This window comes from Podarcis liolepis, assembly GCF_965112155.1.
Source record: "Podarcis liolepis genome assembly, chromosome: 13".
NCBI classification, from domain to species: Eukaryota; Metazoa; Chordata; class Lepidosauria; order Squamata; family Lacertidae; genus Podarcis; species Podarcis liolepis.
The window spans coordinates 30328039-30470885 of record NC_139573.1 but is presented as its reverse complement, the minus strand read 5'-3'; the positions used below and the strand labels follow the sequence as shown (position 1 = coordinate 30470885).

General features: G+C 45.3%; 3 protein-coding genes across 6 annotated transcripts; 2 read left to right on the top strand and 1 right to left on the bottom strand.

The window, feature by feature from the left end:
- Positions 1-26356: 26356 nt before the first annotated feature.
- Positions 26357-66058, bottom strand: IGFBP4 (insulin like growth factor binding protein 4). The gene is made up of 4 exons (XM_083470274.1): positions 65556-66058; positions 31901-32067; positions 29692-29826; positions 26357-28554 (listed from the first exon to the last, which is right to left on the bottom strand). The coding sequence occupies exons 1-4, from the start codon at positions 65902-65904 to the stop codon at positions 28420-28422; spliced, it is 786 nt and encodes a 261-aa protein (XP_083326400.1). The 5' UTR covers positions 65905-66058; the 3' UTR covers positions 26357-28419.
- An 83-nt stretch (positions 66059-66141) lies between these two features.
- LOC310690521 (uncharacterized protein) lies at positions 66142-116138 on the top strand. 4 transcript variants are annotated; one of them, XM_083469600.1, is made up of 29 exons: positions 66142-66281; positions 67123-67202; positions 70151-70323; positions 72560-73117; positions 84565-84692; positions 91503-91649; positions 92148-92216; positions 92743-92814; positions 93313-93381; positions 94054-94122; positions 95005-95070; positions 95279-95335; positions 96802-96966; positions 98129-98479; positions 99276-99386; positions 101200-101241; positions 103229-103255; positions 103394-103462; positions 104597-104641; positions 105657-105737; positions 105992-106033; positions 106676-106703; positions 107299-107351; positions 109107-109241; positions 109669-109731; positions 110285-110353; positions 111293-111487; positions 111772-111887; positions 112689-116138. In XM_083469600.1, exons 5-29 carry the CDS (start codon positions 84600-84602, stop codon positions 112882-112884), a joined length of 2430 nt encoding a protein of 809 aa, XP_083325726.1. In that variant the 5' UTR covers positions 66142-66281; positions 67123-67202; positions 70151-70323; positions 72560-73117; positions 84565-84599; the 3' UTR covers positions 112885-116138. The 4 variants fall into 4 exon arrangements, with proteins under 4 accessions (XP_083325726.1, XP_083325727.1, XP_083325724.1 ...); XM_083469601.1 differs by lacking the exon at positions 67123-67202 and having other exon boundaries at positions 66145-66281; XM_083469598.1 differs by lacking the exons at positions 66142-66281; positions 67123-67202; positions 70151-70323; positions 72560-73117 and adding an exon at positions 81357-83269.
- A 980-nt stretch (positions 116139-117118) lies between these two features.
- TOP2A (DNA topoisomerase II alpha) lies at positions 117119-142023 on the top strand. The gene is made up of 35 exons (XM_083469430.1): positions 117119-118302; positions 120008-120160; positions 120474-120564; positions 120853-120916; positions 121266-121411; positions 122034-122131; positions 122693-122905; positions 123093-123266; positions 123957-124058; positions 124620-124757; positions 124917-125055; positions 125463-125620; positions 126412-126537; positions 127288-127398; positions 127532-127637; positions 128731-128840; positions 130112-130204; positions 131163-131277; positions 131917-132038; positions 132382-132530; positions 132786-133017; positions 133659-133793; positions 133897-134097; positions 134216-134411; positions 134911-135002; positions 135583-135738; positions 135851-135934; positions 136290-136487; positions 136643-136751; positions 136963-137115; positions 137401-137503; positions 138137-138201; positions 139849-139980; positions 140926-141146; positions 141755-142023. Exons 1-35 carry the CDS (start codon positions 118270-118272, stop codon positions 141896-141898), a joined length of 4662 nt encoding a protein of 1553 aa, XP_083325556.1. The 5' UTR covers positions 117119-118269; the 3' UTR covers positions 141899-142023.
- Positions 142024-142847: the final 824 nt, after the last annotated feature.

Genomic DNA, 142847 nt, shown 5'->3' with positions numbered 1-142847 from the left:
AACCTGCAACATTTCTCCAATGAAAATAGGGACATTCTAAGGAAAAGTGGGACATTCCAGGATCAAATCAGAAACTGGGATGGCTTCTCTAAATCAGGGAGATCCCTGTAAAATTGGGACACTGGGGGGGTCTGGGCTAGCATTAGCGATATGTATAAAACCATATACGATCCTCTGAAAGGCTCCAAAAGAATGATGCCAACAGCTTTTAGGAAGCAATGGCACAAAAAAACTCTCCCAACAAAAGGGCTGAAGTGCATTTCTTCAACTGATTCTGCTTCTCTTGCCCCTTGTGACTGACCCAATTTGACCTTCTCAGTGTTCGTCAGTATTGCCAGCGGCAATGATTTGTGTATAATGAAGCGGGGGGGGTGGGGGGGCTGCTCTTGTGTTCTTGGCCCCTCTGCTGGAGATGTTTATGGAGCGCCTGGGTAGTGAGATTTCTCTGAGGTTTTTGCTCTTTTTCCTCATTCAGATAACAAAAGTACTCAAGCCAGGCCGCAGCCTCCCACTGGCAAGGGGGCCTGATTCATCCTAAGCTGCAGGGGGTGCCAAAGAGTCAGATTTTAGCTGCATTCTCTCCCCCCCTTTCCCCCCTTTCTTTTTATTTGCTCACCCTCAGTCCAAAGCATAGGAAGGGTCTACATTGCTGGTTAGCGCAGGCCTATTTTGATTAAAGCAAAAACATAATCACTCTCGTTAATGTTCAGTTTGCTTTCCTTTTCCCCCCTTTTTCCTGGCACGTTGCAAGCTGAGTCTCCGAGGGAACCTGGAAAGCTTCTTATGCAATCTGTGAACAAGGCTCTGCTTTTTAATTTTGCAGATATTTATGACAATTCTGTCCCGTGAAAACACATTTATCATCACAAAGGGGGTTATGAAGAGGCAAATGAACACTCTGGCTCCCCAGCTATCAGCGGAATGGGCCACTTTCTGACTGGCTGTTTGCCTTCTCGTTTTTGTTTTGGTCGGTTTTTCGTTTCCTTTGACTTGGATTTTGGTTTCTGTTCCTATAATGGCCTCTGAGGCACTATCCCAAATTTGCAGCGGATGGGAGATTTGGCACTTGTGGTCAGGTTTCTGCTGCCGGGGGGATGGGGGCATATGGATCTGGCCTGCTCTTAGTTCTGCTTAGTAGCAATGCTGCATAAATTCAGAAACCGTAAAACAAGACATAAAAAAGAAAAGGCCTCTTTTTCAAACTACACCCCACATTTCCTTAATAGCATTTAGATCCCTGCTGGGGAACCTGTAGCTATCACGGGGGGGGGGGGTAACCTGGAGAGGTCACCCCTTCCATACCCTCCAACATTTCTCTGCTCTCCAATGTTTCACCGATAAAAATAGGGACGTCCTAAGGAAAAGCGGGGCGTTCCGGGATCAAATCAGAAACTGAGGCAGCTTCTGTAAATCCAGGACTGTCCCTGGAAAATAGGGATACTTGGAGGGTGTGACCTTCCCACCCTGTTAAAAAGGTTGCCAGCAGGGCAACCAGGGGTGAAATGCTCCTCTTGCTCTGAGCCAGCCATCACAACTGTTCGTATATTCCTCTTTAGGTTAAGTCTGCTTGCCATCTAAAAAATAATTTATTTTTGCAATTCTTCTAAATTTTGCATTGGTCTTTTGCTCTTTGCTAGGCTATAAATAGAAAGTCTATGGTTAAAGATATACCAGGTTCAGTTTCAAGATTCGTTCTCTCCATTGCAATGGCTCCCCAAAGTTCATTTTGTTTGGAGGATCAGCCTTTCCAACTAATGCTTTTGAAAGTCACATTTGGTGTTAGCCTGGCAGCTCCCACAATGTTCTTTAACACCCATTAAGCATAATAGCGCTGTACACAATTACATACATGTGGTTTATCAGGAAAACCCACTTGTTCCTTGATATATAATATTTACAGGGGGGTTTTCCCTTTCCTTTTTCTTTTTTGAATTATGGGTTTCTAGTACCACAGAAAAACCAGGACTTGTGTTAAGTTGTGGACGAACATATCAGACGACACAGCGATTCTTCCAAGCAGCTCTTTATTTGTAAGCTGGAACAGAACTGAACTGAGGAGCTCAGTCAGCCTGCTTATATAGAGCTCCACTAGAATGCAACAGTAACCATTTTCTGTAACTAGCCAATCACTGAACGTCACTTTCGATCCTTCATTTGCATACAAACTATCCAATCACTGAAGTCACTTTCAATCCTTTATTTGCATAACTATCTACAGTATCCCCCTGCTGGCCCAGGGTGAGAACTTCCATACATAACAACTTGGGCATGTGATGAAGCAATGAGATGCAGCCCGAAGATGTGCCTAGATTCCCTTAAGCCACATTTTTCTAACTGTTTGTGGAGGGCCAAATTAGCTTTGAGGAAAAGGCGTATTTGGGGTGGGTTGGCAGGACCACAATGTTCTTTAAGAATCATTAAACACAACTGCATTGTGCACCGTTATGAATCTTGCGGAAATGGAAAGCATCTCTTGCCATACCCCCCCCCGCATTTTGCACATGTGGCACATCGAATTGCATTGATAATGGGGTTGTAGGTAAGGGTGGGCGAGAAATGTGAGTCAGTTCACACTTACCTAATCCACACTTTCTGAAACAATGCGCAAACTGAAACACACATCCTACAATCTTTTAAAATTCGCACTCCTCCGAATTTTGCAGCACTCCAGCAATCCCATCAAGCAATGTGTGGCCAAATGCTACACACGCATTTGAGACAAATTGTGCATATAAAATAAACTAAAAACTAAAAATAATATAACTGCAGGTGTTAATGAAAACAACATACAGTGGTACCTCGGGCTACATACGCTTTAGGTTACAGACTCTGCTAACTCAGAAATAGTGCTTCAGGTTAAGAACAGTTTCAGGTTAAGAATGGACCTCCGGCACAAATTAAGTACTTAACCTGAGGTGCCACTGTACCCCCAAAGTGGGGGTCATTGCTTTGCAAAAAATATTAGGCAAAACTGCATACATTTGCTTTATGTTGTGAACTGCGCTGTGCTCTCTGTATGAGGGGCAGTCTACAAATAATAATAATAAGAAGAAGAAGAACAATAATAATAATACAGAAATTTAAACGCTGATGAAGTTTCCTGATTGCAAACTGAGGTTGGAATGTGCAGGACTAAGTTTAAGTTTAAGGGAGGAGGGTTGGATGAGAAACAGAGTAACCGAATTAGACAGCGGGGCTGCGCCTCTGAGTCCCTGTCCACAAAACCTTGCAGCACTATGACACCTATGTGTCAGAAATGGACACCTGCAAGCCAAAGCCTACACGTGTTGACTTTCTCTGTGTTCTAGGACCCTGCATGATTTGTAGAGTGCCTACACTCACAGAAGTCTTTCCCTTGCAAATGCCATGCCTGGCATGTGGGCATCAGAGACTTAGCCACCCCCGCCACCATGCAATCTGGGGAGGGCCGTATTCTTTATAAACATACACAGGATCAGGCCCTACGTCTTATTATGATAAGCCCACCTATGTATATGTATATGCACATAATAATAATAATAATAATAATAATAATAATAATAATAATAATTTTTATTTATATCCCGCCCTCCCCAGCCAAAGCCGGGCTCAGGGCGGCTAACAACAATCAAATAAACAATCAAATAATAACACATTCTAAAAATATTTCATTATAAAAATTAGTTAAAATCAAATTGATGGCAACCGATTAAACAAAATTCTGTGCAGGTTGCCAGAGGAGGGAGTCAGGCTGCGCCCTGACCAAAAGCCTGGCGGAACAACTCTGTCTTGCAGGCCCTGCGGAAAGATGTCAGGTCCCGCAGGGCCCTAGTCTCTTGTGACAGAGCATTCCACCAGTTTGGAGCCGCAGCCGAGAAGGCCCTGGCTCTAGTTGAGGCCAGCCTAACCTCTCTGAGGCCTGGGACCTTGAGGATGTTATTATTTGCAGACCGTAGGTTTCTCTGTGGGGCATACCAGGAGAGGCGGTCCCGTAGGTACGAGGGTCCTAGGCCGTATAGGGCTTTAAAGGTTAAAACCAGCACCTTAAACCTGATCCTGTACTCCACCGGGAGCCAGTGCAGCTGGTATAATACCGGATGAATGTGCTCTCGCAGCGAAGACCCCATAAGGAGTCTCGCCGCGGCATTCTGCACCCGCTGGAGTTTCTGGGTCAGTCTCAAGGGCAGCCCCACGTAGAGCGAGTTACAATAATCCAGTCTGGAGGTGACCGTCGCATGGATCACAGTGGCTAGGTCAGGACGAGAGAGATAAGGGGCCAACTGCTTAGCTTGGCGGAGATGAAAAAATGCCGCCTTTGTTATAGCTGTAATCTGCGACTCCATAGAGAGGGAGGTATCGAAGATTACACCCAAACTCTTAACGGACGGTGCTGGCACTAATTGCACCCCCGCAAGAGATGGGAGTTGCCCCCTCGATCCCATATCGTCCCGCCCCAGCCAGAGGACCTCTGTCTTCGAAGGATTTAACTTCAACCGGCTCCCACGTAACCATCCAGCCACCGCTTCCAGACATCTGGTCAGCGTGTCTGGGGCCGAGTCAGGATGGCCATCCATCAACAGATAGAGTTGGGTGTCATCAGCATACTGATGGCAACCCAGCCCAAAACTCCGGACAAGCTGGGCGAGGGGGCGCATAAAGATGTTAAAAAGCATCAGGGAGAGAATTGCACCCTGAGGCACTCCACACACCAAGGAGTGGCGTGATGACAATTCCCCCCCAAGCGCCACCCTCTGTCCCCGACCAGAGAGAAACGAGCGCAGCCATTGAAGGACTGTGCCCTGGATCCCCACGTCGGCAAGGCGGTGGTCCAGGAGTTCGTGATCGACCATGTCAAAGGCTGCTGACAGATCTAGAAGAATCAGCAGCCCTGACCCGCCTCGATCCAGCTGCCTGCGGAGATCATCTGTTAGGGCGACCAGAACCGTCTCGGTCCCATGACCAGCGCGGAAGCCGGACTGGAATGGGTCTAGAGCAGATGTTTCATCCAGAAACCTACCAAGCTGTTCAGCAACTGCTCTCTCAATCACCTTACCCAGGAATGGAAGATTCGAGACCGGGCGGTAATTGGATAGATCTGAGGGATCTAATGATGTTTTCTTTAAGAGCGGACACACCACCGCCTCCTTTAGTTCCCCTGGGAATATCCCGGTGCCAAGGGACAAGTTGATGATATCCCCCAGGGGGCCCCGCACCTCGTCTGGACACGCTCTAATCAGCCATGACGGGCACGGGTCAAGAGGACAGGTGGTGGGCTTTCCAGCTTGGAGGAATCTGTCCACATCGGCTGGAGATATCCGGTCAAAGTGGTCCAATACTGGACCCGAGGACAGTCGAGGGGCCTCCAGTTCCTTTATTGTATCCAAATTGGCAGGGAGGTCATGGCGGAGCATCAGGACCTTCTCCGCAAAAAAGCTCGCAAATGCCTCACAGCTGTGTGTCAGATTGTTATTTAAATTTGGCTGTCCTTCAAGGGACGTTAAAGACCGAATTATACTAAATAATTGTGCCGGGCGAGAGCTAGCGGATGCAATGTAGGCCGAGAAGTAAGACTTCTTAGCAGCCTTCACTGCCATCTCATAGGTTTTCATAAAAACCCTATAAGATGTTCTTGAGGCTCCGTCACGGGCACCCCGCCATACTCGCTCTAGCCGTCTGAGGTCCCGCTTCATTTTCCGAAGCTCCTCGGTAAACCAGGGAGCCCGGTTTCTGCGGGGTCGCAGAGGGCGCTTAGGTGCGATCTCATCGATGGCTGCCAGGAGCTGGGTATTCCAGCCCTCAACAAGCTCAGTCAATGAGTCGCCAGGGGGAGTAAGGTCCCGCAAGGCTTGACGGAATCTATCCGGGTCCATCAGCCTCTGCGGGCGAGCCCAAATCGGCTCGCCACCTAAGCAGGGTGGGGGTGGAAAGTCAATCCTGGCTTTCAGAGCGTAGTGATCAGACCATGGCACCTTCATCGAAGGAGACATGATCACATCTATACCGGCGCCAAAGATGAAATCCAGCGTGTGGCCTGCTTGATGTGTGGGGCCCGAAACAAACTGGGAGAGCCCTAGTGTCGCCATGGAAGACACCAGGTCCAGAGCCTGTGAGGAGGGAGTGGCATCAGCGTGGAAGTTGAAGTCTCCCAATACCAATAGGTTAGGGAACTCCAAGGCCCAGCCGGCCACCGCCTCCAGCAGGCCTGACAGGGTGGCTGCTGGTGCGCTAGGTGGCCGGTACACCAGCCAGACAGCCAAGCTCTCCTCGGAGCCCCACACTAGGCCAACACATTCAATGCCGGGGATCGATGGCGATGGTAGAGCCCTGAAAGAACAATCTTCCCGGATTAATACTGCCACCCCTCCCCCCCGGCCCACAGTCCGTGACTGGTGGAGGACGGAGAAACCCGGGGGCGCCATCTCTCGTAAGGTAACAGTTACCCCTTCGCGCACCCAGGTCTCCGTCACACAAGCCAGGTCAACTCCCTGCGAGATAAAGAAATCTCGCAGGGTAGCGGTTTTGTTGCCTATAGACCTGGCATTGCACAACACCAGTGAAGGAGGTGAGTAATCCTTGCTCACCCTACCCTCGTCTCTCGGGATGGGGCGCAGATTGGAAGGGGTACGAGCATATCCATATCTCGATCCCCTTCGCCTATAACATCTGCCCCCACCGCCATACCTCCCTCGCCCCACCACGGTGGCAATCCCAAGCCTCATATTAACCTCCATTTACAAATAGAAAACAAAACAACCAAAACAATTATGCCCAAACAAAACCAATCCCCGCCCCACTCAGTGCCCAACCCCAAAAACAAAACAAAATGGAACAAACAAAAATACATAAATAAAAACCACCATTCACAGTGGTACAACAAAATAAACAATAAAAGCACATTTAAAACACCTTAAAATATATATAAACATCTTTAACATTTGCAGCAGATAATGAAATAATATAATATTATAAAAAACAACATGCACCCCAGGATGTCCTGGCACCTAACACGCCTTTTGCAGCGCTGATAAAAGGAGCAGAATCCTCTCGCCGGGACAGATTTATTCAGTGGAAAAATGGTTGTCAGGTGCCAACTGGGGGAAGGGGGAGGGATCCGGGGAGAGGAGTCTCAGTGCCACGTCCTGGCACGTGTGTGGCAGTGGCGGGAAGGCCTCCTTTGCCCTGGGGGCTTAATTGAAAAATGATGACAAAGGCTGTCAGGTTTGGATCGCGAAGCGGAGTCCAAGGGTTTTCCAAGCTGGAATGTTTGCTCTCGGCTGCCCTCACACTCCCCTTAATTGCTTTTTGAAAAGGAAAAGAAAACAGTTTAAAGATGGACTTTGGGAGGGGAGGCCGAGCCAAGGCCCCCCACTCCATTATCGCCCTGCCACAAAGGCTCAGCTCAGGGAAAACATTTGCGAGGGGAGGAAAGGCGGGTGGAGAGGCTTTTAAGCAGATCCAATTTCCAGGGGGCTCTTTGCAAAAATAGACGGGCCTCTCACTCTGCAGCTTGTATTGCTTTTTCTTTTGTCACTGTAGTTTGCTAACACTTCTTAGGCTGAGGTTTGAAAATATAATCTCCGCCCCGCCCCCTCCTGTGGACTTCAGTTCCTTTGCTGTTTCGGGCAAAGGGGTGGGGGAAAGGGAAAGATTTAGGAACAATGTTTCCCCACTGCCTGGTCAGCACCAGGGAACTCAGCCTTGGAAACATCTGAAGTCACATTAAAGAAGGAAGCGCCTCTGAGCATCTGCAGAGTGGCTTTTTTCCCACTCCTGAGTAGCCTAGCCACAACCAGGAGGGTTTGGGGGAGGGGGGAGGGCTTCTCAGGAAGAAAATGTGATGACCAGGAAAACGTTCCTTTCCATTTTTACGCCGAATGTTAGTCATTTTCCCTCCTCTATTCGGCCATCTTGTTACTAGACAGGATGAGGAAAGTCATTACAGTTGGTTACCTAGCAATCATAATGTGGCGAAACGAGGCCTGTTGGGTGAAATGGCTTTTGACATCCCCAGATCCCCTTTTGTTGAGAGGATGGGCTTTTGCATACCTTAAGAGATGGCCAAGTACAGGTGCTGTTATGGAAACTAAATAGGCAACAACCCTTCTGGATTATTTATTATTATTATTATTATTATTATTATTATTATTATTATTATTATTATTATTATTATTTTATTTATATCCTGCCCTCCCCAGCCGAATCCGGGCTCAGAGCGGCTAACAGCAGTACCCCACGTCTCTCCCTCCCTCCCTCCCTCCCTCCCTTCCTCCCCCTCTACCTCTTACCCTGGATGGAGGTGATGTCATTCAGGTGCCTATACAGGTGAAAGAGAAGAATAGACCAGCAGTGTTGGAACTGAGTCTGAAGCAGACAGAGCGAGAGAGATGTTCTGTGATGAGTGAATGCTATAGCACTGGGGAATCACTTTGGGGAGCAGAATATGTTGGAGCACATATTCACAAGAACACAATCTGTACAGACTTGACAAGAGTGTCAGGACTAATGAACAGCTGATCCCCAGTCGGCCTTGCCCCATGGATCAGTTGCTGAGAGTGAAAGTCCCCATCTCCCCACAGCTAAGTCCTAAGGTTTTTCCTGAGCAATTGGAGACCACGCCTGCGTGAAGACAACCTCTGCTCTGCCCTTTTCATGCCTCTTCTGGTTCTGGGAGACAAGCAGGAAGGGGAGCTTGTCTCAGCAGGAGGGGGATACACCAGTGACTCCTTACCAGCCTGACTTATCTCTGCCTCTTGGCCTCCCTCCTCCCCTTGCGTCTGCTTCTGCCCCTGATTCTGGACTTCTACCACAGACTCTCCCTGCTCACTAAGCCCTGTTAGCTCTTCAGCTTCCAACACCTCCTCTTCCCAGTCTTCTCCCTTTGTCATCCAACCACCACTCCCCGGGCTCTGAGCCTTCTTCCCTTGGTGGTTTCCTAGCTAGTTCCTCCCACCATTTTTCTGCGTCCAACCAGACCCTGGCAATCTGTCATCACAGAACTACAGTATGTCTTAAAGAACCTTGTTCCAGAGAAGCCTACAGCTTATAGATTGGGGTACGCAAAACAACAGCATCCCTTTCTCAGGTTGCCTTAGGACAGCTTTAGGATTTTATTGGACCAGATACTCTCAGTGGGATGATCTCCTCACCATTGTCAGCCAAGTGCCTTTCTCATTCATATAATCATGGAATTGGAGAGTTGGAAGGGACTTCAAGGCTCATCCCGTTACTAGCCTCTCCCTCTGAGTCCAATGCCATCACCTCTGAAAGGGGAGGGAAAATTCGTTCCAGTACACATTAAAAAGCCAAATCTCTCCAATTCACATTTTCCAAAACAACATGTGAACCAAAACTCAGCTATCCTTCAAAATTTGCCTTTATCCCAATTTTACAAGACAGTTCTCCAGCCAACAACAAGGCATCTATTAAGGGAAAGTACGCATAGAAATGAAGATATTAGCGAAAACAACATGCAGAAATGCACTCGATTCAGAGGAAATGGCTTGTAAGGATGTGTATGTTAGTCCAAACTGCAAATAAAAATGTGTTTATTAGGAGAAATCGGCATTAAATGGTGATGAATTTTCATGACGAGCTTTTTTAAAAAATAAACAAATGGGTCGCAAATATAATTTAAGATTGGAGAAATGAGAAACTGAGGAAATCGAAGTGGTCAAGTTCCTTCCATCCTCAGGTGTGCATAAACATAAGATAGGAAGTTGAGAAGCTTCCCTGCAATGTGAAAGCTCAGTGCTAGAAAACCAGCATTGGATGCAGAAGGTTGCAGGTTCAATCCCTAGCCTCTCCAGGTAGGGCTGGGAGAGAGACACCTGCCTGCTATCCTGGAGAGCTGCTGCCAGTCAGTGCAGACAATATATAGCTAGATGGCCTAATGGTCTCCCTATGTTCCTACGTACCCCAAAGCCCAATACATCCTTTCCACCTACTACAATTTCTGTCAGAAAATGTGCCAAAAGCTGTTGCAAGGGGAAATGCTTGATTTTGCAGCAAAGAATAATGTATGTAAATTCTTGTCATATATTTTGCTCACGTCGACCTTGATTCCTCCTCCACCATCTTGGCCCCCAAGTCCTCAATACAGAACTTTGGCATTCTTAGGACTCTGGAAGCTTTTCTTCGAACTTTCTGCTTCCTTTAATATTCTACCAGCGCGCAGCAGTTGAAAACTTTACTCCTGGCCAAAATGCCTTGCAAAAGGATTCGGGGGTGGGGGAGAGGCCGAGGAAGAAGAGTTATAATTTGATTCACTCTCGCTTTGCTCCGATTGTTTACAGGATCGAGGGTCACGGCGTGTTCCCCTCCTGTCTCCAAAAATGTATCTGGGGAAAGAACAGGCTGTTAACTACGAACAACAAACGCTGATGCCTCACGCATTGTGTTGGGCGCCGGGTGAGCAGGAGTTTGTTTTGGAACAACTCGAGGCCCAGTGGGGACCAGAAGCCATAATATAATGCCTGGGGTAGCATTTCTCATATTGTCCCTGACTCAGCTAGGAAGCCATGGCGTGCGCATTCAAGAAAGGCTTCACCTTTGTTCCGTCCAATTAACCGATGAGATTAAATTCCATGCATATAAACAGGAACTGAAAAAGTGAAGGCAGAGGGGGAGGGTCTCTCCTTTAGCAAGAGTTGACTAAAGCTTGCATGCACTCTCACATGCACAAAATGTTGAAAAGCAATTGCATTTTATCCCTGGATTAATATTGGTGCTAAAGTACTACTCTCTGTGACTGTATACACACCGACTTATATGTAGCACAAAAAATATAGTTTTTCTCCATCCAGCATGCTGCTTTCAGTCAAGATTGATTCTAGATTCTGCTGCCCACAGGGGTGGGTGTGTGCTTTTGAGAAAACCCTTTTCCTCCCTGCAAATGCCCCAGAAGAAGGATGTGGAGGTTGTGATATTGATATATACCCACATCATTGAGCAGTTGTGGATACAGTCACCTGTTTTTAAATGGACAGGCTGAATCAATCTGCAATCAGCTTTTATTTCCAGAATGCAACGAGCTTCTCAAGACACACTTTTCAGGGGCAAAAATATATATGCAATAGATCTAGACAGCGTGTGGACTATGTGGGGGGGGGGAGTGCTCAGTTTCCATTGGTTCTAGAAAAATAATAATAATAAAATGTGTGTACAAAGCCTTATAATATGAGAAATCAGGTCAGTCAATTGGCAGTAGCTGTGAGTTAGTGGTTTGGAACCAGTTCAGCTGGGCTACAACTCCCATTATCCCTGGCTGTTGGCCATGCTGGCTGGGGCTGATGGGAGTTGGAGTCCAACAACATCTGGCAGACCTCAGGGCTGACAAAAGGGAGCACTTCTTTGCTCAATGCTTGATTAAGTCACAGGATTCTTGATGTGGCACCTCTGTGACATAACATTGTTATGACTCTTCATAAGAAGAAAGTGAGGTGGAGCTCTCCAAAGCAGGATACATCTCTGCGTATGCCGGAAGAGGATATTCAGTTTCTGTTTCAACATGGCTGCTGGTCTTTCTTCCAGAGATGCTACGACAAACAAAGAAGTTGTGGACCTCCAGAGATTGGTCAATGAACTCCTATCAGCTCCCACCAGCAAGGAAGGATGATAGGAGTTGGGAGTCCAACTAACCTATGGGAAGGGAAGCACACAAGTTCCCCTTCTCCACATTAGAGCATCTAGTAGTATCTATTCAGGAGATCTAAACAGGACCTCCACACTGAGAAGCAAAATACCTCTGAGTACCAGACGCCAGGTGTAAATAACAGAGGGTGGTCATCCCTTCATCCGAAAGCAGAACGCTTGGCAAGCTGTGCCTTGATCTGATCCAGCAAAGCATTTTCTGGTCCTTTTTACTCATTTCCATGCTTTGATTTGCACGCATCACAGGGCCGTCCGGTCTGTGTGCATGTAGACGAGAGCTTTCTGGGAAATCTGTGAGTGGATCTTGATTTCCTACTCTTGTTCCCTTGCCTTTCAGGCTGCTTCCCTTGCCACAAACCACCCATTCAGCCCACCCTCAGATGAGCTACTAACCGGTGACAGTTGATGGACGGAGGTGGGTTGGCTGCTGTAGCCTGATGGAATATTTTATATTTCTCTGTCGAATCTTTCTGTTTGCTGAAGCAGAAGGACTGGTGAGATATAACCAGTAGCCATCAGTTTGAGTCCAGTGTGAGTGTGTGCATTCCCAAGAAAAGCCTCATCCAGGAATTCTGGGACGTCTGATCCCTGCTGTTCCCGCTTGCTGCCAATCTGATGCTCAGGGCTGGAAGGTGGAGATGCCAAGGATGTGATGCTTTCGTCTCACTGCTCATGTACATCCTCCTCCCTCTCCCCCCCCCCCGGAAGTCACCCACCTGGAGATCATTCCAGCAAAACAGACATCCATGTGAACCATTTCAGATTCCTAACATCTGCAGGAAATATCCAGTTACTAATGCTTTGCTTATTGCTAATGGCTGCGGTTATAATTTTCCTTTCGGATGGTCAAAGAATTTTTTGTCAGAAGGAAATCTATTAGCAGTGGTGGTAGCATTAATAATAATATAATCATAACCTCTCTCCCCTTTTTCATATTTCTTTTCTGGACTTGTTTCATTCAAAATAAAAATGCCAGAGGCTTGGGTTGGCATGAATTTCTAAGGCTGGATTTTTGCATTCCTGGCACCCATTTCTCCCTCTTGGCTTTAACTGTTTCCTCTCTCCTTCAACAACAATTTTCTTCCGACCAGGCTAAATTGGTTCATCAGAAAGCCCTGCTGCCTTCTGGTCTGTTTAAGGATGTTCATAGAATTTATAGAACTGTTTTGAAATGTTTTTAATGTGTGTGTTCTAGGGAAGTTTTTTAAATGTTTGATGTTTTATGATGTTTCTATATATGCTTTAAGTTGCCCAGAGTGACAGGGGCAATTGTTGTGGTTGCTGCTGTTTGATGCCTCGTTTCTCAAAGCAGCTTCACACAGTCCTGAAGCTCTTTGAAATCTAATTCGCCTCTTGCCAGAGTGTGAACTGTCAGAGCCATGCAAAAAGGGTAAAGGCACCACACACACAAAAGTGAATTAAGTCAAACAAAAATTATTACAATTTGGAAGACAATTGGACTTTTTATTTTAGTTTTTTAGTTTTATTGGATTTGATTTGATTTGATATGTTACTTAGATGTTTTTGCTGGAAAATTAATAAACACTTTTTTAAAAAAAGTGAATTAAGTCATGCTGGTGTAAACAGTTGGGAGGAAAGAGCTGTCAAATGCATGGTGGACAACTTCACTGCACTTTAAGGTCCTAATGTGAACACAGCTTTTATTTAATAGCAATTAGCACTCCAAAGGGGAAGGAAGAAGTTCATTCTTAACCTCCTTTCCAAACCCAGAGGCTCAGGCCTGTGCTCCCAGTTGATAGTGGTGAACAGGGCAGAGGCTGGAGGAAAAACGGGGGTGGGCTGTCGTTTTTCTGTCCTTAGGATCCCCTGAGAAACTCAGCAAACCTACTGGGCCTGGAAGTGGATGGGACAGTGCAGCTGACTGCTTAATGGGACACAGCTGTGAGCAAGCTGAGGAAAAGCTAGTCACCTCAGACCTGCCCATCCAAAGCAAGCCTGGAGGGAGACATGAGGGAGATGTTAGAAGCAACTCTTCTCTTTTGGGAGGCTTTTATCAGGTGAGCTGAGAACTTGTTTGGAACCTGAGGGAGAGCCAGGAGGCATAGGCGCCAACTCCATAAGGCTGAGGTGTTTTCAGCCTCCCTCCCAAAATCTGTTGGGAAGAGGCTAAGCCCCCCACCCCACCCCACTGGGCCTCACAGTAGCAACAGGCCTTGCAAGGCCTTGTGGTGGCGGCCTCCTTGCGCACGATGCCCGTGACGTCACATGTGCATGACAGACCCTCCCCCCTCAATGTTGGGTGCAGCTTGTTGCCTCTGCCAGGGTGGAAGGTGTGTCCAAAGGCCAAAGAATTGATACTGGTTTATATTTATTATTACTTTTGTATTAATGTAACATTTTGAGATGTTAACTCTGCATTTTTTATAATAGCTGTTGATTTGTCTGCTGCTGCTGTAGTTTCCTCTATACTGCTAAGATATTTTTAATATATCTATTAAGCGGTATGGAATTTGTGTAAATAAATAAATATTTGGAGCTCCACCCAAGATTGCAAATCTAAAGCTTTACAATAGTCTTTTCAGTTTCACACATGGATGGAGTAAGTTTTACAGAGGGATGGGTTGCTTTTCCTCCTGCTTGTTAATTTCACTATTCTGCTGCAGCACAATTACAATTTAAAATCAGAAAAATAAAATAAAGAGTAGCATCTGCAGCACAGAGCTTGAGAACGATAGCCTGCCAGGATTAGAGCCAGAACCTACACAGCTGTACCTGCTGCTGTTTTCTATGTAACCAACAAATTAAATAGCGAACTGAAGTGTGTGGGTTGTGTAAGCATCATATTCCAGGAAGCAATTAATTAAGGTTGGGAGCCTGTAGATCGGGGAAGGTTTGCCTCGACATCCATGAAACTGCCTGAAGGAGGCATGATGCTTGCACATTAAAAGCCTCGTCTGGAGACATCTATGCAGTTTTTGTACAATAAGTACAGCCAGAATGACTGGACAATGAAACCTCCTGTTGAGCACCTTAACGTGTGTGTTTTATATATATATAGAGAGAGAGTTCAGTAATGCAAATGGCTTCAGAAGCCAGTGGAGGACATTCTGTTATCATAGAATTTTAGAGCTGGAAGGGACCCTGAGAGTCATCTAGTCCAACCCCCTGCTATGAAGGAATCCCAACAGTTTCAGCCTTCAACTCAAGCACGCCCTCCACCCTCTTCTGGGTTCTGGTTCCCTCCCTGGCTGCCAGTTTGTAGGCAAACCCTGGTTTGCATGTGCTCTCCAAACCAAAACTGGAAACTAGTTTGAATAGGAGTTATACTAAGCTAGGGTTGCCATACGTCTGGGATTTCCCAGGCATGTCCTCTTTTGGCAGGTCAGCATGCCCGTTTGGGTGGATTTTTCATGGATTATCTGGATTTCGGGGTTTGCTTATTTTGGGGTGGGGCACACGCATGCTCAGAAGGCGTTGTGTCCCGAAACGGGAAGCACCACATCGGATGGCCTTGTGCGGCCTTCCTGGGGCGGTGTTATGCCCTGTGTTGCTCCCAGTGGCTGGCAGGCCTTGCCAGCGGCCTTCCTGGGGCATGCAAGGCCTCCCGCTGCTTTGAGTGGTCTCCAGGCCTTGCGCCACTTTCCCAGTGCCGGGCAGCATCTTCTGAGCAGGAGGCCGAAGACAGCAAAGGTAAGAAGAGCGAAGCGAAGGAGGGGGCGAGCAGACGGGCAAGGAAGGGGTCAGCGGCAGGGACGGGGCGAACAATGGAGATGGAAGATAGGGAAGGGAAGGTGTTCTGAGTTTTTTGCTCTTCAGAATACAGTGGTGGCTCGCAAGACGAAAAGAATTCGTTCTGCGAGTCTTTTCGTCTTGCAATGTTTTTCGTCTTGCGAAGCACGGTCCGTCGCAACTGCACCTCTTCAAGCGGCTTTTTAAAAAAAGCGCAAGACGTTTTCGTCTTGCGAAGCAAGCCCATAGGGAAATTCGTCTAGCGAAGCAACGCAAAAACAGAAAACCCTTTCGTCTAGCGAGTTTTTCGTCTTGCGAGGCATTCGTCTTGCAGGGCACCACTGTATGGCAACCCTATACTAAGCCAACCAGACAATCCCATAAACAAAGACTGTTGGCTCTCTGTCTTACTGATGTATTTCCCCCCATCTGTTTGAGAGGTTGCGTAGTTGATCGATAGGCCTTCAGTTTTGTTTGTTCAAAAGCATTTTTAGGCAAAGAAGAAGAAGAAGAGGTTTTCCAGAGCACCAGACAAATCTAAATGTAAGGCTGCGGGTGGCAGGGATTGTCCAGTTAATCTAAAAATGGCATGGCACAAAAGGCACAGCGATTGGTTAGAGCAGGGGTTGTCAACCTGGTCCCTACCGCCCAGTAGTGGGCTTTTCAGGATTCTAGGTGGGTAGTAGGGGGTTCTATGGCACAAGCTGAATCCTCCTTCCATCGAGCACTGGCGGGCGGTAAGGAAATTTTACCATCAAGAAAGATTAGTGGGCAGTGGGTATAAAAAGGTTGACTACCCCTGGGTTAGAGGGAAGGAAGAAAGCAAGCTCAGGCTTGCTAGCCCTTAGTTGTTATGCGTTTGTAATGAGATAAGGTGCCCAAAGTTGCTGGTTATTCAGGAGAGTCAATGGAGAGGCCCTCTGGATGTTGTGGACTCCAACTTCCATCAGCCCCATGCCAGTAGAGCCAACATCAGCAATGCTGGGAGTCAGAGGCCAACAACATCCGTTAAATGTCCATCACTATAAGCTCTTTCTGAAGGGAGGGTTGCCATCGAGCAGCTACTTGGTGCTGTGGGATCAATGCTGACCCATGGCATGTTCCCCCTGCCATGGAAATGTCCGCTGGCTGGGGTGGAGTCTGGGTGGGTTCTGTGACGTTCATGCATCTGCTTATTGGTGATTTTAAACTCAGCATTGAGAAATCCCAGTAATAAACTGTTGGGGTTTGGTACAAATGTGCCCATAAAGCACTTGAGGAGAAGAAAGGAGGCCTAGGGCTTAGACAGTCTCCCGAGCCCCTTTAACTATGTAGGCGAAAGGGGACCCTTCTCGTTTGTTTTGGCTCTGCTCCTCAGTCCTGTTCTCATCCTGCTATAGTCCTCCTCCTTTGCTACTGTTGGCGCTCACATGATTTCCAGACCCAGGCCTTGCATCGTTTCCTGCATTTCCCCCTTCTGTTTTCTTTGTAATATCTGATCAAGGGGGGGGGGAGCGTGAATTTTCTGAGCGGTGCTTGCAGCGGCCATTATGAAAACACAGGCCCGTGCCCCCTGCTGAATCTCTTGTTTTCACAGCCTCGTATTTATAGTCAAACAAAGTGCCCCCCCAAATGAAGATCAATGGGAGCTTGGTGAAGACGAGGGGTCCTGCTGTGGCCGGTCTGCTGGCTTCGTTGCAAAGGGGGCGGGAGTCATCTTGGGCTCAAGCCAGCGATGTCATGGCGGGGCAGTGACTGTATTCGCTTTGGATAGGAATGTAGGGCCCCTTCAGACGCCCTTCGAAGATTCACGACAAATAAAAGAAAGTATTCCTTCACATAGCGCCGAGTTAAACTGCGGAACTCCCTCTCACAAGGAGGCAGTGGTGGCCGCCATCTTGGATGGCTTTAAAAGAGGATTTTTAAAGGGGATTCCAAGTATCATTTGGTGGAAACCATTGGGGAGAGGGGAGAGCATGCTTTTGTGTTCAGTTCCCCCTTGCAGGCTTCCTAAAGGCATATGGTTGGCCACTGTGAGAACAGGATCTTGGACTTAGAAGGGCCACTGGCCTGATCCATCGAGCTCTTCTTATATTTTTATAGTCTTATGACAACCAAAATCTGTCACCAGAGCACCCAGTCCAGACTATGGTGTGGGAGGGAGGAGTTGAACCTTTCTTCCTTCACAGTGTTTCCTGGATGAAAACAGATGACAACCTCCCCCCACCCCTACACCCTACCCCCAAGCTGTTGTTTGCTCCAGGAAGGATACGTTTTTGGAAACAAATAGTGGCTACGCTTCCAGGGCAAATAAACAGCTTTATGAAGAAAACTGAGAAAATGGTCGTACATATTTAACATATCTAGTTTGCCCTATAAGAGTTCTGATTAAGGAACCATATTCTCACATAGAACTTTTTGTATCTTGGATCAGAGAAAGAGATGCAGTTCTTTAGCATCTCTCTTTCCTGCCTATTTTTTGTATTGCTTACACAGGTGAGTGCATTGCCTGTCTTCAGTTTTTTGCTTGCTAATAGCAGGGGATGGCTGGTATTGAATGGGTGAAAATGATTGGAGTTATTTTCCTGAATGACAAATTTACCTTTGTGTGTCAGAGAGGGAGGGAAGAAGGAAGAGGGTGGCATAGATTCGAAGATGGAGATAGAGGTTAGATTGGTGTTTTGGCTTGTGTTGACGACAACTAAAGCATCCTTGAGACGGCAAGTGTTCTCTTTTGAAACCTGATGAAGTTTCTTGCCAGCTATAGGACTGTCTATTTGCTCCCAACAATGCTCATGTCAGATATTACAGACGACATCAGCAGTTGTGGTTTCTTATTATCTAGGTTTTAGGAAATAGTATTGAAAGTTTTTATATGTTTTTATATCAATTTTCTTGATTTTGTTCTTCAATTCCTTTAAGCAAACATCAATTGCATAATACAAAGCACCTTGTTCTTTCTTAGAAAGAAAAACAAAACATGAAACCGCTGTAATCAGTAAGTATTAGTATGAAACATACAATTTGTCTCCACAACTTAGTTGGGCTCACAACAGCATTTGGCTTAAACCTATATTGGATACTCCCTATCTCTCTTTTGATATATGTTACTTCAGGTACCAAATTGCTCGCTATTTCTATAGTTAATTCACCAGGTTGCATCTATGCAGTTAGAATTATAATTTCCATCCCCCCCCCCCCAATTTTCCTAAGTCTAATTTATTTGGTTCTTAGTGGACAGAATGCAGAGTTCTCCATAGGCTATCTGGGCTCACCCTGATTTTAAAGCATTGCAGGTCTTGGGAAGCAGTAGAGCAGAAATGTACATAAAAGATATAGCCTCAGAGCAATTTTGGATTCTTTGTGGATTCAGTCCATGTTATAGATACCTGGCAAACTACAGGCAGCCTGTAGTTACACATAGCAGGCAGCTGTTTCACATTTTGGATGGATGTCTGTAGAATCACTTGAGTAAAACAATTACGGTATATATTTGTGGGATGGAGAAAACCCATTTTATGTCAATTAAGTACTCTTGGCTCTAAAGTTCCCCTTCTCTCGCTAATGAGAAACAATATTTTTCATATGCTCACCACTTTCCTAAAGCAAGAGAAGTCAAGCGGTGGTGCAATGGGGTTTAGTTTCCTGTGGATGAAAAATAGTAATAGATCATTTATTTATTTTTTAAAAAATGCTGCTCAATATAATCAAAATCTCCAATCAGTTTACATAAAAACAATAATAATTCTCTATGGGGAGAAATTTGGGTTTACATTTTAACATGTAAGTGAGTCTTGGGCAAATTATCAACTGCCTCAACACCTTCTGCATGCACTGTGTCAGGAAGATTTTGGGTATCATATGGCAGGACAGAATTTCATGCACAATGAGCTCTCTCAAGCTCACATTGCCAGCGTGTTCACACTCCTGTCTCAGTGATGTCTACTCTGGCTTGGTCACGTTCACCAAATGGAAGATGGCAGGATCCCCAAGAACGTGCTCTACGGGGAGCTGGCGTCAGGCATCTGGCCTGTTGGCAGACCAACTCTGTGCTACAAAGATGTCTGCAAACATGACATGAAGATGGGCAATATCAACCCCACCAGTGAGAATCCCTGGCAGACGACTGCAGTGCCTGGAGACAGACAATAAGGTCATGTATACATAGCAGTGACCAGAGGAGGATTGACCACTGAGAGGAGCGTAGAGAGAAGAAAGGCCATAATGCATCTGCAGCAGCACAACTGGGCACATTCATCTGCCCCAACCACAACAGACATGTCTCTCCTGCATCTGTCTCTATAACCACAGCAGTCGCTGCAACCTTCCAATAGTTTGACTTCACCCCCAAAGGCACACTCCTCTATTATCTTCTGAGACAAGTGGGTGCCATCTACTTAATTGATACTTCCCAAAACAATGCAGGGACTGAACTGCAGTGGTCTGTGAAACAATCCAGCCAAATAATCTGAACAACAACAACAAAAAGTATATTAGGGGAAAGTGTGCATAGACACATATATAATTTGTAGGAAACAACGCATGCAAAATTGGAGAAAATCCATTGCAAAAATGTGTATTGGGCAAAATGGGATGCCCAGGAGAAAAGCACACTAAAACACTGACAAAAGTTCGTGAGTAAACTGTTGCAGAAAGGTGGAGAAGATGACTTGAATGGAAAAATGAGAAAGGGAAAGAAACCTAGGCTTGGTTTACCCTATGACCTATGTGATGTAGAGTTAACTGTTACACAGCTATTCCAGCTATAGGTGGCACTGTATCCAGCTGAGGCATTCAGTCATGCTGTAGCTGCTCTAGAGCAGGCATAGGCAAGCTCGGCCCTCCAGATGTTTTGGAATTACAACTCCCATCATCCCTAGCTAACAGGAACAGTGGACAGGGATGATGGGAGTTGTAGTCCCAAAACATCTGGAGGACCAAGTTTGCCTATGCCTGCTCTAGACCGACCATTCTTGTTTGCAATAAAGCTGTTCCTTTGCGAAGCATCCAACTTCGCCTGGCCTGCTCTTTGAAATAACACAGCACCATACCACAAGGCAGGTGTGTGTTTATGTGCCTGGCATAAAAATAAAAATAATAAAAATAAAAAGGAGGAATCCACAAGTGGATGGCCTCCGAAGGCTAGTGCTGATGGCAACATGTATTTGCCTGCAGAATCTATTTGTGCACACAGAAGGCTCTTCTTGTAGCAGGTCACTGTCTCCAGTGTTTCTGTATTTCATGCAGCAACTGTTTGTACAAGAATGATGCATCATTGTCTTATTTCTGCATGAGTGGAGTTCCAAGTTGTCTTTGCTGGTTTGAGAACAGCTTCTTCCGTATTGATTCCATTGTTTCAGAAAGCCACCTTGATTTAAAAGGTAGAGAATCTAAAAGTTATTGCCAACCTACTGGGTGGGTCCCCCTGCCCCCCCCCGGAAGTTGAGTAGCTGCTTCAGCAGCAGCAACCCTCCATCACAGAGATGATATCTGGACAGCTGGTACAAGGCCGAGGGTGTGATTTTAATAGACCAAGAAAAGTTGACTCTCCTGCATTCAAAATGCAGAAGCCTGTGGGATTCAAAACACACAAGCTTATTCCTGCTGAGTGAAAACAGCAATGTTGTTTTTGTAGACACCTTCTGGAAATCTAAAATTTCCAAAAGGTAAAATCTAAGATTTCCATGTTGGCTATCTCCGAACCTGTGTGAATGACATTTATGTAATGCCACATGATGAGTTGGATTTTGGAGCTGTGCAAGTGTACTAGATGACTTATGGTGGATCAGGTGATTGATCCAACTAACTGTCAGGGAGCCAGCCACCAATAAATCACACAGAGTAAGTGAAGTTAACTCTTTATTGGAAGAAACAAGGCCTGCTCAGGAGCGCCAGGCCTAATGAGCACAGAAACTATTCTTGGTAGGCCTCTCCCCATGAGGCAGTTGTGGAGGGAGACTGAAGGTCCCCACCTTCCCACAGCTGCCTAATCTCCTCACCACCACCCCAAGTCATTCCCAAGCAATCTGAGACTAGGCCAACAAGCCTGTCTCTGCTCTTCACTCTTCATATCTCTTCTGGTTCTGGGAGCCCAGGTGGGAAGGGAGCTTCTTGCAGCAGAAGGAGGAAATGCCCTTCTTCACCAGCATGACTCTTCTCTGCCTCTTGGCCCTCCACCTCTCTTGCTTGAGCTTCTGATTATGGACTTCTCTCTGCCATAGACTCTCCTTGCTCACTAACTCCTGTTCATTTTCAGACACATCCTCCTCCCAATCTTCTCCCTCTGACCGCTCATCCCACCACAACTCCCTGGGCTCTGAACCACCTTCCCTTGAGGGTTCTCCAGCTGGTGCCTCCTAGCATTTCTCTGTGTCCAGCCAGTCCACAAAACTAGCCCAGTTTTGCTTTCGAAACTGCTCTGGGAAACCTTGGTTCCTCCAGTAGACCAGGAACGATGGACAAGTTTCCTTGAAAGGCAGCCCTCCCACCAAGACCAACCTTATTTTCAATGTGTTGATGAAGAAGAGTGTTGGGTATATTTCCAAGCAAAGTTTCACGTGGGTCAGCCCTAGTTGAAGCTAGTGTTACTGATGGCGAGATGCCTGCATTGGAGAGCGATGAGGAGACTGATGAGGCTCATTGAGACCCAACACAGGAATCTCGTCATCGGTCCCCTCCCCTCTGGTTGTGCTCCTTCTTGGAATCGGCTCTAGGCTTCTCTTCCTGGATGCAAGCAAATCCCCTTCAGTGTTCGCCCTAGAAAATTCCCCGCAATCCTTGACACAGCCACAGGGATTCCTTAGCAGACAAATCCATTTGGGAAAGCATTTCACGAAGGTAGGCATTTCGAAAAGAGATAGAGTCTCAAGTAGGAAGGGTCTTTTCCTGTCCCAGATACATGAGATGGTTTAATTGGAGATGCCTGGGATTTAACGTGAGACTTCCTAAATGCCAAACATGTGCTCTGTCACTCCAAATGCTTGGCCCTTCTCCAAACACCGGCTGGGAATGAATACATATTTTGACTGGATCCCCCGCCCGCCCCCCCAAAAAAGAAAATTGAAAGAGGAAGGTTGGCAACAGAACAAGCCCATTCCTGAGAAGCAGGGCTGAATCTCAGGGTGGAAGTGACTCATGCAAGTCCGTTGTGGCACAGCTGGCATGATGTCAGAGAGTCCTAGGGCGTCACCACCACCCTCTCCCATTGTTCTTTGGGCTTCTCAGTTTCCTGTAGCGAGGTGATAGAGAAAAGATTGGTTGGATTGCTTGCATCTAGGTCAGCCTTTCTCAACTCCCATCACCTCTAGCTAGCAAGGCCAGAGCTCAGGGATGACGGGAGTTGTAGTCCAACAACATCTGGGGACCCACCAAAATTGGCAGCGACATCTATCGACCACCGCCTTCTCTTGCTGATTATTAATTTGCATACAAATACCCTCTTGAGGATTAGGATAGATAGTAAGGGGCTAGTCTCCAACCCGGTTGCCACCACTAGGGGGGTAAGACAGGGCTGTTTGCTTGCCCCTGCTCTGTTTAATTTCTATATTAATTCGCTAGTGGTGCATATGGCAAATGCTGATTTCCATCCACCAAAACTGGCAGGACGAGCCTTAAATGTCCTACTGTATGCGGACGATGCCGCCCTATTAGCTACCTCCCCCATCGGATTAAGGAGGATGCTTCGAGCTCTTCATGAATATGAGACCCAACACGAGCTCCAATTAAATTATGCCAAGACCAAAATAATGGTCTTTGCTGCTCGACTGAAACCTAATTTATGGTCAATTAATGGTATTCCTTTAGAGCAGGTCAGTTGCTTCAAATACCTGGGTCAGGTTGTAAGATCAAATAGGTCCTTCCTGGCGCACAGAGAATAATACATAGCCTCGAACGCATCCAAAGCAGCCCTGGTGATTAGAACCCTGTACTCCAAGAAACAGGCACAAACTGTCAATGTTGCCTTACGACTCTTTAAAATGAAAGTCCTCCCTCTTCTGCTGGTGGGCATTGCCTTGGGCTCACGTAGGGATTTTGAAAAATTGGAATCTATCCAAACCCAATTCCTCAGGGCCATACTCAGGATCCCCCCCCTCCGTGGCAGACGCGATCATGAGATTGGAAACCGGTTGTCAAGCCTTTAGGTATGTGGCCCTGAAAGCGAAGTTATGGCTATGGCTCAAGCTCTGTTTCAGACCGGTGGGTTTGGCCCCCTTGATTCTGAGGGATAACTTTAAATCTCCATGGGGAGGGGAGATAGTGGAGGAAGTGCAGAAGTGCGGGTTGTCCTCCCTTTATATAGATTCCATGACGTATAGCCACGCAAAGGCGGTGATCGCGCAAAGATTAAGGGATATTGCCAGACAGGAGGACATAGCCCGTGTGAAACCTGGGTTGTTTCTGGGGGAGCAGTTGTATCGGGCTGCTCCAGCTCGCTACCTGGCGGATATCCACTACGTGGAATACCGCAGACTATTTACTGCGGCTAGGCTGAATGTTCTTGACTCGGCGGTCCTGAAGGGAAGATATGGAGGAGTCCCATATGACCAGAGATTATGCCACTGTGCATTGGGTGAGGTAGAATCCACAGAGCACATTTTATTGAGCTGTCCCTTCTACAACGATTTAAGACAGTATCTTATAACTCCATACTTACCCCAGCTCAGTTCCCGACAAAGAGGAAAGCAGACAGCATATCTGCTAAATAAGTCTTCTGGGAAAACAACCTTGTCAGTGGCTAAATTTCTTTTCCTGGCACTCAAGTGTCGGAAACGTATAACTGAATGCTTTGACGTGGGTTATCTGTGAGAGGTCTAGTACTGTGGCCCTACCTTATTTATGTACCCCCTATGATGTTATAGTTTATAATTATTGTGTAATGTTTTAATTCTGACTATCGGTCGAATAAAGGAAATTGATTGATTGATCTGGGGACCCACAGGTTGAGAACTGCTGATCTAGGTAGAGCAGGGGTAGGCAACCTAAGGCCCGGGGGCTGGATGCGGCCCAATTGCCTTCTCAATCCAGCCCACAGACTGTCCGAGAATCAGCATGTTTTTACATGAGTAGAATGTGTCCTTTTATTTAAAATGCATCTCTGTATTATTTGTGGGACCTGCCTGGTGTTTTTACATGAGGAGAATGTGTGCTTTTATCTCTGGGTTATTTGTGGCACATAGGAATTCGTTCATTTATCCCAAAAAAATATTGTCCGGCTCACCACATGGTCTGAGGGATGGTGGACTGGCCCACAGCTGAAAAAGGTTGCTGACCCCTGAGGTAGAGCATGTTCCGGGTTCAATGCCTGGCATCTCCAGGTGCGGCCTGGAGAGCCACTGCCAATCAGTGCAGGCGATATTGAGCTAGGTGGGCCAGTGGTCTGACTCAGTACTTGGTAGCTTCCTGTGTAGAGTTCAGGAGACACAAATGCCCCTTGCTTGTCAAGAGTTGAGGACAATTGTTTTGTGGTCTGAATGTTGCCTAATAAAAATGTTTTCTTCCTATTTGGCACGTGCAGAATTCTTGAAATCGAGGGAGGCAGCTGCGTGTTTTCCAGGCCTTTCTACCCCTGCCTCTGTAACTCTATGATGATCTCACTGTCTCCTCTCCTCTCCATCCCTCGCTCTTCAGAAAACCGATATGCCCAAAGAGGCAGGACAGCCTGCCAGAGGTGAAACAAGAAGACTTAGCAAGCGGCTGGCTTTTGTTCAGGATTCATGCTGATGGGGCCCTTGGCCAGCTGCCTCCATCTTGCGCAGCTTTCCCTCTCTCTGTGTGTTTATCGGCCGAGTCCTACAAGAAAGGTGGGGCAGGCCGGGAGGGGGAAACAAACAGGCCGAGTGCTCTTGGCCAGCCTGCCAAGAAAACGAAGGAGCAGCTGGAAACGGCATTTATCTTATCAGCACGTCATTCCCAAATGGAAGGGTCATTAAAATGAATGATTCCAGTGTGAAGGCCCACAGAATCTTCCTTATGAGTTGGCACCGAAGGCAGGGCGGAGAGTCGTAAATCTAACTATTTGCCGCAGCAGCCTCACTACAAGCTGAAGCAACAGGCATCCATTTGCTCAATCATAACAACCACAACCGTCACCACCACCACAGCGAACACAAAGCTCAACAACCAGGTCAGGATTTGGGGAGCAGGGTGATGGGGGAGAAAGGGAGACTAGCTTGTTGTGCAGTAGGCATAGCCAGTAAAGATTATGGGATTATAATTTTTGATCAACTGAGTCCTGGCACAAAAAGGGCACTCTAAGCAGATGAAGTGTTGGGCCCAATAGACTAGTGATCTGAAAGCATTGATTAGAGCAAGGATGGGGAACCTTTTTGGCCCAGCCGGCCAGAATCAATCCCCACCCCAACAGGCCAACTTTGTCCGATGAATGGGACAACCCACTCGTCCTTCACCTAGCACCATTAGGACATCAAATAATTGCCAGGAGCTTGTGCTCCCCCAATACACACACAAAGTCGTTGTGTGGCATTTTCCAAGTGCCTAACAGCCACCTTGTGCTTGGTATCCCTCAGGCCTCCCTCGTAGTCCCTTCAGGGATGCAAACCATCAGTGTAGCTCCTCTGTATGCAGAAGTTGAGAGAAGTGCAGTGAGGAACTCCAACCAGCAGGTGGCAGCAGAGAGGTGGCCGCAGGGTTGCAGGAGGGAACCCCTAACAGGTGGCAGGAGATGATGGTTTCTGGGGAAGATAGTAGGAATTGCAAGGCCAGGTATAGGGTAGCTCTAAGCTTCCCCTCCTAGGTGGCTTTCAGCAATAGTGATTTCAGCCAGTAGTGTTTCAACCTGTGAAGCTAACTAACTGAATCATTCTACAGGAGACCCATTGTTCTTCTGTCCCTCACAGAGAGAGAGAGAGAGAAAGAAAGACTCCTTTTCCCTGACCAGATAAGTGATCCCTCCTCTTCAGCTTTATATTTGGGGCTTCCTGAATGTAGGCTCCCCACCTCAGGGCAATGATAGGAGCTTTCCATTTCTCTGGAAGTGGCCACTCATAGTACTGAGTTTAGTTTTTGTTTTTGGATGAGAGGGAGAACAGGAGACTTGCAATATCTTTGTGACATTTCCTTTATTTACAAATATACAAGCATACAAGTGGAAGCAAATGGGCACTCCAACTGCAGGTAGAATATCTTTCGGAGAGCAACTGGAGCAGTTCTCCAAAATGGCTTTCCTAGATTTCAGCTCACTCCACATAAAAATCCTCAGAGCTCCCCGGAGCCATTCAGATGTAACACAAAATCATGGCTTGCTGTTACACGATGACCATGCCCTGAGTAATTTTAAATTTGCAGTCTCTTCTCCTTCTCTCGCTTACCTATGTACAGCTATGCTTTTGATCTTTGCTGTGGCAAACCCCCTCCTCTGAAAGTGTAGTTTACATTGGGAGGAAATCCCCCATTGGTGCTAACATGGGGAGGTTTTCTCCAAATATTAGTTTTAGAGGACAGCAGCAGGGAATGAAAAAATTAAACTCCCCCTCTGTGTCTGCTGGAATCCCAATAATTTCTCCCTGCCCACCAACCAAGACTTGAAATCCTGCATTTTAAATGCAAAGGCACATTTAACATCACACCTAGTTTGGATCTAATTGCTTCTCTTACACACCCACCACCACATACCTGCTTTTCAGGGTACTGGTCTAAGACCACCACCACCACCTCTCTAGGTGAATTGTCTAGGAAATACCCACAGCCATCAAAACAGGAATGGTTGAGCCTGCTGCCCTCCAGATGTTGTTGAACTACAAATCCCATCAGCCCCAGCCATCATGGCCGAATGGTCAAGGATGTTGGGAGTTGTAGTCTAGCAACAGCTAGAGGGCTGCCAGTTGTCTCCGCCTCTTCATTTAACAAGCATTAGGATCCTTTTGTTTAAAATACCTGACTGTCATTGGGTGTCTTTATGCAAAACCATAGTAGTAGACCAATTCACAGCCATTGAGACCAGGTAAACCAGGTTACCTTATCATTGCTAAAGGAGGCTTTTCTTTATGTCAGTTCTCCTCCCATCCCCCACCCCCACTGCAAAGCCCAATTTAGCTTGCTAAGAAGTGTACCAAGTATACGGACAGTTCCTCGTTGTGCTGGATGTTCCTGGTGTGGAAACGATCCACACCCGTCACGATTGATTTTGATTTGTGTGTTGCTTATTTTACCGTTTATAAATAGCTTTTCCAAGAAATGCTCAGTCTAGGCGATGTACAACAATCATAACATTTTTTTAAAAAAAGAAGTTTCAATAAACAATGAAGAACAGTAATATTCACAGCAATTTTAAAAACATTGCCACCAATATATTAGCAGATAATCACAGCACTAATTGCACGCAGAAGCCTGGTAGAGAGGCAGGGCAAGAAGAGTCGCCATGCAGAAGTATAAAGTCACATGTAGACTTTAGCTCTTAGTTGAAACCCATAAGAGAGGGATCATAATGAATGTACAGGGTTGACACCAACTAGATGTCAGAAAGAGGAATATGGCTGCCTCTCTCCCAAGCCACATCTCCCTGTTTGCTGGGGTAGGAGGGTGAAGAGGACTCTGATGGTGGGGATCTAGATCTTTCTCTCCAAAGCAAGGGCACTCAACATGGTGCCCTCTGAGTGTTAGGCCCCAACTCCCACCATCCCCAGCCATTGGCCATGTTGGCTGAGGAGATGGGAGCTGATGTCTAACAACTTCTGGAAGGCCATGTGTTGGCTACCGCTGCTCCAGAGGCCAAAAGCAGAAGTGGGCCTACCTGGGGGGCAAAAACTCTCAAAAGACCCATCCAAGTACTTAAGGTTAAAGCTTATACTGCTCCCCCACCCCATGTTGACAAGTCAAATGGAATGTATTTTCCAGAGAATCTGTGAAGAAGGAACAATGATGGCTAATTCTTACCCAATTAAACACCAGAGAGATGTGGATGGGCTAGATCATGTCAGGCTTAGATTAATGTAGTTGTGAGGGGATAGGGGCAGGTGTAACTGCCATTATCAGTCCCCCTAAGGAACAAAAACAAAAAAAAGAGAGCATTGTGGTAACATCCCCATTTGTGATCCATCTGTTCATCAAACAGCGCTATGGCAGTTCATCAAGGAAAGCCTCAGCGTCCTGTTCTCTTCAGTCAAGTCACTCTTGCACCCCATCTGCAGGTTGGTGGCAATCCAAGTCTCCCTTCAGCTCCAGGCTTCCTGGCAACTTCACCCCGGTTTTCCGATCTACACACCAACATTTCCCTCGTTGCCCATCCAACGCTGGATGACACTGAAAGGGCAGAGGAATAAAATTAGAATTGACAGTTCTTTATTAGGATTTAAAAGTACCTGATCCACCTGTGTCCACCTAGAGCCACAGGGAGGAATATATTCTCAAGCAACATTTCTCTGATGAAAATAGTGACATCCTATTCAACAACAACAACAACAACAACAACAATAATAATTCTATTGTTTACCATCTACCCATCTGACTGGGTTGCCCCAGCCACTTTGGGTGGCTTCCAACATAATAAAACATTAAACATTAAACATGCCTGCAGATGTCTTCTAAAGGTTGTATAGTTACTTATCTCCTTGGCTCAGAGGTTGCATACCTCCATACCCTCCAACATTTCTCCGATGAAAATAGGAACATCCTAAGGAAAAGCAAGGGACGTGGGTGGCACTGTGGGTTAAACCACAAAGCCCAGGACTTGCCGATCAGAAGGTCAGCAGTTTGAATCCCCGTGACAGGGTGAGCTCCCATTGCTCGGTCCCTGCTCCTGCCAACCTAGCAGTTTGAAAGCACGTCAAAGTGCAAGTAGATAATTAGGTACCACTCTGGCGGGAAGGTAAACGGCGTTTCCATGCGCTGCTCTGGTTCGCCAGAAGCGGCTTAGTCATGCTGGCCACATGACCCAAAAGCTATATGCCAACTCCCTCGGCCAATAAAGTGAGATGAGCGCTACAACCCCTGAATTGGTCACGACTGGACCTAATGGTCAGGGGTCCCTTTACCTTTAAGGAAAAGCGGGGCATTCCAAGATCAAATCAGAAACTGGGATGGCTTCTGTAAATCCAGGACTGTCCGTGGAAAATAGGGACCCTTATAGGGTCTGGCATTCTCCGTGGCAGTCCTTAAGTTGTGGAATTCTCTCCCCACAGAGGTGCATCTGATGCCTTCACTAAACAGCTTTCAGCAATTGCTGAAGATGCACTTCTATACTTTTGGCTTTGCAAGACTTGTTATGTTTTTAAGCAGAAGTTGTATACTTGGGCTCACTTAACACAGCCTGGTTATGTCTTAACTAGTAAATGCATAGCATATGCTCATGATTTATACACTAAATGATGCTGGTGAATCAAAGGGCAGACAACACAAAACTGAGGTCCACCCATCTTTCAGCCAATGCTCCAGTATTACCTGTTTGGGGTGGAAGTTCCCATTGTGGTCACAGTTGGGAATGGGGATTATGTACAGGTCCTCATGGGTTCTGGTTTGGGAAGCTGCTAATCTCTCCAGCGCTCTGTGAAGTTCACTCTGACATGAGCCTTGGACCTGTTGGCAAAACAGTAGGAGGCAACGGAGTCAGAATGTGGATGGCAAGAAGTGGGGAAGGCGTGGAAGCCCCAAGCAGAAGCACCACTGTGCTTGCAGCCTCCTTGTTGGAAAGGATGGAAATATCTCCAGGGCTGAACTGTATTCCCCTTTTTTCCAGTATAGGACAATATATAGCTGCTATGCAGCAAAAATGCCCTGCTCTATCTTTGCAGCTCTATCTTAAACATAAACTGGGGTTGTGAATTAAATGAATCAAATGAAGGCGATTGCTTTGTGAGAGTGGCCTTGATTTGGAGAAAGGCTGATGGGGATCCACAAAGCTGAACACAGCCTACCAGGCGTGTATGGTCACATATCAGTGGCTTGATAAACCCGTTTTGCTGCCTTACCTGGAATTGTAACCATGTACTGTAAACATGGTTGGTGGGCTGTGTTCTGCTTAGTAGGTCACATAAGCTGTGCTGCACATATGTAAACCAAATCACGGCGCTGTGTTGCAAAAGGCTGGAAAGCTAAGGCCGCCCAATGACATTTTTTTAATCAGCCACGTTCTCTCTTGCACAGCCTTTCTTGGATCTCTGCTACTGAATTGTTCAATGGGATATGGTGATGAAAACTTGAGATTCATAGACCTGCTTGTAGAACTACTTCCTGTCTGTGGTACAAATATGCACAAGTGACATACTCATTCTGATTTAACTTACAATTTTCTGGGTTGACCTCTTGGCCTGCACATCCTATTTTAGCAACAGCTGTAAGAAAAACACTGGTGCCTAATTTGAATAGTAGAGTGCTTGGTATCTGGTGGGAGGGGCTTGTGTGTTCTGCTCCAGAATTGGCCCCTCCCTTCAGTGTGTGTTCCGTTAAGAATGTCAGTTAAGAGGGACTAACTGCCTTCTTGTTTCTTGCCTCACACTTTCCTCATGATGTTGTATTTAGTTTCTCTCAGACATTATGTTATTTTGTTACAGTTTTCTCTCAGTTTATTATTAAAGCTTGTTTACATTTACGTGAGCCACTTATTTTGTTCAAAGAAAAAGAAACTGCTGAAGAATGGTGGAATATCCTAAACTTGGGTGAATGAGGGGATATTCCTAGTTTGCCAGGATTGATTTTGTAAATCATCCCACCTCCACAACAACTTGTACATTTCTACAGAACCATGCTCCTCGCTTTTAAGATTAACATGTGATTTAGAAAATTCCATGGCTTTATTCAAAGCGCACTGGAGTTTTCTTGGATTATTATTACTTAGAAATAAACACACACACACACACACACACACACACACACACACACCCTACTTGCCATACGTTCGGGTTTCCCTCAGACATTTTGCCAATTCAGCAAAAATCCACCTGGATGCCATTTTGCTGCCCGATTCCCGGATGTGTCCAAGAATACCCGAACGTTTGGCAGCCCTAGTTGAAGCAAGTTGGATGATGCCTTTATTAAAGCCACTTAGAGGCAGAAATGTTGCTTTACTTAGCTCTGCTGTGAAATAAGGAACATGTGGCCCTTCAGATGCATTTGGACTACAATTCCCAACCTCCTTGACCACTGGCTATGCTGTCAGGAGCCAATGGTAGTTGGGGTGCTTCCATTTCTGTGTGGAATTCAATTATATACTGGCAAATTCAGGTTGCGCAGTTGAAGTTGATTCAGAGCTCTTCCACAACAAACCCTGCACCCACCCCCAAATAGGAACTTTTTGCAATAAGTAAAGAGATGGGGAAATGCACTGGGTAGTGTAGGACAACGCTTGTGGCAACACTATATAACCTCCCCTCAAGCAAATCAGAAAAATGCTCAGTAAAGAGCCATTGCCATTTCACCTCCCCACCAAACTCTGGCCATAATCCTGATCTGAAAGCACACCAAAGTGCTCACAAAATCAGGACAAAATGTTCATAAAATGGCTCATTTGGAAGCAACCTTGGAGTCCAACATCTGGAGGGCCAAAGGTTTAAAGGAACAGCAAAGTCGGGCGACAGAAGTGTGGAGGTACCTAATCTGCTCAGATGGTGGCTTTTCGTTCCCCCACCCCTGAAGAGAAACCAGGACACCTCACCACTGGCCGGGTGTCCTCCCGGATGGGCAGGTTCCCACTGGTCCTCATTTTGACAACAGTGTTTATCCGCTCGCGGTTCCTCGCTTGCTGCTTCTGACGGCATTTTCTGTCTTGGATGCTGCAGGGGCTGAAGTTGATGGTGGGCGGGAGGTCAACCTCCTCGGGATCTAAATAGGAATGAAGTCACAGCGGCATGAAAATAATTGCCAGAGGGGATTTGTTTTAGGGGCTGGAGCTTGCAAAGAGCAGTCTCAACACATTTTTGAGGACACGCACACCCCAACAGTTAGCCGCCGCGTTGGTTGCTTTACAGGGAATGTCAGTGTGGGGGCTTCCTGAGTTTCCAAAAGATTCTGCTCTTTCCCTGCAGTTCTCACTGTGAGGAAGCCAGGCACATTGACTACGCAGCTCATGCTGACCATTGTCAGATGTGTGGACCAGCTGGTCCTGCATGTTTGAAACAAGGCGATATGCTCAAGCAGATTGGTGCAGCTTCTAAGAAGAAATATATCTCAGGTTCAAGGCCTGTGACCGAGAAACCTTGTCCTGTTCACCTACCATTGCAAATCTGTCTGGGGCGCAAAGGAAATTATCCCTGCATGTTCCTAGCACTGAAAGCAGGTTCCATAGCTAATCTCCGGCTGAGGTTTTGCTCAAAAGCAAGCACTCCTGGAGTGGTGAGGCAGAGGCATTCTGCACATGCTCAGAGGCTAATACTTCACATATTCCAGCGATGGCAATCAAAAGAGGAGCTGGGCCTGTGTCTTGGCAGAAATCAAGTCTTAGAGAGGATGTGTGGCTAGCAAACTGGGCCACGAAAAGTATTTTTTTGCCAACCCTGCTCTAAGTTGGCCCACATACAAGCCTTTCATGGATTGCCTCAGCCTCCCTCCCCTCCATCCTTTCTCTCTTCTAAAGCCTGCCCAGTTGGCTTCCTCTGAGTTTCCAAAGTATGGCTGTTCTCCCTTTAATCCCTCTTTTCCAAGTGGGCCGCATCCAAGTTTCCATTCATTTATGTGCAACTTTGGATAAATTTCTCGTCAGCTAACAAACACTGGAGATGCGGCTTTGCTTGCCTGTAGAGCAAGGGGACAGGGTTTTTCCTGTAGGTAAGATCTCTGCTGTTCCCTTCCAAAAAAAAAACCCTTAGGAGGCAAACTTCACGAGAGGCTGAAGAAATAGAAGTCTATTTTACAAAAACTCTCCTGTTTTCAGTTATTACACCTAACCGGTTTTGAGTGCCAACTTCATCAGATTCAGTAGTCTCCTTATGAGGGGTTCCTCTATAGAGAACTCACATTGACCATGTTAATACATCATGGTAAACTATGGTTTAGTCATGCTAAACTATGGTTTGGCACAGGACAGGGGACCTTTCGCCTTTCAAGTGTTGCTAAACTACATCTCCTATCTTCCCCAGCCAGCATGACAGTGGGGGTTATAGTGCAACAGCAACTGGAGGGCCAAATGTTTCCAACCCCTGGTATATCATGGCATGCAGAAGCAAGACCTTTAGCTCTTCATCTAAACCCTCTTTTGGGTGCCCCTTCTGAGGGAGGCCTGAAGGATGGTGGCAAGGGGGGGGAGGGCTTTTGCAGTTGTAGGTCTTTGTCCGTTGAATTCTCTCCCCAGTTAGGTCCACCTGGTGCCATCATTAACTTATTTTTGGTGCCAAGTTAAACAAAAAACTCCCTCCTCCCAGGCATTTGATAGATAATGGTGATTTTGCTATATGAATACAGTATATGTTTTTGCTGCTGTTTTATTGGCTCCCTTCTCTGGATTATTGCATGTCTTTTATGGTAATAGATGGTTCTTTTTTTCTAATGTTATTATTATTATTTATTACCAACCCAAAGTCTCAAGTCAGGTCATAACCATTTACAATACATTAAAAACATTTTAAAACAAATCACCATCACAATAATAGAGTAGATCTTACAACTATACCTCTCAAGTGCCAAACGCCAGAGTAAATAAGGCTGGGCAATATCTGGTTTTCAACGTTGTGATATATCACCAGCTAAACATCACTATAGAATGATTCCAAATGGGATCCGTTCTGGAGCTCTGGTCGGATCCCAAGGAATTCACAACTGGAGGTGCAGCTTCTGCACATGCGCACCGAAACCCAGAAAAATATTTCCAGGTTTGCCGCATACGTATCCTGAAGGATACGTAACCGGAGGTGGACATAAGTAGAGGTACCACTGTATACCAATATATCACAATGTTTGAAATAAGGATGGACCTACATAGAGGCATTGGCTGGCTTCACGGTTTTCCCCACATTGTGCTTTTTGCATAGCGCACGCACACACACACACACACACACACACACATCCACACACATCATGAATCATAACATATTGCCAGGTCAAAAATTATGAAACCAATATCACAATATGGACTTCAAACCAGTTTTGTTCGATATATTGTGCAGCCCTACTCTTCCACATTCACCAAAAACTGTATAGTGAAGCTGCCAGTTGCACCTCTGTGGAGAGGGAGTTCCACAGTTTAGGGGCTGCCACAGAAATGACCTCCCCCAAGCAACATTTCCCCCCAGCATCTGAGGGCGTCAGACCCCCCCCCCCAAGTGGGCCCCCTCTCCTTTCTTAACACACAAGAGGCTCTGTAGGGAAGGAGGTGGTCTTTCAGATATCTGGAGCTTACCTTCAAATTTTGTAAGTCACTTAATGCCTCTTATGCAGCAAGCAACTAATAAATGTAATACTAATGTGTTCTGTTCCTGCTGTACAGCCGAGGGAAAGATCTTATGATCTTTCTCTTCCACTTTTTTTATGTCATTGGGACCCAGAATTGCAGTTACCATCAACGGTGGTTAAATTCAACCAGTCAGCCTCAGAAACCACAGTTTGAAGTTGGCTTGTTTGAAACTAACCATAGTTAATAGAAACTGGAGATGTCATTCCAAGTGACATAACTTATCCAAATCAAAAGCTCCTGAGCTCCTTCCTTTTGTTGCACAGGCAGAGGAGAGAGGATGAGGATGAGCCCAAGGCTTGATGTGGCTCGTTCCTGCTTGTACACCTCCACAAAGATGCAGCTGCTATGCCCTTCCTTGTTCCCCCTCAACCTTATAACCTCCAAAGCCACTTAGTTGGGATGCATTGTATGATCCCAGCCTCCCACTGAAGACAGCCAGAGAAGGCCTGTTCAGAATCGCTATCCATCATCTACGGGGGCAAATTTGATGAGACATTCATCCTTTTTTCTAATATATGCTGAGCTTTCAAATTCTTAAAATTCTGCTGTTCAGGAGCCAGACTGCGTACGCATAACTAGCAGAAAATGCAGTGATGTTGTTTCCTCCTGCCGTGTTTCAAATTGCATTTGCACGTGACTGCACACATCAGTGTAGCTGAATGTGTTTCCAAGCCACCTGCTGTCTGTCCAGACCAGCGGGTGGTGATGGGGCTTGAATGTCTTTGCATGGCTTTTTGTTTTCAAATCAGATTAAAGCTGGTTTGAGAGGAAATGCATCAATACACAGTATTTCTCAAGAAACTACAGGATGGATGTGGATTGTGGCCAACTTTGCAAACCAGCAATGGGAGTGCACTGAATGCAGGGTAAACGAGAGTGCGTACACAGCCTTTATGTTGCACTAGGGAGGATAGTCATTTGTATTTGCTAAATTAACAGATACATACTTTTTAGGCACTAGGCAAAGGTGTAAGTTGAAGTGTGTGTTTTCATGAGGAAATGGGTCACATGTGTGAGTGTTTAATGAGACACGCCAACTCAGCCACCAAAGCCTCATGACAGTTAGTTTTCTCTGCTCTCTTCTGTTGTTAGGGGCTATTATTTTGCCTCATGTTAAACAGGTATATCTAATATAACCTGAGTGAGGCAGACCAGGATTAAGGGTATGAGGAGCCTAAGGCAAATAGGAATGAAGAAGCTAAGTTACACTACTTCATACATTCCCTCTTCTACAAAACTATTGAAGGTAAATTATCGTTGCAAATTTGGTTACCCTTGCTCCGGGCCCTGGAGGTGCTACTTGGATAACATTACACCAACACCAATTGAAGCACATAGCCTTTGGGGGGGGGCACAGATCCTCACGTTCTGATTGAAATGGTTGAGGAAGTGCCATTAACTAGACAAAATCAGCACCTGAGGAGCCAGTGAGGAGGAGGAGAAGAAGAAGGAGGAGGAGAAGAAGAGTAGTTTGGATTTGATATCCCACTTTATCACTACCCTAAGGTGTCTCAAAGCAACTAACATTCTCCTTTCCCTTCCTCCCCCACAACAAACACTCTGTGAGGTGAGTGAGGCTGAGAGACTTCAAAGAAGTGTGACTGGCCCAAGGTCACCCAGCAGATGCATGTGGAGGAGTGGGGAATTGAACCCTGTTCCCCAGATTACGAGTCCACTGCTCTTAACCACTACACCACACTGGAAAGGAGATTGTTGCCTTTCATTTTCCACAAGTGCTGGGTGCTTGCAAGTGCTTGCAAGCCCAAGCTGGCCTGGAGAGGGGATGAAAGGGGCCAGAGTAATGTGGGCATTGTAAGTTTCTTATGGGCTGTAAGTCGGCCATCTCAAATATATGCCACCAGGCTCCAATAAGCAGCAGTGGCTGCAGGTTTACTTTGGCTCCTCCCATTGCTGTTACCTGTGCTGCCATTATCTGCCCTCCTGCCCCTCTTCAACGGCACATCCAGCTCAGTCTTCCTGACTGTAGATCTACCCACTCCCACCCCAGGCCCAAAGAGAGAAGCCGTGTTGGCTGGGATCAGACTGACAATGGAGAAAGAAAGAGTGCTGGCAGCCTGGCAGGATAGTGCACGTTTGAAATGTCTGCATGCTCAGTATCTGCTTTCTCTTACTCTCCTTGGGGCAGCCCAGCTCATTTCGCCACCTGAGGCAAAACAGGAATTGCTGCCTCCTGGCACACTCTGCCCCAGCTCTCGCCAAATCCAGCAGGAACTGGGGCACTTCTCAAAGTGTTGCTGCTGGCTTGGCTTCTCAGCTCTGCCTCTCCTCCAGCCCCTAGTGAGACCAGCATTGATTGTTATCAACCCTAAGCAAAACATGGAGGTAGGTGAGTCAGCTCTATATTAGGAATCTGTGTTACCTACCACCTGCAGGGAGGGTTAAAAAATAAATAAAGGATTTCCTTGCAACAGCAATGTACCTAGGATTATCAGCAGATAGTCCTGGCAATCCCAGGCAATTTGGGACAGAGAGCAGGACTCTGCAAAGCACTATTCACGTCGATGGCGCTGGAAATAATGGTGGTGGCGACAGCAGCACCTTGAACATCTTAGCTTTTGTTGAAAAATAAGCTAGCCCATATGACTAAGGGAGAAAAACAGTTGCTGATAGGAAGTGGGTATGGGGGAGCAGGACTTTCAGTGGACATAGAATAGATTGTCACTCAACTACATAGCTTCTGGATGCTGGCTTCTCTACTAGCAGCACACCTACTGACAACCTTCAGACCACCCCCCTTCCTCCGTTTCGCCCCAGTCTCCAAAATCTTTGAAAGCCTGGCTCTGGGAGCCAAAATAAATGGTACAAAGTAAGAAAACATAAACCACATGCAGAGTTTATTCTGCAGGATCTAAGCCTCTTTGGTGTAGCGCTTGACTTCCATTAGTGCCAAATGTTAGGGATCCTAAAACTGTCTCTTAGGTGATAAAGCCCAAGCTGTGTCTCTCTGGAAAGACTCAGGGTTTCCTAAGGTGCTCTGACTTTACAGCAAGGAAGCGTGTATTGATAATGCCTCTGGCTAAGATTACATGTAAACACTGTCTGTTTACGCAGAGCCCATCTTTGGTTTTCTGTTGGTGCTAGTTGCATTTAAATGCTTGTGACTGGGTGCAAGACAAGCAGGAAGGAAAGTAGGGAAGCAGCAAACCTATTTTAAAGTGGGGGGGGGAGTGTATGGAGGTGGGCCATAATACCCCACATCAAAAACCTGATATCAGCAGTACAGTTTAACAAACAATACACTCGTTCTCAGACTGAAATAATAACTAAAATACGGTAAGTCATCCGGAAGAAAAAGAAATGTATTTTGAGCCAGTGACTGATGAAGGGCATTAATAATAAGGTTTCCGTTAAGTGAGGAGAAATAAATCTGAATCTGTCAGGAGTGCATGTATATTGCCTTCTTGGGCTGCCAGAAAAGTGGGAAATACAACCCACAGCTCATAAAAAGGAATCAGATTCCTCCCTGTCCCCTCATTCTTCAAACCTGGCAAGTTAACCAGCATAATTATTATATCCCGTAATCCATCTACCGGTTCGGGGTAGAGGAAGTAACCACTTCCCTTACAAGCTAAATCCACTTTGACTGCCAACAAAATACTGAAAAATAGAGCTTTATGTGGAAGCAGTGGGCTCTCAGATGGCAACAAATGAAACAGAACGATGTTGGGATATTTCTCTGTTGGCCTATGTAGAATAAAGCCGTGTGTTTGTAAAATCTGTTCCCAATAAGTCTGTTTCAGTGGGTGCTCTCACCAAAAACAGTGAAAAATCTCCAACAACCCACACATTTTCCAACTACCGGTGATATAATGAAGTTGAATTAGATGCAGCTTGAAAAGTCTTGCATACCAGCAACTAATAATATTACATTCTAGGCTCCTGTTGCTATTTTATTAGTGGGATTCAAGCGGATACAGGCAAATTCAAGTTATGAAATTAAAGTGGATTTTGCACTTTTGCACAACAAACCCATTTCTTATTTAAAACAAAAACAAACAAAAAACCCACAGACTTTCTGCAATAAGGAAAGTGATGAAAAAATGCACAGGAAATTATAGGATGGCAATTGCTTGACATGACAAAACAAAACAAAACAAAACACAGAGAATACAGAGAGAAGTTTGGAGGGAAGGCGAGCTGGATCTGGAACTTGCCTTAATATTGACAGATGTCTTCTGATGAAATTTAAGTACGCCAAAGTCAGGAAAAAGAACGGGAAGTAGTCCAGGAAATCGTTATTGTTTATGTGCAAAATATGGTAGATATTGGTACATTAGCAGGCTTTGATTAAACGCTTGCAATTAGTAGTGATGGGGATAAAATTAGAAGGGGGGAAAATAGATAAGCATAGATGTGGAATGCATGCACGTGCAGTGAAATGCATGAATCCCGGTAAAATACTTCCGGGTATGCCGCGCGCACATCCCGAAGTTGACATAAACAGAGGGTTATGTAAATGGACAAAAGTACAAAGATTCACAAAATGTTTAGGGGTATGCGTACCCCTGCGTACCCCTCCCAGAAAAAAGCACTGAACTTTGATCATGTCACCTCTTCCTCGCCTTTTCCCTAAACTAAAAAGTCTCAAACATGACAGCTTTTCCTCATACGGGGAATTGCTCCACCCCCTTGATCATTTGGGTTGCCTTTTTCTGAATCTCCAGTAATCTTTTTGAGGTGAGCTGACCCAAACTGTACATAGTATTCAAAATGCAGTTGCACCATCGATTTGTATAACAGCATGATATTGGCAGTTTTATTTTCAACTCCTTTCCTAATGATCCCTAGTATGGAATTTGACTTCTCTGCAGCTGCTGCATACCAGATCCATGTCTTCACTGAGCTATCTACTATGACCTCCAGGTCTTGAACATAGATGTGAAATTAAATATATATTTTGCTATTACATGCCTAACTTCACACTTATTACATTGAATTGCATTTGTCATTTTACCGCCCATTCTCTGGGTTTGGAAAGGTCTTTTTGGAGTGCTTCACAATTTCTCTTTGTTTCGGTAACCCTGAACAATTTATTATCAGCAGCAAACTTGGCCACCATGCTGCTCATTCCTAACTCTAGATGGTTTATGAACAAGTTAAAAAGCACAGGTTCCAATACTGATCCTCGGGGGACTCCACTTTCTACATCGCTTCATTTGGAGAACTGTCCATTTATTCCTATACTTTACTTCCTGCAACTTAACCAATTCCTGATCCACAAGAGGACCTCTCATCTTATTCCTTGACTACTAAACATCCGATATCAACCTGTCAGGGAACTCCCATCAGTGGCGGAGGGAGAGAGCAAGCTCCAGAGGGATCCCAGAGAGCGTCCCAGGATTGGGAGAGGCAGCCCATCTTCTGGGGAAGGGAATCAGCGTAGCACCAGTAGAGAAGGGGGGCAGATGGGGGAATCGGCGAGACGGTCCCATGACCCCTTGCCGGGGACCAGCGGGGAGAGTAAGGGTCCTCCGCTGCCTACACCCTCCTTGTTTCCGCGCAGGGAGAGTAGGAGGAGACTGGGCGTCAAAGAGCTTCTTTGCTGGAAGAAGTTTAAGAAACGCCCACTGACGGATTCTGCCAGCGATTGAGACAGCCACGGGTGAGTGGCTGTCCGGACAGGAAAGGTTCACTCAGGCAACCCAGCCAGGTGTTGGCACAGGCTTACGCACAAGCAACCCCTAGAACCACTACACAACCCATTCGCCTTATGTGCTTCAAATTCTCAAAGAACTTTAATAAGTTTGTGAAACAGGACTTGCCCTTTCAGAAACCATGCTGGCTGTGCTTCAACAAGGCTTGTTCTTCTGTATGCTTGTGTATTTTATATTTCCACCAGTTTTCCTGGGACAAACGTTAAACTAACTCTCCTGTAATTTCCAGGATTCCCCCCTGGATCCCTTTTTTAAAAAAATTGGGTTATATTGGCTACTTTTCAATGCTCAGGGATGGAGGCTGATCTGAGGGACAAGTTACATATTTTGTTAGAAGACTATCAATTTCACATTGCAGTTCTTTCAGAAATCTCAGGTGGATGCCATCCAGCTCTGGTGATTTGCCAGTTTTAAATTTTAGGCCTAGAACTTCATCTCTCGTCATCACTGTCTGCCTTAATTCCTCTGACTTGCCTCATACAAAGATGAGGAGTCTTCAGGGTTCTGCTAACAACTTTCAGCAGCCTTATATAACTACAGTTCCCAGGATTCTTTGGAGGACACCATGACTGTACAAAGTGGTATGACACTGCTTTAAATGTATAGTGCAGATGAAACCTATGGAGAGGTGGTGGAGTGACATTTTGGGAGGCCAGGCTCTGGCACCATGCCTCTTCACCTCCACACCTGGATGAACCTTCATTTCCCTCCACACCAAAGGTGGGAAACCTTTTTCAAAACAAAGACTGCATTCCTTTCTTAGGCAGCCTTTCTGGGGCAACATGCCAATGGCAGCCAGATGCAAAAGAAGGCAAAGCAATGAAGGTGAATTTTACTGTTGTATAGTAGGCTGCTTTCTGCAGGCACTCGAACCTCTCTCTTTGTCATCCAACCGGGCAAGCAAGAAGCATTATCTGAATTCAAGGACAAATTTCAGGCCAGCAAAAACACTCCAGGAGGGTGGGAAGCAGGACTGGTGAGGGGTGATAGCCTAGGGAAAGGCACAGTGGCTGGTGAGGGTCCCAAGGGCCAGATTGAGAAGCCTGGCCACCTTGAACCCTCTGAGCTCTATCCTTGGCCATTTTAGCACAATAGTCTGTGTCTCTGTTTGCACAAAACCATCTATCTTAAATTAAAGCATCATCATCTGCACTATTTCAACTAAGGATGAAAAAGCAGCCAAAGAGTTAAGATTCCTAGCAGAAGCTGAAGAGTTAACAACACAGGCGACAGGCTTTCATAAACATTATTGTTGGCTTGGTGCCCCCCCTACATCCCGCTGTTGGCGGGTGAGTCCATATGTGCTCGCGGTGGTGTCCATATGTGTTTGCGGTGGTGTCCTTCCCTCCCTGCCTGATTTCTTCCTGCCCGCTGACCCAGGGCTATGGCTACCCCCACTGTCTCTCCAGACACCCTGCAATGTTTTTAAAAGGCAGCTTTTAGGGAGCTGGGGTCGTGGTGGGGGGAATGAGGCGAGGCACCCGCTGAGTGGGTCTCGGCACCGTTTGAAGAGCACAGTGGGCTGGTGCTGTCAGCATCGCCCTTGAGCCAGTGCCACTAATTGGACTCATAGACTTCAGCCCCGACTGGGCTAGGCGAGCTAGGTAGCACTTTCAGAGACCACCTTCTGCACAGGAACAGGTTAAAGTGCTGTGGACTCACAGCTTAGAGTTGTGAGCACCGGATTCACTCCAACAAGAAGACAGTCATCGTACAGCAGAGTATAGCAGAGCATAAACAACTCGGAGAGCAGCTCTGTAGAATATCTTCTTTTATTCTATCTACAACTATAATACACAACTATGTACAGAGCTAAATGAGGTCTAAGCAAAAATGCTGAACTGCACTGAGTGTCTGCAGCTGCTTATCTATACACACGATCTCTCTAACACTCAGTCTTGCTCTCTCTCTTTGAGGTGAGGCTGGAGCGGAATAAGTAGAGAGCAGAAACCGCCCCCTCCTCTCTGGAGAATCAGCAGGGAACATCAGCAGATTCTTGGATATGGGAGGGGTGAAATCTCCTCAGGTGCCATGCACACACACACACACACACACACACACACACACACACACACACCCTCGAGGCCGCTGGTACCAGACCATGGAATAGGTGTTCATCGAGGTGGGCGTGCCGCAGGGCACCCGCTCAAGGAGTGTCGAGGATGAAGCAACATGTACACTAGAGGACCAGGAACTGATACGAATCACCTTGGGGGAAAAACACACAAATTCTTTGCTTGAGAATGGGTATGCTGCTGATCCTTGGGTCCAGAGCCAGATGCAGAGGAAGCTGATGCTAGAAAGGTTCCAGCAAGAGAACCCTGGATTTGACTTCATTGGGGTATAAATTTCTGGAAGCTACAGCAAAGGAGGGCCATATATCTCTAGTCTTGGAAGACAGTTGTCTGTTGTAGAATTGGCCAAAGAACGCACCTGTGAGAACTAGGCTTAAGAATAGTTCACTGCTTCTTCTAGACAGATCACTGAACGATAATAAAAAATGGGGGGGGAGGCAGCTTTTAATTGGCACTCATGCAATGTGGTGAAATTGCTCAAATTTAAGAGCAAAATTAAAAACGCTAAATATAGGAAGTGGTAAAAGCATTTAAGAGGGGAGGGGTAAGGAAGCAACATCCTGAGACAACTTGAGGAATGCATCAATTACACTTAGCGGCGGCTGCTTTGGACGCTTTGGGAGAAGTGGAGGCGTGGAGGGAGAGGAAACATCATGTTAAAGCTGATTTAGGCTTAACCAGGCAGCAGGATCAGCCCAAGACATGCTGCTGCCTGGGACTAAGGACAGGGTGGCGCCCCACAAACCCACACCCCAAATTTCACACAGGGAAGCCAGCTGGAGCAGCAGTTGAACCTTACTTCAACGCTGCCAGCAGGGCAACAACAGGCCTGAGAGCAACAGACTGAGCTTACGGGGCAAACACACATAACCTTGTCTTCTAAGGCATCATTGCTACTCCCTATCCCAAACATTCCTTGACTGAGGCAGCTGCTTCACTCTGCCCAATGATGGGGTTGGCCCTGCCAACCAGTCCCTTTATTCTCATAGCCAAGAGGTACGAACACCTTTCCCAACAGGCTGTAGGTCAAGGGTGCTCAGCAGCTACCCCAGAAAAAGCTTGGTAACTGTTGTAAAAGCCATCACCCACTTCCCTCCGTCCCCTACTTCTATTTATGTGCCTCTTAAACCATAGCAATCAGAAGGCACTGTGCCAGGGAAACAGCTGCTTGAAGTTTAAAGGAGGCTGCGGTCTCCCACCAAGGCCCTGAAGAAGAGCCCTGTTGAGTGGAGATTGGCATGTGGTGCTTGCAGGCTGCCTGGGGGCATAGAAGGCTTACATCCCTGCAGTGCCACAGATTTCCTTGTGTGGATTTGGGCAGATCAGCTTAGCCTATCTGTCCCTAACCTTTCCTCTTTTTTTATTGGGTTGATTTAATTCAGATTAATTCAGAAACTGTTAAGGAACCCTGATGTCCTTTGGAAACGTTTGTCATATGAGCAGGGGCGGTGGAGAAGTTTTTCTAAAAGACACCTTGCCTGAAATTTAAGAGTTTTCCTTTATTTTGTTATTTGCTCTTCACATTTATATCCCAAGGGAGCTCAAGGTGGTGTACTCTTATCATTTATGCCCACTTATTCACTTTGATCTGCAGAACAGGCACTATTACAGGTGCCACAGAGTGCCTGTTCCATAGTCGTGGCCAGGTGGGGATCTGAACCTAGTCCAACAGTCTAACCACTACACCACACTGTCTCTCACCGAGTTGAGTGGATTCTAGAGCACAGTGCTAGTCTTACAGAGGATAGATCTCTCAAGGGTTGTCTGGTGTAAAAGAACCCTAAGAAGAGAGAGCAGAGCTCTTGAAGTTGCCCATCAACAGTTGGCACCTAGATAGAGCTTGGTCACAGTTCCCCCTCCTCCAGCTATGTGTTGCATTTCTGTTTAAATTAGTTATTTTTCAATTAGCATTTATACATATGAATCACTGCATGCAAATTTTATGTAAATTGCTATCCTCTTTTGACTTCTTTTTTTGGTGACGCATTTCCTCTTCTGCTGCTGATGTGTATGTGGCCACCGTATGGGGCACTATTGTGACCTACTATTGCCTGATCAAGACTTTACTGAGCTGCATGTACGCCTGTCCTCTCCTTAGTGTCCTGCACTAAGCCATTAGGTGGCTTAGTATGATGACCTGTTGCATGACTCTGCAGAATCAATGTGGAAATCAATGTGGAAAACGTTTCCCGAAGGCAGAATGTTTGAAAACCACTGGTTTGATTATTCATCCTGAACGATTAAGTAATGCAAGGTAACTGGAAAGTGGCCAGAGTTAACAGCAGTCTGTTTGTTTTTTAAGCGTTTGCGGGTATTTAAAGAAATAACAGACCTGCCTGTCCACAGTAAATTTGTGGAAAGCATTACAAATAAGGCTAGAATTGTTAATCAAACAGGAAAAAAGCCATAAAAACAGAGGAGAACCTCCTTATATGGAAAGCAGTATAGTTCCAATTACCAGGTGCTGAGGGCGGGGGGGGGGGAGGAGCAGGACTCCGTGGAAAGGGAACACACAGCAGCAAATTCCAGTGACTTATCCCCCCCCCAAAAAAAAAGCAGGGGCATGGCATTATCTTTGTGAACATCAGGGCAATTGATGGGCCCTCCTTACTCTGTCAAGGGAATGAGGTGATAATGGGGCTTTCAGGTCTGTTGTGGCTGGTTAGCACAGATGAAATGGGAATGAATGGATGAATCTTTATTTGTGTCAGCCATCGGCCATAGCAATAAAACAACAATACGATATACAAAGAATAGAAATACCAATAAAAGGTTGATAATGAAATGGGAGAATGAGGAGGATAATCAAGCAAAGGCAAGACACCCGTACTTCTTTCCTTTTACAGGGATCCTACTTCGCACTAGCCGTTTAAAATAGCAGCACTGCTTTGCAAGAGAGTTTGCACTTCTAATTAAAAGCTAAAGCTTGCATTCAACTGGCTGGAGACCTTTTGCCAAAGCTTGAAGTATCTTGCAGGCTGAATTTATGCAGTCAGAAGTAAACACAACAGAGTTCAGTGCAGCTTACTCCCAGGAAACTATTCACTCAGCATGGCAGTCATGCTAATCCTAATAAATTTGATTTTTTGCAATGTAAAGGTAAAGTAAAAGGGACCCCTGACCATTAGGTCCAGTTGCAGACGACTCTGGGGTTGCGGCACCTATCTCGCTTTACAGGTCAAGGAAACCGGTGTACAGCTTCTGGGTCATGTGGCCAGCATGACTAAGCCGCTTCTGGCGAACCAGAGCACGGAAACGCTGTTTACCTTCCCGCCGGAGCAGTACCTATCTATCTGCTTGCACTTTTGACGTACTTTCAAACTGCTAGGTTGGCAGAAGCTGGGACTGAGCAACGGGAGCTCACCCTGTCGCGGGGATTCGAACCACCGACCTTCTGATCGGCAGGCCCTAGACTCAGTGGTTTAGATCACAGCGCCACCCACGTCCCGCAACCCGCGTTATGCAATGTACTTCTACTTTTGGGTGAGTATATGCATGTGTGTGTACACACACACCCCAATACACACACAGGCAGAAAGACAGATGTATCTTGACCAACTCTGCTGCCTGCATTTTTTGACTGTCCTTGGGCACTGTCTCTGTGTGTTTCCCGTTGTCAGATTCCCTTATATGACGTTTCTTCACCAACCATATTTTCAGAGAGCCAGGATAGGATGTTTCCACATTCAGTAGCCAGGTTATAGATCATAGAATCATAAAGCTGGAAGGGACCATGAGGATCATCTAGTACAACCCACTGCAATGCAGAAATATTCCACCCAATGTGGGGCTTAGACCCACGGCCCTGAGATTAAACGTCCCATGCTCTACCAACTGAGCTATCCCTCCTGTGTGCCCTGGTCAGGATGGCCAGGCTGCCTGGCCATTGAGGAGATCCAGCATTGCACCACAGTCTGAACAGGTAAGCGTCAAGGAACCCCATGCTTAGCCTGGCAAGTTGCAAACTGTAGCTTGTTTGACAACATGAAAGGGGAGCTGGGTGGGAGGGGGAAAGGCCAAAAGCGAAATTCAGCCGCGTAGAGTCTTGGCAATAAGCTTTCTGGGTTAAATGTGATTCCAGCGGTGGAATAACCAGATGTTGGCAGACGGGGAGGCGAGTGTCAAGAGAGCACATCTGCTTAGTTTGACATTTCTTGAAAGGGGAAGCAAGCCCAGGATGCTGTGAAGCCAGGGCATTTAAAGCTTCATATTTTGGTAGAGTAAACATTATTTCTCCCCAATGTGCGTGTGTGTGCGTGTGTGTTCTCCTTTGCTCTTCTTGCTGAACTTATCCGCAGCTGCAAGGTCGAGATGTCATGCCGCGTAGCGCACGCTCCCACGCCCGCTGCGGTCTGCATCGAATTATCGATCTCTGCGAACGAAAAGAGTTCCATGGCGCTTTTGCTTTGAGGATGAGCAACCCTGGCAGACTGAAACAAAACTGTCTGCCAGAAGAACCCCAGGCCTCTTGCCAGCTCTTTTGAATGAAACTGAACAGGGACCCCTCTGTGGAAGCCTTTGAACGTTACAGGACATGTTTTAGCACTGTCAGAGTGAGGTAGGCTAGCTCTGCAGAGGGTAGGCCTGAAATATTGCTTCTACAAGCCGTTGGAAGAAAAACACAGCTGACGACCCTCGATTATCCAGGGACGGGTATCCCATTTTATCCTGAAGATTTCAGTGTGGAGCAAATGGAAACTGAGAAGGAGAAGAAAGATATACCAAGAACAGGGGTGTCCACACAGGATACTGAAGGCTCCTCAGGCAACTGAGCTCTGGTTGTGCCTTGAATTTATATTTCTTCTTATCAAATAGAAACCTTGGAAGAACAGAAGAGGCTAACTTTGGGAGAGACTGATTGTTGCCTTCTACTAAGCCGGCCAAAACTAAGTGTGGGATTCCATTCTGGGTTAAACACAATTCCAGAAGTGGGATGTAACCAGTTTATTGGTTAGGTGTGAAGTAAGCTTGGTGTCTTTCCCTGGGCACACAATCTGGCTCAGCCTAGCCTTTCCCAACCTGGTGCCCTCCAGATGTTTTGGCTGACAAGGGCTATACCGCAGTAGTAGAGCATCAGCTTTGCATGCAGAATGATCCCTGGTATCTCTGGGTGGGGCTGGGAAACCCTGGAGAGCTGCTGCCTGTCAGTGTAAACAATACTGAGCTAGATGGAACAGTATAACTGTTAAGTTGTGGGTGAACATATCAGACGACACAGCGATTCTTCAAACAGCTCTTGTTTATTCACAGGCCAGAACAAAACTGAACTGAAGGGTTCAGCCAGCTTACTTATATAGAGCTCCACTAAAACACAACAGTAACCACTTTCTGCAACTATCCAATCACTGAACGTCACGTTCAATCCCTTATTTGCATATGTGGACCTGAGTGAAAACTATAGTATCCCCCTGCTGACCCAGGGTGAAAACTTCAGTACATAACAATAACCCACTATGGCCATCAGGTTGGAGAAGGCCAATCTAGCATGAAACTGTCTACACAGTCTTTCTTTCTCAGGTTAAAGACATTCTCAACTCTACTACCTCAGGCCCGGTTTTTACAGACATGAAGCAACAAGGGGAAATCCTGATTTAATGTTTAAAAAGTATGGTTTGGCATTTGAGGACAACAATGTCATGTGGACTCTGAAACAGAAAACACTTGTGGGCATGAGCAACACAAGATTTCCTATCTGGAAACAACCCCAGTCTTGCTTGAAGCTGTGGCTTTTCTTAGAGAAGTAGTCATTGCTGAAGAGATAATGTGAGGTGAAACTGAAATGCTGGCCATGTCTGTGGTAAATTAATTTCCCCGTTCTGAGATGCACTGAAAGATGCACAGGACTGCCCTGCTGCAGCCCGCTTCCCCTCAGAGTTAAAGTCTGGTACCAGTAGCTGGTAAAATTTCTTTTGCTGTTTCCTTTCTCAGCCTGCCCTCCCCCTTCTGTTCATTGTTTCCCATGGAAAGGAATCTTCAAAAGAAGGGCTGCCCTCCAGAATACCAGCCAAGAGGCCTGTCAAGGCCTACGCTTGCAAATGTCAAATGATATAAAGGTCCCTCCCTCCTTCTGAAACATGAAAGCTCCCTCAGTATTTTGCGGCATTTTTGGTTGGTTCTAAAAAATGCTGTTTCCTAGCTGTGGATTTTGGAGTTTTTTGGACCAGCATGGCTGCCTTTCCTTTTTATGTCCTTCTGCCTAGACACACCTGGGAATTATAGTTCCGAAAGCCAGGCTAAGGGTTTCTCAATAACTCCTCTGCTTCATGTGTATACGACTACTACCAGGGGCCTTTCAGGGAAGCCACAGTGTCCCCTGTTCTGAGGAAAAGCAGGATATTCCAGGATCAAATCAGAAACTGGGACAGCGTCTGTAAATCTGGGGCTGTCCCTGAAAAATAGGGATACTTGGAGGGTCTGCCTTAGCAGCTGAAACAACTCCAGGCCTGGTTAAATCCATGTGGTGGCTTTTGACATGCTGGAGGACAGAAGTTAGTCTTAGAAGTTAGCCTGAGTTTAGCTTGTTGCTGAACTTCTTTTACACTACAAAACTTGTCAGGCTGCAGAAATAGTGGGTAGGTTAAAAAGAGTGGCTACATACCTTGTGGGATTGTGGGATAAGCTTCAAATGCACCCCCCAAACCCCAGCCTGACCAAACTGCGTAACATGCAGAAATGTTTGCGTTTCTGGTGCCCATTACGGAAACTGCTTGGGGCAGAGGAAGTGGTCTTGGCCTGTTCTGCAAAAATTGAAGTTTCTCCCTTTCTCTCTCGATCTCCAAGAGTGTTGAATTTAAATGGGAGCAAATAAAAACATTTTGAATGAAGCCAGATACAAACAGAACCTTTTTAAAATAAGGTCACTGGAACGTGGAAAGGAGGAGGAGGGAGGGAGGAATTGGCCACAATTGGGAAAGGAAATTTGATCACAGATGCAGATCTGGAAGGAAAAGCTGGCCCTAATTTCCTATATTGCACCATGACAAAGGCCTGATTCCCAATTTGTCAGTGTTCCTCATGCGGCAAAAGTCAACAGTCTCACATCCCAATTCCTTAAGCAAGGTTATTTGGATTCAAGAGCAGAAATAGCAGTTTTCTGGCTTGGCGTCACAGAACCAATCTGCCTAGGTGGGATGTAGGTATGAGCTTAAAAAGAACTAGTCACTAGAGTGTGTGTGTCCCTTATTTTAATCCTCATAGACCAAAAGTATAAAGTCTAGTGGTTTCAGAAAAGTCTCCCAATGGAGTCACCAAGTTACATAGGACAATTTTTAAAAAGCCAAAATACCATATTTTTTGCTTTATAAGACTCACTTTTTCCCTCCTAAAAAGTAAGGGGAAATGTGTGTGAGTCTTATGGAGTGAATGCAGGCTGCACAGCTATCCCAGAAGCCAGAACAGCAAGAGGGATCGCTGCTTTCGCTGCGCAGCAATCTCTCTTGTTGTTCTGGTTTCTGAGATTCAGAATATTTTTTTTTCTTGTTTTCCTCCTCCCAAAACTAGGTGCGTCCTATGGTCTGGTGCGTCTTATAGAGCAAAAAATACGGTACTTCATATTTATAACAGGGCCTTTTCCCTTCATATAAATACATATTGCATGAAGGTGGCTGACACCAAATCATGCCATATGTCTGTTAAGCCCAGTACTCTGTACTCCAGTTATCAGTGACTCGCCATATTTTTAACTGCTGTAACAGAATATACTGCTTTGCCATTTATTGTCTGAATAATTAGCGTTTCCACCTTTCCTCCCCTCACACAGCTCTTTTGCCTTTAACAGATGGAAAATATAAATTCACCAAATGAAATTTCTCCCGGCATGCAGATGCACTTGAGGGGGCAAAGCTGCACCAGCTAATGGTTTGCTTCTCATTACAGGCACAGAAGCCCTTGTCAGCAACAAAACAAAGTTGGCAATGCTATGAATGAGGCCTCTTTGGAATTTGCAAATTTGCATGCTCCTTTACCAGCAAAGACAGGAGGAGGTCCGCATGAAGATGCTGCCTTTAGCATGGTTTTTCCATGCTGAGTTTCAGAAACTCAAGATTCTGTTTTCTAATAAAATACCAAAGTCATACCCTCCAACATTTCTCCAATGAAAATTGGGATGTCCTAAGGAAAAATAGGACATTCCGGGATCAAATCAGAAACTGGGACGGCTTCTCTAAATCACAGACATCCCTGGAAAACAGGGACACTTGGAGGGTCTGCAAAGTGTGGTTCCCAAGCAGGAAGCTATCTACGCTCTGCTAATTAATCTCCAGAATGTGGCAGTGTAGAGATGGCCAACTTTTCAGCAAAAGGACTCACGTATTTTAGAAGGAGGGAATTGGCAAAAACGCATTTTCAAACCCTGGCAGCATTGAGACATGTCAAACTGGCACCGCATGAAATTCCCTCAACAACTATCAGACGTGCAAGATCTCAAATGGTGGGCCATTCCTGTCAGAGACATACTACTAGCAAGTGGCTCAGTTGTCTTTGCACATTCCAAAAGGTGCACACTTGGCCCTTTTACAGTGTCAGCAGAAAATCTGAACGTCATACTCAAGTTTCTTCTATGACAATGCAAAAAATCCCATGGCCAACCTCAGATGACATTTATGGCTACATTTATACAGCCACCCCACCCAGAATCATCTCCCTAAACAACTGCTGCTTGAGTAGTAGACTCCTTGCTAGTAGACTGTCCATCTGGTTTGGATGGCTAAGCACCACCAGCACACCTGCCCTTCATTAGTTATCTAGTAGTTTGTTTTTCAAAAGCCTTATTATTATCATCAATAATAATAATTCATCACATTTTGGCCTGGGCAGATTTGGCTAATATTCACTGGGGAAACAAAGGCCTCAGCCTTTGATTATGAAAGTGGAGGCAGAGTAGAGAGAAAGTCGATCCAGAACAAGTCAGCAGTTGTTTCATCAAAGCCAGCAAGGGAGACCATGCCTGATTGAGGGGGAAGGGACAGAGGGAAATTAAAACATATTTGGGGCTGTAGAGAGACAGTATTTGTGAAAAAGCACAGAACCAAATCGGTAATACAGGTATCCAAACCATGAAAAAGACAAAATTCAGTGCCTTCTACTACATCAAGGGTGGAAACCTGCAGCCCTCTAAGTGTTGCTGGACTACAATTCCCATCTCCCCATGTCATTGACCATAATGGTTGGGGCTGAGGTAAGCGTGAGGTTTATCATCTGGAGGGCCGCTAGTTCCTCAGCCCTGCATTAAAGAAGCAACCCTAATATCTGATAATACTTACAATGGTTAGTAACTACCACAAGAGGGGGACACAGTTAGCTGTAGACTCTGTTGCCTGGCAACTAAAATGAATGGAGCACTGCATCCTGGAGCTTCCTTTTCTTATTTTTTTACTTAGCAAACCATAAGATGGGGAGAGAAGCATTGTGGCTTTTCTGTTGCCTAGCAACCAAGTTCCCAGGTATGAGGCGGAGATTGCATTTTGTCCCATCCTTCATAATTTTCAAATGTCTTCTTCCGTCACCATCACCAATACTCATTTAAAGGCATGTTTTTAATCTTAATTGGTTGCCTTTGCTTACTGCCAAAGAAAGTGACACAAAGTACTTTTCCCTTTACATCAGACTCGGTCAGCAACAGGTAGACAAAGAACCTTCTTCCCAAAACACGGGCCTTAAAAAAAAATTCCTAGAAAAACAACCCTCTTGCCAACTTGTACCTTTAAACCACCTTTGCTCCTTCCCTCCCCCGGCACCCTCCTCCTTTCCTATCTCTGCCTCCTTCCTCACCACCACTGCCAAGGGCATCGATTACCCTTTGTCACCCTACAAAGGACAGAGCCAAAAATAACAATTTCAGGAGATTCTGTTCCTGGTAGTGAGGAGACACACGAGGCAAAAATGTTTACTCTCTGGGCTACACATTAACCCACTCACCCAGCAGTGTCTGCTGGGTAGAAAATACAAGCAAGAAATCAGCAGTTTGGTCCAGGAGGATTCCACTCATCCATGTAAACTTCAGGCATGGCGTTCTAGATCAGCACACTGTCTTGTGTGGCAGCCGGACATCCTAGGGATGTTCATCGCAGGAAATGTCTGCAAATCTCTCTTGTTGTTAGACTCTAGAATACAATGTTTTGGCTCTCAAAGGTAGGAGCCACCAATAGACCTATCCCCTCACATATGTATGTATCTATCAAGGACGGAAGGAAGGAAGGAAGGAAGGAAGGAAGGAAGGAAGGAAGGAAGGAAGGAAGGAGAGAGAGAAAAATTATGGTAGCTGCCAACCTTGTTACAATGATTTCTCCACAGAAATATTTAGTAGAAGGCAAAAGATTTATGTGATCTAAAGAGAAACCAGGGTACCTTGGTTTCTCCTCAGATCATTACAATGATTTGAAAACAAAACTGACATATCAATCTATGGTGCAACCACATTTAGAATACTGTGTACAGTACTGCTCACCTCACCTCAAAATGTTTTTTAAATAAAAATAATATTATCCAGTTTGAAGATCTTAATTAGACCTTACATCTTAAGCGCATTACATTACTCAGTTTAGAGGACAAACTGGAAGGGAAGCAAGCACACAACTTTATTTATTTAGAATGTTTTATCATATCCTTCATCTTTCCTGAGCCTAGGGCAGATTGCAGATTATACATGCACAAATACTAATTATTGTTCCATGTTATTATTATTATTGATTTGTTATTTTAAATAATAAGATAATGATAATGCAACACTTAGCGCAAAAGAAATAGGTAAAACTAGCAGTCAAATCAGTTAAAATGAACAAAATCAAGGTTTGCTCCTAGCTCTCGTCAAGTGTTTGGCAAGAAATCACACGTAATGATTTGCACACAATGCTAAGACAACACTGGCTTGTTTTCAGCTTAGGGAAATGAGAAGCATGGCAGGTGCACATATGCATGAGCACAGTTGCACGTTCATGGTAAGCCACTTTGACATACCACAATGTACAGTCGAGGTCACTTCTCAATCCCAACAAGTGATGGGAAAGTTTTTCCTGTCCGCTGATGGAGGAAGCCTTTCCGCAGCCTTCATTCTCCAAAACTGGTCCTATGATGCCTCAGCTGTTTCCTGGATGCCTTGTATTCCCAGTTTCCACTGGAGGCAGGGAAGCCAGTTTCCTGCTGCAATTTCCAGGGTTGTATCCTTTGGGATGCCATGATTCGAACCAAACAAAACCTTCATGATAACTCAAGTCTGAGAAGCAGCTGGGCTTCTGCTCTCTTCGAGCCAAACATCAGGAAGATATGTGCCCACACACTATCCAGCATGGGGAAAACAGTGCCATCAAGAAAAGTCATGGGGGGGGGGGAGAGAACCAACAGAGGCCTTCACAATGCCTGCATTATAAGAAGAAAAAAATCTCCCATTCCTAGTCAGGACTTCTGCATCTTTTAAGATGAGGTGATTTCAGGTGCTAGGCCACATTATTTGAGCTTCTGGCAAGATAGCATCTTTGACAAGGCAAACCTGTGCCAAACTGACCCTACGTTTGTGACTTGCATGAAGTGTGTTAGCTAAGCAAATGTCCGTGCATTTCTTATCCTATCATCTGGTGTGGAACATGGCGTGGTTCTGAAGCCCCATGCCTAGACTAGCAGAAATCGCATCCAGAAACCACCCCCGTTTCTGTGATGCCACCAGGCATTGCCCACATACGTTCAAGACTCTGAGCAACTAGAAAGCCAAAAGTCGATTTTCAGGATGCCAACTTCTGCACTCTCCTGTATGTTTTCAACTCCCTGGATCCTTAATCCATGAAGACTTTTTGAAAGCCCTTGATCACACATTTCCGCACTCAAGGGTACTTAAAGGCAGCCATTTAAGTTATATATTTTTTTCTCAAAGGAAGAAGTTGATTTATTGCGTTGAATGATTGGGGTTGTGTAGAAGACTTGCAGCCCTCTGGCCAGTTGCCAGTAAAGATTCAGAGGCAAACAGCACATTTCCTTTCGTGTGGTGTAATGTGTGTTAGCAAGTAAGAGGGGCTGAATCTAGCGCAAAATGGTCATGAAGTCCCACCCGCCCCATCATGCATCCTTAGTTCACCGGGACACACATTAAAAGCCATCCGTGGAAGCAAAAAGGAGACAACATAAATCATCAGGAGGTCACACTAATACTCCAATACAAAACTTATTAACTCAGAAGTAATTCTAATTTCAGTAGGGTTCATAAGCTTGTACGTTGGTGAACATTAATTTTTTCATTTAAAAATCCCAGTTGCAGTCTCTAGGTGTGCTTTCAATGCAATGTTAGGTTTCCCCCTGTCTAGAGAACAATGCCAGGAAGCATTCTTGGTCAGTCTTAAATAATTGCATGCCTTTAAGAAGACGTTTTTCCCTGATGGAAATGAAGTGATGGGAAATGTCACCTCTTGAACTCTGCTTGTCATCCTGCTCTTAAAAGATGCAGAAGTCCTGGCTAAGAATGGGGGATTTTATTTTTTTATTAAAACAATTCAGATGCCTTAAGTAAATGAGCCAGTCAACATATTTCTGAATGGTGCGGCAAGTGAAGATACATAAGGGTAACATGGAAGGTAGAAGACAGAAGAGGAGGGTTAAATATGTATTTAAAATCATGGGAAGATTCACTGATGTACAAGATCCCATCTTTTTCTTCCATCTTCAGTTAACTACCACATTAGAGAGTCACATTCCCTAGTCAGTTCTGACTGTTGAAATGTCCCATGGTGGTTAGGCCACTTCTGGATCCAGCCCTCTGGTTTAAATCTTTTAGGATCATCAGTTTGAGGCTCTTCAGCATTTCAATCTAGAAGTAAAGGTACCACAAAAGTACGCTTAAGTGAGAGAAAGGCTCTCAAACTAGAGTTGCAATGGAGGAGACCATTGCTGGAATCCCAGCTTGCGTCTGAAATAGTATGACCTCAATGATGCCCAAGGTAAACCTACCTAATTCACACTTTGCGAAACAATATGTGAACCAAAACTCAGGAATCCTTCAAAATTCACCCTTCTCTGAATTTTGCAGTGCAGTTCTCCAACCAAACATTGCTTGCAAAAATGTTTGTATTAGGGGAAAGTGTGGATAAAATGCATACATAGAAAATGTGTTACATAGGGAGAAAGTCCTTGCAAAAGTGTGTACCTTACTGAAAACTGCATACAAAAACCTGTTTATTAGGTGAAGTTCACACTAATACGTTGACAAATTTTCGTGATGATTTTTTTATAAATCAAAAATTGCTGCAGAAGTGTGGATAACTGAATTTAACATTGGAAAAATGAGAGAGAGAGAGAGAGAGAGAGAGAGAGAGAGAGAGAGAGAGAACCAAAATTGACAGATCTATCCATCCCTACATTCCACACGAGACTGGCCCTACTGTTAGGCAGAGTGGGGCAGCTGCCTTGGGTAGCAGATACGGCGGGAAGGGCAATGAGATGTTGAAGGAGCGCTCTCTCTGTTACACAGAGCCCCCTAAGTGAGCCTCTTTCTCTCAGGTGTGCCATCCCATCACCAGTGTTGAACTAAGAATCAATTACTGCTCCAAGCTACTTCTCTACATGGAATGGGAGGTGCCATTTTGTCCGCCTCAGGCAGCAAGATGTCTTGAGCCAGCCCTGACTTCACCTCTCTAGGCTCAAATTAATCCAGGACCCTGATGTAGACATTTAAGTTCTTTAACTAATTACACCCAATGAAACTAAATGTTGGGAGATTCAGGACAAGCGACACCTTCTACACTGTTTAGGTCTGTGCCCATATATATATATGTATGTGCCCATATATATATATATGTGCCCATATATATATATATATAACGTCGCCTAGACACCCCAACTCTTACACGGGAAGACACCCGAAGACACCAAAACCTGCATTCCTGTACCCGTGAAAATCTACGAAAGCATATATATATATATATATATATATATATATATATATATATATATAATTTCTGCAGGTTCAGGCTGTTGCTAGAAGCATACCAACAGGACCAGCCCTCCCATAAAGTAGAGTGAAGCAGCCACCTTGGTTGGCTGATGCTGCAGAGCAGAGTTGGCAGTGGCAAGGCTTTGGAGAAGAGAGGTGCATGCCGTGTGGCCTGCCCTTTGTCCCCTGAGTTGGCCTATCGCCCTCAAGTGGATAGAAGATGTTGTCATGTTGCCAGTGCTGGAATTCAAATTCAAGTGGCTGACATCTGTATGAGAAATAGGGAGGGTTGGTGGCACCACCTTGTCTCTTGCCTCACACAGCCAAATATCTTGGGCTGGCTCTGAGGCGTAGGTACACACCCCAGAAAGTGGTAACCCTCACCCTCGTATTTCACAAATGAACACAGAGCGCCTCCTGTGTATTTGTAACTAAAACTGCTGTGCACACATTGCTGGCTTAAACACAGCGAGGTGGCTCAATTCTCAATTTGGTTCAAAGCCGGTTTGAGGTGGGAATGCATCAAAAGGCGGCATTTCCTGAAGAAGTGACAGGATGGGTGTGGAGTGTGGCTAATGTGCAAAACTGTGGTTGGGAGCGTGCCAGATGCAGAGTAAAGGGTACACAGCCTCACACCAAGAATCACTGCCTGAGAGACCGCACAAATCACCAGCGGTTCGGATGAAAGCCTTCCCATATGCTGTGCTATTTATTTTACCCTGAGGGTGCTTCCAAACCACCTGTTTACCGAGTATTTATCACTATCTGTTTTGCAAGGAGGGCGGTTAGATGACGTCGTGTCAAAGCAAGTGCTAGCCAAGGGCATTTCCCCATCATTTGCCTTTTGGCAAAAGTCTGATCGCTGAGGGAAATGGGTTTGCTGAGCAAGACTTCACCATCAGCTATCATGGCAGAGCCTGAATTTGTGGGTAGGTCCCACCCCCAAGAGCAAAAGCCTGGAAGCGCCCTGAATCTACAATAGCCCATTCCCTCCGACATTCCTCAAATGAAAATAGGGACATATCTCACTCCGCAACTGACCCTCCTCAAACCGCCCCCCCCATTTTTTGCCGTCCCCCCACCAAGAATTTCCTGTCAGAGGAAGGGTGAATGCAATAGCACTACATCAACGGGACAGAGCACACATGCCTTCAACTGTCCTGAGGAAACCCCTTAATCCTGATTTTATTATTCGTAGATTTACCAAAAGAAAAACACACCATAAATACATTTTAGAAAGGGGTAAGATTAGACGCAAAGCATTAAAAATAATAATTCAAGATTCCTTGTGCTCCGCTCCTCTCCCCCTTTCTTCACACCCTACTCTCTGTTTCCATCGCAGAGCTGGGCCTTGGTGGCAGCAGCCATATCCACTACGAGCTGCCCAAGGGAGGAGGCCATCAGCTGTGGCCATGGAGAGGCAATGGGATGCTCCCTTTCTGCCACTCAGGACAAGGGCCAGTTCATCCTCCTTCCTGAGCTCAACGGCGACAGCACTGGCAGGGGAAATGGCGACATTTCAGAAGCAAATCAGAAGCCCGGATGGCTTTCATAATTCTGGAACGGTCCCTGGAAAATTGGGACACTTGGAAAGGTATGATAGCCGCTGCATCTGAAGCAGTTTGTGTTAATAAGCTGGCCATAGGGGTCAAGGCTGGGGCTGGGGTTGGAGCTGCGAGAGCTTAAAGTTTAATATAATGTTCCACCCTGCCATGGATCGGATGGTACTCACCGCAGAATCAAAACACATTCAGCAACCTTAACACTCTTGGGTGTAGTTACAGATAGGTAGCCGTGTTGGTCTGCCATAGTCAAAATAAAAAAATTCCTTCCAGTAGGAAACTTTCACCTTCTCACCCCTTGCCTTTTCCTGTAAGACCTATTGCAGTCGTTAAGAGTCGTCAACAGGCTCATCTCAGCTATCTGCCAATCTCCCATTCCCACCACCCTTCTGAGTAATACCCCTCCCCACCTTCTCACTATATAGAAGGATCTGGCAACTGTTTCAGTGTATCTGAAGAAGTGTGCATGCACACGAAAGCTCATACCAAGAACTAACTTAGTTGGTCTTTAAGGTGGTACTGGAAGGAATTTTTTTATTTTGACTCTTGGGTGTGTTGGCGGAAACTAAGATAGTGTACATGTGAGCACTCTACCAGCACGTTCTTTTAAAGGTATCCCTTCCCCCAAGGCATAACAGAGAGACAGCAATTTGCCAGGGACAAGTACCAGGAAATATGGAGTGACCTTGATAAAATGCAGGCAGTAGGAGCATCTAGCAACCTCCTGTTGTCAATCCCTCCCTAATCTCCTTGCATCCTGATTGATAATGGATGGCCCTTACACCAGGCAGTTCATGATAAAGGGGAAAGTGATCTCAGTTGCTTGATTCCCAGGCCACACATAGGGAATAAGTTGTATTTTCTACCCAAAGGCTCATATACAAATCTGCCTTGCAAACAAGGGCTCTTATCTTTGCCACGGTCTGCTTTTTTATTTATACTAGAATGGTAGAGTTGGGAAAGAACCACGAGAGTCATCTCCGATCTTGATTTGGTTTGGTATTTGCATTTCACTTTTCCAACAAGGTTGAACTCAAGGTGGTTTTCCAAGGAGCTCAAGATGTTAAATACAGGAAGGCCTCAACTTACGCACGTTTAACTTCAGCTTTATGCACTTGGCAAAATAAATAAATAAAAGGGGTTGGAAAGGAGGTGGGTGTCTGGGGCGGGGAGACTTTGGCATTCCCACCCACTGGAGTGGACAGGACATGGTGAGAACAACCCTGAAATGAATGCAATTCGTTCTGTGGTATGTAAGGTGCACTGCAATTACAGCATACAGACAATTTCGTCTGATTTCCCATAGCCTACTAAGTCTTATTATTTTTTGCTGCTTGTGTGTATGTTTCCATCAGTGGTGCACAGCCAGAGTCTAAGCTTACATACCCTCCAACATTTCTCTGATGAAAATAGGGACGGCCTCCCATTCCGTAATGATAACTTTACTATTTATACCCCACATATCTTACTGGGTTGCCCCGGCCACTCTGTGCAGCTTCCAGCATATATAAAAAGACAATAAAACCTTTTTTTAAAAAGCTTCCCTATACAGGATTGCCTTCAGGGGGTTGGATAACTCCATATCCTCCAACAATGCTACAAAGAAAATAGGGACATCCTAAGGCGCAAAGGAGGGACGCGGGTGGCACTGTGGGTTAAACCACAGAGCCTAGGACTTGCTGATCAGAAGGTCGGCGGTTTGAATCCCCGCGATGGGGTGAGCTCCCGTTGCTCGGTCCCTGCTCCTGCCAACCTAGCGGTTCAAAAGCACATCAAAGTGCAAGTAGATAAATACTCCAGCGGGAAGGTAAATGGCATTTCCGTGCACTGCTCTGGTTCGCCAGAAGCAGCTTAGTCATGCTGGCCACATGACCCGGAAGCTGTACACCGGCTCCCTCGGCCAGTAAAGTGAGATGAGCGCCGCAACCCCAGAGTCAGTCACGACTGGACCTAATGGTCAGGGGTCCCTTTACCTTTAAGGCGCAAAGTGGGACATTCAGGGATCAGATCAGAAACCGGGATGGCTTCTTTAAATCAGGAAAGTCCCTGGAAAATAGAAACTCTTGGAGGATCTGAGCTTAATGGTATTTTGAGAGGAGCTAGACAGCCATGCATATTCTCCATTTGCAAGGCACACAGCTGAACACTTCCTCCGCTGCCAAACTGTGCCTTATAACTAGTTCTATGTCCATGGCAAGTTAAAACCAAAACAAAAAGTTAACTAGAGAGCCAGTTTGCCAACAGTGATTTAAAAAAAGGAGTATTCTGAGTGGGATGTATGCATTATCAATTAAACATCTAGTATGTGGCCCCTTAAAAAGAAACCGCTGTGACCCAGGAAGCCAGTTCCTGGAGAGCAGCTAACTCAGAGGTGTGGCCTGGCTGGGTTAGTTACTGCTGGGTGCAGGCTCCCAAGCCTCATCAAGAATAAAGTTTAAATTTGCATTAACTAAGCTTGTGGAGAGTTCATACAGGAGGCACATGGTGCCAGACGTTTGGTGGACTGTGGCCTTCACACAGAGCAACACAACAAACCTACCACCTGTGATTTTCAAGACTGAAAGCACAGCAGAGAACCGGACAAGATGGAAGGAGTTAATGGATCTGGTATTTGCAGGCCCAGAGGCAGGTAGGTGGTCTGCATTCTGGCCCCCCGCCCCAGTCAAGCTTCTTATTTGCTTATATGTGTTGGGCCAAAGGGCAGGGATATCTGTACAGCATAGATTTCCAGCAGCCAGCTTACAGAAATTGAAGTTCAGACATAGGAGCCAATTCCTAGGGTCGAGGTCCCTTTGCCCCCCCCAAAAAATATCTGAGGGGGCCAGAGACCCCCAAAGTTGATGGGAATTGCCATTCAAATGGTGTGCATGTGTGGTCTTGTGATTGGAGGGACACAGGTGGCGCTGTGGTCTAAACCACTGAGCCTCTTGGGCTTGCCATTCAGAAGGTTGGCGGTTCAAATCCCAATGATGGGGTGAGCTCCCGTTGCTCGGTCCCAGATCCTGCCAACCTAGCAGTTCGAAAACATGCCAGTGCAAGTAGATAAATAGGTACCGCTGCTGTGGGAAGGTAAACGGCATTTCTGTGTGCTCTGGTTTCCGTCATGGTGTTCTGTTGTGCCAGAAGTGGCTCAGTCATGCTGGCCACCTGACCTGGAAAGCTGTCTGTGGACAAACGCCGGCACCCTCGACCTGAAAGCGAGATGAGCAGTGCATCTCATAGTCGCCTTTGACTGAAATTAACCATCCAGAGGTCCTTTACCTTTACCTTGTGATTGATTATGCAGTTTGGGGCTTACCTGGGACCCACAATATTTTATTCAAGTTGGTACCCCTGTGTTCCGACATTTTGCACGGTGATTTTTTAAATAAAAACACTGTGGGTTTTTGAAAAACACACAGAACCATAAAAGTGTAGAGTTGGGAAGGAACTAAAAGGTCATTGTCCACCCCCTGAAGGAATTACTGATGTCCATCTGCTCTCCGTTTAGAAACCTCCAATGAAGGAGAGTCCGCCACCTTCCAAGGTAGCCCTGTCTAACATCTCTGTCAGAAAGTTATTCCTGGTGTTTAGTCAGACACTCCTTTCGTGTAATTTGAATCCATTGGTTTGGGTCCTACCCTCTGGGGCAGCGGAAAACAACCTTGTGCCATCTTCCGTGCAACAGGTATTTGAAGAAAGCTGTCATATGCCTTTCAGTCTCCTCTTTCCCAGGCTAAACATACCCAACTCCCTCAACCGGTCCTCATAAGGCTTGGTTTCCACCTTGGTCACCTCCTCTGCACACGTTCTATCTTGTCAATAGCCTTCTTAAACTGTGGTGCCCAGAACTGGACACAGGACCCCAGGGGTACACGAGATCCCTTAGTATGGTATTTCTTTGTATGTCACTGAAAATGTAGCACACTTAAAGGTACCCCTGACCGTTAGGTCCAGTCGCGGACAACTCTGGGGTTGCGGCTCTCATCTCGCTTTACTGGCCGAAGGAGCCGGCGTACAGCTTCCGTGTCATGTGGCCAGCATGACTAAGCCGCTTCTCGCGAACCAGAACAGCGCACAAAAATGCTGTTTACTTTCCCCCCGGAGTGGTACCTATTTATCTACTTGAACTGGCATGCTTTCAAACTGCTAGGTTGGGAGAAGCTGGGACCGAGCAACGGGAGCTCACTCCGTTGTGGGGATCTGAAGCGCCGACCTTCTGATCGGCAAGCCCTAGGCTTAGGTTTAGGCCACAATGCCACCCGCGTACATTAAATGTCACACATTTAAAGCCCATTAAATAATCCAAGGTTGCCAACTGACTCTCATGTCAGCCCTGTAGCTGTGCCTTTTAGCGGATGGCTCAGTTGCAATTAGGAGATGATATTCTCCCTCTCTACGCTGTGGAAGTGTCACTTGCCAGTGGCTGCCTGTCAAGCTTCTGGCTGCTCGTAAAGGGAGAATAGCTGGCCAGGTGAATTAGGCCAGGGCACTTTTTGCAGAACCTGTCGCTTGCAGCCATGCATGTTCTTAGAATACCAGCCAATGGTTGCTTCCAGACAGGAGCCTTCCAGCACTAACCAGTCTCTTATTTCCCAGTATTTGCTGGATGCTGCAATCGCAATGTGCCTTGCACAGCATAGAATGAATCACATCCTTTCAGTGCCTTCTCCACCCCAAACATCTCACCACTGTGCCCTGTCCACTCCTGTTGGTGGAGAGTCAGGCTTCACCTCGATTGCCTCTCCTCTCTTCCCACCCCCCCTCCAAAGTGGGGTTTTTTTTTAACTTTCTGGGCATACGCAGGCATAGGAACCAACTCATAGGAGCCGAGGGGTCTTCAACTCCCCTCTAAAATATTTGATGGGCATTGCCATTCAAATGGTGTGCATGCACCGCATCATGTGATCGATTATGAAGTGGGGCTTACTTGCACCCCCCAAAAAATATTTTATTCAACTTGGCACCCCTGTATGTAGGTGTGGGTACACCTTTCTGTACCAGTATGTGCACTGGTTATTTATTTTTTTCTACAGCATGATGGCACAATAGTGAAACATTTAGATATCACTCACATTACTTCTAGGGACGCGGGTGGTGCTGTAGGTTAAACCACTGAGCCTAGGACTTGCAGATCAGAAGGTTGGCGGTTCGAATCCCCGTGATGGGGTGAGCTCCTGTTGCTCGGTCCCTGCTCCTGCCAACCTAGCAGCTCAAAGGCACGTCAAATTGCAAGTAGATAAATAGGTACTGCTCTGGCGGGAAGGTAAACGGCGTTTCCGTGCGCTGCTCTGGTTCGCCAGAAGCGGCTTAGTCATGCTGGTCACATGACCCGGAAGCTGTACGCCGGCTCCCTCAGCCAATAAAGCGAGATGAGCGCCGCAACCCCAGAGTCGGCCACGACTGGACCTAACGGTCAGGGGTCCCTTTACCTTTTTTACACATTACTTCTAACACCATTCTTTGTGCATCTCGAAGGTTTGTGCATTTCTTCTCAAAAAATATGGGTATGGGAGTTATGGGGTGGCAAAGAGGGAATACAAACCAAATTTCTTCACTGCAATTTCTTTCCTCCCAGTTTCAAAGGAAGAAAAAAACATCATTCGTCACTTTATCTCCAAGATCGACCTTCCATTCTTTCTCTCTTTAAGGATGTAGCTCTATGCAGCAGAAATAGGTGGTCCTGATTGACACTAGCACTCCAAGACATTCCGGGTCAGAGGCCCTGAACAGTCATGGCTGAATACTATTTACATGCCCTTGACGCGTGTGGTCTGCAACTTCTTGGCACAGCCTACGCTCGAGAAAGGTTTTGTATTGGCATGTTTGCATATCGGATCAGTGCACTGAAACAGTTGTTACTGGGGCAATTAGACGTGAAGGACTTATGCTAACACTGAAGTAGAGATGTTTTGTGTGGAAATAAAAAAACAAAAAAACCACTGGGGTTTTCTTTTTTTTAAAAAAAAGAAACCCCCCCACATAGAATCATGGAACTGTAGAGTTGGAACAGGTCCCAAGAGTCATTTGGTCCAACCTGCTGCTCCAAGGCTGCAGCCTCAGTTACCCCTTATGTACTTTAGGCTGCAATCCTCTGTACATGCAAATCACCTGGGAACCTGTTCCCACTGAATTTGAGTGTGTCCGAGTTAGATGTGTGCAAGATTTCCCTGCACACCTCCCTTTCGTAGCTGAAAGGAAAAGGAAGCTGAAATCTACACAGGCGCATCTGATCTCCATTAAGAGATCTTTAGGAAACAACTTCAAATAAAGTGACAAATCACCTTCTTATCCAATACTGGAGGGAGTGGATGCACTGGCGGAGGAAGAGGAGTGCGGGGGGGGGAGCGCACCGCCCCTGCCAGCGCGATCCCGGCCCTGCCCCCCTGCTCTCCGCCCCCCTGGTGCCAGAACATGAAGCTCTGCCACTGGGTGGATGGCTAGGGAGGCTGGAAAAGCCTCCAGTTAGAAATTGTGGGGTTCACTGCTCTTTGTACCCACAAGTTTTTCCACAGTGTCTATGCGTGGCAGTCAGCATCAAAACGCCATATATAATTTCAAATACTTTTTATTAGTAAGTAATGAACACTACCTAAAAACGAACAGTGAAAAAACTAAACAAGAGAGGTGCAAGCCATTGCTTAAACAGTCATGCCTTGCTGTAGTCAAAGAATCATAGAATTATAGAGATGGAAGGGACCCTGAGGATCATCTAGTCCAACCACAAGGAATGGAGGGATCTTTTGCCCAACATGGGGCTTGAACCCAGGACCCTGAGATTAAGAGTCTCATGTTCTAATGACTGAGCTATAAGCAGACAGGCTGTATTAATATTTGTTTTTCTTTCCCCATCCCAAGTTTGACCAGCATCACGTCTATGCAGTTCACGTTTGAAGTGCGTACAATCCAGTAAGTTAAAATGAAAAGGGGGGGGGACCACCGCCAGATGTTGCCAACACCCCATTTGCCATATCTGAAAGGCCCTCGTTTGCAATAGTAAGCTCCTGTCTGGAACCGCCCTGCTTCTCCCATGTGCCAAAACCTATGCCGAGAGAGCTTTGGAGATAAACAAAAGGAACTCGAAATACCAGTTATTTTCAGCCCCATTCTATCCCCCGACTATTCACGCATAGGAAAAGGACTACCGCGAGCCATGCAGCGCTAACAGTAGAACATACGAAATACATGTTCAAATCTTTCACCACAGAGCAGATGATCTCCCCACCACCACTGTCCGCACATGTGAGCACACTTCCCTTGCCACAGAGGACAGTGCACTTGGAAACTGCAGCCCTTGGAAACTCGACCTGCGACAAGTATTTTTTTTGCCACTTGTCGTTTTGAACATGCGCACAGGTTATTTTTGTGTTACAAGTTGGCAGCCAAGAAGCATATTGTGAGCCTGACATGCAGCACAAAGCTCTCTGAAGGGTCCCAAGAGAGAGCGTGAAGTTGTTAAATCTAGCATCGGGTGCAGCGATGGTCAATGTGGCGTCAGTTTCCTTCCAGGTACTGGCCAATAGCTATGGTTGTGCAGGTTTTCAAAGCTGGCAACTTGAAGACTGTGAATGCAAGCCGTTACCCACAAAGGTAAGGTACCCCCAGACAAATCCACCCTTCCCCACATCCAAACCATAGTTCAGCATTTCCTCTGCGCCACAACTGGAGCAGCCAGTAGACCTGCCTGCCAGACTTATGTGCCTGAGAGCCTGATGCCCCTCTTACCTGTGGACTGCATGCTCTCTTGAATTGCTTCCACTTCAGCCAGCTCCATGCAGACCCCTTGGCCGTGCATGAGTGTGTGCAGAGGCTTCTCCACTCCCTGCGGCGGGTAGCACCGCAGCCCGGAACCGCAACGCGGCGTGTAGACCCCGCAGGGCATTCCTTTGGCCAAGGCGCAAGTGGCGCAGCACCCGCAGCCGGGCTCCTGCACCAGCTCCTCGCACCCGGTGGGTGCCCTGCAGCGCGCCAGCTTCTCCTCGGAGCATGGCGGGCACTGGATGGCGTCGAGGCTCACGGAAAAGCCCACCTGTACCAGGAGCAGCAGAGTGATGGGCGCAGTCCCCGAGTGCATGGCAGGCAGGCAGGCAGGTGTTACAGGGCAGCAAGGGAGCGGCAAGCAAGGCGATTGCAAAAATAAAAATAAAAATAACTGTGTTGCTGGCAGAGCAGAGAATCTGATCTCCAGTAGAAAGGGGGACTCTGTACTGAAGGGGGGAGAAGCTCTTTCTTTGGACTTTATACCACTCTCTGGCCACACCTCCCTGTTGGAGGGAGAGGCAAAGGAGAACAGCAGCAGCAACCAAGGCAGCTTGCCCCACAGCTGAGAAAAGACCTCATTTGCCCTGAGGAAGGAAGCACAAAGAGCTTGCAGCTGCTGCAAAGACGGAAACCTGTGCCGGGACTGGAAAATAGCAGCAGCCCTCCAGCCATGCTTCTCCTATTACTTTGGTAAGTTACGAGTGCGCCTTGCCAGTGCCTGTTTGGTTTCTCTGTGAAAGGGAGGGTGGAGAGGCTGGGCTGGGGGGTGGGGGGGGAGAGAGAAAGAATAATGCCACAATTATATTATGCATGCCTCGTCTGAGGTTGTGGCCACACAGGCGTTGCATTGATTAGGCTCAGAACATGAGAATGGTCACGCTGGGTCCGGTGTTGTGGTTAGGTAATTTTAGATTTTGGATTTTAATGGGACTCTGGGAAGAGGAAGGGGGCTGTAAATTTGTTCTGTTTTGCTTATTTAAAAATGTGGTGGGCCGCTTCTACTGGGCTTGGGGAACCTCCCGATCATTCTGCTGAGTGGGGCCTTCAACGCCTGCCCTAAAGTCCTGTCCCAATGGCACCACTGCCTGTGTGATATGATGGATCCATCTAGTCCAGGCATAGGCAAACTCCGGCCCTCCAGATGTTTGGGACTACAGTTCCCATCATCCCTAGCTAACAGGACCAGTGGTCAGGGATGATGGGAATTGTAGTCCCAAATATCTGGAGGGCCGGAGTTTGCCTATGCCTGATCTAGTCTCTTAAGAGTAGCCAGCTCACAAGCAGGCTCTAAAAGGGACAGCCAGCTCCTGTTGTTTATTCCCATTATCCAGGAATAAGAGGTATACTGCACTTGGCTGTGGAAGTTCCATTCTTAGCAGCTGTGGTGTCTTGTGATTGATAGATGTATATTCCATGAACTTGTCTAGGCTATATATATATATATATATATATATATATATATATATATATATAACACCTCTGCTAGTGGCCATTGCCAGATATTGCAGAACATGGATTCCTGTTTTTGCAGGTTACCTGGACAAGAGAAAAAGGGAATTCACAAATAAAGTATCCATTGGTTTTCCTTGCTTCCACATGAGGCGTGTGCAGGTGGGGACCTTGTGCATCTCCTGCATTCTAGCAGAAAACGGGGAACCAGATGAGCAGATCTACTACACACGTGCTTTGCTTCCTTTGCGAGAATGTCTGAAGCCGCTCTAAGGCAATGATATATCTGTAAGGTCCTTTACCAGCCCTTCAGCATAAGGTCCCAGAGTGGGTTACAACAATGCAATACACAGTTCAAAAAACAAACAAAAGCCCTCCCACTGGAAGAGAAGAGTCGAAATTCGGCAAAAGAGGTGGGTCCCATGGAGCAAATACAGTGGCACCTTGGTTTACAAACTTAATCCGTTCCGGAAGTCCGTTCTTAAACCAAAGCATTCTTAAACCAAGGCATGCTTTCCCATCGCAGCGGGGGACTCAGTTTACAAATGGAGCACACTCAACAGGAAGCGAAACATGTTCTGCTTCCAAGGCAAAGTTCACAAACCAAAACACCTACTTCCGGGTTTGCAGCGTTCTTAAGCTGTTCTTAAACCAAGGTACCACTGTACCTTAAGTGCCGAAGATCTGGGTAAAGAGGTACATCTTCAGCATACAGAAAAAGCTATACAATAAAGACACTAGATGCACCTCTGTGGGGAGGGTGGGTGCAACATTTAGGGGCTACCACAGAGGAAGCCACAATTCCCTTCGCTTCTGAGGGTTCGCCTCTGCTGAACTTAACCCCCAAGAAGATCAGTAGGGATGGAGTTGGAGGTATTTGGGAGCCAGTAAATCACTGAAGGAGGGACGCGGGTGGCGTTGTGGGTTAAACCAGAGCCTAGGGCTTGCCGATCAGAAGGTTGGTGGTTCGAATCCCCGCGACGGGGTGAGTTCCCGTTGTTCGGTCCCAGCTCCTGCCCACCTAACAGTTCGAAAGCACGCCAGTGCAAGTAGATAAATAGGTACCGCTCCAGCGGGAAGGTAAACGGCGTTTCTGTGCGCTGCTCTGGTTCTCCAGAAGTAGCTTAGTCATGCTGGCCACATGACCCGGAAGCTGTACGCCAGCTCCCTCGGCCAATAAAGCGAGATGAGCACCGCAACCCCAGAGTCAGTCATGACTGGACCTATTGGTCAGGGGTCCCTTTACCTTTCAAATCACTGAAGACCATATTCCCCAAACTTGGGACTCCAGCTGTTTTGGGACTACAGTTCCCATCAGCCCTGACCGCTGGTCTTGCTAGCTAGGGATGATGGGAGTTGTAGTCCAAAAGCAGCTGGAGACCCAAGTTTGGGAAACACTGCTTTAAACACTAAAGCAAGCACCATTTCCTTTTGTTTGTCCACTGGATAATTCCAGAGAAGAGAGGATATTCACTCTTTCCATCTTTTCCCTCATTGTGCAAACTTGTTGTGTGTTTGTACCTCCCATTTAGGGCAAACACACACATTTCCAAGCCACAGTAGTCCAAGGATAGGGGCCTGTGGCTGCTCAGATGTTGCTGGACTCCAACTCCCATCAGCCACAGCCATCAAAGCCAATGGTTGGGGATGATGGGAGTTGGAGTCCAATAATGTCTGGAGGGTCCCGGGTTACCTATCCCTTCTACATCTTGATGGGGTTATTTTCCAGCTTGGGACAAGAATAAAGAAAGGTGAGAAGTAGTAATGGAACAACTGAGGAATGCTCAGTTGGTAGAGCGTGAGACTCTTAATCTCAGGCTTGTGGGTTTGAGCCCCATGCTGGGTGAAAGATTCCTCCAGTGGAGGGATTTGGAGTAGACATGATCCCTTCCAACTCTATGAGTCTATTAATTCTTTTCAGGTCCACTGTTTCCCTACTCTGAACTGCACCAGCCTGTGGGGTCTTCAGACATGTTTGTGTGATTTGAACTTTAGATATATAGATAAACTAAAAAAAAATTATCTCTCATACTGACAATACTTCATTTAGAAATAAAACGCATAGTTCCCTGGGGCTCAAACTTGCCTCAGAGTTATGTCTCTGACCTAAGTGACCTTAGTGGCAATTTCAGATGCATAGAAACTGGTTGTGGGCACTTGGTGATGATCAAGGATAGGCATGCTGCTCAAGATTCAAAAGTCAGCTGTTCTGTGTTACTACTTCACTTGTTCTGGCTTCGAAAATAAATTCCAGGACCAAAACCTGGTGAGACCTGATTTATAGACCACCGTAGGTTTCTACAGGTGTATGTGAGCTTCTGACTTTAGCAGAGCTCCTCTGTCCAGCACAGAGTTCTTTGTTCCCTTTCATATGTTTCATAAACAAGAGCAGTGTGTTGTTACACCCACCCACACAGCAACACATGCCAAGCTTACCTGCCTAACACATGACTTCCTGCCTCTGTAGTCAAATTAGGCACTCTCATTGTGGGTCCGTTCTCAGAAGTTCTCTTGTTAGAATATGTGTAGCTGACTGACACTTTCCTAAGTGCAGTGAGTGTTCCACACAGTTATTTGTTCCACTGTTATTTCTTCGAGTTGTCTACTGTCATTTCTCAAAAGCTAATAAACACTTTTAAAAAAATAACCAAAGCTTGCATACGCCTTTCATAACTTAAATTGATCCAACTAGGAAATGATACCATGCCCACTTTTATCAAGAGTATGTAACAGGTTGAAAACGCATAATCATAATGTTCAACAGACTGATCTCGTGCATATTTACTCAGAATATATTCAAAGGAGTTTACTCTCTGATCAAACATACATAAGAGTGTCACTGTCGAAGTTTCCTTCCTTCCTTCCTTCCTTCCTTCCTTCCTTCCTTCCTTCCTTCCACCCTGTTTTGTTAAACCAGACAATTTAAGACCTAGAATCACATAGTGATAACCTGGAATTCAAATGCTTCAAAGCTGAAGGGCAGCCATTGACAGTGTCTTCATGCATAAGGCTTAAAGTTGCTTTTCCTTTGTGAACTAAATGTATATCCTGCATTGCCCAAAATGCACATTTGCATCACAAATGACTCTCCTCTACTTTACCTTCTTTAGGGACAAAGGAAGCATAATGTCAACTTCAGCCTCATATGAAAAGAACCTGTGATCGATCACCTTGCCTGCCTTTGCTGCTAAATCAGAGTTGGAATATGGAAGAAACCAGCGAGAGTTATTTAGGCTGTGTACACCTTACCGTATCCTCTGGGTCCAGTGCATTCCCACAGCTGGTATTTGAACATGGTGTTGTCCACAACCCTGTAGTTTCTTGAGAAAATACTGCTATTTGGTGCATTTCCCCTCAAATCAGCTGAAAGGAAAACCTAAGCCACACTCACTTTGCAATTGAGCTTTTACATCCTGCTTTTTCTTAAAAGGCTGTTTAAGCTTTTTTGTGTGAAGGGGGAGAGATTAAAGTCACTTTAAAATAACTTCTTTCACCTGTGCCAAGTTTACATTCCTCCCCTCCTCAGTTTAATAACTTGTGGCAACCCTCCTTATGACCTTCCATTAATACAAAATATTCTCCAGTAATTTCCCTTTCTTCTTTGCTTGATCAAGCCAAATCTGATATGGTACCTCAAGCCAGCAGTCTATCCAATTGGCAGGCACAACGGGGAAGACAACTCACGCCTGGTATCTGTGTGATAACATGCTTTTCATGTATCGTGTATTTACACACTGCCAGCCTTCAAGTCTTCGTGAATGGCGCCCTCATGAGGTTTTAAAGATTACTCCTTATTTTGGGTACAGATGTGAGCAGGCCCCACTAGCTCAGCAATCTCCAGATGTGCCTGCAATTAATCAGGGTGTCCCTGATAAATTCAGAGCCTCCAAGTGTCCCTGTTTTCCAGGGACAGTCCCAGATTTACAGAAGCCATCCTGGTTTTGGATTTGATCCTGGAATGTCCCGCTATTCCTTAAGGTAAAGGGACCCCTGACCATTAGGTCCAGTCGTGACCGACTCTGGGGTTGCAGCGCTCATCTCACTCTATGGGCCGAGGGAGCCGGCGTTTGTCCGCAGACAGCTTCCGGGTCATGTGGCCAGCATGGCAAAGCCGTTTCTGGAGAACCAGAGCAGCGCACGGAAATGCCGTTTACCTTCCCGCCGGAGCGGTACCTATTTATCTACTTGCACTTTGACGTTCTTTCGAACTGCTAGGTTGGCAGGAGCTGGGACCGAGCAACAGGAGCTCACCCCGTCACAGGGATTCGAACCGCCTTCTGATCGGCAAGTCCTAGGCTCTGTGGTTTAACCCACAGCGCCACCTGCGTCCCTATTCCTATTCCTTAGGACGTCCCTATTTTCATCAGAGAAATGTTGGAGGGTATGGAGTAAAGCGACTACCAAGCCAAGGAAATAAGCATCTTTAGAAGGCAGCCCTGTAAAGGGAAGGTTTTTTTTTATAATGTTGAATGTTTCATTATGTTTTTATGTGTTGGTAGCCACCCAGAGTGGCTGGGGCAACCCAGTCAGATGAGCAGGGTATAAATAATAAAATGATAATGGTGGAATAGAGTGCCTCTATTTTAACCGGAGAAATGTTGGAGGGTATGTTCATTTCCCCATTTTTTCCTTCAAGATGAATAGTTTTGCCAGGGGTCGGCAAGGCTTACCAGCCATGGGCCGGATCACTCCCGTGGAGATTGTCCGTGGGCCAGACTGGCGCAGCACAACACTGGAAATGGCGTCTGCGCATGTCCGCAGCGCCGGAAATCGCTTCTGTGCATTCCCAGACGCCGGAAATCGCACCTGCGCAGAAGCGATTTTCAGCATCTGGGAATGCGCAGAAGCGATTTCTGATATCTGCGCGTGTGCAGACGTGATTTCCGGTGCCGGTCGGTGAGTCCCCGTGCCGCACTGCGCCAGTTTAGCGCAGCATGCGGGGAACTCGCTGAGTGGGTGGCTCAATTCGGGGGCGGCTCGTGGGCTGGTAAAACGGTCTTCGTGGGCCGGATCCAGCCCATGGGTCGCACGTTGCCGATGCCTGAGTTATGCAGTCCAAAAGCTTAAAAGTCATAAAGCATCTCAATCCAGTAAGCCGGTCATATTCCAGAGTCTGTGTTACTTAAAAGGTTTCCATTCAGTTATTCCTAATATAATGAAATGTAAGAGTCAGTGTGCTGTGTGCAGTGTGGTTAGTGGGTTGCACTCAGACTTGGGAGAACAGGGCTCAGATTCCCACTTGCCCATGAAGCTCAATGGGTGACCTTGGGCCAGTCACTCGCTCTCAGCCTAGCCTACCTCACTGGGTTCTTGTGAGGATAAAATGGGGAGGGGGGGAGAACTATGTATGTCTCCTTGAGATACATAGATAGAACCACGTAGGACGACAAAAAGACTTCCAGTGCCTCTTGCACTGTGGCCGAAACACATCCCTCAGCATTAGAGAGAAATTATGTATTGCAATAGCCTAACGCATAGAAATGTGTTTGAGAAAAATTAACAAAAGACTTTTTTGGCAGGCCGAGAATGCAGCAGGTTGACTGCAAGCTTCAGAAACGGCATCCAAATGAAAAGGAAGCCAGCCGGGCTGGGCTAACATCTGTGCACCAGAGGCATGGTGGTTTTGAATCCTGTAACCAGATAGGAAGCGAAGCTTAAAAAGAGTCTCAGATAATTGTTTTCATCCAGAGATTCCCAGAGCTGAGTCGAGCAAGCACTTTGCGCAAGCACAGAAGATTATAAAATGACCAGATGCAACAACATGCTTTAAAGGGACCACTCCCTCCCAAAAGGGAGTGTTAATTTCATTTTCAGTCCTTCTCTGGCTACTTTAAGCAGCCAGAATGGACAAGGGTCAAGTGCACACAGATGGTCAGCTGTATACTTCTAAAGAATTCTGACCACATCTGCAGGCCTCACAAATGGAGGAAAAAATATCCACAGAAGCTGGACAAGCAGATGTGAATGATGTCTCCACTGGTGTTCCATTCAATGTAAAATCAAGGCAGGGTGCAAGCAATTTTATTTGGAAAGAGTCTCACAGTGGGCAGAGGAGGACTTCTCCAGGGGGCCAGAAGGTAACAAATGGAAACCACTCCAAACGGCAGGTGCAATGGTGGCAGTTGTCTCCACAAAATAGGTCCTAAAATGTGCTTTAGTCTGTGTTTAGTCAGATTCAGTTCTTTTCTCCGCCATCTCTCCAGCAGCATTTGCTGCCGTTTCACTTAGGTAAGCATGCTTTGGAAATCTGTGAAGCATTGCACTTATTCTAAGCGGCGATATCTAAATATGCCCCAAGATTGCTAACTCTCCTTCAAAACAAGCTATTTGTTAATACACTTCAGGGATGCTATGGACTGACAGAGCAGAAGGTGAGGTCTGGGAATATCCCGGGGGCATAGCTGTCAACTTACAGATTTGAAAATAAGGGACCAGTAGCCTTGAAAATAAGGGACCAGCAGCCAAAATAAGGGACCTGCAGCCTCACCTGTTCCAGGCACACCAGTCTTCCTGTCCTCCTGCAGTCTGGTCAAACTCATGCTGGTAGCTTCGAGAACATTGTCCAACCAACTTTGTAACCAGAGTTTCAACTGAATAGAATCTGAATCACATGCACCACAAGGCCTATGCAGCCCCAACTTAAGATGGCTCCCTGGCCTGGCTTTGCACTGCAAAGTTTGCAGCAGCACGTGCAACAAAATGGCGTCCAGCATTCAAAAAAACCCTCAGCTTGCATTAACTAGCCACACACAAGGCATGCAAGCTCCACCCCCCAGTCGTTCTTAGACTTCTTATTGGGTGAGCAACACAGCCAAGCAACACAGTTGGAGCCTCCCTCCTCCCTGGCCGGCAGGGAGGGAGGGAGAGGAGCTGCTTCCTTTGAAATTTAAGGGACATCATTTAAGGGACATCCATCAATAAGGGACAGCAGTGGGACATGGCGCTGGAATAAGGGACTGTCCCTTCAAATAAGGGACACTTGACAGCTATGCCCAGGGGTGAGCTAGACCCCTCTGGGTATTGGACAAACACACTTTCTGCATTTCTGTTTCATGCATTTTCACAGATGTCCACCTGAGGGCACCAAAGCAGAGAGGGAAAGTGAAAAGAAATGGCAGCGGTAAATCAATTTCTGCCAAAATCTCTTTGGGCCTGATTTGCCAACAGACGTCAACACACACACACACACCCATTTTCCATGCTTTGAGCATCCCTCAACCTTGAAGCATTAAGATGTGACATGCTCCACCTGCCAAAAAGGCCTTGTTTTACCTGCCCAGAGAGAGTGATACCCATTGACAATGCCTCACAGCACCACCACCTCCCAGACCCCCTTAGTCAGCCAACGTCAAAATGTACTTTTGATAACTAAGGGGGGAACTGGGGAGGGAAGCAATGGCAGGGGTGGGGAACTATTGAAGAGGAAAAATTGAAACAGAATGAACTAATGGATCAAAACTAAAATGTCCTTAACTGCTGTAAATGGGGGACATTGCCCAGATAATTTATATAATTTAATACAGTGGTACCTCAGGTTAAGAACTTAATTCGTTCTGGAGGTCCTTAACCTGAGGTACCACTTTAGCTAATGGGGCCTCCCACTGCCGCCACACAATTTCTGTTCTCATCCTGAGGTAAAGTTCTTAACCCGAGGTAACATTTCTGGGTTAGTGGAGTCTGTAACCTGAAGTGTCTGTAGCCCGAGGTACCACTGTACATCAATATCTCTCACTTACTTGAAAATGCTCAGGCCAGGGGACACGCAGGTTTTGTTTTCATTTGCCATTTTAAGTCTCAGAACAACCCTGCAAGGTGAATTAGGCTCAAATGCAGGTCTTTTCCACACTTGCGCTTGTCCTGTGCTGAAAATAGTTGTTATTGTTGGTGGTATTGTTGTTCTATTTATACCCCACCCATCTGGCTGGGTTTCCCCAGCCGCTCTGGACGGCTTACAGCATATATAAAAAATTGTAAAACATCAGACATTAAAAATTTCACGATACAGGGCAGCCTTCAGATGTCTCCTAAAAGTCAGATAGTCGTTTATTTCCTTGATTTGGGGAGGGGGTGCATTCCACAGGGTGGGTGCAGATCGTAGCAGTTTTCTGCTTGCCCACACTTTGTAGGCACAGATCTGGGTGGTTTTGCCTTTGCCCTGCCTCTTTGCCCCAGAAAACCTGCTCTTTAGCACTAAATCGGAATGAGCAAAGCAATCTGTGGAAAAACCTGATTGCCAGTTGTTCTAATTCGGCACTAAAGACTGGGTTTCTTCTGGGTTTCCTTGGCAGGGCAAACAGAGAGGTGTGGATAAGTTAATAGTGACAGACCGCAGGTCAACCAGCAAACTGCAAGGCACAACAAGTCTGCCACTCACAACCCCCCCCCCCCGACTGTTGAGGTTATTTTCTGCAGTGCAGACGGGTCCATTAGAGCATTAAAGGAAGATGAACTACCCTGCCCTCAGCCCTCCTCTGGTCAGTTGGCAGGGATCTCTTTCTCTGCAGGAAAAAGCTCCTGTTGGGCTTCTTGACCACTCTTGCGGTTGTTTTGTGTGCTTTTGGCCTCTTTGTCTCTTCCTTCTCCTTGTTTGTTGTTGTCTTTCCTTCACTGAAACAGAAGACATTTTAAAATCCCTAATGAAACGCCTGTGGGTGTGGAACTTTTCATCAGGCTGGATGTTAAGCGGTGCATGGGAAGAGAGAAAGCTGGCTTGATGCTGAAGCCACAAAGTCTGCATTTTGCCGCACTCTTAAAAAATGGAGTGGAGGCGGGAGATAGCAGATGAGACTGGGGCGAGGCTGTCATAGGTGCTAGGCAGATTTCACATTGCACTGGGGGACATAAGCTTTCTGTGCCTTGGATTCAAGCAGACATCAGGCATGGCTCTGTCTCTCTGGCTTCCCAGCTTGCTTCCTCCTGCTTCTAGCTCTCCACTCTGGCCTTTTGTCTTTCTAACTGCCAGAAAGTTGAGGGAGAAGAGCCCACCCATGTGTTCTCTAGCACAGAGCCACTTCCTTTGTTACCTTAATGACTCATACCATGCCTGGCTATTTCCGCAGTTGAATCCCGGTTGGTTCCAGGAACTCAAGCATACAGCCTACCCCTTTCCCCACCCCAAATCGCTATGTTGGCATTATGCCTCCCTTGACCTCCTTAAGATGTTTCAAGGAGATGCTAGAAAACATTGGATTTATTTTCAGCTGCTAACAAATGAAGCATTATGCCTTACAGAAAAAAGAGATTGCCATCAAACATGTATTTGTTGTTGTTTAGTCGTTTAGTCGTGTCCGACTCTTCGTGACCCCATGGACCAGAGCACGCCAGGCACTTCTGTCTTCCACTGCCTCCCGCAGCTTGGTCAAACTCATGTTCGTAGCTTCGAGAACACTGTCCAACCATCTCGTCCTCTGTCGTCCTCTTCTCCTTGTGCCCTCCATCTTTCCCAACATCAGGGTCTTTTCCAGGGAGTCTTCTCTTCTCATGAGGTGGCCAAAGTATTGGAGCCTCAGCTTCACGATCTGTCCTTCCAGTGAGCACTCAGGGCTGATTTCTTTCAGAATGGATAGGTTTGATCTTCTTGCAGTCCATGGGACTCTCAAGAGTCTCCTCCAGCACCATAATTCAAAAGCATCAATTCTTCAGCAATCAGCCTTCTTTATGGTCCAGCTCTCACTTCCATACATCACTACTGGGAAAACCATAGCTTTAACTATACGGACCTTTGTCGGCAAGGTGATGTCTCTGCTTTTTAAGATGCTGTCTAGGTTTGTCATCATTTTTCTCCTAATAAGCAGGCATCTTTTAATTTCGTGGCTGCTGTCACCATCTGCAGTGATCATGGAGCCCAAGAAAGTAAAATCTCTCACTGCCTCCATTTCTTCCCCTTCTGCTTGTCAGGAGGTGATGGGACCAGTGGCCATGATCTTAGTTTTTTTAATGTTGAGCTTCGCTTCAGACCATATTTTGCGCTCTCCTCTTTCACTCTCCTTAAAAGGTTCTTTAATACCTCCTCAGTTTCTGCCATCAAGGCCGTGTCATCTGCATATCTGAAGTTGTTGATATTTCTTCCGGCAATCTTAAGTCCGGCTTGGGATTCATCCAGCCCAGCCTTTCGCATGATTAATTCTGCTTATAAGTTAAATAAGCCAGGAGACAATATACAGCCTTGTCGTACTCCTTTCCCAATTTTGAACCAATCAGTTATTCCATATCCAATTCTACCTGTAGCATCTTGTCTCACATAGACTTCTCAGGAGACAGATGAGGTGATCAGGCACTCCCATTTCTTTAAGAACTTGCCATAGTTTGCTATGGTCGACACAGTCAAAGGCTTTTGCATAGTCAATAAAGCAGAAGTAGATGTTTTTCTGGAACTCTCTAGCTTTCTCCATAATCCAGTGCATGTTTGCAATTTGGTCTCTGGTTCCTCTGCCCCTTCGAAATCCAGCTTGCACTTCTGGGAGTTCTCGGTCCACATACTGCTTAAGCCTGCCTTGTAGAATTTTAAGCATAACCTTGCTAGCGTGTGAAATGAGTGCAATTGTGCAGTAGTTGGAGCATTCTTTGGCACTGCCCTTCTTTGGGATTGGGATGTAGACTGATCTTCTCCAATCCTCTGGCCACTGCTGAGTTTTCCAAACTTGCTGGCATATTGAGCGTAGCACCTTAACAGCATCATCTTTTAAAATTTTAAATAGTTCAGGTTTTACTGGAGCATAAAAATATGGAATACATAGTTGTGGTCTCTGAATTTAATCAACAGAAGTCCAAGTTCATGAAGGTGGGCAGCAGCAAGATAATGTTTGCTAGGGCATTTGTGGAATGATAAATGTGTCAGATATTTTTAGTTTTTCTTTCCTCTTTTTAATATTTTGTTTTTCGAGAAAGAGAGAGGTGGGATATATTTTTGCCATGCAGTGGTGGAGAGCAGGCGGGCGTCCCGAGGGCAGGGTGCGCCACCTGTGGGGGTGGGATGCCCAGCGCGGGGGGGGGGGCAGCCGCAATGGAACCCCACCAGGATCGTGCTGCCGGGAGTGGTGTGCTCCCCCCCGCCCCCCTCTTCCTCTGCCAGTGTTGCAATACACTGAAGAAACTTCCACAAAAGAAATATGCTCTTCCTTAAACAGTTATTGTAGTGAACTCTTCCCCAGTTCCTCTGCCCTTCCTCTCAGAAGACAGAAGAGTTTGTCAGGCAGCCTTGAGCTGTTTGCAAAAAACCCAAACAGGCACCCTCACTGCATCAGAACTTTATCACCCACTGGGATGGTGTTTAGTCTGTAGGGTGACATGCTCATTGACAGAGGCAAAGGGCAGGGAGATGAACTTCTAAATATTAGAACCGTAGAATTGTAGAGTTGGAAGGGACCCCAGTGGACATCTAGTCCAACCCCCTGCAATGCAGGAAACTCAGCTAAAGCATCCATGATGGATGGCCACCCCCTTCACGGTTCTAACCTGCTATTCATCGATCACTGTTACCATTCCACACCACTTCTTTTTCTCTTGCCCCAACCCCAAATATTGCATTGTTCCTTGAACTTTTGTGAGACAGAAATCCACATCATGATCCCCCCCCCCCCAAGCCTCAAACGGACCCTTTAATGTGAGTGACCCTTCTCTCTGTTAAACCAGTCCTTTATGAAGAACAGTGAGGACTGGAATTGTCACTCTGAAAGGAGCATACATGGTTTGCATGCAATAGGTCCCCAGTTCATTCCGGTTCTCCAAGTAGGGTTGGAAAAGAACCTTGCCTTGCCTGAAACCCCGGAGAGCTTTCTCTCTGGGTTTCCCAAACTTGGGACTCCAATTGTTTTTGGACTACAACTCCCAGGACTAGTGGTGAGGGATGGTGGGAATTGTAGTCCAAAAGCAGCTAGAGACCCCAGTTTGAGAACGCATGGTGTAGACAGTAGTGAGCTGGATGGACCATTGGTCTGATTTAGTATAAGGCAGATTCCTAGGGATGCGGGTGGCGCTGTGGTCTAAACCAGTGTTCCCCAACCTTGGCCCTCCAGCTGTTTTTTTTTTTTTTTTTTTTTTTTTTTGCATTTTAAAATTTTATTGGTTTCCAACCAATTATACATTTTATCCATGTTACAACATTTTTATCCATTTTTGACTTCCTTCAGCGTTACTAACAATCATTCGTAGTTATCCTTTCTTACGCATTCCATTCTTACATATTGCCATTTTTCCTCCCTTCTTTCCATATTTCTAATAGACAATACTTATTGAATCTTTACAGTGCCTCTTTAAAACCCACTAGCGTTGTATTTACATCACAATTATTTTCCAGATAACCCACAAATTTTCCCCAGTCTTGTATAAACTTTTGGTCTTTAGTATGTCTAATTTTCCCTGTTAATCTGTCAAGTTCTACATATTCTGTCAATTTTTCTCTCCACTCTTCAACAGTCGGGACTTCCTCCTGCTTCCATCTCTGAGCTAACACAATTCTAGCAGCCGTTACCGCATACTGGAAGAGCTTACGATCTTTCCTTTCAATATCCTTTCTTACCATACCCAATAGGAAGCTTTCTGGCTTTTTTGCAAAGGTGTATCTCAGCATCTTTTTCATTTCGTTGTAGATCTCCTCCCAAAAACTTTTAATTTTTTTACATTCCCACCATTGGTGATAGAATGTCCCTTCTTTCTGTCTACACTTCCAACATTTGTTGTCTGCCTTGTACATCTTTGCCAGCTTCACTGGTGTCATATACCACCTGTAAAGCATCTTCATCATGTTTTCTTTCAATAGGGTACACGCCGTAAATTTTATATTCACCTTCCATAACCTATCCCAGTCTTCCGATTGGATACTATATCCAAAGTCCCTCTCCCACTGAACCATCACTGATTTTACTTCTTCGTCCTTCGTATTCCACTCCAGCAGCATTTTATACATTTTTGACAGATTTTTATGTTCATTATTTATTATCTCTTTTTGGTATCTAGATTCTTTTTCCTCATAACCCCTTTCCTTCACCTCTTTTTTGAACATTTCATTAATCTGAAAATAGTGCAGCCAATCATATGTAAGGACTTTGACCTGGTCGTATGACTTTATTTTCCACTTTCCTCCATCATTGGTCACCATTTCTTCGTATCTTCCCCACTTTCCTCTCATATTGATTTTCTTTACGTCCATTATTTCTAGGGGGGATAACCAGTGGGGAGTTTTTGGTTCTAGTATATTTTTATATCTATCCCAGACCTCTATTAACGCACCTCTGAAGATATGATCACCAAACCCCTTATGGACCCTTTTTTTGTCGCACCATAGGTACGCGTGCCACCCGAATCTGTTATTATATCCTTCCAAATCTAAAAGTTCCTTATTTTCCAATTTCACCCACTCTTTTAACCAGCACAAACATGCCGCTTCATAATACAGTCTCATGTCTGGTAGGGAGAAGCCATCTCTTTCTTTAATTTCTGTCAGTAATTTAAATTTAATTCTAGGCTTCTTCCCTTCCCAGACATATCTTGATATCACCTTTTGCCAGTCTCTAAAGTCTTTTTTTCCTTTTAATATCGGTATAGTTTGGAACAGGAATAACAGCTTAGGAAGCACCATCATCTTAACCATTGATATTCGTCCCCAGAATGATAGTTTCATTCTGGCCCATGTCTCCAATTCTTTTTTTATTCTATTCCAAACTGGGGTGTAGTTGTTTTGATATAGATCAATATTCTTTCCAGAAAGCCATATTCCCAAGTACTTAACCTTTCTAACTACCTCAATCCCTGTTCTTTGTTGTAATTGGTCAATCTTATCCTGATCCAGATTTTTAACGATCATTTTTGTTTTCCCTTTGTTCAGTTTAAATCCTGCTATATTGCCAAATTTCCCCATCTCGTCCAAAATCTCCTTTGTACTTTCTATCGGCTCTTCCACCATCAGGGCCACATCATCTGCGTAAGCTTTGACTTTATATTCATTAGCACCTAATGTCACCCCTTTAATTTTTTTGTTTTGTCTTATTGCATTTAGTAAGGTTTCCAGAACCACTATAAACAACAATGGTGAAAGCGGGCACCCCTGTCTTGTTCCCTTAGCAATTTTAATATCTTCCGAAATAACACTGTTGACTATCAATCTTGCTTTTTGTTCTGTGTATATTGCCCTTATGCCGTTCAGAAATTCCTGGCCCACCTCCATAGCCTCTAAGTTTTTCATCATAAAGTCCCAGACCACATTATCGAACGCTTTCTCCGCGTCTACAAAAATTAAACATGCTGGTTTATCGCATCTACTAGATAAGAATTCGATGATATTAACTATATTTCTTGTATTATTACAACTCCCAGGACTAGTGGTGAGGGATGGTGGGAATTGTAGTCCAAAAGCAGCTAGAGACCCCAGTTTGAGAACGCATGGTGTAGACAGTAGTGAGCTGGATGGACCATTGGTCTGATTTAGTATAAGGCAGATTCCTAGGGATGCGGGTGGCGCTGTGGTCTAAACCAGTGTTCCCCAACCTTGGCCCTCCAGCTGTTTTTGGACTACAATTCCCATCATCCTTGACCACTGGTCTTGCTAGCGAGGGATGATGGGAGTTGTAGTCCAAAAACAGCTGGAGGCCCAAGGTTGGGGAACACTGGTCTAAACCACTGAGCCTCTTGGGTTTGCCGATCCGAAGGTCTGCAGTTCGAATCCCTGCATTGGGGTGAGCTCCTGTTGCTCTGTCCCAGCTCCTGCCAACCTAGCCATTCAAAAGCATGCCAGTGCAAGTAGATAAATAGGTACCACTGTGGCAAGAAGGTAAACAATGTTTCTGTGTGCTCTGGTTTCCGTCACGGTGTTCCATTTCGCCAGAAGCGGTTTAGTCATGCTGGCCACATGACCCGGAAAGCTGTCTGTGGACAAACGCCAGCTCCCTCAGCCTGAAAGTGAGATGTGCACCGCAACCCCATAGTTGCCTTTGACTGGACTTCACCATCCAGGGCTCCTTTACCTTTTTACCTACCTAGGTACCAGGGAAGTAGTTAGGGCTCCCCTTTAATTCTGTGTTTAAACCCATGACTTAGAGCAGCTCGCCAAACTATGGTTGATATTTCAGGGTTTTTTTAAAAAATAGCAATCATGCAATGCAGCCTTTACCATCCTGGCCCCCTCCAGATGTTGTGGACTCTTATTTTTTTATATCTATACACCACATTCTCATAAAATATCAAGCTGGGATACGGCAATATAAGCTTTTGCTGGGTGGGGCTGCTGGGAGTTGTAGTCCAGTACATCTGGGGGGTACTGGGTTGGCAAAAGTTGATGCAATGTGTGGAAACTCATCTAACACAAATGTCCACAAAGCCTTAAGCACTGGTGGACTAGTAGGAAACGTGTGCTTTTCCAGCTTCTGGTGGACTGGTGTTTAAAGGCACATCAACCCCTGTGTGTGACATCTGCCTGGATAGCTCAGTTGGTTAGAGTGTGGTGCTGGTAATGCCAGGCTTGCAGGTTCGATCCCTGCATGGGACAGCTGCATATTCCTCCTTAGCAGGGGGTTCAGCTAGATGCTTGTCAGGGTCCCTTCCAATTCTTCTATGATTCTACAGAGTGTTGTAGGGATTAAATGAGGAGGGGGAGAACCATGTAGGCCACCTTAAGTCCCTGGGTGGGTGGGTGCGAGGAAAGGTGGGATATAAATGCAACACATAACTAAAACTCAAGAGCAGCAACTGAGCACAAGAGCCCTCTACCCTCCTGCTATTTCCAACAACTGGTGTTCAGAACTGTTACTGCCTTTGTGGACGCAGAGCCTAGGCATCATGCTGATGGAGAGAGCTGACGTTCCCATGTTGACGTTTTGCCTGCCTTTTCCCCCAGAAAAGGAGACGGCTTTGTATCTGTGGCCACCGATTCCTCTACGCGGTGCCTTCAGCAGCACCAAGCAGTGCTGTGGTGTGAGATGCCAGCTGATTGGCAGAGAGCGCCTGGTGGGCGGGCATCCTAAGCAGATAAGAGCTTGGATCAGAAGTGCCAAAGGTTGGTCTGGGGAGAGAGAGGAGAGTGTGCTTGGGTTTGGGAAGCGCTGGGAAGGACACAGACAGAATCGCAGGATCATAGAACTGCAGAGTTGCAATGGGCGCTCTCGGGGCAGCCCCGTCTTGGCGATGGCTCTTCATTGTCCTGGTGCTTGTGGGGCTGGCTCCCCTCACTGCTGCTCAGTACTGGTGGTCTTGGGGTCGGCAAGAACCCACAACTGTGATGATGCCAACAACCCCCAAAGGTAGGTGCAAAAGGCTTTCCATTGCTCTTCTATGCGGTGAAGGGGTTGGAAATGTAGGAGGCTCCAGAAAGGTTAATCTCAGATGTTTGGAGCAGAGAGGGCTTAGAGTCAGTTACTGCTGCTTGGCTGGGTTGTAAACAGAGCAAGATGGTACAGATGGAGGAAAGGGGCTAGGAGTTTGTAATGGGAGGTATTCGGGCTGCAGCTGTTTGAGGTTAGAGCGACCGTCATATAGCTGTGTGGCAGGCAGGATTTCAACAGGTGCTGCTTTCCCCTGCGTGGAGATGCAGCGTGATGCACAGCTTTCGCTCCCAAAAGTTGCACAGCATCTGTGCACATGGGGTCTGCCTGTTGAACTGCTGCCTTTTCTGCTGCTATGAGAGCTACAGAAGCCTTGCCAGGGGAAAGTTGGGAAGAGTGCTGTGTGGTGGATAGCACGCTAAACTCTGACAGGGGAGACTTGGGTTCAAATTTCTGCTTAGCCCTGATGCTTCAAGAGCAGTATTGGCCAGGTTGGTCTCTGGCCTGAACTACCTGACAAGGTTGTTGTCAGCCCTACCCTGAGCACAGAAGGAGGAAGAATTGCAGAAGGAGGAAGAATGTACAATAAGAAAAGTTAGGAAATATGATTTGACTGTGATGTGGTTCAATGAAATAATGATATTGGAAACTGCTACATATAACTACTAAGAAATTCAGATGGAAGAGATTTGAGGAAGTCAAATAATATGTTTATGAAGATGGATTTTAATTAATTAATTAAGTGTTATTGTAGTGATGATTTGTTTTATTTTATGTTCCATATTCTTTTTTCTTTTTCCTATTTCTCTCTTCTTCTTTTTTAGTATTGTTAATTTTTTTCTTTTTGTTATGTTTATGTATGAAAAATAATAAATATTATTGGGGGGGGAGGAAGAACTGGATGTACTTACTTTTACTTACTTACTAAATTTGTACGCCGCCATATACCTGTAGGTCTCAGGGTGGTTTACAATTGGATGCAGCAATAAGAAATAAAACAAACATGGCATTTTCCTAACTTTGGCTTTTCTTTCCTGATAGCTCAGATGGTAGAGCATGATACTCTTAATCTCAGAGCTATGGGTTCGAGTCCTATGTTGGGTGCATTGCAGGGGGTTGGACTTAGATGATCTTTGTGATCCCTCCCAGCTCTTATGATTCCGTGATTCCGCTGCTCTGGAAAATGAGCGTCAGAAACGGAGCGGTTTCCTTTTACATTTAGGATGCTCTGATGTGGTGGTAGCCCCTAACATGGTTTTGTTTTGCCTTCCCAGCCACGGAAGCAGATGTGGAAGACCCCACTGAGAAAATGGTCCTGAGCACCCCCACCCTTTGGGACACGCCGGGGACATTTACAGAGGAGGTGGCTGTCTTCTCCTCTGAGGCAACAACACCAGACCTGGTAAGCAGTTGCTGTGGGATGGCTGGGTAAGGCCAGGGCATGCCTAGCACCCATGTTCGTGGCGAATCATCTAGCAAATTTAGCAGAACTCTAGAACTGGAGGGAGCTTTGTAGGCCATCAAACTGGTACAGCAGGCATGGGGAATCTGTGGCGCTCCAGGTGTTGCTGCACTACAACTCCCAACACCCCTGGAGATACTGGATGGGGATCCTGGGAATTGGAGTCCAACAACATCCAGGCAAGCCACAGGTTCCTTGTCCCCTGTCCCTGCACTCACTACAGCATGAGAAACCTCTGGCCCTCCAGATGTTGTCCGGCGCTAGTTCAGATCAGCCTCAGTCAGTGGCTAAGAATGACAAGAGTTTTGCAGTGGTTCTCAACCTGTGGGTCCCCAGATGTTGTTGGACTACAACTCCTGTCATCCCTGAGCTCTGGCCTTGCTAGCTAGGGGTGATGGGAGTTGTAGTTCAAAAACATCTGGGGACTCACAGGTTGATAAAGGCTGCTTCCGGAGGGTCACAGGCTCCCCACCCCTGATCTGGTGTAACCCTTTGCTTCATGCAAGTGAGCAGGGTTGGGGTTTTTTCATCTGAGAAGGCTCCTATGCCTTTAAGAGCAGTGTGGCAAGCAGAGAGTTGACTATACTTCTATAGCCATCACTATATTTCTATACAGAATAAAGCTTTCACCTCCTAGATTTATGGCTTCCTCACAGCTTCCTAATAAAGCAAGGGCTTGACAGTGTGACAACATGCCTGTGACGGATATGTAAAATCAATTTGAAGGGAGAGCGCAGCTGCAAAGGCATGTGTTGGTAACTGGGTGCATATTTGTTTTATTTTACTTCTATTTATTGTGTTTCTATCCCACCTTTTGTATTCCAAGGAGCTCAAGGTGCCACAAAATATTCTCCCCTCATTTAATCCCCACAACCTACCCCTGTGAGGTAGGTTAAGCTGAGAGGCAGTGACTAGCCCAAGGTCACCCAGAGAGCTTCATAGTCGAGTGGGGATTTTGAACCCTGGCAAGTAATAGGAGCAATTTATTATTTATTTTATATCGTAAAATTTATACACCTCTTGATGGTAAAAAAAAGAGAGAAACACCTTAAATCACTTTACAAAATAACACTTCGCGTTTATGTAGTGTGTTCAAATCACTCATAGCATTTTGCATGATTTCCGTAATCTTTTGTTTAGTTAGCCACCACTATCACCTCCCCCCTCAGTAATATAGGTTGTCGGAAGAGGACTATGGTTATCAAGTTGTATGCTCTCTGTGCGCACACACATGGAATCCTGGGAACTGTAATTTGTTAAGGGCGCAGGCGATGCTTTTTTCTGGGGGTACGCAGGGGTAGGCATACCCCTAAACATTTTGTGAATCTTTGTACTTTTGTCCATTTACTGTATTTATTTTTCCCAATTTGAACTATAAAATGGTGATTTTATTGAGTCAAAATGAGAGTAAACATTTTTGTAGAGGGAAAAAAAGCCCTGGGCGCAGGGAATTGTAGCTCTGTGAGGGGTAAACGACACTTCCCAGCAGTGGCATAGCGTGGGGGGTGCAGGGGGGGCCGGCCACACCGGGCGCAACATCTGGGGGTTAGGGTTAGGGGGCGCAAATCCATGGGTTAGGGGGCGCAAATTACTTGCCTTGCCCCGGGTGCTGACAACCCACGCTACGCCACTGCTTCCCAGGGCTTGGGGTGGGTGCGCTTTAAATGTATGGTGTGTGTGTGTGTGTTCATGTCCGTAGCTCAATTTGAACTGAGGACTTTCAGGCCAATAGCCATGTTCTGCACTAGCCAGAGGTGATGTGTCTGACTTTGCATGTGAAATAAGTTTGTTTTTGAATCTGGATGAGTGAATTCACAAGAGAGTGGGTGAGTGTGTAGCGGAAATAAGAACAAAATTGTACCCAGAGAGGTCACCCAGCGTATGTTCTGGCCTCTGGAAGGGCATAAATAAGCTTTTTCTAAAAGAACAACCCAGAATCAGGACCAACAACCCTATCTTTTTCATTTTCAAACACTTGTGTAAGAACTTGTCTAGTATCCAAAGTCTGTTTGGGGGCCTAATCCGGCCCGCCAGTCGGTTTAATCTGGCCCGTGTGGCAGTTTATTTGCTGGGGTAAAATCCCAAAAAACCACTCAACAACTTCGGCCCCCACGGCCCTTCACTTCATCAAATCTGGCCCTCTTTGCAAAAAGTTTGGACACCACTGGTCTAGTGCAATATTAAATGTTCCATAATTATGGATATGCTTCATGTTCACACTTCACGTGCAAGAATGGGAGATTATATTGGGGGTTGGAAAAAGAGAGAAGATTCATCCTTTTGCAACTCCTTTACTCCCTGAGCAGAAAAGGTTTTAGAAGTATATCCATGAACACTATTCAGTGATCGGTGACCTGAAAGCTGCATTCCTTTGAGTGAAGCTGCAGCTTTCAGCACATGTCGTCTCATTACTACCTGAGAAGGGGCGTATATACAAGATTGCAATCCTGTATGTAATAATTAATCTGTAGGAGCAACCACCTCCTCATTCCATTCAGTTATAAAAGGGGAGGGGAGCCCTTGGCCGTGAGCAATGAAGAAAACATGAAGGACACACAGCAATCAAACAGTTCCTCTGTTAAGTTCACTGACGGAACTGGCATAGAAATAAGGAACTGGAAAGTGATAACCCACTGCAGTGTAACATGGAGATTCTGCTCTTTACTGTGTAAGACCATTGATTCATCTGGCTGAGTATTATCTCCCCCAGGGAGAGGACCTGTAGTCTAACAACATCTGGAGGACCACAGGCTCCCCATCCTTGGTCTATATCTGGTGTGGGGAACCTATGACTGTCCAGATGTTGCTGACTACAACTTCCACCATTCCTGTTTGCTGAGGCTGGTGGGCATTGTCATTCATCAACATCTGGAAGGTCAGGGTTCCCCATCTTTGATCTACACTGGCAGTAACCGTCCAGGGCTTCAGAAATAAGTCTTTCACCATCTTTACCTGGAGATCACCAGCAATTCAATCAGCACTGGATAGCTCAGTTGGTTAGAGAGTAGTGCTGATAACGCCAAGGTGGCAGATTTTATCCCTGTATGGGACAGCTGCATATTCCTACTGCCGTTGGACTAGATGATGCTCAGGTCCCTTCCAACTCTAAAGTCCTATGATTCTGTGATTGAACCTGAGATCTTCTCATACAAAGCATGTGTTTTACCTCTGAGCTATGGTCTCTCTGTCCTGCCACCCGGTAGTCTGAGGAAATGGGGAATGTTTACATGCACACCTTTAAGGTAAAGGTAAAGGGACCCCTGACCATTAGGTACAGTCATGGCCGACTCTGGGGTTGCGGCGCTCATCTCGCTTTATTGGCCGAGGGAGCCAGCGTACAGCTTCCGGGTCATGTGGCCAGCATGACTAAGCCGCTTCTGGCAAACCAGAGCAGCGCACGGAAACGCCGTTTACCTTCCTGCCGGAGCGGTACCTATTTATCTACTTGCACTTTGACGTGCTTTCAAACTGCTAGGTTGGCAGGAGCAGGGAGTGAGCAACGGGAGCTCACCCCATCACGGGGATTCGAACCGCCAACCTTCTGATCAGCAAGTCCTAGTCTCTGTGGTTTAACCCACAGCGCCACCCACGTCCCGTTGCGCACCTGTAACGCAGCACATAAACAGACTGATCAGTTATCCTTTAACCACCATGTTGTACTCATAGCCAAAGTGCTTCAAGAGAGGCATCTGCCTGCAAAGAGAATGCAAGACGAGACGGACCTTTGGTCTAATCCAACAAGGCAATTCTTGAGTTCTAGGGGGGTGTGAGCGGCAGCACAGGAACATACGTGTGGCTGTGTTTCCACACACACACCCTGTAAAGTACACCGTCCTCCTTTGCACTCCCACACCCTGCAGGTTAGGTGCACTTGCTGCCCCACAGCCTTTCAGCCTTCCCCCCTTGGCATCTCAGCATGAAAGGCTTATGGCAATTCAGGCCAGACGGCTGCTCATCTGAGCATGCTCCTGATGTGGGAGATGCAGACCAAAGTCCCAAGGCCAGCTCCCCCACCCTGAGACACACAATCGCTTGCTTTTCTCTCTTGGTTCCTTTCTCTCCACTTTATCAGCAGCCAAGGTCCTGTCAGACACAACAAATCCTTGGATTCAGTACATGTACAGGGCTTAATTGGCCAAAGGGAAATGGCTAGAAAGGGACTAGCCCAAGCAAGCGTTGTGTGTCCTGCTTTTACAGAGGAGAGTCCTCTGTTTTGAAAGGCTGTCAGGAGATGCTCCTCTGTTTGATGGTGTCTTCCATTGGAAGGTGCCTGAAATATACTCAGAGTCGCAAAGTGATTTCATGCCCTTTATTCAGCTCATAGTGGTGAGGAGGAATTAATGAAAGTCCCCTCACAGTATCTGCTTTATATACATTATTTACACAATGGGCTGCACATGATTGGCTAATTCCGGAATTCTACTGTAAGACAATCAGGTTGTGGATTCACTTCAATCTGGAGCAGGATTGGGTGGTTCCTGCCAACCAATCATACTGCTGCATTGTTCTAGGACCAATCAGACTGCTGCATTCTGAATCCTATTTTTCTAGGACCAATCAGACTGCTGCATTTTGGATCCTATTGTTCTAGAACCAATCAGACTGCTGCAGTTTGGATCCTATTCAACTCAGTACACAACAGTGCCCTTCCTAATTTTTAAACAATACTTTTTTAAGTGTAGGTTTTTGCCTTTATTTGGGCTGCTTGGTTGGGATGGCGTTGCCTGTTTGGGCGGGGAAGACGACAAATGTTTCCTGCTGGGGTTTTTTGGCTCTAGATTATTTGTTTGGGGGAAGTGTGGTGCTTTGCCTGTTTTGGATGGTGGTGGTTCTGTGCATTGCCCTTTTTTATCCTGCCAAATGGGTAGTTTCTGGTGCCCCCCAAGAGTTGGTGTAGAATACAATGGCCAGACTGAGAGCTTCCACCTGAGAACATGTGACACCATTGTTAAAACAGCTGCCCTGGCTGCCCACTTGCTACTGAGAGAGGTTCGAGCTTCTTGTGTTAATTTACAAAGCCCAGGGTACCTCAGGGATTGCCTTAACCCTTGTGTTATATCCCAGTAGAGGTTTAGGGTTTGTGTGTGTGGTTTTTTTGTAAAAGAAAAAAAAATGGAATTTTTATGAAAGTGATACAAAACAGTACCAAGAACAAGCCAAAAAAATATAAAAAAATACAGAATAATTAAACCAGATGTTCCTGATCCCAGTCACTGAGATCATCTGCAAGAGCATCGTCAGTCATTCCCTAAGTTGGTGAGGCTTGTTTGACAAGATACTGAGCCTTTAGTGTCATCTGTGATGTTTCTACGTTTTTAGAACTGGGATTTTTGTATGCTGCTACATTTGCTATAGAATTACTGTTCTATTATTGCTGCTATTATTAAATTATTCTTGCAATCTGTTGGTTTGGTGATGCCTTGCCCTGATTGTCACTTTCAGCATAATTTTGTGTGTATGTGAAAAGGTGTCATACAGATAAATTGATTGTGATTTGGATTTTTTTGCTTGCTTTGCGGTTAATATTAGTTAGGCATAAGCCCAGTTCTAGGGATGTGGGTGACGCTGTGGGTTAAACCACAGAGCTTAGGACTTGCCGATCAGAAGGTCAGCGGTTCGAATCCCCGTGACGGGGTGAGCTCCCGTTGCTCGGTCTCTGCTCCTGCCAACCTAGCAATTTGAAAGCACGTCAAGTAGATAAATAGGTAAGGTAGCGGGAAGGTAAACGGCGTTTTCGTGCACTGCTCTGGTTTGCCAGAAGCGGCTTAGTCATGCTGGCCACATGACCCGGAAGCTGTACGCCGGCTCCCTCGGCCAATAAAGCGAGATGAGCGCCGCAACCCCAGAGTCGGCCACGACTGGACCTAATGGTCAGGGGTCCCTTTACCTTTACCTAAGCCCAGTTCTGGTGTCTCTCTCCTCTCCCAATCCCATGTTATTAACGCTGTATGAATAGGAAAGTGGGGGGAGCACTCTCACTGCCACCCCTCACTGCCTCTCATTGCCATCGCTGCTCCCACAGCCCCTCACATGCCGAGAGGACTGAACCTCTGCCACGGGGAGCCTTTTTTCTACCCCATAGGCTCTCTAGATCTTCCACTGCAGGAGTGGTTAGAGTTCAACAACAAACTTTTGTTCTCAGTTATAATTGATCTCGCAGGTGAAGAATGCTTTCATTTTTATAAATCTTTATTATCTGTACAGTGAATCTTTGTATGAGTGAATGCTTTGTTATCCAGTTGTAGCTGTGCTGGGTCTTTGTACTTTTGTCCTTCCAGACCGTAAGGCTTTATAGTTTACATTTCTGGTTCTTCTTTTTCCCATCCTTTTTTGTTATGCTTACCCTTTGTTTGCTAATAAAAAATAAAATTAAAAAACAAAACAATCGGGGTGCTAGGGAACACAGCCCTTATTCCCTCTCACATGATAATTGTGTGAGGGGGGAAAACCTGAAGAGGACTATAGGGATTCAAAATTCATATCTATGGTCTTAACCCCTTCATGCATTAATTAGACCAGGGTTTCCCAAACTTGAGTCTCCGGCTGTTTTCGGACTACAGTTCCCATGATCCCTGACCACTGATCCTGCTAGCTAGAGATGATGGGGGTTGTAGTCCAAAAACAACTGGAAATCCAAGTTTGGGAAACATTGAATTAGACTGAAGCATGTTGGTTATATGAGACTGGTTATCCCACAAACATTATGTCAGGCTGTGGTGTGCCCACAAATTCAATTTTTCCCCCTCCCAGGCTACCTCTGCAGCTGACAAGGAGGAAGTGTTTCCTGGCATGGATTTTCCCTTTCAAAACATCATTGAAGGCAGCACTGAGGATGAAGATGATGAATTTTTACACAGCCTAGTAACAGCACCGGGGAAGGAGGTGTCAACTGAGCTGGTACACTTCTGTTATTTTCTGTAGCAAGTGGGTTGTTGTAATCTAGATATCTTCATCTGCCCCTGAAGGCTGGCTCACACGGCAGCTGCTGCCTACCTAGTTTTAGGGCTTATCCACATCTCTGCTCTTCCCGGGCATGGTCCATGCTTTAGAAAAGCTCAGTATTCAAGTGCCTTCTTTTTTTCTTTTTTTCCAGATGTTTCTCCATGGAAACCTGTTCTTTAAAGTTCAATTGAAACAAATGGCATTCCATGGAAAAACCTCTGCAAATGACTAAGCAAAGGGAGTGAAGAAAGCAACAAATTAAAGAATCAGCTACCATTTTGAAAAACAGAGAGATGTGTGTGTTGTGTAGCTCCTGGGTCTTCCTACACCATTAGAAGATAGCAGCACTTTGCTTTTGGAGGCCTGCTCAGTGGCAGGGAGGAGGAGACTTGGCGTCTTAGTTGGCATCTTACAAAATATGATTTCCTAACTGTTATCATCTTGTCATCTCAGGAAGATGCAAAACCTTCAATGTCTTCAGTTCACCAAACCACAATCCAGGGAGATTCTGAGACTAAAGAGGTACATTTGGGATTCTGTTCTGGGGGAAAAACAGTGCCACGTTGAAAGAAAGGAATGGGGGGGGGGGAGTTAAAGGGATAGTAACCAGAAGAAGCAAGTCCTTTATTCAATGGAACTTATTTCTGAGTAAACATACATTAGTTTATTGCCTTCTGGTGTGTGTGTGGGGGGGGGGTGCTATAGTGAATATAGCACTAAAGGGCCATGTGGAACCATCATTTTAATTCCCGCGTCCCCCCCTTTTTTCCCCCTTTTTGCTGAGGCGCTGAAAATTCTCTGTTAGGGAATCCTTGCTTTCCTTCAGAGATCTACAATTCCCAAGGTTCCTTTTGGAGACAGAGTGAATTACTGTTAAGCCACTTTTAACCTGCAGTATGGATAGAATCAAAGTGGCTGGTCTTGAATAGCAACCATCAGAGATGCACTGTTTAGAGAATTCTCAGTTTGTTCATTTCGCCCAGTTAGAAAACACTTTTCTTTAAACCTCCCAGAATGTCTACTAATGACTCCTTTGCACACCTTTCAGGCAAAGCCTGTGACTGAAAAATCATGGTGGCCTCCAGCGACTGTTACAAAGGAGCATCCTCAGAAGGCTGAAGTGAGTCAATACAGGGTTTTGGTAGCCATGGGGTTTGGTAATCCATGCCATATTTTTGTGAGGCATCATCACCAATACAGTTAATCTCAGCCACTCCTCTGTAGGTATATTGCCCAGGACTTTTTGAAATATTTCAGGACCTCCCTGGGGATTTAGGAAGATACACTGAAAGACATTGTACTGGTTATTTGGAAGGCCCGCCCACCCACATGACACAGTCATTCACACTGAGACATTGACAGACACAGCTTTGCTCAAAAACAATATGGCGTATTTTTCAGGATTCTACGAGTGGTTAATTTCTAGAGAGTGAAATGCCAGGCCTTGACTCTCTGACCAAGCTCCATGACCTCTGACTGACACTTCCCTCATCAAATCCCAGATTGATATGAATGGTTATCTTGATAGGTCTTATTACATTTTCATTACAAAGGTGCACCTTAACAATGTAAACAGGCAGGGAGGTTATCTGATTTTTGTCATTGTCTTGTGTCTCAGGAGGACCCACATGTCTCGACTCCTGATGTTCACCAAACCGTGGGCAGGGGAGACTCTGTGGCAAAAGAGGTATGTAGGGAGTTCGCTATCAAGAAGCCAATGCCACTATGGATGAAGGGGGAAAGGGGGAAACAACTCAAGGGACAGTAACCAGGATAAGCAGAACCGCCATGTTTGCTATACCAACTTCCTGGAAAGTATATGTGTATGTTTTGCAGGTAAGGTTTACTGGTAGGTTTGGTTCACATTTTAACACAAACTCTACCTAACCTTCACTTTGCAAAGCAATACACTCAAGATGGCGGGGGTGGCAGCTTTCAGCCTGAGGGCTGCATTCCCTTCTGGGCAAACTTCTGAAGGAGTCATGGCCTCCCCAAAGAATTCCAGGGACTGTAGGAGATCCCTATTCCCCTCAGAGAGCTACCAATCCCAAAGTGGTTTAACAATCAGCCCCTCTTCCTAGGGAACTATGGGATTTCTAGCTCCATGAAGGGAACATGTCTCCCAACAACTCTCAATACCCTTAACAAACTACAGTTCCCAGAATTCTCTGAGGGGAAGCCATGACTGTTTAAAGTGCTATAATACTGCTTTAAACGTATACTGCAGATGGAGCCTTGTTTTTGTCAGCTACTGTCCCTTCCAGATCTGCAGTTACATGGAAAGTAACAATGCACCTTAGCAATGTAAAATGGCAGGGAGGTTATTCGATTTCCTAACTGTTGTCATCTTGTATCTCAGGAGGAACCGCAACTCTTGACTCCTTCTGTTCACCAGACCGTGGTCAGGGGGGACTCTGTGGCAAAAGAGGTATGTAGGCAGTTCACGATCAAGAAGTCCATGTCGTTGTGGAAGAAGGAGCCTGGACAGAATTATGGCAGCCTGACAGAGAGGCCTGGAATGGCAGCACTATTTCTTTTAAATCAGTACACTATTGTGACATTTATATCCTACTCCTCTTCCGTAAAGTTCAAGACGGCATATGTGGTTCTCCTACTCATTTTTTAATCCTCACAACAATCCTGTGAAGTAGGTCAGGCTGACCATGTAACTTGGCCCAAGGTCACCCAGTAAGATAAAATATTGTCAGATAAAATATTGTCCTTCCAGTTCTACAGTTACATGGAAAGAGGGAAAGAAGGAAGTTTTTTTAAAGTCTGGAATAATCAGGTGGAAATGACCCAGAAGGAAGGAACTCTGATGGGATGAAATAATAGGGTAGATTTAGAAAGGTGGGGGTGAGTTCTCTCTCTCTCTCTCTCTCTCTCTCTCTCTCTCTCTCTCTCTCTCACACACACACACACACACGGAGAGAAGTCTGGTTTAAAGTCTCTGATATGGCCCTGGAGGGCCTTGAGGTATGTCTATATTAGGGTTGCCATATTTCAAGTAAAAATCTGGACACAAAAAATGGTTAAGCTTTTTTAGGGCAATCACCTCATAGCATCTCCACCACTGCCAAGCCTAAACCAGAGCCTGGGTTGCCAGAACCTGAAGCAGAGCCACCCAAGCACATTTAAACAAAACAAATCCAGGACATTTGCTTTAAAATGTAAAATTCTCCCCAGATAGGCATGTAGGACCTGCAGAAGAGGACATGTCCAGGAATTCCCAGACATATGGCAACCCTAGATTCCTGACCTGGTGAAAAAAGTTTTAAATGTGTAATTTATTTTTTTGGCTTTTTGACAGGTGATTACGAAAGAGGAAACCTCATCCATTTCCCCTCCCAAGACAGCCGCTGCCTCCATTATTGGGGTAAAAAAGGGGAAAGTTGGTGTTTGGGACTACAATTCCCATCATCCCTGACCACTGGTCCTGTTAGCTAGGGATGATGGGAATTGTAGTCCCAAACATCTGGAGGGCCGGAGTTTGCCTATGCCTGCTCTATGGGTTATGACCTTCCTCTCTGTGTTCCATTGGTGAGAGGTGATCTATCGCTAACTACTTTTTCTGTTTTTCTTAGATGCATAATCTTTCCCAGTGTGTCTGTCCGGCAACACCAGGCCCTCGTGGTGCAAAGGTGCGCATCTAAGCTTTCTCCCCCTGTGTTGGGTTGCTATGGTAATGGCAAGTCCAGGCCAGTCTGCAGCTGAGGGTGTGTCTAGTCTACAAAAGGCAGTTTCAAACACTGTCTTAAAGAACATGCATAAGGCAAATGAAAACCTATTGGGCTTCCCCAGCCATAAAGAAGGCCACATCTATACTACTGTACTATGGTTGCTACCTTCTCTCCCCCCACCCCACCCAAAGAATCTGTGCCTTTTCGGGGTGGCACAATAACCAGGCATCCAAAAGCTGCAACTGTCCCCCATCTCTGTATCTCCTTGCTGAGAAGCGTTCATGCTGTTGAGCTGTACTGATCTATTGTTTTGGAGCTGTTAGTCCAGCCTTCACTAAGGGGCATCCTGGCGCTGGGACTGATGGGAGTTGTAGTCCAAAACACCTGGAGGGCAGCACCTGGTTGGCCGAATGCTGTGTTACTATGGAGACTCTAGCTACTAGACAAATAAATCTCAAGTGGGAAGGATGCTATTGCACTTAGGTCCTCCTAGGCACCTGCCTGGCCACTGTGAGAACAAGATGCTGGACTAGATGGGCCATTGACCTGGTCCAGCAGCTCTCTCCTTATGCTCTTTGCCTACAGTGAGCTGAGAAATATTTCACTCTGTATGGAAGAATCATAGAATCGTAGAGTTGGAAGGGAACCCCCTGCAATGCAGGAATCTCAGCTAAAGCTTCCATGACAGATGGCCATCCAACCTCTGCTTAAATACCTCCAAGAGTCCTATGGAATCCAGTTAAGATGACTTTAAAGCCCTAAACGGCCTCGGTCCAGTATACCTGAAGGAGTGTCTCCACCCCCATCATTCTGCCCGGACACTGAGGTCAAGTGCCAAGGGCCTTCTGGCAGTTCCCTCGCTGCGAGAAGCCAAGTTACAGGGAACCAGGCGGAGGGCCTTCCCGGTAGTGGCACCCGCCCTGTGGAACGGCCTCCCACCAGATGTCAAAGAGGGGGGGAAACTGCCAGACTTTTAGAAGACATCTGAAGGCAGCCCTGTTCAGGGAAGCTTTTAATGTTTAATAGGTTTTTGTATTTTAATATTCTGTTGGAAGCCTCCCAGAGTAGATGAGGAAACCATTATTATTATTATTATTATTATTATTATTATTATTATTATTACTTGTCCCTAAAGGAACAATCATGGCCCCATCTCCAGCCATACATTTAAGTTTCCCCAAAATATGTGTGCATAAGCTTCTCCCAGAAGCCATTCAAAATAAGTGTGCCAAAAGTAGACCATGAGTTGCCTGCTGGCATTGGCTCCAGTCTGCCTGTCTAAGCAAGTCCAAGACTCCAGAGGTTTCTAAGAGAGAAGGGAAGCACTTTGCACAGCAGGAGATTGAGCACAGACCTTTGCTGTAGATATTGACTGTTGCCTGAATCCACAGCGCACGCCTCTCATCCCATGTTCTTTCCTATGGCAGGGAGACAAAGGTGACCAGGGTCCTCCAGGAGAAAGAGGACTTCCTGGGGAAAGAGGGCTAGCAGGCAACCCAGGCCAACCTGGACCTGCAGGACCCCCGGGACCCCCAGGCCAGTCCCTTCCAGGAGCTCCAGAATGTGGTGGTGCCAATGGTGGAAATGAAAAGGTGAGACTGGGCCAGGGGGAGAGAACTGAGGTCACTTCCTGATGAGTTGTTTGTTGAGCATTCATCCTGATTGGCTTCCACAAAGTTTGTGGAGAGGTTAGACAGCTCTGAGCACCCATTTTGATTTATTTGGGGGGTGGGGGTTATGACGTCCCATCAAGAAGCTATCAACACACACCTTCCTGTGTGTTTTCCCATCACTTTGGTTATCACAAAAAGAAAAGACTGCTTTGTGGAGGGAGTGTGTGTGTTGTGCAACAGCACCAAGTCAACTTTAATTGGGCAACCGGAATGTGCCAATATGTGATTGATCCACAGCGGAAGATAGCAACACTTTGGAAGCACAGAGGCCAGGCGGGTTTCCAGGCTCTGTGCGTTAAAATCTTTTTCCAGCGCTTTGAAGTATCATCAACTTTATGAGCAAATGTTTTCAGGCTTTCAAGGAGGTTTCTAACACTTGGGCCCATGCTACAGTCCCAATCTGGATTGGCAGAGGCAGCACCGGTTATTTGCATGGAAAGAAAAGTTTCCATTTGTGTTAACTGAAGCTTTTCTTCCAGGCGTAGGAGAGATGTCCAATCCAGATTGGGACTGCAGCAGGGGGAAAGTATTAAAGTCCTCCCTGCCAGGTTCCCAATGCCTGCCGTTTATTTATTTTTTAAAAGCCATTCATGCAGCTGCTATTTTTTGGGAACAGCTTCTCTTCTGCTTTGGCCCTTCGACACTCACACATGCATTATATCAGCACAAGGTAGACATGGAATTGCAGCCCTGTCATGTCTTGTTTATCTTTTAAACCTAGTTCTTACTGAAGCGATAAGCTTTTATCAGGACTACGGATTGTGGGTAGGAGCTCGCATGGTTGAATACAAAGAAATTCCCTGCACACTGCGCCACTCTTCTCCCTTACATGTTAGCTTTCTGCATTTGGGGCTTTTTTGTGGAGGGAAATATTATCGCGTCGCTCCCACCTCCCATCTGAAGTGATCCAACTCAGACCCAGGTATATACTCTCAGGAAAAACTAGATCTTAGCTTTGGTTTCCTATTAAGTCAGACATCTTGACAAATGCATTACCAACTTCCCAAAGACGCCGAACGATATTTTTTCTGCCTCTTAAAAGATCAACAATACACCTTGTGCCTCTTGTCATTTTTCCTAGGGGGTCAGCATCATGGAAGGGCCCCCTGGTCCAATGGGCTACCCAGGTCTTCCTGGACCTCCAGGATACCCTGGTCAGGAAGGACCCCAAGGGCCCCCTGGCCTTCCAGGGCATGAAGGTCAGCAAGGTACTCCAGGCCTCCCTGGCACACCAGGCCAGCCTGGCCCACCAGGATCCACAGGGCCTGCAGGCATTCCAGGGCCAGTGGGGGCAGAGGGAATTCCCGGAGCCATGGGCCCTGAAGGGCATCCAGGACTTCCAGGCCACATGGGGCCACCAGGACCACCAGGCACCCCTGGGCAGAAAGGGCCTCCAGGACGAGAAGGGCTTCCAGGGAAGGACGGGCCAAAGGTAAGCAGTGCTGAAAGTGGGGTCATGGGTGAACTGTCAGAGGTGGGCAGCCTAATAGCAGGAAGGCAGGATGGAAGGGAGAGGAGAGCTAAATAAGATGGGCAGGAACAGGGACACGAACTTGCAGGCCTCCTCCTACCTACTCCCTGTAACAATGACAGGTATTTTGCTAGCTGGTAGATAAATGCCTGAATTTCCAAAGCAATTTGGGTGGGTCTCTGCTTGCCTTGAAGCAGAGTGGGTGGGTGGGTGTGAATCAGAGGCAAGGAACACCAGTGGCGTAGTGTGGGGGGTGCAGGGGGGGGCCGGCCGCACCGGGCGCAACATCTGGGGGTTTGGGTTAGGGGGCGCAAATCCACGGGTTAGGGGGCGCAAATTACTTGCCTTGCCCCGGGTGCTGACAACCCACGCTACGCCACTGAGGAACACCAAGCCTACATTTCTCTAATAATAATAATAATAGTAATAGTAATAGTAATAGTAATGTTGGTGCAGTGGTACCTCGGTTGTCAAACGTCATCTGTTCCGGAAGACCGTTCGACTTCCAAAACATTCGACAACCGAGGCACAAAGGGCTGCCTGCAATTTCCATTGAGAAAACTGAAAAACACACCGCAGAAGCCGTTCAGCTTCTGAGGTGTGTTCGAAAACAGAAGCAATTACTCCTGGGTTTTCGGCGTTCGAAAAACTAAACATTCGGCTTCTGAGATGCTCAGAAACCGAGTTACCACTGTACTTACAAACCTTGGGTTTCTGTTTTAGGACTTGTGATAATGTTTGTGGTTTATTCTTGCAGGGTGAGAAGGGTGAGTTTGGTCTACAGGGCCCTCCTGGCAATCCGGGTGTGAAAGGTGAAATGGGGCCTCAGGGTGCACCTGGGCCCATGGGTCCTCCTGGTGAGAATCAGGTGAGTGGAAATGCGCTTTGCTCTGAGCTAGCATGCTCTCTGATACCCATCTGGGATTGCTTACTTATGGCACACTAAGGCCTTGTACACATTCCTGCTTACTCTGCATCCAGTGCTCTCCCACCGCTGGTTTGTGAAGACATATACACACAACACTAACCACAATCCACACCTGTCCTGTAGTGTCTTGAGGAACGTTGCATTCTGACGTGTTTTCCTCCCACAAACCAGCTTCCATCTGATCTTGAGAGCCATGTGAAGGCATTAGGGTTGCCTGACCTCCAGGTCTGACCCGAAGTCCTCAGGTTTGCCTGCCCTCCATCCAGGTGGCAGGAGGAGGGTTTGAATGTCCAGGTGGATGGGAGTGCCTTTAATAGTAAAAATTACAATTATTAACAGAACTGTGCATTCAGCTTGAAGGCTCTAGCCCAGCAGGAGCTGGCTGCAAATTATAGCATAGACACTCTGAGCGATCTGCCTTCCTTCTCCTCTCTCCTCTCCCCTCTCCCAATTAACTTCCGTCTCCATGATCCACCAGGGGCCTCCCTCAGAACATCAAATAAATAAATAAAAAGGAGTATTCCATGGATGCCTAGATCCAGGTTTAGGGCAAGTACTCTTTGGTTAGAGGAACCCCAGCAGAGATTTAAAATCTCAAAATATGCAGCAATGTGAAGAGTGGAAATATAGGCTATTAGATCTTAAAAATAATCCCTTCTAAGTTGCTTCCAAAATTCCCCTCAGTGGCAGACTTTGGGCTCTCAAATTTCAGTAGCACCATGTGCAACACTAAAATTCTGCACGCACCCTGCCTCTTGCACTCCATTCGAAAGCATTATTTTAGCACTCCCTGCAATGCGGGGCCCAGTGTGACCATACCGGTCATGCTACCCTTAAACCGCTTCTGTTCCCTCTTCCCTTAGCATAGAAAGAGACCACATGTAAGTGGTTTACTTACAATCTCTTCAACAGTCATATTCATGTGTTTTTCCATACATCAGCAAGAAAACACAGGCAGTAAAACTTAGGTTCCAAAGTGGTGAATGCTTCTAAATTATTTATATAGAAACACAAAGATAGCTTGCTTAAGCCACACAGCCTTAGCTTGAAGCATCCAACTTAGACCTCCTTACAGGTAGGGTTCACATGATAATCCTTCCACCCAAGGTAAGGAGGAGTAACCTGGCCAAGCCTGGCAAGACAGCTTGCTCTGTGGTCTTAAAGCCTTCATGCATTAATTAGACTTAAGCATGCTGGTTATATGAGGTGCTTATCCCACAGAAGTGGGGTAAGATGGCCCCAAAGGCAAGCTAGTGTATAACTTACTTTCATCGAAACTTTCAAGACATTATGACCACAGACACGAGCCTGCCAAAGCATAGGGTGATCCTGGTTACATTTTAGAAGCTAAATGGACCCTGGAATTGTGATAGTTACGAGGCTTCCATTGCTTCCTATTGATCCTTGGGCCCTTGCCCCTCCATGCGGGACTGCTTTTTATTCTTCCTTGCCCCTTCCATTTCCGCCTTCCACTCCCCCAGTTGTTGCAAAAAAGAGAGGAGAAAATCCTTTTTTCTTCTTCTTAAGATGAACGGACGTTGAAAACTATACATATAAATATAAATGTATAATATATAATATAAATATAAATATATAAATATAAACAGGTATGTGCAAAAATTGTTCTTAATTGGCACATAAACACCAAAGTCTGCCAAGAACACAGGTCCGAAGGATCTGTCACATGCATGGGCAGTTGTTGGGGGGTGTTCCTTATGGGTTGCATCAATGCCCTTCTCTTCTCTCTTTGTAGTGCAACACTCGTGCAAGAGTTCCTGGGCCTCCCGGTCCTAAGGTGAGTATGAAGCCTATCAAGCAACATGGCAGAGATGGGGGGAAGCAGTGGCCTTCCAGATGTTCTTGGGCTCCAGCTCCCTTCAGTCCCAGCCAGCAATGTCAATGGTGAGGGATGATGGGGGCTGTAACCTGACATCTGCAGGGCTGCAGGTTCCCCAGCCCTACTTGTACTGGCATGCTTTCGAACTGCTAGGTTGGCAGGAGCTGGGACAGAGCAACAGGAAGGAGCTCACCCAGTTGCGGGGATTCGAACCGCCGACCTTCCAATCAGCAAGCCCAAGAGGCTCAGTGGTTTAGACCACAGCGCCACCCTTTCCCCCATCCCTGTCATACCAGCAGGAGAAACAAGGTGGTGCAGGCAGGGCATCCAAAATCTCTGTGTGTGGGCTACCACCGCAAAGACAACGGTGTGTAGTTAGGTTGTGGACTAGAGCTAACTTTGGATACCCTGGAAATTCTTTTTCTTCCTCACTTTCACCACTCCTGCCCCCAGTTACAAGGGGAAGAGTGGAGAGATGGGTGGTGGGCTGCCTCTCCTTCCTTTCTCTTTGGGTGATGCCCCTTCTTCAGAAGGATGCGATAGGAGCCCTCGCTCACTGAGCCCACCTCAAAGTTTTCATCATGAGCTGAAAGGATGCAAAAAGTGGGAAACCCAGATAACCCATGATCGCAAATTCTATTCATCCTTGTTCGTATCTGTGTTTATTTTTGCTCATATCCTCTTGTGATATGTGTCTCTTCCTCCCGAAAAAAAAATCCTTTTGTGTGTCTCTTCAGCATTCTTGCCATCTTATCTTCTCCCTGCTTCTCTGGTCTCTGTTTTGCCTTGTATCAAAAGCAGAGCGGCTGTGAGTCAGAGTTGAGGGACTCCAAGCGTACATTTTTCTTTAAAAATAAAAAATTAGTACTTACAAACTTTGGATTTCCGTCCCGCTCTCTCTCCCTTTCCCTCCACCTTCCTCTGCTTCTGCCTTGCCACTTGCGTATGTTTGCATCAGTGCTTTAAAACACAGCAAGGTTTGCTCCAATGCAGCTGTAAAATGGGAAAGTGCCGGGACAAAAAATAATCCCTGCTCCTACGTGGAGTTCTGAAGCACGGACCTGTGCCTGCAGAGTGCAGTGCAAAAGGATGTATAGCTAAGCCCTTAGTTTCATGCTCGCAGGGGCCTGTCTAATCAGTTAATCATGGATTAATCCTGGAATTGTAGAGCTGGAAGGGACCCTGAGGGTCATCTAGTCCAACCCCCTGCAATGCAGGAATCTCAGCTAAAGCAGACATGCAAGGAGGCCATCCAACATCTGCTTAAAAACCTCCAAGGAAGGAGAGTTCTCTCCTTGCAAAGAGCAGTGCAAAATAGCCAATTCTAAGAACTTTTGGGTATCAGCATGAATTTGTGTGTGTGTTTGACTACAAGGCCACAGACTTCCTGAGTTCATACTTTAAAGTGCAGGGAAGTTGCCTGCAACTTTAGATCTGCTTTGCTGGGTTGTGGCAAAAGCCCATTTACTACTCCAGCCATGTATTCCCCTGCAATCTTTTCAGAAGCAAAGAGCTGCAATGAAACCTAGGGGATGAAACAGCAGTTAATAACCCGGTTAGCCTCATCACACACTGAACAGAATTAGCAGCGCAAGTTTGTACACTGGGCAGGGGAAGCTGCTGTGAAAAAAGGCCTGTTTTGAACCTAGAGACTCTAAATACGGGGTGATTTAGAGTCCTCACGAACCATCAGCTTCAGGCAGTGCTGCTCACATGTTCATTGAAGTGTCCTTTGAGTTGGCGAGCCACCCTGTCTTCTTCCCGAAATTGGGTGTGTGGCGGGGGAAGGACCATCCCCAGGAATGTCATTCTCTAACTTGAGAGCTCCTGATCCTGGTTGTATCATAAGCTTATGAATAGGCTTGTCGCTGTGTCCCTGGCTGTACCTATAAGTGTGTCATGGTGATTTGACCTCCCGTTTGGTTTCTTTTTTTCCCCCTTGCAGGGTGAAAAAGGAGAACCTGGAGAACGGGTATGTAGTTGTGCAAAGAGGACCCACATCTTCAAAGCACTGTGATCCTTCTTCTTCTTCTTCTTCTTCTTCTTCTTCTTCTTCTTCTTCTTCTTCTTCAACTTGTTCTAAGGCCCTTCATTGTGTTTTCTTACCCAGGATTGCTGCAACTGCCCTGAAGCAACAAAAGCTGACTCGGACTCCTGGACACCTTTTACCTACCAAGAGGTACACTGAAATATGTTTTCCCCCACCCTGCCATTTAGGATTGGTGGTCTTAACGCTGAGTGCACGGGGCAGTGTTTCCTCCAAGGATCAGCTAAGGGGAAACTTGTGCTTGGTGCAGTGGCGTAGCATGGGTTGTCAGCGCCCAGGGCAAGGCAAGTAATTTGCGCCCCCTAACCCGTGGATTTGTGCCCCCTAACCTGTGGATTTGTGCCCCCTAACCCTAACCCCCAGATGTTGCGCCCGGTGCGGCCTGCCCCCCCTGCACCCCCCACGCTACGCCACTGGCTTGGTGTCTGCTACAAGCCTTTGTCTGTGGAGCAACAAAAAACAAAAGCGGAAGCCAATGTAGGGCGAAAGGTATTTTAGTGGGCTTTCAGTGCAAGTCTGAATTGTCATGAGCCAGGGGTCAGCAAACTTTATCAGCAGGGGGCCGGTCCACTGTCCCTCAGACCTTGTGGGGGGCCGGACTATATTTGGGGGGGGGGGGAATGAACGAATTCCTATACCCCACAAATAACCCAGAGATGCATTTTAAATAAAAGCATACATTCTACTCATGTAAAAACACCAGGCAGGCCCCACAAATAACCCAGAGATGCCTTTTAAATAAAAGCACACATTCCACTCATGTAAAAACATGCTGATTCCCGGACCATCCGCAGACCGGATTTAGAAGGCGATTGGGCCACATCCGGCCCCTGGTCCTTAGTTTGCCTGCCCATGTCATGGGCCATATTGGAGGAGGTGTTTCCCTAGGATCTCCTCTTAGGGTGCACACAGGTTGTAGAAAAAACACCCCCCAAAACCATCAACAATTCTTGAGCATGTCCCACTGCTTCTCCTCATCCCCAAGAGTTCCATCATATTGATACATGCATGTTCCAAAGCGATGCCAATATTAAGAGCCAAAAGTGCAGTGTCAGGAGACTCTCCCAGCCTTTGCTAACGGTGGTTGTGTTCCCAAGTGTGCCCTGCCATGGGTGTAAACATCCTGAATTTCTGCAGTCAATAGGAAAAGAGGCAGGGGTGTGTGCGGATTATGTATTAAGTAAAAATGACATGGGTGGGCAAGATGTGCCTGTGAGCAATATCAGGATATTGAGTTGGCGTCTTTTTCTTCTCCTCCTCCTCCAGAATGGCAAAGGAGACCTTGAGATATATGGCTCGATTGCCAGCCGTGTAAGCCAGCCATTTCATCTTCTCCAACAAACCTTGGTTTGGTTTTGGTTGTTTTTTTGAAAAAAAATTGTATCTTGCCTTCAGAATGTGCTGTCTTCCCAATCTTGGCCTTTTCCTTAAAAAAAAAAAAAACCAGAACAGAACAGATAAAAAGAAGCACTTTTGCCTAAATTGGGAGTAGGGAACCTTTTTCAGTCTGAGGGCTGGCTTCCCTCGTGGCAGCCTTATGGGGTCCATGTGGTGGGGGTGGCCAGAGGCAAAAGTAGGTGGAGCAATGGATGCGACTCCTACCTTTGAATAGGAGGATACATTCCAGCCATGCAAAAGTCACAAGTTTCAGACACGCATACAAACCATCCCTCCATCCAGGCTAGCAGGCAGGGCCAGCCCAGGACACTAGAGGCAAAACACAAATTGTTGCCCTTGTCCCCTCTGCTGCATGCTTGCATGCTACTGTTCACCCACCACACACCTGCCTGGCATGCACCCGCTGTCGCATGCACGCAGGGGCATGCAGCTGCGAGTGTACCGTGGGGGGGAGAGAAGATCATGAGCGGTGTGCTCCTCAGAGGCCAGATCTGCTGCCCCTCCCAGCTGTCCAGAGCTTGCTGCCCTGAGACTGCTTCATCTTGCCTCATGGGTAGGCTGATCCTACTAGCAGGAGGCGTAATCACAGTTCAAGGCACAGTCCAGCCAGGCGAAAGCACTCGAGAAGGGCTTGGTGATGGGATGCAGGTAGAGAGCCCCAGAGGGCTCTGCATTTGACCTCTTGACCCCAGTTTCCACCCACCACCCCAGACTAAATGAGCATTGTATGGAACCAAAGATCCCAGGCTGACTTCCTTAGAGCACTGGAGTCCACCTGAGTCTTGCACGAGAAACAGCTGTGCAAGCAGGCAAGCTATTCACCAGCCCATTCAGACGTCAAGGTGTGAAATGTAATGGTGTTTGCAAAGTCCGGTTTCAGAATGCAGATAACACCCAGTGTCTCTGTTCCCTTCTCTGCTTCTTCTAGGGTCCTCCAGGCCCTGCAGGAAATCCTGGCATGCCTGGGCCCCCAGGCCCTCCTGGACCACCGGGAGTTATTTACCTTAATGTAAGTGATCCTCATCCCCCACCCAAAAAAACCCCACCTCAATATTAGGGGAGATGGAGCAGCCACATGGTATTTAGAAGAGTGACTTGTGGAAAGCTAGGGATCTGTCTCTTCAGCTGTTTTTTAAACATCACATACATGGGATGGGCTTTTTCTTGCTTTGTGGGATTTTGTATCTAATACTGAAAGCTATCCCCCTTTCCTCTTTAACCTGTATTTTTTCCTTCCCCCACCTCCCATCTGTCTATTTCCAGAGGGTGATCCCTATCCCACCCAGGAGGCATTGCAAGCAACCGGTGAGTTGGCAGGGCCAAATGGTGGCTTTTTCGCTGCTCTCTAATACGTCTTGCAAAGACAAGTAGCGCCAGGCACCACCAAAAGCATTGTTCAGCAATCCAAGCCTCTGTTGCATGAGAGGAAGGCCAAAGGAATATTTCCTGTGCGGAACAAACAGAAATGTTTGGTTCTGGTGTAGCAGCAGCCTTGGCTGAAATAGTAGTAGTAGTAGTAGTGGTGGTGGTGGTATTTAATACATAATTGGCAAATGCATTTCATTAATTAATTGCTCTTTACAAAATTAAAAAAAGGTCTCAAAGCAACTTGCAATAATTTAAAATACAAAGTACCATAAGTTGAACCACAACCAAAATTTACAGAAATGGTTGGGTACAACAGACGGTGTGAAAGCAGGCAGTGCTAGTCTGCAGACAAAATTAATGCTGCTGGCCCCTGAACTTGGTAGAAGCTCCCCACACATAAGACACAGCCCTGTGGGTTAAGGGTCCCTTGCTCAGCAAGGAGGCCGATTTAAAAACCTTTTGATTCCATTTTTCACTGAGTCCCACCCCAAACTGGGCAAGGTGTTTTCTGCACACTCCATTCGTCTCTATAACTTGGCTAATGTGGTGCTCATCTCTGTGCTCTTTGTTTTCTTCCAGTTGAGCCAGGACCCATCTTTGGATTCAGGTGCGAGCCGTTTTCTCTCTGGCTAATAATGTGCGACTACTGCGGTTTGATGTGGCTTGCATATCTATCCAGCATATGGCCAACCGGCAGCCACTTTGGGAGGGCGCAAGGATATAGTCTGCAGAGGGTTTTTCTCTGACTCTGCAATCTGTTGTTCCACCGGTTCTTTGATGAATGCAGCCTGTGGATGACACAATATTAGCCCAGGACTTGCATATACGCTTCTAGTAGACGTTTAGCCCTAGCCAGTCCCTTCTTCACCACCTTTACAAGGGAAGAGAAAGTTGTGGAAATGCATGCAATGTGCCCTGTTTGGGTGTTTTCCCACAGTCTTCCTTGCCACCACTGGCAGTATACTGGTCTTGGAATTTGAACTGTGAGTGTGTTGCCAAGTCAGTAAGTAAGGAAGAATTGTTGTCTGCCAGCCATTCTAATTTAGAACCATTAATAAGCAGCACTTCAGGATGTTGTTTACAGACTCTCCTCTTTTGGGGTGGGGAGCTTTTTCTTGTACAGTTGATGGAATATTTGCTTCCTGCCACAAAGGGATGGATGGTGGCTGGTTTGTTCATTCTGTCGTTTTTCTGCTGTGCAGATGATGGGCTGTCTTTGAAGGATTCTTCCAATGAAAACCAGTATGGGTTTAAGGTATGTCACCTTCATTCTTCTCCTTTCTGATACTCCCTCCAAAGTTAGTCCAAGGTAAAGAGCTGAACAAGTTCAAGTAGAGGGAACCAGGCAAAGGGCCTTCTCAGTGGTGGCGACCGCCCTGTGGAATGCCCTCCCATCAGATGTCAAGGAAATAAACAACTACCTGACTTTTGGAATACATCTGAAGGCAGCCCTGTTTAGGGAAGTTTTTAATGTTTGATGTTTTATTCTGTTTTTTCTGTTGGGAGCCACCTAGAGTGGCTGGGGAAAACCAGCCAGATGTGGGGTATATTATTATTATTATTATTATTATTATTATTATTATTATTATTATTATTATTATTTTCATCCACCACCAGCTCCTCTACACATGAGATTTAGAAATTCACTTCAAATAATCTGGATTTCTTCACACCCTCAATGAAATCTCCTTCAGCTATCTCATTTCTCAGTTATCAGAGAAATGTTTTTCTCTGTCCTGAGACAATATGCTTCTTATCTGAAAGCCAGGGGTTGCAGGTGGAACAAAAGTTATAAATTCTGTTCAAACAATACACAGCTACTAAGTGTTAGGTTAGTAGCCACTAGATTCTACAATAATAATCTAAGGATCACTGAAGCAGCTCGGGAGTACCCCTTTCGTTAAGGTGAGTAGCAAAAACCAAACAAATACATTTTGCTAGTATAAACCTAAAACTTCTGTAACTTATCAAAATGACAATAGTTGAACTAAAAATGTAAAGCATGGCATAAATCATCCCCCTGATGAAGTCTAGTCTTGTGCCAAATTTCAAAATGATCCACTGAAAATTGCCAACGATACAGTAAGTTAAAGGGTGCTGAAAATTGACACATTGACCCTTTTTACTCCATTTTTTATACAATCTTGTCATATATTTGTTTCCAATTTGGGTGGAAAGCTATAGAGTAATTCAAGCTCCTTGAAGACATGTTTTCATTGGTTTCATGACGTTCTGAGGAGCACTTCAAACGTTATTATGGTTTTATTGCCCCATTAAGGCCTATAATAGCCACTGTTGGCAAAATAATATGATGTGTGTGCCATATAAATACTGAAGCAATATTCATGGACCGTTCTTCAGTGTTTGCAGAGGGAGCCACCTAGCGAATAGGATGTGTAATGCCTGTTGTTTTAGTTGTGGGACCGACCAGGAGACACCCGCCGTGGGGCTGTGGTCACATTTGGAAGCCTGATAAGTTACTGTGGCCACCACACAGATCCCCCAAGAACATGATGTGCACATTCCACAGCCACACACACCCTAAAACACACACACATTGCTACCCCACACATCCCAGCACGTACACAGAAACACGCACACCACAGACACTCCACCCAGGCATAAACAGTTTACTCACTGAAGGATTCCTGTAGCAATACGGCAAGGCTCAGGTGTTTCATAAGTCATTACAGGGCCAGAACAATGTGGAGCATTTTTGCAGGTCCAGGCACTTCATTGAGGCCTGAGAGACCAAATAAAAACGTGGGGGCACATATAGCAAATTTTAAGCTTGTGATGTGGCACAACTGTTGTCGCAGCATGTTTCTCAAAGCATCAGCCTTAGCATCCTATTTCCTGGCTTTGTGGACCTTGAGAGGCAGCCTAAGATAGCCTTAACTCTGGTCAGCCTTAACCGAAAGGTCTCTTGAGCGCTGAATTGCAAAGCCTTCCACCAGTTGAGGATAAGTGTGCTTTTAATAAAGGCACCTGCTCTTCCTTTACTTTCCAGCACTCCACGTGGATCTTCAAGTCAAAAGAGCTGATGTTCAAATCGGCCTCCTCCATTCCTGAAGGCAGCTTGGTCTACGTCAGTGAAGGGAATGAAGCTTTCTTCCGAACCCCCAAGGGATGGAGCAGGCTTCTGGTAGGAAAACATTGGGACACTGATGTGCATGACTCTGTAGATGTGCAGCACTCAGACTCGCTCAATATCTGATACACAAGCATCTGGTTGGCCACTATATGAAACAGGAGAATGGACAGCCACTTACCAGGGATGATGTTGTAGTGGGTTTATTGCATCAGCAGGAGGTAGGACTGCTCTATGATTCCCTGGACTGTTTAGACCCTTTGCCCTGATCCAAGAGGGCTGCTCAGCTGCTCTCTTTATTTTTAAAAATCAGGATGAGATTAAGTTATGCTTTTGTGGCTTGCTTGCTTGAGCTACCTGGGCAATGCTTGCCCTGATGGCATTTTTAAAAAAACTTTTCGCGCATGAGAACAAATGCTCGTTTTTTTACACATTTCGGTCCAGCCTTATCCCTGTTGTGTTTCTATTGTCTCTTGATCAGCTGGAGGATTCAGAGTCTTTACTGGTTGGAGATGACCCTTCGGTGTCTACAGACAGAAATCAGGTGTGGACTTCTTCCAGCTTGTAATGCTTTGCCATTGCCTGTTCAGCAGGTCTCCTGGGTTTTGCTGTGGCTTAAGTTAAAGGGCTGAAAGTGGGGAGAGCAAAGAAACCGAAAGCCCATAAAATATTACACCCATTTGGGTGGCGCACTTGCAGAAGAACATACTTAACTGCTGGATAAAGTAATGATGAAATTAAGTGATATAAACCCCTTTGAGTAATAAATTTCATCTATTTGTAAAGCACCTCGTCTACACTCCAACAACTTCTTACTCCAGCCTCAGCAGGCCTATTTAATTCTTCTCAACAACTGCCCCACCACAGCTACAGACAGGCAGAAAACTCTTACTGGGAACAGGCTGCATGCACTGCTGCTGCTAGCGCCTTCATCACCTTCCTAGTTCTCTTGCACTCCGTGCATAGCTAGTAGGAGGGGCAGATGGTGTCTGGGGGTGGCAATATTTGCTGCAGTTTATGTGTGCATGCAGTATTTGAGTTTAAGCTGAGTCACATTAAAAAATGGTTTTGTTTCACCGTGTATCCTGTCTTCCTAGGTCCAAAACGACAAGAGCCAAGCAACCGTCCAGACTGTACCACCTAGCATCCCCCAGAGGATCCCTTCAGTAAGTTCAACAGGAGAGGAGTGTAAGGCAGTCAAGCTGCTGGCACAACAACTTGCCTTTTCTTCTTCTTTTTGAGTGTTGTCTCAGGCAAAGAATTTAGCAGCAGTGGGTGGGGAGAGACACGGGTGGCGCTGTGGTCAAAACCACTGAGCCTCTTGGGCTTGCTGATCAGAAGGTCAACAGTTCAAATACCCACTACAGGGTGAGCTCCCGTTGCTCTGTCCCAGCTCCTGCCAACCTAGCAGTTTGAAGGCATACAAGTGCAAGTACAGTGGGACCTTGGTTCTCAAACTTAATCTGTTCCAGAAGTCTGTTTGACTCCCGAAACCATTCGAAAACCAAGGCGCGGCTTCTCATTGGCTGCAGGAGCTTCCTGCACTCAATCGGAAGCCGTGTCAGACGTTTGGCTTCCAAAAAAAGTTCACAAACCGGAACACTCACTTCCAGGTTTGCAGCATTTGGGAGCTGATTTGTTTGGGGGGCAAGCCGTTTAACAGCAAGGGACCACTGTAGATATATAGGTACTGCTGCAGTGGGAAGGTAAACGGCATTTCCGTGCACTCTGGTTTCCTAGTTTCCGTCATGGTGTTCCGTTGCGCCAGAAGCAGTTTAGTCATGCTGGCCACATGACCCGGAAAGCTGTCTGTGGACAAACGCCAGCTCCCTCGGCCTGAAAAGCAAGATGAGCGCCGCAACCCCATAGTTGCCTTTAACTGGACTTAACCATCCAGGGGTCCTTTACCTTTACCTTTTTAAATAGACCTTGCTGTACCAACCTCTTCTTTCTGGAGGCCCCCTTGAAGATAATGGTGCAAAACCTGGCAAGGCCATAACAAGAACCTGACTGGTTGATTGACACCACTCCTCTGGTTGATCTACTCCACCCTGTTGTCCTCCTTAGGTGTCAGGTGTTTAACTAAAATCCCTCAATTTTTCTAGCTCCGCCTAGTGGCCCTCAACATCCCCCTGACTGGTAGCATGAATGGGATTGGTGGCGTTGACCTGCGGTGCTATCGGCAGTCACAGGAGGCGAAGCTGCGTGGAACTTTCCGGGCCTTCCTGTCATCATCCACTCAAAGCCTAGTCTCCATCGTGAAGAGAACTGACAGGAACCTGCCTATTGTCAACCTTAAGGCTAGTAGCAACATCCTGTTGATATCTTGATTTGATGCAGACATCTTTTCTGAGGAAAGCACTGGTGCCTGATGAAAAAGGCATGTGGTGCTTGCCTAGCAACTGCCCAACTAATTCTCATGATAAGTGATGACCCTAGCAGGCACTCCTATGTTTTTGGGAAGGGCAGGATTCTTGTGCCTTCCGCTGCTATGGCTGAGGCACTTGGGTTGTAGAATAATGTTGTGGGGCCTGCAGCCTCTGTTGACTGTTTTCTAGCTTGAAAAGCATTGTTTCTGTTGCAGGGCCAGCTGCTGGCAAAGAGTTGGAATTCCCTCTTCAGTACTGCTGCTCGTTTCAATTCCCCAAAGTCCCCCATCTACACATTCAATGGGCGCAATGTCATGACAGATCCTATGTGGTGAGTAACATGTAGGGAAAGAAAGCATCTGTAGGGATATGTGACCATATGGGAGGTACAAGCAGGGCATCCCAAACTATATTCACCAGTTCCCCCATAAGTGGGATTGTACCTAATTGGGGAATATCTAGGTGAGGAAAATATTCAGGAGGCCCAGAAGGGGCAAATTAATGGGTAATGAGGTCCAGCATATTAGATTTCTGGGGGAGGTTTTTGAAGCACACAGGTGAGGAGTTCAGAACCTACATCTTGCCTATTGCATACCTCCCCTGCTCCACAGCTTGTCTCTCCATGTGCTTTTCTTCTCCACTTACCATGAGTAATGGAAGGAACCATGACCATGGACTCAGCTATACAGCTGCAAATAAAACATTTTAAGTGTACTGTAAAGTACAATACACAAATGTGACACTAGATGGCGACCATGAGCTATGGCACATTCAATATATTTTTCAAAACTTTTTTTTAAAAAAAGCATTTTCACAGCGTTTTTTAAAAAAATGTGTGTAGATTCCACCTATCTATGAAAAACACCTGGGCAGAGGAGCTGCTGGGAGGTGTAAATGGAATCTGCCAGAAACACTGGGCTGTGCTTCCCTTTTGCTGTTAAATTCAGATCCAACCTCTTTCTGTGCTATTGGGATGATAGTTCCACATTTAAACACATGCAGCCACAGCCATTGTGTCTAGTTTGGCCCTTGGGAATAATGGATTGAGACAAGATAGGATGGGTGCTTTTTTGTGCCATGCAGTTGACTTCAGCTATCCACTTTTGTATGTCCCTGCTGTTTGTATGTTCAGGAGACAAAAGGCAGTCTGGCATGGTGTCAAACAACTGGGAGGCCAGGCCGAAAATCAAGACTGTCAGGAGTGGCGAACAGCCTCCAGCCAGTCCAAAGGCCTTGCCTCACCTCCAGCCGGAGGCAAGTTCCTCACAGCGGACACACATAGCTGCTCAGACTTCCTGATTGTTCTGTGCGTGGAAAATGCCTTCTGAGATGAGTGCAGCTTCAGATCAGCAAGGAACAGCAGAAGGAGCCAGTTGCTACAAAGGCTGGATCAGGATGAATGAAGTAAGCCTTTGACCCTTAAGACACATGAGGTGGAAAATGCAGGTACCCATCCTTCCACCCCAGCTGGGAAAGAATGTTTGAGAGGAAAGAAAACCATGCATCGCCTGCACCTCAGCAAGCTGTCATGTGTGCTGATGTGTAGAATCAGCAGCTCACACAGGCAGGTGCAAAAGGGGCTTCTGCTTTGTTACAATGTGTGTACCTGGACTTACATGTGCACCACCAGCACTCATGTACAGTATGCTCATATACACACTGCTGAGAGGTTTAGGAACTTTTGCTGGAGTTATGACGTGTGCTTGTTATGGATGTGTGTTACCCCTTATGCCCACAAGAAGCTCTCACATGAAGAAACAAAGAAAGCTTGGTTTATTATACAAGGTGTGACCGGAATATTCGGTGAATGGTCACAGAAATTGGACAGCGAGAAATATTCAAACATACATACCTTACAGGCCTTCAAAGTAGGCCCCCTCTGATACAATGCACCATTGACAACATTAGTACAGTAGAACTGTTGGAAACGTCTGGAGAAGTCCTCTTTTCGTACTGCATTCGGTTCCCTTGCACCTTGGAAGTGTGAAATGTTGAAAAATCTGTGCCCTTTCAGTGCAAATTTCAGTTTTGGAAAAAGAAAGAAATCTGGTGGGACAAGATGAGGAGAATATGGAGGATGGGACAACTCAGTAACCTCAGTAATGATTTCACACGGAATATGCAATTCTTCCACCATCATTCAGACAGACAAACGCCAATCCCACATCAATAACGCACGAACTTTGTCGACATTTGCCGCCGTTCCGCTCGTTGACAACCTGCCACACCGAGGGTCATCTTCGATGGTTTGCCGCCCTTCACGAAAACACTTAAACCACTCATACACTGTCTTTCAAGTTACTGCTTCATATCCGTACACAATTGTGAGCATTTTGTGGGTTTCCGATGCTGATTTACCCAATTTGAAACAGAATTTCATATTGACTCTCTGCTCCATTTTCAGTCACAATGCACTGAACTATTAACAGCTACTAAACGCTACCACATGAACGTAGGCCTGTTAACAAATGCCGAGACACGTGCACATATGTTAGCTGAAATACGGATGAATGCCTCCCACATGTCTCCGCGAATCCAGCAGTTCCCATTATTGCAAACAGGGGTGATTCACCTTACTTTCTGGTCACATCTTGTATAAAACAGGAGCAACAGAATATATAAAAATGCTGCTTTAGACGGCAAAGTTACAGTCTAAGCAGGTAGCAAATTACAATACATACACACTTTGATTAGAGATTCCCTAACTATTCTAAAGGCCTACAGAAGCATGGGCATGACAATTTTGTCATAAACCCACACTAGAAGGGGGGCGGGGAGGAAAGCATACCTGTCTCTAAAGCAAAGCAGACGTGTGCAGAGTCCTAAATATCTCTGGGTTAAGTGCTGTCCTGTTGGAGCTGTGAAAGCTAACAGGCCTTTGAATCTAGATTTTTAAAATACCTTTATGCCATGATCTACGGAGATAAACCACACCATAAATTCAGATTCCCACATCCCTCTTTACAGCTTCGGCACATCTCTCAGAAGATATGTGTGTGTGCATGCATTTGTGTGCACGCACTCACAGAGATACGTGTGCATGCACATAGATTTACAACCTGTTCTCTGTTTAGCAAAAAAAGGTGGCAGAAGGGATGTATTGTGTACAGGAATTTTTATGGAATGTTGTGGCTTTTTCCCCACAGTGTTCCTGCATGGGTAAACATAGATCTCACAAAGAAAAGGCAGCATCTAGGTTGCAGACACATTTACATTTTTGGAACTATTGAATTCTACAGCAGGGAGGTGTTAACATCTGTGGGACAGCTCCTGCACACTCCTGCACTAGCAAAATGACCTGCGACCAAAGCATTTCTGGCAGGTCGAGCACCCTCTTGAAAACAGCCCAAAGAACTGCAACAGCGACCTTTCTAGGCAGCTTGATCTGTTCCTATACTGTGTTTATGAGGCTGATACTACACTGTTACATATCACAAATACTAGTAAGGAAAACCCATACAGTAAGGTTGTCATACATCAGGGAAAACCTGGACATGCCAATCCAGGCAGATTTTTAAATTTTAAAGGAAATGTCTGAGTTGGGGGGGGCGGGTCTCAGGCTCAGGCAGCTTGGACTCAAGCTGCTCTGCACACCGCAGCCACTGCTAGCCCAAACCAGGCAAAGAGGCACACAGGGAGCAGCAGAGGCCTTGTGCACCCACGTGTCTCTTTCCCCGGCTCAGGCTGGCAGCGGCTCGGGCTGCCCTCTTTTTTGCTCTTCAATATATGGCAACCCTATCATACAGTCACCTTCACACATGACATTAGAAGTTCTTGGACTTCTTGATCTGAAATGTTGGGAGAGTGTTCTTTTAACTTCAAAATGCCGCCCCCCATGAGAGAAAGTTTGGTTGCTTGTTTCTTTTTAAAAACTGCTTCCAGTTTAATAAAGATGCTATTTTGAATAACCTTCTCCAGCTTTCCCTAAACCTAACAAAATTGGTTGATTTGAGCATATGGAACAGCAGTTATGACAAAGAAATGAATGAGAAGCTCTTTATGATCTACTGGGATCAGATAGCCCAGCTAAACCCAAAATACTCCCAAGAGTGACAAGAGGATCAATATATGTAGAAAATTCCCTAATTGCTACAAGGTTCTCATTCTAGCAATGTGGAATTCATTTGTCCTGGACTCTGAACACCACCGGTGGAATCTGGAATCATTCCATTACATCTATTAAACTTAACTGGTGAAAGGTGCCATTCATGTAACACTTTAATCCCCCCTTTGATTAGTTGCAATGCAGTTACTTATTTTATTATGAAAAACAGATCCTCATTGTCCTATAATTTCCTCCCTACAATCCTATTTCCTCTCACCTTCAACTTTTGAATCTATTCCTTGTTTCCTCACTCCTGTATTAAGTCATTTTACTGACTGTACATTTGTTTACAATATATCAAAATAAATTAATTTATGTTAGCACAATATATTTTTCAACAAGTTTTTTTTTAAAGGATAGCTTAGTTGGTTAGAGGGGTTTTTAATCTCATCCATCTTTTGACATGTTTCTTCACACTGTAATAAGGCTCCATGATGGAGAAGGTCCGATGTGAAATAAAAATTGTTTGTCATTCTCTTTTGCTTCTGTGTCATGTCTTTTCAACTGTCAGCATCCAACTACTTGTGGACTTTTATAGCGCACAATAAACAAAGCTAATCAGCATAACACAACCATAAAACAGCATAAAAATACTGTTCAATAGAGTCTCACAGATGGGTCTCTCCTGGGAATTTGTGGTAGCCCAGAGATTATTGTGGGGTGTGCATACCTCCAGTTTCTTATTCTTTATTTTCTATCTATTTTAGAAATTATTGACATGAAGTAGCCATGCTTGGCAATGGGCTTGTCCACACTTTCCTTGGGAAAACCCACTCTTTACTGCTGAATCAGAGCACACATCAGTTGGGCTTTTCGTACATTGATGTATCCTCTGATTCAGCGATAAAGAGTGAGTTTTCCCAGGGGAAGTGGTGGGGCAAACAGAAAACCACTTGGTCTCGTGCTTTCTAGGCGTGAGACAAGCAAAGTATGGACAAGTCCAGTGTCTTACACCAACAGGAAGGAAACATTGGGCAAGACACAAATCTCCTAGAGCAGTGGTTTTGAACTGGTGGGTCAGGAGGACCCAATATTAGGCATGATCTAAGGTGGGTCACAACAGCAGTGTTACCATCATGCAAATATATGGCCAAAAAAAGCTGTAAGAAATGGGCCCCCAAATGCACGTTTGGCTTGAAGGGGGGTCCTGAATTCGAACATGTTGAAGGCAACTTAGAGGACGCTTTCCTGATGCATGTGCATTTGTGATGACCCAAAGCTTAGCATACCCGGAGTTACTCATTTTTTGGTCACCACACATTAATGAGCGTTTCCAAAACGAAAACTACAGTGGTTTTGAACGGAGAGGATTCCTTCGTTGAAGTCAACAGGGCAGCTTCCCAGTCACCAAGACGAATCATACAAAGCAAATTTTGGGGTGCACCTTTAGTTTCCTACCAAGTTTAACAATGAGGCTGCTTCAAACTTTACTGGTGAATAAGGAGCTGGAAAAAACAGTAACTGACTTCAGAACGGCATGAAAACGTCCATCATGACATAAATCATGATGATGGTGGGAATAATTTGCCTTAAGTTTATATGTATGGTGTTCAGGAAGTTAGGCCAAAAGGCAATAACAGGGGCCAGGGCTGACCCACCCATGAGGCAAGGTGAGGCGACTGCCTCAGACAGCAGGATCCACAGGGGCACCAGAGCCAGCCTCCAAGAAATGCATCACCCACTGCTGCTGTGGCGCACACATTGAAGGCCAGATTTGCTCCCCCTCCATGCCGCCTCTACAGTTCCCTTTTGATCAATAGGAGGCACTGTTCGCCTCCTCCCTCCGTTTTCCGCCTTCCCCCCTTCTTCCTTTGAGGTGGGGGGGGAGAGGGCGGTGGGCGCCATTTTGTGGTTCGCCTCAGGTAACTGTGGCCCAAGTCAGGTACCATGTCCACTACGCCACACTGACTTTAAATGCATGAGGGAGAAAAGGGGGAAAAATCGTTGCACTGTTACATGCTGAGTGCCAGCAAACATCTAACAAACGATTAACGAAGAAGAACGATAACATTTAACAAGCGCCTACAAAACAAAACGTGCAATTCAATCCCGCGCTGGCGTCGGGTTCATTGGCCCAGCACCACGCCCATCAACGCCATTCCTCACGTCTATTGGTGGAACTGAGCGGTGCGCCCGCCCTCGGTTTTAAACCTGGGAGATAACAGTTTGTGCTTTTGAAGAGCGGTGTTCTGTTTTTCGGCTTCTTCTTTTTTTGTTCATTTGTTCGAACGCTCAGACTTTCGTTCCGATTGGCTGCGCGAACTCTCCTTCCCCGCCTCCTTAACCCGTATTTCCCTGTGCCGAACGGCGATTGGCCCGGCAGCTAAAGCAGGCCGGCGGGGATTGGTCGCGGCCGTTTGAGCGGGCTGAGGCGACGCTTTTCGAAAGCGCTCTCTCTCTCTCTGTGAAGCGTTTCCTGCCGCCTTTTTTCCGGCCTCATTCGCAGCCGCTTGGCTGAGGGAAGGCGGTTGGCTCTGTTCACAGCGCTCGGTGACTGCAAGTCTGAGGCACTAGGCCGCTGCTCCCCTCTCAACGGCCGCTTCCGACCCCCACAATCCCCGCTAGCTCTGTTGTTTCCTCTACACCTCTCGCTCCGACTGGGTCCACCATGGACTTAGAAGACTCCTTTTCCCCGCTCAAGGTGAGTCTCCCCCCCCCCAAAAAAAATCCCACACCTTTATTTCACAAACCCGCCTTCTTACCGTCTTCCCAGCCCCACGTAACTCAATATCGACTGAGGGGTTTTCATTCAGGACAGCGCCATTGAAATTAAACGGGCCTTAATTAGTGGCGGCCTTTAACCTCTGCCCTCGAGCGTTGGACCCTTCTAATTCATTCTTAATCCCAGCCATTTTACTACTTCTCTATCTTAAAAAAAAACCCACCGTCCGCATAGATACCTCCAATTCCCTTGTTTCCTGTTTTTTAAAAAAATGTGTTTATTTTAGCTTAATATGTGTTACAACAATCCCATCATGACCCGCGGTTCCTTCTTATCTCTCTCTCAAAAAAAAAAACCTCAAAAAAATACGTACTGGTTTGGAGGTCTAGTCTACAGAGACATTACAATGGGGACAGGCTTCTCATGGGAGGAGGTGTAGAACCTCAATTCATTGAGGTTCATGGAGCTTTTCAATAATTTTTGTGGATCTAGGAGGGCAAATTCCTACCCAAATTCACAACAACGTTTGATTGTGGGTGTTTTTGTAGCTTCAGTATATTGCTGATGCTGGATGTAATAGGTTTTCTTTCTAGACAGAAAATATAAACTCGTTTGAATGTGGGGATTAGCATCCCAAAACGTAAGACTGTTAATGGCTCTGCTGGATTACATCAGAGATCCATCTATTCTAGCTTCATCTTTTTAAGAGTGGCCAGCCAAATGTCACAGGCATGACATGGCGACAACTTCTTTGTCTAAACAGTCTGACGTTCAGAGATAGATGACTTGAATCTCAGGCTTTTGTCTGTAAAAGGCGAGCACAATATTTTATCCCCTTTCTCATCTCAGTTTCAGGTGTATGGGATGTTAGGAGAGGGTTTGCACCTTTGGTGGGCTGGCTAAACTAGGTGAGGGGGACTTCCCCTGCATGTAGACAGGCTCAGGAGGAAGGTGGTTTCTGCATGTGCTGTAGAAGGAAGTGAGGGATAGATGGGGCTTCTCAGCGTGGGAATGAAGCCCCTCTAGGAGACGGAAAACTGATCCTAAACCTCTACTGCCTTGCGGGATATTTTGGGGAGACAAAAAGGCTAAGGAGTAAACCCTGCACAAGTCCCCAAGGAATCTGGATGGTGCCTTGTCTGCCTCCTTCCAGCAACTCCTGCAGCCAAGCAGGTGTTTTCCTTTGGACCACATCAGCAAGACCAAGAGGGGTCTAGTCATATTTTTATGTGGAAATTGTTCAGTTTGGTTATGTAGTTTTTAATGTGTTTTATTTATTTTTATGACTACTTTGCTTTATTTGAAATTATGTAAATCTTTTCATATCGTAAGCCGCCTCGAGCATTGTTTTAACTGTGGAAAGGCAGCATACAAATAAAATGGTGATGGTGATCTGGGCAGCCCAGGACCTCCATAAACACTGACCAGATTTGCTCCCTGCGGAGGTCACTTCAGTGCTTCTAACTCAGCAGCTTGACTTCACCCCCCCAAATGTGCAGTCCATTGTCTCTTGAGACAGATGCCTACAGTATCTGATGTATTCCTTCTATCAAAACTAGCTTGGTGGTAAATTCATGTCTTGTGTATTTTTATTTCCATCCTAGCATTGTTGTTGTTACAGAAACCCACAAAATTAGCTCATTTATGCAGTGACTTACGATGTTTTCATTTTGCTTCCATTCAGCCAGTAGATGCAAACCCTAAAGTGGGTAAGATCACGGATGGAGATTCAAAAAAGAGGCTATCTGTTGAAAGAATATACCAGAAGAAAAGCCAGCTGGAGCATATATTGCTTCGGCCTGATACCTACATTGGCTCTGTGGAACAAGTGACTCAGGTAAAAAGCTTTTTGTTTAGGGAGTTAAGGTAGGGATTGAATGAGAGGGAGCTTTTCTGATTCCTTTGTTTTGCTAATTGCAAATAAAGTTCTAGTATCACAAAGCAGAGCTTAGACTGTTCTAATTTGGGAAGTTGAGAGGGTGATTTTTCCACAACTGTATTCCAAGATCATGGCATCTTAGGACACTTCCAGTCAGGCCACATGGCTTATGGGAATCACTGGACAATGCTGACCTTGTGCTCACTGAATGAGCAGAGTAAAAGTGTCTGCTTTTTACTGAATATCTTCTTATTTTTAATTAACTTTTCAGCAAATGTGGGTGTTTGATGAAGATGTTGGACTGAACTGCAGGGATGTTACCTTCGTACCTGGCCTTTATAAAATATTTGACGAAATCCTAGGTATGGTGAGAGCAACATCTTTTAGTCCCAGTGGATTGAATTACAGAGGAATTGCAATTGATGTTAAATTGGCTTGGGGAATTTTCTGGCTTATCCACAAGCTCAGTACTTCAGCAAGTTGCTACCATAGCCATAAAATGGGAATTGCAGTACTGTAGTGAATGGCACAACGACAAATGCAGTTAACTTGTGATTACTGGGACTGGTTCTTAATGCCAAGCTAAGAAATATCATTTAGTACTTCATTTTTTACTAATAAGCTTTGTTCGTGTTTTCATTTTTTTCCAGTCAATGCTGCTGATAACAAGCAGAGAGATAAGAACATGTCATGTATCAAAGTTATGATTGACCCGTAAGTCCTATTCAAAACCTTTCTAGTAAACGATTTTAAGAATTGCAGGCTTAGATTGCCCCCTGTTGTCTGTTGCTCATTTTTGCAGAATTTGTATATAAATATGACTTTCATGTCAGTTATTTATGATGGGCTTAGTTTTGAATTCTGTATTTGTAAACAAACCCAATAGTGGGTTTGCAGCTGAAAATCATAAGGCGAATAAGAATCTTGTCTTTAGAGATGAGAAATTTCTGGAGCAGTGGACAGGCGGTCATTGCTTACTAACACTTGTGTAGAATAGGGAGCTAATTCCATTAACGGAGGTTTTTTGTGTTCCTGATTCATAGAGTTGTGTTTCTTTTTCTAGAGAGAATAACACAATCTCTGTGTGGAACAACGGAAAAGGGATTCCTGTTGTAGAGCACAAAGTAGAGAAAGTCTATGTGCCGGCTCTTATTTTTGGACAGCTTTTGACCTCCAGCAATTACGATGATGATGAGAAGAAAGTCACAGGTAGAGGAAAACCTTAATAGAAAATATTAACCAGCTGGGAAATTATGTCTTAAGGGACTAGCCCTTTTGAAAAACCTGTCTCTTCACTACAGCTTTGTCTCTTTCATTATGCGCAGAAGAGTGGTTGAAGGGTAAAGAAGAGTTGATTTAATATGCATTATTTAAAAATATGTAACCCATGTTTTATAGTTCCCCTGTTTCCTGAAATCAGTATACTGGACAAGTTATGCTAACTTCCTACTGTTGAGCTAAAGGCAAGAGTTGAGGTATAGATGAGGGAACTGAAGTTTCAAAGTGCCTCATGGTACCAACCCTTAGCGGCATAGAACAATACTGATATTACAGGGAAGGATATAGAAATGGGCCACATATGTGGGCTTTCTTGTTGGAAGATGGGAACACTCCATTTAAGGTTTGAATGCTGAGTTTTAATCCCACTTGAAACAACAAGCAAATCTTCAAGATTGCAGCCTTGTGTATACCTGCTTGGGAGTAAGTGTCTAGTGCCCTCATTGGGACTTATTTCTGAGTAAACATGCCTAGGATTGGGCTGTATACCTCCTAAACTCTGCAAAGCTTCATGGGGTGTAAGTAACTTGATTTGTTTTATACATTGTTTTAGGTGGCCGAAATGGTTATGGAGCAAAACTCTGCAACATCTTCAGTACCAAATTTACTGTGGAAACTGCATGCAGAGAATATAAGAAGCACTTTAAGCAGGTACATGGAACCTTGTAATGATAGGTATTGTGCGCTTTTAAGATCCTGGGCCCAATGTTATTGGGTACATACATGGACACATGCGCATGTGCACATTAAACCAACTTCTAAATTTACTCCACATACAGTGGTACCTTGGGTTACATACGCTTCAGGTTACAGACTCCTCTAACCCAGAAATAGTACCTCGGGTTAAGAACTTCGCTTCAGGATGAGAAGAGAAATCGGGCTCCGGCAGTGCAGCAGCAGGAGGCCCCATTAGCTAAAGTGGTGCTTCAGGTTAAGAACAGTTTCAGGTTAAGAACGGACCTCTGGAACGAATTAAGTCCTTAACCCGAGGTACCACTGTATTGTAAAGGTTCAGGCATCAGCTGGTCAGCATTTTTAACTGTTGTGCTTGTACATCTTCAGTACCTAACTGAAAATTGCAAAAGTGACTAAGCTAAAAGTAGAGCCCACAAAAAAAATATGCTGTTCTTTGATTAGGAACTATCAGCTGTGGCTAAAGAAATTAATCTAGTTGTTTCTGTACATAAAATTGTAAACTGTTTTCTTCCTCAGACTTGGACTGATAATATGTCTACGGCTGGAGAGATGAAATTGAAGCACTTTAATGGTGAGGACTTCACATGCATCACCTTCCAGCCCGATCTGTCAAAATTTAAAATGACCACACTGGACAAAGATATTGTGGCTCTAATGTCTCGGAGAGCTTATGATATTGCAGGATCAAGTAAAGGTGTCAAAGTTTTCTTGAATGGAAAGAATCTACTCGTGAGTGAATGACTTTCACTGTTTTTCTTCCCCTTTTTGGCAATGAGGTGTTGGATTGGGATTTGGGGAAACCAGTCTTAAAATGTTTTAGAGTTAATTGGATGGCTATACCCATCTTCACCTAACACATTAACAAATGAGGTAAAAGCTTTCTGCAAACATTGCAACATACCTATGTCATTTACAGATCGACGGATTCCGCAGTTATGTAGATCTGTATATAAAGGACAAGGTGGATGAAACTGGCAATCTACTGAAAGTAGTCTATGAAGAAGTGAATAATCGGTGGGAAGTCTGTGTAACAATGAGTGAAAAGGGCTTCCAGCAAGTCAGCTTCGTCAATAGCATTGCTACAACAAAGGTAACCAGCTACAGCTCTGTAGTCTGAATATGTTTAATCTGTCTTGTTTATGGCGAAACAGTTACAGTATTGCTAAATTATAGGAAAACAAATCATCCGTTTAAGGGGGGAGAGAATCTAATATGGTAGCTATTGGATTTGGAAATGAGACCTTAAACCTAACAAGTCTCCTTGATTTATTATAGAAGCATTGTAAATGTTTTTACTGTATTACATAATACAGTAAATACATAATATTATTGGGGCCATCAGCTTACAGGCCAGATCCATTCTTGAAGCTAGTTTGGAGCTTTTATTCCTCAGCCAATCTACCTCTATCTAATTAAATATAGCAGGGGTGGAGAACCTGTGGACCAGATCCTGAGCTTCCCCCTTAGGCCATTTTGACAAGTTAACGAGGCTGTCCGCTTGTCAGTCACGTGACTGTTGCATGGCCATGAAGTCAGATGAGTGACCTTCAAAGGAAAGGATTTGGAGTATGTTCCAATCATTTCCTTCTTTTGCAGTCCAGCTTGAACTCAAGTCAGGCTGATCAACAGGAATTGGCTCCATCCAGGAGCTCTAATTTCAAAGGTGCTGAATACAAATCCTGCTTGCCAAGGCACACACTCTAAGACTCCCCAAACTCATATGTTGTGGTAGGCTTTCCTTTAAACTTTCATTAATTCTTGGATTTTCTTTTCGTTATAGGGTGGTAGACACGTAGACTATGTTGCTGACCAGCTTGTCACCAAACTCATTGATATGGTAAAGAAAAGGAACAAACTTGGAGTGTCAGTGAAGCCTTTCCAGGTATAAATCTCAGATTTCCCTGTTTAAGTTTAGGCTTCTTAGACCTCATTTCAAAAGTTTGCCTCTTTGCTGTCTTACAGCACCCTACAATTCTAGTTGCAGATTAGGCAATAGTTTTAACAGAAAAATTCCTTAAATAAAAGCATGACTAGATGCTAAGGTAGATGGACCTCTTGTACTACCTTTAATTGTTATATAGAAAATGGAACATTGTTATATAAAACTTACCTGATACAGCTTTTGTTACCTGTGCCTGAGAAGCTCAACTTGGTAAAAATGCTGCTTTCTACATGCTAGTTATTTCTGTCATGTTCTCCCATCTTGTTTGAAGGCATCTTGCTTCACACACCCCTCCCCACCATCACTTTTTAAATAAACTTGATTATTCTTCTTTTGGAAAACAATTTCCATAACCTGGGAATAGATTCTACTAAATGCCAAGTTAGTCAACTTAATTAAGAACGTGGGTACATATCACATTTCCAGCTGGGGAAGTTTGAGAGATGAGGTTGTCCAATAAACTAAACATTAGTAGTTTATAACACCTCCCTTTAATTCTAGGTGAAGAATCACATGTGGGTCTTTGTAAACTGCTTGATTGAAAATCCAACTTTTGACTCCCAAACAAAGGAGAACATGACCCTTCAAGCAAAGAGTTTTGGCTCAACATGCAAGTTGAGCGAAAAGTTTATCAAGGGGGTAAGTGCTGTAGGGTGCATTGTGTTGTCATTGTTTAATTGTTTTGGAGTTGTCTTGAGCTGGAATTGGGTGCAAAATAAACTGAGAAGCAAAAAAGACTTCAGCCTTATGTTCTGTATCATATTTGCTTCTAGCAGACAGCTTTTTCTTTCTTTCTAGGTAAGCAGTTGTGGCATAGTGGATAACATTTTGAACTGGGTCAGATTTAAAGCCCAGGCTCAGCTGAACAAGAAATGTTCTTCTGTAAAATACAGCAGAATTAAAGGGATACCTAAACTAGATGATGCCAATGATGCTGGTATGTATTGCAGTATGGTTACAAACATAAAAGCCTTTTGATACTTTTAAGAAGTTAAATACCCTTCTGTACAGGAACCCAGATTCCTGACCAGTGGTAGCAACTGGCCTGATTGATGATTAAGGACTTAGAGAGAGAAAGGACTAACAGCTTCGCTTACACATAAGCTGCAGTTTGGAAAAGAGCTAAATCCTTTCTTCTGTGCATATAGAGCTTTCTTTCATCATGGGTAAAGCTGCTGTCTGTTGTCTTGCCCAATACTCTATGCTTTTGCTAATTGTGCCTGACTGAAACATGAGACAGATCTACTCTTGCAATCAGAAACTTGACAGCCAGTCCTGATTAAACAGGATGAGCATATAGGTAAATGGAGTTGTCTGGATTAAGGTGCTCAATTCTCATTCCAGGGAGCAAGAATTCTACCAGCTGTACCCTTATTCTGACAGAAGGTGATTCAGCTAAAACTCTAGCTGTTTCTGGTCTTGGAGTTGTGGGCAGGGACAAATTTGGAGTGTTTCCTCTGCGTGGAAAGCTGCTGAATGTTCGGGAAGCCTCCCACAAACAGGTGAGCTGGCCGTACTTTGCAAACTCCATCATGGATCTTACTTGGCCTTAATTTGCTTTAGGTATTGTATATAAAAGCTGTCAACTGTTTTCTAAATTGTAACAGGAAAGAGATTGCGTTTCCAAACCTTGTCACAATGGAAGCTGTTGACAAGGACAACTTCTGCTCTGCTCAGTGGATACTCAGTGGGCTGTGAGGTGCAAAATCTGCTTGGTTAAAGTGCTTTTAAGATGTGTTAAGCACTTTGAGGCTAGTAACCCATGGCAGTCTAGACCAGGTATCTCCAACCATTTCAGACTCAGGACCCACTTTTAAACTAAACATACATTTGGGGGCCCATTTTTTAAATATTTTACTATATATTTGCCTGGTAGTGGTGCTCCTATTACAACCCACTAGTGGATCCCAACTTGCCCGTTGTAGATCAGTCTTCTAGACAAAAAGGGGTTGAGCCAAGTTTAAAAGCAAGATATCAATATCTGTCTAAATAGGCAGGATCCATAAGTTGATAGTTTGTACACTGAATCTTAGGGACGTGGGTGGCGCTGTGGTCTAAACCACTGAGCCTCTTGGGCTTGCCGATCGGTCCCAGCTCCTGCCAATATAGCAGTTCGAAAGCACACCAAAAAGTGAAAGTAGATAAATAGGTACCACTCTGGCAGGAAGGTAAACAGCGTTTCTGTGCGCTGCTCTGGCTTCGGTGTTCCGTTGCACCACAAGCGGCTTAGTCATGCTGGCCACATGACCTGGAATAACGCTGAATCTTAAAGAGAAAAACTGATCATTTTCAGATAATGGAGAATGCTGAAATCAACAACATTATCAAGATAGTTGGTCTGCAATATAAGAAGAGCTATGATGATGAAGAATCACTAAAGACTCTGCGTTATGGGAGAATAATGATAATGACAGATCAGGTCAGTCTTTTTCTCATGGGCAAGCGTATCTCCTGCCAACAGAAACAGTACCGTGAAACAAATATTTTGTTTGCATGCGGGGCTGATAAAATAGTTAAACTATGAGGGTTGGGGGTATATGAGGTGTTAGTGGAGGGGTAGTACCACTGGTGGGGTACATGTCGTGCTCCTCCTGGGGTAGTTTTGTCCACCTTTGGTCCCTATCCTGCACTCAGCTTCTAAGAACCACAGGTGAAAGCTATCAGCATGGAACAGTACTTATCTTTAGTTACCACACCTCTGTATGGCTTTGTAACTCAAAATTTCTGAATAAAACAAATTTTAATTGTTAATTTTATTATGAAAATTAAAAAATGAAGCAACAGTAAATGCACACTTCTAGTTATATCCCAAATGTCTGATGGAGCACCTTTAAAAGAAACCTGAAGAAAGACTGGAGGTGGGCCCTTTAAGGGAGTGTTTTAAACACCTATCAATGGAGTTGTTCCATCATGTAGCCCACCTTTTGATATGTTGGACCTGCTATCCTTTATTTAATCCTTTCCATGTACAGATCCAACTGAATATGTAAGAAGGTCCCTTGACTAAACCATAGTAAGTTAGAACTAGTCTAGGGCCAAGTGTTTGATCATACTGGTATCGTAATGAGTTGTTGGCTAGCATTGGTCACTGAAAAGATGGGTGCTGCATGCTCTTGAGTTCTACTTTCACGTTGCCAGTGGCTAAAATTTGTCTTCTGAAACACTTTAGGATCAAGATGGTTCTCATATCAAAGGCTTGCTTATTAACTTCATACACCATAATTGGCCATCTCTTTTGAGACACCGTTTCCTGGAAGAGTTCATTACTCCCATTGTAAAGGTAAGCTTGCTCTTCCTCCACCCCCTTCCTGAGTGACCACTTGAGCCAGTTGAGAACATTTCCCCTAAATTCCACTGTTTAGAATCTTAGGTCTTAAAATGCTTTCCCGTTGTTACTTTTTACTTCAAACTAGGTTTCCAAAAACAAAGAGGAGATTTCTTTCTATAGCATTCCTGAATATGAAGAATGGAAAGCCAGCACTCCTAACCACAAAAACTGGAAGATCAAGTACTACAAAGGTTTGGTTAAAACTATTTTTAACACAGCTAACTTGAATCATATGAGAACTGTTGGGTGTCTGCCAGATAGTTAAGACTAGTAAACAGCCTCCGAGGAAACATTAAATATTCCATGTAAACTCTGGCAGAAAAAGCAATTGAAGGGCTTTATCTATAACCACATTTCCAGTTTCTATGGAGAAAAGACGGAGAATGTGAAAGGGATATCTTGGAGCACTTAACTTACCCTAAGCAACCCCAAGGTCAGCTGAAAGTACTCTTGGTACCCTTTGCTATACAGGCAGTGACCATTTTGCGAGGGGGTTCCCCCACATGTCAGCCAAGCACACATAAGCCTGCCCCATTTCGCCCTCCATTTTGTCCAAAAGGACCCGCACATTGCTGGTCATGCAACAATTGGATTCATCCAAAATAGTCTCCGCCTGTAGTAGCATAAACAGTTGGTGTTCTGTTTGGAACTCCCTTATCCTGGGGGTGGGGGTCTACCAGAAACCTAATATATTTTTTTATATTGTATGGACTGGCATTTTGATTGCCAAAGTTTCAACAAATAAGGTACTTACCTAACACTTTTGTGTCTGCTGGAGAGAGCTATGATAAGCTTACACTAGACATACCTGAATAAGGAATCCCACTATTGTACTTAAACCACTTTCCCTGCTGCAATTCTTTCGAAACAGCTTTCTTCTTCCTCTTTGTAATGTTCCATATTGGGTTGATGCACTGTTTTAATATTGGACTTGGACTGCAGTTGTAGATGATACAAAGAAAATAAACTGCATAGCATGGCACCTAATAGCTATGGGATACTAACTCTGAAGCCTTTGGTTTGGTTTTTTATCTCAGGGGTGGCTAACCTGTCATCCTCCAATTGATGTTGGTTTCCCATCAACCCAAACCAGCATTGCTCAGGATGATGTGAGTTTGGAATCCAACAATATGTGCAAAAGGTTAGCCACCCCAGATTTATGTAAATGTGCTTTGCTTCAAGATATATAGAGAGAGAGACTTGTACACGCAGTGGAGAATATCTTAAGTTGCCTAGGTTTTATTTGTGGAACTTAGTGGTGTTATCTGTCCTTAATCTCTCTAGGTCTGGGTACCAGCACAGCAAAGGAAGCGAAAGAGTACTTTGCAGAGATGACAAGGCACCGAATACCTTTCAAGTATTCTGGCCCTGAAGATGATGCTGCGATTACTCTGGTAACAAAATTGCTTCTATCCTCTGTTGCTTGGGGATTACACCTGCAAAATAGTTAGGCAGTAATCATTATCTGCTTTTAAAAGGTTGAGTGATCCTGCCAGAAATAAGCCTTTCTCTTTTTTAAAGTTGGAACTATCTGATATATCCATAAATGTCCCTGGACAAATGTATCAAGAATTCTGCTCAATATTGATCCAGAGCAGATTCTAACATATAGTTAGAGTAAAAAAGACTTAGACACGTTGCAGGATTTCAAAAAGAAGAAAAAAGACCAGAGGCAATTAATATTTCATCCATCAGAGCTTTCCTGCTACTGAAGGCAAATGTGCATAATGGTCACAAATCAGATACATCTGGATTAGCACTATCCATAAGTTAAGTTGCAGCAGGTTTAACTTAAACTTACAATAATTTATAATAAAACTAAAACCTTAACACTAAGCATGCTATGTAAAGAACACCACACCAGAAGGAAAGACAAAGGGCGAAACCCGGGCTCCTTCTGGCCTATTACTATAGTCAGCATGACCTTGAGTGAATAACAGAACGAGTTTAAACCAGCTGTTCAGCTTCTCTGAAGGAATATCGCAAACATCAGGAGCCTTCTGCTTGTTTCTAGGCAGAATAGAAACTTGCATGTCAACTAGAAGAGTTCTCATGCAGAGAAGCTTGCAGAGTCAATTAGAAGAAACAAGAGCACTACACTTTAGATAGCCTGGAAACAAATGTTCAGAAACTTCTGGTAGCTGAATCTGGCCATTTCCCTTCATTAAACACCAGCAAAGCTTGGTGGTGCTTGACTTAACAAAGTTTGGAGAATGTCTTCCTGGCATGTGATAGCCCAGCATTGGGGGGGGGGGCAGAGGATCGACTTCAAGATTTTATGGCAGTTAAATTGACAGTGAAGTGAGGGGAAACCCCATCAATTACCACAGCTGTACATATTTGCATTATGGTTGGCTGCAATGTAGATAAGCCCTCTAACTCAACAGCCTTCCAGGGTGTCTGACTGTATTTGTCCATATTCTTGAATTCCTGATCTTGAATGTCTCTTGATTTAAGCTGGATCCAGTCATTAATTTGACTTTACTAACTTCTCTTAGTGGACTTTGGTACTGTCCAGTTCTGAGAGAGAGTTCTAGACTGGTAGCCTAAGCCTGTGGGTAATTTAGTGGAAACGGAGAAGAATTTAAACGGCTTCAGTAAGTGTCAATTTTTTTCTCACTCCATCCCAGACTAGTCTGAGTTAATCATTTTGTTAATGTCCTAGGCCTTTAGCAAAAAAAAGGTTGATGACCGAAAGGAGTGGCTGACAAACTTCATGCAAGATCGAAGGGAGAGGAAGCTTCATGGCCTTCCAGACGTGAGTTCCCATTAGAGCAGCATGGGATTCTCACTACATGGTTTGGGGAAGGACTAGTTCAATGGCAAAACACATGCTTCACATGCAGAAGGTCCAGGATGAATCCCTAGCATTGGCAGGTTGCAGGAAACTTGAGAGAGATTTCTGCCTGGATCCCTGGAGAGCTGCTGCTGGTTAGAGGGAACAGACTAGATATAAGGCACCTTCTTAAAAGGCTAAGGTTTTTGACAGTCAAGCATTATTTCAGTAGTTGGCCAGGGGGTTAATGCATTGTGGGTAAAATGCAGGACAATAGAGCAGTCACTTTTTCCCCCACTGCTTTGGAGCTAATGAAAGTTTGCTTCCAAACGCAAATAACAGTTGGGGGGGTGATTTTCCTTAAGATTGCAGCTGGTTAAAGGGACGGAGGGTTGAATTATGTCACCATCTGTGTTTTTGCTTTAAAAACTATCACATTTAACACCATGTGTTACTTTGCCCCTCCGTGAAACGGTAAGGAGGAAGAAGCTTGTTTTATGGTGTGGTAATGGATTAGAATGAAAGTAAAGGAGGAAGGGCTAAAGTGTCACTAGCATATAACAATTGAAGTTTCCTGCAATTTCTTCCTGTGCCCTCTTGAGCTCAGAGTTTGTTGCATGCATGTTCATCACTGTACAACAACAAATACCCAGTTGCCAGGGCTAAACACAGACCAAGCTTTTCACAGCGGTTGTCATATTAAACATAAGACCTCAATGCAGGCAGTTAACATTTTCACTTGGGAGTCAGCAGTGATGAGCTCAAATGATGACTACATTTCTGGATCTGCCCTTTGCTAGCAGTTCTCAGTACCTATATATGTTTGCATCAGAGTATATTGTTTCCTTTGTGCTATGATGGGGATGACACTTGAAGGCTACTATAGTAGAGGCAGCAGTTTGGAAGGTTTGATAACTTAATCTTGCTTTGTCACTCGTAGGTTTACTTATATGGCAAAAGTACAAATTACCTGACCTACAATGATTTTATCAACAAAGAACTTGTCCTCTTCTCAAATTCTGACAATGAGAGATCCATCCCTTCACTAGTTGATGGTAAGTTATCTGTTATACTTCTTCATAATCTAGATCAAGTTTCCTGTTATTTCAAACATAGTTCCCCTTATAAACATAGCTGTCATTATTTTATTAGCAGACCCAGGCAACAAGGGCAGGTTGAGCAGGTAGGGACATTATAATAACAGCAGGTGTAAAAGTATAATAATTTTATTTTGAACACTTCTGCTTGAAGCAGAATTCAGAGTACAGTATTTGAAAATGTAAACTACTTTAATTATTTGCTGTGATATAAGGTGGGTGGGTGTATAGAAAACCAGTGGTAAGAGAACAAAAATAGCTTATTGCACTTCTGTTTGCACCTAAGTATTCAAAGTGATGCAGCATTGGAGGGAGTTTGGGGTTTTTTATCCTAGTTTTCTACTAATTTATCCAAGCAGCCTGTACAGTAAAAAACAAAATTCATCATAGGAATAAAAACAAAATTAAAATATATATATCAATAACCACTAAAATGTGGGAGCAGCATTTGTCTATAGGCACCAAACTATCAAGAAAGTTTCCAGGGAATCTGTTGAGTGCTGAACTGGCATCCTTGCCTTAACTGAGAGGTGCTGGTTATCGAAGGAAAGAAGCCCATTGCTTGACTTGAAGCAACCTGCTTGTCGTTCTTTTCAGGACTGAAACCAGGTCAGAGGAAAGTTCTGTTCACATGCTTCAAACGAAATGACAAGCGGGAAGTGAAGGTTGCCCAGTTGGCTGGATCAATAGCTGAGATGTCGTCTTACCACCATGGAGAGGTAGTTAAAATGTGGGTGGGGATTGGGCAAGTAATAACCATGAGCTGCCAAGGAAGCAGTACTACTGCTCAAACAGTGTTTACATAATCAAACTTGTATTTGTTGTTGCTTTATGATTATAATGATATTGATGTTATTAAATGTCAACCCTGCTCTGTCCCAAATGGTCTGAGCAGCATGCACAAATGCTTAAAGCTTCTGTCAGTTTGTGTTCTTCTGGCCGATGTTTGTGGCCAGTGTAATCTTGCCTTTGCAGCACTATTTCTTCAGTCCCAGGATGGTGGCCTTGTCCCTTTTTAAAAGGAGATGCTTTCAGCTTCAGTTTGTTATGTTTTGGTTTCAGACCTCACTGATGATGACCATCATCAATTTGGCTCAGAATTTTGTGGGCAGCAACAACCTCAATCTGCTTCAGCCCATTGGCCAGTTTGGCACCAGGCTGCATGGTGGGAAAGACTGTGCCAGCCCTCGATACATCTTCACAATGCTCAGGTTAGCAACTCACTGTCCAACTTCTGCTTTCTTGGCTTTGGCTGGGTTGTTTTGAAACATATAATGGTGGTTTTAACATGTTCCTAAATCTAATCACTATGATAATCTTGATGTAGCATGATAATCTTGATGTAGCATGCCCTACAGCAGGAGGTTTAGCAAGATGGTCCTCTATCCTTCCCAAGATGGCACTTTTCCTGTTTCCAGGATTCCTATCTCAGAACTGTTTTAAGCACAAGCCACTTTCTTTTCTAGCTCGTTGGCACGTTTGGCTTTCCCACCAGCGGATGACAGTGTGCTGAAATTTCTGTATGATGACAACCAACGGGTTGAGCCGGAATGGTACATTCCAATCATTCCCATGGTGCTAATCAATGGTGCTGAGGGCATTGGAACTGGCTGGTCATGCAAGATTCCCAACTATGATGTCCGAGAAGTGGTGAATAACATTCGGCGCATGCTAGATGGAGATGAGCCACTTCCAATGGTAATGCAAATGTATTGATGGCTAGGTGAAATAGGACTGATCATAAGAGAAATGCTAATTGGCATGTGTGGGGGCAAGGGCAGATTGCTGCTTTCTAGCATGATACTTCAGCATCTCAATTTGTGGGCCATGAGATTTCAGCCCTTGCAAGTTGACAGTGAATGTTTACTCCTTTTGATGAAAGTTTTAGTGACACAGTCTTGAACATTATAAAATGATAAGTAACCTTTGCATTCTGAAGACATCCCTCTTGTTCTTCATTAAAATCCAGTGCCTGCTCTTTTCTCCCTACAGTGGTACCTCCAGTTGCAAACAGGATCCGTTCCGGAAGTGGCTGCATCCCAAGGAATTTGCAACTGGAGGACCGCTTCTGCACATGCGCGAGCAGCGAAACCTGGAAAAATACTTCCGGGTTTGCCGCTTTCATAACCAACCCAAGCCCGAGTGTCCACTGTACAAGTACAACCCTCCAGCAGCAATTCTGCTCTTGTCTGCTTTTCCTACAACGCTGCTCTTGTCTGGCCAAATTTGCAAAGGAGTTGAGCTGGTCTTGCTGAATTGGAGTCAGAGCACACTGTATAAACTGCAAAATTGAGTGCTGTTTGGCTTACTCTGTTACAATTCCCTCTCTTTTTTTAAAGCTTCCAAGTTACAAAAATTTCAAGGGGACAATAGATACGCTGGGACAAAACCAGTACCTTGTCAACGGGGAGGTGTCTATTCTTGATTCGACCACCATTGAAATTTCTGAACTTCCTGTTCGGACATGGACCCAGGTGAGATGTTTAATTTTCTACTATGCTCCTAGAGCCTTCCTGATGAGGTGGGGGAAAGGTACAAACAAAGTACTGACCTCTTGCTTGCTTTCCCCACCCTTAGGTATATAAAGAACAGGTTCTGGAGCCTATGCTGAATGGCACAGAGAAGACTCCCCCCCTAATAACAGACTACAAAGAGTATCACACCGATACCACAGTCAAATTCATTGTAAAAATGAGTGAGAAGAATCTGATGGAGGCAGAGGCTGCTGGTCTACACAAGGTCTTCAAACTTCAGACTTCTCTTTCCTGCAACAACATGGTATGTGATAAGTGGGTAGGGAAGTGCAAGTATCAAAGGGGCTCCATGCAGCCTTCTGAGCCATGATCCATATAGTTTTGCAGGTTACAGACTTCTGGGTTTTTGCTATTTGCTCCAGGTACTCTTTGACCACGTTGGGTGCCTGAAGAAATATGAGACTGCAGAGGATATTCTGCGGGAATTCTATGAGCTCAGGCTGCGCTATTATGGCTTAAGGAAAGACTGGCTTGTTGGGATGTTGAGTGCAGAATCTGCAAAACTGAACAACCAGGCTCGCTTTATCCTCGAAAAAATAGAAGGCCAAATAGTGATTGGTAAGTAGGTATTGCCAGAGCTTACCATGAGCAGCTTCTTATCTTGAAGATGGTAGGGCAGCTGGTTCCTCTTCTGAGGCTGGGGCAGGCAAACGCAAATTCATTTTCACTGGAAGAAAAGGCTCTCCTTCCAGAATTCAAACCTGCTTCAGATAGAGAGGCAAGCTTCATTTTCAAAAGATGCACCTTGAAATAAACCGTATACTAATGTTTATTTGTGGACACCCCCCCCCAAAAAAAATGAAATAAAACCAAATTAATCCTGAAGTGATAAAACATGAACTATGCCTTGAGAATAAGGCAGTTGAAAATGGGACAGGAGAATGAAGTTAAGTCAATTTGATTTTGATTTTCTCTACGTGGTGTGCAAATTGACCTTGCTCCTTCCTAATAGAGTGCCCAGATTGCTAAATTGGTATACCTATTGATTTTTGGTTGCTTGTTCAACTGGTTTCATTCCATGTGGTGACCTGAAAATGTGTGTGTGGTTTTTTTCTAGAGAATAAACCCAAGAAAGAATTGATACAGGTCCTTATCCAGAGGGGTTATGATTCTGATCCAGTAAAGAAATGGAAAGAGTCTCAACAGAAGGTAGTGTATCTTCAATCTCTTCCTTTTAATTTATCTGTTCTCCAGTTTCTATGTCCTTTGAAGGGGATTCCACCAACCCTACTGCCATGGCAGGTGCTGCAGCACAAAAATAATGAGAGTATCATTAATTTTTTGTGCTGCTCTTCAGCCAAAGATCACAGGGCAGATTACAGTAAAAATCCCAAATTTACAATATTGAGTCATAAAAGGCAATATTTAATTCAGGATTTTAATATCTATTAATGTTTATAGTTATGTGTGATGTTTTTCCCCTGTTGCGTATTGCCCTGAGTGCTTTATAAATATCCCAAATAAATCTTCATCCTGAATTTCACACTGTCTTAAGAATGACTGGCCTTTTTAAGGCAGAAAGGCAGCCCTATTGCAGTAGACATGGCTGATGTAGTGGCAGGTAATTCTATCTTTGCCGGGGGGGGGGGTGCTATTGAGTTCAGTATCCCCTTCAGAGAGCAGGCAATTACTGCTGCTTTCCTCAGTCCAAAATAAAGTGTTGGGCAAGAGGTACATTGCCATGGATAGCGAGCAGCCTCAGCAAACAAATCAACTTTCTCCATTCTAGGGCAATGAAGAGATTGATGAAGAAGAGGGAGACAGTGATAAGGAAACTGCATCTGCTGCAGCCTCTGGACCAGATTTTAACTACCTTCTGAACATGCCTCTCTGGTACCTGACGAAGGAAAAAAAGGATGAGCTCTGCAAGCAAAGGGGTGACAAAGTAGGTGAAAGAGCTGTTACGGAGAAACTTGAGAGATGACATTGTTGAAGACTCAAACACGCATTCAGCTGTTTCTCCTAAATATTTATTCCTCCTCACTGGTTCTTATTAGGAAATGGAGCTGGAAACCCTGAAACGAAAGGCTCCTAATGACTTATGGAGAGAAGATCTTGCTGCCTTTGTTGAAGCTCTTGAAGTAAGTAACTCTGGGGGAAGAGTAGCTGGCCAGTTATTCAGTTTGCAGCCTGTTTTGATCCATCATAGCAGTAATCTCTCTTAAGGGTGGGAAGAATGTAAGCATTCAGGAGTTCTGCCATCTCAAAGAATCTGAAACCCCACAAGAAAGAATGCTGCTGAGGCTGACGGTGGCCAAGTGCTGCCCCAGTGGCAGTTGCCCTTTGGGCTATGCTGATATGAGCAATTTTGCTTGCTTGCTTCCTTTGGGGGGGTGGACTGGGCTTTGGTTACACCAAGATTTAAAATCCCCATGCTGCCCATTCTTGCTTCTGGTTCTTTGTCCCACTTTCTACCTACTTACCTACCCCGTCTAGGAGCAAGAAAACAAGGAAAAACAGGATGAGATGGCTGGAACTACAGGCAAGGCCACCAAAGGGAAAGGAGGAAGGCTGAAAGTACAGAAGCAGCAGCTGCAGGAGATTATGCCCTCTCCACATGGCAGGAGGGTCATCCCCCGTGTGACTGAGGAGATGAAAGCAGGTGCAGAGAAGAAAGTAAAAAGGAAAATCAAGGTAACATAATATTAGCCTCTGTTAAGGGGTATGTGTGCGTGCACACACTATTAAAGTGTATTATGCATATGTATATATTCCCACTTTCTTTGATACCTTTGTCCTGTCATCCATTGTATGTATAGTGACCAATTTCCCCCTTTGCTTACCTGTAGAGTGAAACAACTGAGCCTAATGGGATTCAAGAAGAAGATGGATCAGCATGCGATAAGGAACCATTGACTCTTAAACAAAGATTGGCAAAGAAATTTAAAACAGAACCAGGTAACACCTGCTCACAAGTGTCATTCATTTTCTTTGGTAGCTTTTCTTTAGTAGATTAAGCTTCATTTAGGTTTTAAAGATTGTTTGGATGTTTGTATTGGGCAAAAAATAATGTGCATAGGTGTAGATGCATCGTCTAAGTGCTCAATACTTTTTTCTTTTGGACAGAGCATGCATTGTCTTAAAATTTAGCCAATTTGTTTAACTTAAGGTACCAAGAAACAATCCACACTGCCATTCAAGCCAGTAAAAGAAACAAAGAAAAACTCTTGGTCTGACTCGGAAACAGACAACAGTGGTGGTGGTGGTGGTGATATGGAGGTTGTGCTGTCTCCTGAAAACATGTCAAGCTGCCCAGCAAAAGGTAGGTTTATGGTTAAAAATGATGTGGGAACTTTTGCTTGCTGCTGTACTCTTGGTATAATTAAATTGCCTTTGTTAAATATCCTTGGTTTAATTGTATTTTTTTAAAAAAAGGAAAGTTTGGAGCTTTGGAAAAGCGATTAAGAATGTTGATTCTACTTGACAGCATTTTCTAAGGCTACAGTCCTACACACATTTATCTAGTAGTAAGTCCCGCCAAACTCCGCAGCATGTACTGAGCTGGCATGTGTAAGGTTGCAGCCTAATTTTCTTCCGTTTCTTTCAGCAAAAGCAAAGTGTGTGTCAGATTCAAACCTCAGTGACACTGGTGGTGACATCCAAGAATTGGTTGAGAATGCTGCATCTGATGAACAGAATACTATTTCCATGTGAGTGAAGTACACACAAATACACACAAAATGTAACTCTTGTTAAAGGTAAAGGACTCCTGACAGTTCAGTCGCGGACAACTCTGGGGTTGCACTTTACTGGCCAAGGGAGCTGATGTTTTTCTGGGTCGTGTGGCCAACATGACTAAGCCGCTTTTGACAAAACCAGAGCAGTGCATGGAAACACCATTTACCTTCCCTCCAGAGCGGTACCTATTTATCTACTTGCACTTTGGTGTGCTTTTGAACTGCTGGTTGGCAGGACCTGGGACCAAGCAACAGGAGCTCACCCTGTCGCGGGGATTCCAATTGGCAAGCCCTAGGTTCAGTGGTTTAGACCACAGCGCCACCCACTTCCCATCTTGTTAGATTATAATAAAAAATATACAAAAAAGGTGGCAAGCTACTTGCACTAACCTCATGTTACCACAAAGCTCTTCATAATGGGGTGAAGCAAACAGAAATGAAAAAGTGAGAGGTGTCTGGTGTGTAGCGTGCGTTGTCACTTCAATACCAAGAACACAGTCCATGCTATTTGTCCATTCAGTCCTATATAGTCTATTTCTGTACCGTAGGGAGCAAACACATGGAAATGGGGAGAATTTGCTCCATAGTATGTATTATGTGTTCTAGGAAAGCCAAGGGACGTAAAGGCAAAGAAGCCATCAAACCACAAGGGGTACAGAGCACCATCTCCAGTAAGTACCACTCAAGTTTAACATCTATTGTTAACGCAGCCAGGCATCGGTCTTTATTAAAAAATTAATGTTCTGATGCGTAAAAGTAACAAGATCATACCATAGCTGCATGTGATTAAATCGGTGTTACGATGACTACCAGCAATATGGGACTGCCGTTAAGTGACTTTCTCATTTTTGTATCTCCACCCCCAGCTGAAAGTAGATAGCTTACTGCAGGGGTCAGCAAACTTTTTCAGCAGGGGGCCGGTCCACTGTCCCTCAGACCTTGTGGGAGGGCGGATTATATTTTTTTTGGGGGGTGAACGAATTCCTATGCCCCACAAATAACCCAGAGGTGCATTTAAAACATAAGGACACATTCTACTCATGTAAAAACATGCTGATTCCCGGACTGTCTGCGGGCTGGCTTTAGAAGGCGATTGAGCTGGATCCGGCCCCCGGGCCTTACTTCGACTATCCATGGTTTACTGTTCCTCACTTCATGCAAGAAGCATCTGCTGGCCAATTCCTGCAAGATTTTTTAAAAGCCTCAAATTGTATAGAATAAAAGTGCGGAATCACCAGAATTTGAAAAAAGCATACTTTTAATTTTTAGTTTTAATGGGATTTTGTAGTGTGTGAAGCTGCCAAAAACACTGCAGTCCTAGGTTAAGAGCAGCGGTCATTACTGTAATATGACAGATTGCAAGGGCTTAAAAAATGAGAAGGAAATCCCATCTGCATACAAAAGAACTACCTAATACATTCATATTTATGTTTGTGCTGATATTTCCCTGCATGGTCTCTTTTCTTTGCAAGTTCTGTAAACAAAGGATTTTGAAGCCTTGAGGTATATCTTGCTACATTGTTTTGGAACATTTGGTAGTTTTGCTTACTCCAGAGCTTTCCAAACTGCTTATCACGACACGTTAGTATGTTGGCTGTAGTGTGTAGGTGTGTCACACACTTGTCCTGGGGCTTGAAAGGGGTTTAATAACTTCTAGTTTGCTAGTAAGACTGAATTACTGTGTCATGAAATGAGGCATGTCTAAAAAGTGTATCACCAACATGAAAAGTTTGGAAAGCTCTGGCTTACTCCCTTGTAAGGAAGCAGTGAATATGTTCATCTACATGTTCATCTTAAATCACTCTGAGGGCTACTTTTACATTTTTATTAACTCAAGAGGACCATATTTCTGCAGAGGGGCCATTTTTGTTACCATTTTAACTGCCATTTTCTATAGTGCACCTGCTTTTAACTGCTATACTTCTAGCTGGCAGATACTTTTTTCTCTGCTTCCATCATTATATTAGCATGAGATTTTTATATTGGTGCATTGCCGTGGACTACAATATTTGTATCCAACAGTGTGGCTGTAATTGGAATTCCCTTAGGGAGGTGCAGAGATAGCAAGAGGACATGGGTCAGTCCATGGGTCTTATGCTGTGCAGGCCTGGCATTGGGATCATGTTACAATGTTTGCATTGTCTTTCCCCTTCCCTGTTTCAGAGCTAAAGAGATTCATATCCTTGCCCGTGGATATTTGCAATCTTAAAAGTGGCTTGGTTTGTTCTCTGTGCAAAAAAATTCTATACTGAATTTTTCAGTATAGAATTCACGATGTTTAGTACATGTTAGCTTAGTGGGGACTTTCTTTATTCAAGTTCACGTTGAGGACTACGATGCAGGCAAACCAGTTGCAGCAGCCTCTTCTCTGCCTGCTACCCTTGATGTGCCAGCCAAGCCTGCTCCCAAAAAGAGAGCTCCAGCCAAGAAAACAGCAAAGGTAGCTGAAGGTAAGATTACTACTGATGGTCTGTATGTTAAAAGGTGAGTATTCAGTGACATTACTATAAGTGCCCCCAAAGGTGTTTTGTTCTGGCTTACACTACATAGGTGGAAGCAGAAACTGCATGATGGAGGTTCACAGTTTCACTGATAAGCTTAGAAATTAAGGGTTTGGAAAATAGAAAGTCAAATCAATTACTCTAGTTCTGTAGTTAGTTCTCCTGCCCACCTAGCAGTTCGAAAGCACATCAAAGTGCAAGTAGATAAATAGGTACCGCTCTGGTGGGAAGGTAAACGGCGTTTCCGTGCGCTGCTCTGGTTCGCCATGCTGGCCAGATGACCCGGAAGCTGTCTGTGGACAAACGCCAGCTCCCTTGGCCAGTAAAGCAAGATGAGCACTCAACTCCAGAGTCGTCCATGACTGGACCTAATGGTCAAGGGTACCTTTACTTACCTTTATCTATGGTTAATTCTCATGAAATAAATGAAGTAGTAACTGTTACCTTGAAAAGGGATATTCTGAAATCTGTCAAATCTCTATTGAACATTTCTTCTGCCCCTGGAAGTTAACACATCATATTTTTTTTCTTGGAGAGTTAGTGACCATTTTGGGCTGACCATGTCTTATCTTAATAAGCCGAAATGTGAACAAGCCAAGATTCCATAGGTTTTTTAGTAGAGCCTGTTCCATTGTGGAGTTGCTCACACAATTAAATAGCCATGTTTCTTTCCTGTCGTTGAAGCACATAGTTGTTTCCAGCCTCGACTGACATTTGAAAATGGTGGCTATACTTCAGTTTTAGCTACTGTAGTTTAGCCCTTTGTTGGCAATTAACACTGCCTTAACAGTTACCGGAATGAGTTTCTGAAGCAATGGCTTGAAAACGTTGTGGTAGATCCAGGGTTTTGTGGGAAAGAAACAGCAGAGATTTCACTGATTCTTTTGCTCTTAGGCAATCAGCCTTCTATTATGGATGCTTTCTCTAAGAAGAAGTCAACCGCAAAACCCAGAAAGGCAACAGCAGCTAAGAGTTCGGAGTCCAGCACGGATGAAGCAGCCTCCCAAAAGTGTGCACCTCCCAAGTTGAAAAAAACTGCCAAAAGGAAGGTTTCTAGCTCTGACGACTCTGATTCTGACTTTGGCCCAGCTCTTAAAAAAACTACAGCAATTAAGGTTTGTTTGCCCCCATTTTTGTTCTCCATCTTTTTTGTTAAGTATAGAAGGATAGTGTCTTTAAGGCATACCTAAAGGCCAGAATTGAAAGAGCAACGGGGGTGGAGTGCCATAGTTTTAGGGCGCCACTGAGGTCGATTTTGGCATATGGGCAGATATGGGTGTTCTCCATAACCTATAACAAATTTAAACATTCTTATCAACCATACATGGGCCTCGCACCATCTTGTTCACCTTGAAGTCCTAGCTAAAAGTGCATCTGTATATGTTGGTAACTGGTTATGAGTGCCCTAAACAAGTTAACATGGGGCAAGCCTGCAGTGCTCTGCAAGGAAACCACGCCCTTAATAAAATATGTAGCGTTTTATTTCTGGTGTGCTGTGGAATGAAGTGCCCTAGGGCCTGTGGCTGAAGTGGTTTCTCCTACATAAACCAGGAATATCACTCTATCTCTCAGAGTGCTTGTAGAGCACTTAAAAGTTTTTCTTCCCCACAACTGATGCATTAATGCATCCATGTTCCATAAGGAGGGGCTAGTTGTGGCCATTCCTGAGCCCACATAATACCTATGAGAGCTTACCAGGCCCACTTTTTTTTTTCCTTTGCAGAAATCCAAGAATGTTGATGAGTCATTTTCCCTTGAAATAAGCTCAGGTGAGGATTCACCTTTTCCAACTGTCGCACGTGAAAGGTTGGGTCGACCCAGGAAAGTTGTCCAGTACCTTGAGGAATCGGACGACGAGCTATTGTGAACTGAAAGCACCTTGTTCAAAAATGGGGTGTCTGCCTTTTGATGTTTTAACATGTCTGTCCCTGTAAATATTTGACACTGTTCACTATCATTTTCATCTTAATAAACATTTTATTTCTGTTGGAAGTCGTTACTTAGAAATTCTGCTGCTTCTGAATCACCATGTTTTTTTGTCTGTGCTAAAGAAAAATACATTGTGGCGAGGTGGAGTGCACAAGTTCACCGCAGCATGTTCTTGTAACACTAAGCCAGAGATGGGATCCCATGACTCTAGAGTTGTTAGACTACAACTCCCATTATCCCCAGTCCAAGCAGGGATGCAGAGACTTCAGGCCAGCGACTGTATTTCCCCAGTGCAAAAGGTTCATGTATGCAAAAGTGCCCCATGTTCTAGTTTTGCCCATTTGGGTCAGGGCCTTAATGCACATTATTAAACATGAGGCAGTCACTTCTGATGGTATTTACCTAGATCCATATTAAAGCTGAACATTCTCCCATTGGTATTTAAGGTGTATTGTGTTTTCAATAGAAATTAGGCTGTGCTGCATTCTGGCACTTCCTGCATTCCAAAAAAAATGGAATTTTGTTGTAGAAACTTTGTCATCCTTTGCTCCAGACCAGGGACATTTTTGAAATCCTTGTCAGGAGAGCCCTCAAATGTTACCCTAATTGTGCCAAAGAGTTTCAGGGCCTCAAATGTGTCTTCTATTGTGTCAGAAATCTCTAAGGGAGCCAAGTCTTGTCTTGGATTTTTGCAATTTAGCTTATTGCAGCCAATATTGATTCATAATAGCACATCAAGGGAAACAGATGCCTGAGCATCTCTTTCTGGAAAACTGCCACTTCAGCTTTCTAAGGTAACATTCCTTAGGACAGTGGTTTGCAATAAGCTACACTTATTGGTAGCCTGAGCTGAGCTTATTAACAATATCCTTATCCAAGTATTTTAC

Coding starts and splice junctions, on each gene's coding strand:
- IGFBP4 (XM_083470274.1), bottom strand. CDS start 65,904: ATGCACTCGGGGACTGCGCCCATCACTCTGCTGCTCCTGGTACAGGTG. Junction 32,068..65,555: donor AGAGAGCATGCAGTCCACAG/GTAAGAGGGGCA, acceptor ATTCCTATTTAG/ATCCCGAGGAGGTTGACCTC. Junction 28,555..29,691: donor GGAACTTCCACCCCAAACAG/GTAATACTGGAG, acceptor CTGCCCTTTCAG/TGTCATCCAGCGTTGGATGG.
- LOC310690521 (XM_083469598.1), top strand. CDS start 83,122: ATGGGCGCTCTCGGGGCAGCCCCGTCTTGGCGATGGCTCTTCATTGTC. Junction 91,650..92,147: donor AGGAGGTGTCAACTGAGCTG/GTACACTTCTGT, acceptor TTGTCATCTCAG/GAAGATGCAAAACCTTCAAT. Junction 92,815..93,312: donor AGCATCCTCAGAAGGCTGAA/GTGAGTCAATAC, acceptor CTTGTGTCTCAG/GAGGACCCACATGTCTCGAC.
- TOP2A (XM_083469430.1), top strand. CDS start 118,270: ATGGACTTAGAAGACTCCTTTTCCCCGCTCAAG. Junction 120,161..120,473: donor CTGTGGAACAAGTGACTCAG/GTAAAAAGCTTT, acceptor TTAACTTTTCAG/CAAATGTGGGTGTTTGATGA. Junction 121,412..122,033: donor TGATGAGAAGAAAGTCACAG/GTAGAGGAAAAC, acceptor ACATTGTTTTAG/GTGGCCGAAATGGTTATGGA.